This window comes from Nicotiana tabacum, chromosome 6, assembly GCF_000715075.1.
Source record: "Nicotiana tabacum cultivar K326 chromosome 6, ASM71507v2, whole genome shotgun sequence".
Taxonomy (NCBI): Eukaryota; Viridiplantae; Streptophyta; class Magnoliopsida; order Solanales; family Solanaceae; genus Nicotiana; species Nicotiana tabacum.
This window is the reverse complement of record NC_134085.1, coordinates 51,654,606-51,798,784: the sequence shown is the minus strand read 5'-3', so window position 1 is coordinate 51,798,784 and position 144,179 is coordinate 51,654,606. Positions and strand designations below refer to the sequence as shown.

The window sequence follows — 144,179 nt, the reverse complement described above, 5'->3', positions numbered from 1 at the left end:
AGCTATGCTGCAATAATCAACCCAAAAGGGAAGTCTCCTCCCGATTCTTTCCTGCATTTTTTCTAACCCGATGATTTCCCCGGCATAACCCGAGGACTCTCTCCCTTTTTCCGGCATAACCCGATGACTTTCCCGGCATAACCCGAGGACTCTCTCCCTTTTCCGGCATAACCCGTGGACCTCCATAGCATAACCTAGGGACCTCTTTCCCTTTTCCAGCATAACCCGATGACTTCCCCGGCATAACCCGAGGACTCTTTTCCTTTTCCGGCATAACCCGATGACTTCCCCGGCATAACCCGAGGACTCTTTCCCTTTCCCGGCATAACTCGTGGACCTCCCTGGCATAACCCAGGGACCTCTTTCCCTTTTCCGGCATAACCCGATGATTTCCCCGGCATAACCCGAGGACTCTCTCCCTTTTCTGGCATAACCCGATGACTTCCCCGGCATAACCCGAGGAATCCCATGACTTCCCCGGCATAACCCGATGACTTCCCCGGCATAACCCATGGACCTCCCTGGCATAACCCAGGGACCTCTTTTCCTTTTCCGGCATAACCCGATGACTTCCCCGGCATAACCCGAGGACTCTTTTCCTTTTCCGACATAACCCGATGACTTCCCTGGAATAACCCGTGGACCTCCCTGGCATAACCCAGGGACCTCTTTCCCTTTCCGGCATAACCCGATGACTCTTTCCCTTTCCCGGCATAACCCGATGACTTCCCCGGCATAACCTGATGAATCTTCCCGGCATAACCCGTGGACTTTTTCCGGCATAACCCGATGAATCTTCTTGGCATAACCCGATGAATCTTCCTGGCATAACCCGTGGACCTTTTCCGGCATAACCCGATGAATCTTCCCGGCATAACCCGTGGACCCTTTCCAGCATAACCTGGCAATCCTCCCAATTTAGGGCTCTGATCCCTAAGTTGAGCAAGTTTCTGTTAGCCAGCATTAGGGATCCAATCCCTGAACTGAGCATTTTTTCTGTTAGCCGACATTAGGGCTCCAATCCCTGAGTTGAGAAACCTTCCTTTAGCCGACATTAGGGCTCCAATCCCTGAGTTGTACATTTTTACCTTTTGCGACATTAGGGCTTCAATCCCTGAGTTGCACTTTGTAGACTAGGGTTTTTTCCAATCCCCTCATCAGTGCTGTAAATTTTAATGACAATTAACTCACGAAATTTTCCTAGAGAAACTGGGGCAGAAAATTTCGTTCATTTGTTTTGTTGTCTCAGCAGGTCTGACCCTGAGGTGCATGGATCGAGACGACCTACGGGATGAGTCTCAATCCAGAATAAAGAAAAGAAGAAAAGAACAAAAGAAAAAAAGAAGATGTTCCCACATTTTGGAACAAACAAAGGGCAGGTCGCTCAAAAATTGGATCAAATTCCCGAGCTCCGCCAATCCCGTTTCATTCAATACTGCAGAAATAAACAAGCGCCTACAACTTGCAAGCATCAAGATTCGGATCGAAGTCTACAAGCAGAATCAGCTAAGACCCAAGATCAAGTTGCAAAAATAGATAGGAATCTTGTAACTAGCGGTTGACATGCATAAGTAGTTAGTTCAGTTTTAATTTCCTTTGGTTGTAATAAGGAGGCCAGTAAAGCAGTAGTAGCAACAGCAACAGCAGTAACAACAAGCATTGCAATCCCATGGTAGTCCCAGCTACCAAAATTTCCCGAACTACATTGACCCGATTCCTGTTTAGCCCAGGATATGTAGGAAACCTCTGAAACAAAGGTTCGGTCAAATGTTTTTCAAAAAATGCTTCACACGGAGTACTCGGATGGGCAAAAATTGCTCACTTTATCTTTGCACGAAAACCCTTCGTGTCTTCGGGCAAAGAGGGGCAGCTGTAAGCACGTGATTTTTGCCCTATGAAAGAATTACTCCCAAAAATTCAAAATAAAACCATTTTTCCTTGATGTGCAATTTTTTTTTTGAGTTTTTGTGGTATTTTTGTATAATTATTTGTATTTTTGTCTGCGCATGTTTATTTGTTAAATTAATAAAAAATCCAAAAACATGTCGCATTTGCATTTAGGATTTAATCCTACAATTGTTGGTAATTAAGTTTGTTTTACAAAAATTGAAAATCACAAAAATAGGCACTTTTTTGCATTTTTAGCATTTAATGTCCAATTGGACAATTTCATGCCTAATTATTACTTAATTGTGTGTTAATTGTTATTGGGAGTTAATTTGCGCTTTCATAACTTAATTTAGTTCTATATGATAATTTAAGCATTTTAAGAATTTAGTTTTAGAAAAATAAAAGAAGAAAAGAGAGCAAAACATACAAAGAAAAATCGGATTTGGGCCACTTCTTCAAATTTCAACCCCAGGCCCAAACAATTGCCCAACCTTCCCCATGACCCGGTCCATCTCCACACGGGTCGACCCGGTCTTCCCCATAACCCCAATACCCAACCCCTCTTCATTTTTCATTTTTGGTCCAACACAAAACAAAACAAAAAAACCCAAACCCTAAGAACCTAAACCATCCGCCCCCTCCCTATATTCTTCTTCTCCAAAAATCTAAAACACACAACCATGGCTTCCCCTCCATCCTCACGTCCAAACAGACCCCTCGCATCGTCATCTCCAGCCCCGTCCGCCATTAAAACCAAGCAGTCCACCATCGTCGCTGCTACTGTGCCGCGTCTGCCTTCGTCTTCTTCGTCGAGCTCAAGCTTGAGCTCGACATCCATGGTCGCCACTCCTTCATTAAGCTTTCCGTCCATGGCTGACCCTACTGCTTCCGCTTCATCTTTCTCCAAACAGAACCAGCTGCTACTGCTTCTGCTTCACACTGCTTCTGCCTTCTTCGTCGAGCTTTAACCAACGTTGTTGCTTCTTCTTCCTCACTTCAAGACTGCTGCTCACGCTTCTGCTTCTTGCTGCTGCCGCTGTTCACGCAGCTGTTTCTGCTTTCTTCTTCGTCACGTCCAAGCTCGACTGTGTATCGCTTCTGCTGTGTTGCTGCTGCCTCACCCTTTTCCGGCGCATCTAGTCCAAAAAACGAGACTCACTATCTCGTTTATTCAAGCTTTGGTCGAGGTTTGTCGAAACAGTCCATACATGGTTCGAGTTCGTCGTTGTTCATTTTCGGTTAGTTGGTTTTGAGTTTTATTTTTTTCCGTATTTCGTTTTGATATTCTCAAAATCTAAAATCGGCAAATGTTTGTTTTGTTTCGTAATTTTTCAGTTTGTTTCATGTGTTATTTTTTTTTCCAGAAATTGTTAATGTTTGTTGGATTCAAATTGAAGTTTAATTAATTATTTTTAGATGTTTCATGTGTTTTATGTATTTTTTAGAAATTGTTAATGTTGTTAGATTCAAGTTTAAATTCATAATTATTTCTTCTTCGGTTTTGTTTTGTTATTTGTCTAAAAGAATGTAGTTGTAATAGGGAAATATGTTGGTTTAATCATTTGAATCCGTCATGTTTTGTTGTTTAAGTTGATTTAATTCATGTTCATCTTGGTTTGAAGTTCATTTTAATCCAGTTGATTTAACGTGAGTTTATGTTTTGGTTTTTGATTCGTTGATGAATATGTATTGTGTTGTTAATATTGTTGTTTCCTTGCTCATCCATTTTTGGTCTAAATTAACCAGGATTGGTTCCCAATATGGTTAATTCATTCACATTAATTTGATGTTGTTCATCTTTGTTCATATGAGTTGTTGTTGAATTTGTTTGTAGAAATTGGTCATATTGGCTATATTTTGGTTGAGTTTGATTAATTGATTGGTTATAGCTGATGGGGGTAGTTTGGTAAATTGCAGTACATTCAGGGGTAAAATGATAATTGCAATAAGGTCGGAGGGGTAGTTTGCTAATTGAACATTTTTGAATAATTCTTTATGTTAAGCATGGGGACAAAATGTAATGGGGTGTGGGTGATATAATTGTTTAATATAAATGGGGGACAAGACATAATGTAGTGGAGGGGAATATGGTAATTGTTTATGATAAGCATGGGGGACAAGATGTAATGGGGTGAGATTGATATATTTGTTTAATGAAGTGGGATTAAAATGGGGATGAGTGGGAAGATAGTGGGTTTGATAGGACAAAGTGGTTGTTATTAATTGATTAAAAGGTTTGGGATGGGATATAAATAAAAGGCTTGAATCAGAAAAAAGAGAAGACAGAATACAGAAGAAAATTTTAAGAGAGAGGAAATTCCGAAAAATACTAAGACTTTAGAAAAATAAAAAGAAAAACATTCTGGAAATTCAAAAGAAGAAGAGTATACACCTGATATACAATCCAAATATTCTGATATACGGATTTAGAAATTAAGGGTTAAACACTAACTAGTCTTTCAAAATCTGATAAGATTCCCTTTGCTTCTGTCCGTTGACTGTTGTTGTTGTGTCTGGATTTTTGTCTTGATTTTAAAATCTGTCACTAAGTTTCTCGTTGCTGGTTGTTACTGGTTGTTGGGGTTGCTGTTGTTGTATGCTACTGAATTTCTGCTGATCTCCCTTTTCTTTTGCTTCCAATATCAGGTACATAACTGAAACGCTGATTATTGTAAACTGAAACAGGAAGCATGAATACGAAAAAATGAAGAGTTGAAGTTCTAAATTTATTTAATTATATTCTGAATTTTATTTGTATATATAAATTATTTAGCTTACAAAAAAATCAGAATCATGTAGCTATTTAATATATATAGTGGAACATCTGATGATAGCTTAACGGATGAACTATCTATATATATTGCCTAAAAATAAATGAATGGTGTAGCAACTCCGTCTAGTTAAAAATCAAACGAATAGGCCATTTCGAACTTGTAGGAATATTGTTTAGTTAAATAATATTGGTTAATTTCAGCATGTAAATGGTTTAGGATTAAAATTAGATTGCTAAGTTTTTTTTTAATTTGACAAACTGAGAACATGCCTAGTATAATGTAACTAGGTAGTAACATGTGAATAAGACGGCCCAGGTCTAGTTTTATGTCATACACGTTGGGCCTGGGTCCGCATTGGCAACGGACTGCCCTGCTTGCATCATTTTCAGAATTTATGAATCATATTCGAAACCCAACTATAACAACTCAAACATGTAAATAAATTAAGACCTTTTCTCTTTCATTTTATAGAGACATAATAGAAAAATGTAGTCATTGTAGGTTTATCCTTTCATAAAATGAGACGAGCCTCACCAAATAAAACAATGCAAATTGCGGGGCCCTCAATAACTGGTCATAATAAAATACTAAGAATTTGGGATGGACTGTTTAGTGAATTTCACTGTCTTCCCCAAAGACATTAAATGCGTTAGACTCTTTAGGCGCGACTTAATTAATTTACATTCTTAAACTTGGGTGCACATTTATGTGACCCAAATTCAAATCTCAACGGAGTCGAAATGTATTAACAACCATGGGTGCATTGACTGTGACGTGGTTCGAGACGCATTTTCACGACGTTGTAATTCTATAAAAATGATAAATAATAAAAGCGGTTTAAACTTAATGAAAGCGCATAAGTAATAACATGTATTAAATCAGATATCTAGCCATTATAACAATTTAAGTGACCGTGCTAGAACCACGGGATTCGAGGGTGCCTAACACCTTCCCTCGGGTCAACAGAATTCCTTACTTAGAATTTTTGGTTCGCAGACTTCATTTGGAAAGTCGAATATTTTCCTCGATTTGGGATTCAAGATAAATCGGTGACTTGGGACACCAAAAGCCAAACCTTTCCCAAGTGGCGACTCTGAATTAAATAAATAATCCTATTTCGAATATTGTCACTTAAATTGGAAAAACTCCCTCGCGCATTTTACCCTTCGGGGCGGGCGCGCAAAAAGGAGGTGTGACAGTTACTTTTGGGAGGTTTCTTAGTCTCCCTAACTTGATGAACTTCCAATTTGAGGCTTTACAAATGTAAAAGTTAGATCTATTGGTTATCCATTTTCTAAATTGATAATATGGTTCTTATCCATATATGACCCTTTTTAAAAAATTTATTATCCAACCCATTTTTTAGTGGATAGTATGAGTGGTTAACTATTTTCTTTTAACCATTTTGCCACACCTAATTAGTACTAGTATTAATTATGATTACTTAGTAGACTTTTTAACTTCTTCCTTTTTTTTTAAATATGCATAGGAATAAAGGGAAAAAAATGAACAATGAGATCACAACGTGGGGAATCGAATTCTCTCAACAAAGTAAAAATCCCAGTTAACCAGCTCAGATATTAAGTTCCCCTTTAGCCATAAAATTAGGCAATTTTCCCCTTTTTTTTAAAAAATATTATGATGCGAATATAGAAGCAAAAATAACAAGAACACATATAAAAAGTGAGAAAGATAGAATTTAGCAAAGAAATAATTAGGAAAATTGAAAAACACTTGAAATCAAACACAAATATACTTTAGTTTTAATCTTAATCAACCCTAAACTATAGTATAACCCTCAAGGGGAAGAATCCCTATAAAATCCACCTTAAAGGTTTTCAATCAACAATGGAATCATCCATAACACGCACTCAAGAAGTTCATAATGTCAACATCAAAATAAGTTAACTATAAAAATGAGAGCCTTAAGGACTATTTATACTAAGGAGCTACGTATTACAAGTATAGCCACCAAATATAAGGTAGTGTTTAATTGTTGACCAAATTGCACATGGACAATGTGTGATTGCCTTTAAACCACGATAGAACAACATGAAGTGAGGGACACCTAATATGGCTACCTACACTATAGACTGTAACATCACACGTAGTGCTCAAGGAGATTGGCAGATTGCTCTGTTTCAGGTTTCAGAATAGTTGAGGAAATGGCGTTCTCAATATAAAATTCTATCACAGGCGTGAAATACTTATTTGTGTACTAAATCAAAATAAATATTTTCAATTAAACATGCATATGCAGTTAAGTTAAATAAGGACTTAAAATAGAAGAGCTTTCCGTTTTAAAGTACTATAACATTTGAAAATGTGCTTCAAAATTCATAATACTCCCTCTGTTTCAATTTATGTGAACCTATTTCCTTTTTAGTCCGTACAAAAAAGAATGACCCCTTTCCTTATTTAGAAACAATTTACCTTTACACAAAGATCTATAGCCACACATAACATATGTCTCATTTTAGATCACAAGGTCAAAAATCTTCTCTTTTTTCTTAAACTCTGTGCCCAGCCAAATGGGTTCGGATAAATTGAAACGGAGGGAGTAAGATTCATGACGTGTCTTGAGAAACAAAATAAAATAAATGTTAAACCATAACTATTGAATACATAGCTGTATTCATATAGTTATAAAAGTGTATGAGTGTGTATTGTGTAATTAGAATCGGTTAAGTGGTTAGTGGGTACAATTGTCAACCACTAACCAACAATATAAACGACCCCCTCCCTCTATAATGAATCAATAGAACAATCTCATTTTCTTCTTCCTCCTCTTTTCTCTCTCAACTTCATCTTCTCTCATTCTGCATGTGATTTACAGTGGAAGCTACGCCGCTTGAAAATTTTGCTAAGTTGTTTATGTTGAAGTTTGGCAAATTCTTTGTTCCACATCGGTGGTCTCTTGAGTTTGGGGGGATTTTCCCCCTATAAAAGAAGGCCTAATGTTTAGGATTTAAACACACCTCTCATTTGCCTTCTCATCCGTTTAAGGCATTTGTATCTTCTCTCTTTAGTATTATTTCACTTGTATTTTTGGAGTGGAATAAAATATTGGTTGTGTCCGAGGAGTAGGCAAAATTAGCCGAACCTCGTAAATTCTGGTGTTCCCTTTATTGTTGCTTTATTGTCTTATTTATTATTTGGTGACTGTTATAATTTTTGGTATAGTAGTTATGACTTATTCACACAATATACATTTGGCTTCCGCAACAGTTTAAACTTTGGAACCAAAATTATACAGGGTTTAGGAGTAAAAGTAACATTTTAAATCCTAGTCTCTGTGTGTGTATTAAAATCTATATTTCGATTAAATTTTGGTGTAAAGTAAAGTTTTAGCTTCAAATAATTTTAAATGTCTCGCAAAACTCATTAAATTATTTGGTCTTACACTACAGATACAGTTTATTACGGTCCAGTTTACAACATGAACTACACGTTTCTAGGAATTCTACTACTACAAAATTTTGTGACTTGCTTGTCTAGGAGATACTGTAGCTTGTAACGAGTAGAAACTTTTTGGGCCTGCTTTTCCGTACTCCAAAGTATCAAGCTAAGAAAAATGTGAAAGTTCGTTGTAGGATACTTACTAATGTTACATAATGAAGCCAAAAAAGGAGACAAAGTTAACCCTTTATGTCCCTCGGGGTCTTATTTACTGTTCTATTATCTGAAATTGGAATACTTGTATTGGGAAAAAATTGAATATATATTAAAAGATGATGTGGCATGACACGTAGATTAGTTAAATGGTCAAAGCGCAACAATTGACTAAGAGGCACGGATGGAAACAGCCACGGGAAGAAAAATTTAAATAAGCACGAGACGACGTATAGATACGAGTCTCGTACCAATTTAAATTATTTACAGCCAACGGATAGAAGGCATTGAAAGCAAAAATCTGATGACAGAAAGGAGTCCAAATTCATTATTAAATACTTGATACGTTACGAAATTGGTATTTAATAGGAATGATTGTATAACGGCTTATTTAATGTCATTTATTACTCATGATTATATCATTAAAACTGAGGCTTCATTCCTTTACCTAGAATTATCTATAAAAGGAAGAAGTATCATCATTTGTAAAGACAGGGAATACTATTGAGAATTTATTGAAATACATATCTATTTGCTTTTTTAACATCGTTCTCAAAAGTATTTTATTTTTTTGTCTCCTGATTATCAGTAACCCGAATTTCTTTTTAGCTTTGACCAAAGACTCAGATTTTTGGTTAAACAAATTGGTTCCGTTACCGGGAATCTGATAATCTTTCCTTTTAAGCTATATCTTATCTATTGTCGTCACCATGTCAAACAACAACGCCGACAACAATAGTAATAACACATTGGGAAACCATGAGAATCAAATACATCAAAATCAAGATAACGTGGTTCCCTCTCCTTTAAATTCACCACGTCAATCTCGTGAAGGCACTCCTATTACTGAATCTCGTGCTGATCAACAAGAGCAATCTGAACATTTTGAAGGAGTTACAACTGAAGCTTTGCAAAAGCTAATTGATGCACAGGTCGGCAAAGCTCTTCAGGCACTTGTTAGTCGATTGCCTGCTGCGCCACCTACACCAACTCCTAATAATAATACATTGGAGAACCCCCGTTCTGGTCTTGATAATTCTGGAAACGGAGCAACCCCCAGTGAACCACAAGAAGGGGGACCAGGTAATTTAAATAATTCGTATTTGCAAAATTTAGTACTAACCTTGCAGAAACAGCTTAAGGAACAAAATGAGCGTATTGAACAAATCCCTGGAGTTCCACCTGTAATAAAAGGAGTAGACATGGACAAATACTCACAACAACCATGGAAGCCTAGTGCAACTCCCCTTCCAATTCCGAAGAAGTTCAAAATGCCTGACATCCCGAAGTATGATGGTACTACAGACCCACGTGACCACGTGACTGCATTTACAACCGGCGTAAAGGCAACGACTTGACCAAACAAGAAATTGAATCAGTATTGGTCAAGAAATTTGGAGAAAAACTCACCAAGGGTGCGTTAACCTGGTATTCTCTTTTATCTGAAAATTCTATTAATTCTTTTGCTGAGCTTGCAGATTCTTTTATTAAAGCACATTCGGGAGCACAAAAGGTTGAGAAAAGGATGGAAGATATTTTCAAAATCAAACAAGGGGATTCAGAGTTGCTTAGAGACTTCGTTGATAGATTCCAGCGTGAAAGAATGACTCTACCTCGTGTGCCTGACAATTGGGCTGCTATAGCTTTTGCAAGTAATTTAAATGACAAAAGTTCTGAAGCCACGAGACGACTCAAAGAAAGTCTTCGAGAATTTCCTGCAACCACATGAAATGATGTTTACAACAGGTATAGCACGAAGCTGCGAATCGAAGAAGATACCGTACCTAAGCTCCATCATGAAGAAAGGGGCGGTACCCGAAGGCCAGAAACCGAAAAAAGATCAGGTAAAAATAGGTACGATCCATATATGGGACCCGCAAGAAAGGACCCACGGTCGAAACAAGATAGCCAGCAATACGATCAAAAGTCAAGGAACCGGGATTCTGGCTCTTCTTCAAAGTTCAGGAATGATCGGAACAGACAAACTCGTAGCTCGTAGATCGGAACAGGAGTTTAAAGGCACGATTCAGTGGATATAATTTTAATGTCTCTACCTCCGAGCTCGTAGCTGTTTTAAGAAGCATGAGAGATAAGGTACGGTGGCCAAAAGAGATGCGGTCAAATCCAAGTAGACGCAATCCGGATCATTGGTGCGAATTTCACAACGATCACGGGCACAAAACTTCAGAATGCAGATTCCTGCAGAGTGAAGTAGATCATTTATTAAAGCAAGGGTACCTCACTGAGTTATTTAGTGAGAAAGGGAAACAAGCTTATATGAAAAACAGACAAGAGCCACCACAACCTCCTTCACCCAAGAGGACAGTGAATGTCATAAGCGGGGGAGAGGACATTCACGGCGTAACCTACACAGCCTCCAACAAGGTTTCTAAGGTAACAATTACACACGGGAAACGGGTGCGGTAGGTCCTTGAAAATGAAAGTATTTCGTTCGATGACGCAGATACCGAAGGAGTGACAACTCCATATAATGACGCACTGGTAATATCTTTACTTGTACATGATACTAATGTAAAACGAGTTTTGATTGATCCAGAGAGTTCTGTAAATATTATATTACTAAGGGTACTACGAGAAATGCAAGCTGAAGACAAAATGATACCCAAGGCGCACACCTTGTCAGGCTTTGACAATTCAAGTGTAGTAACAAAAGGTGAGGTATTTCTAACAACTTTTGCTATGGGTGTTGTGAAGGAAACTAAATTTCAGGTAGTTGATATGGAAATGGCCTACAATATGATCATGGGGAGACCATGGATACACGATATGGACGTTGTCCCATCAACTCTACATCAGGTTATTAAATTCCCATCACCATGGGGAATTTGCCAAATTCATGGGGATCAGCAGATGGCTAAAAGTGTCAACGCTGTAACAAGTACGAGCGCCGAAAATAAAGAAAAGTATCAATTACAGGAAACAGTTGAAGGTAAAAAAGATCAAACTTCAACTGAACAGGAAAAGACAGATTTGGACTCAAGACCTGACACAATTTAAGAACCTGAAGAAAATGAAAGCATCAAAACGACAATTGAAGAGCTTGAGGCAGTGATGTTATTTGATCAATGGCATGAACGGAAGGTTTATGTCGGGGCCAATTTAAGCACAAACATGCGAGGTATGATAATCAAATTTTTAAAAGCTAACTTAAACTGCTTTGCTTGGTCCCACGCTGACATGACAGGGATTCCACCAAATGTGATGACTCACAAACTCAATGAGGACCCTTCTTTCATACCAATAAAGCAAAAGAAACGGAAACAAGGTGCTTTCAAGAACCAAGTGATTCAGGATGAAGTCCAAAAATTATTAAAAATCGGATCAATCCGTGAGGTAAAATATCCTACTTGGTTAGCTAATAAGGTGGTCGTACCCAAGAAAAATGGTAAGTGGCGTGTTTGTGTAGATTATACCGATTTAAATAAAGCCTGTCCAAAAGATTCCTTTCCCTTACCGCATATAGACCAACTGATTGATGCAACTGCAGGTCATGAACTTTTAAGTTTTTTAGATGCATACTCAGGATATAATCAAATTAAAATGGATCTTGGTGATGAAGAAAAAACTTCTTTCATCACAGACAGGGGGACTTACTGTTATAAAGTAATGCCCTTTGGCCTCAAAAATGCTGGGGCAACCTATTAAAGGTTGGTCACCAAAATGTTCCAAGAACATTTAGGGAAAACAATGGAGGTATATATAGACGATATGCTCGTCAAAACCCAGCAATCTCACGATCATATTTCTCATCTATCTGTTACTTTTGAAATTTTGCGAAAATTTAATATGAAACTCAACCCAGAAAAATGTGTATTTGGAGTTGCGTCAGGTAAGTTTTTGGGTTTTCTTGTTTCTAATCGTGATATTGAAGTGAATCCTTCTCAGATCAAAGCAATAGAAGAAATCCCGGATATACTTACTAATAAAAAGGAAGTACAAAGATTAACGGAAAGAATTGCGGCTTTGGGGAGATTTATTTCCAAATCCTCGGAAAGGTGTTTTAAGTTTTTCTCTGTACTTAAAAAGCAAGATCATTTTGAATGGAATGAAGATTGTCAACAAGCCCTTAGAAATTTGAAAGCTTATTTGTCAAAACCACCGTTGTTGGCAAAACCGAAGGTGGGGGAAAAACTTCTCATTTATCTGGCCGTATCTGAAGTCGCAGTAAGTGCTGTTTTAGTCCGCGAGGACCAAGGTAAACAATCTCCTATTTATTATGTAAGTAAGTCCTTATTGGAAGCTGAGACACGATACCCACAGCTAGAAAAATTAGCATTAGCTTTGATCATGGCATCTAGAAAGTTAAGACCTTATTTTCAATGTCATCCCATTGTAGTAGTTACTACTTTTCCACTTCGAAATATTTTGCATAAACACGAACTTTCAGGAAGATTAGCAAAATGGGCTATAGAACTAAGTGAGTATGAAGTTATTTATCAACCCAGGACCGCTATAAAGTCTCAAGTACTAGCTGATTTCGTAGCTGATTTTAGCCAGGGGATGCATTTAGAAGCAGAAAAAGAATTACTAGTTTTTAATGGTGCGAACCCGGGGACTTGGGTTTTATACACTGACGGTTCATCTAACGTAAAAGGGGCAGGCCTAGGAATAGTCCTCGTACCACCTGCGGGTGAGACCATTAGACAGGCTATAAAATGTCATTCTATAACTAACAATGAAGCAGAGTATGAGGCTGTAATTGCAGGTTTAGAATTGGCACGAGAACTCGGCATAACACAGATTATAATCAAGAGTGATTCTCAACTCGTGGTTAATCAGATGCTGGGGACTTATACAGCCAGAGAGTCACGAATGCAAGAATACCTCGCAAAGGTACGAGAGTTAATAAAGCAATTCCAAACTTGGAAAGTAGTGCAGATCCCAAGAGATGAGAATGTAGAGGCAGATGCTTTAGCAAACCTTGTATCCGCAGCAGACGTGGCAAACAATACAGATGCTTCAGTCATACATCTATTTCATTCTGTTCTTGAACCTGATAAAAACGAGGTAAATTTTAATCATCTAACATGGGATTGGAGAAATGAAATTGTTGCCTTTTTACAGCACGGAACCGTGCCTAATGACAAAGGAAAGGCTTACGCGCTTCGCAAAAAAACTGCACGATATTGTTTATATCAAGGAAATCTTTATCGAAAGATGTTCGGTGGACCACTAGCAAGGTGTCTCGGACCCTCTCAAACCGAATATGTCATGAGAGAAGTACATGAAGGACATTGTGGGAATCACGCAGGAGGACGGTCACTGGTAAGAACGTTAATTCGCACAGGATATTATTGGCCTAAGATGGAAGAAGAGGCAACCAGTTTCGTGTCCAAATGTGATAAATGTCAAAGGTACGTCAATAATATGCACAGACCAGCTGAGTTACTACATCCTGTTTTAGCCCCATGGCCCTTTATGAAATGGAGAATGGATATCGTAGGTCCACTTCCACAAGCAAAAGGTCAGGTAAAATTTCTACTTGTACTTACAGATTATTTCACTAAATGGGTAGAAGCAGGGGCATTTAAACAGGTACGAGAAAAAGAAGTTAAAGACTTCATATGGCGAAATATAATATGCCGCTTTGGAGTACCAAAGGAGATCGTGTGTGACAATGGACCACAATTCATTGGAGCACAAGTTACAGAATTTCTTCGAAGTTGGCAGATCAAAAGAATAACGTCTACGCCATATCATCCAGTGGGGAATGGACAAGCAGAATCAACTAACAAAGTTATTATCAATAACTTGAAAAAGAGGTTACAAGATTCAAAAGGTAATTGGCCAGAGGTGTTACCTGGAGTACTATGGGCTTATCGTACAACGACCAAAACAGGCACTGGAGAAACACCATTTTCGATGGTTTATGGTACAGAAGCCTTAATTCCAGTTGAAATAGGTGAGCCAAGCACACGATACGATCAGGCAACGGAGGAATCTAATAATGAAGAGATGCGGGTTAGCCTAGATTTACTTGAAGGAAGAAGAGAAGCTGCTTTGATAAGGATGGCAGCACAAAAGCAAGTAATAGAACGATATTACAATAGGAAAGCACGCCTCAGATTTTTCAAAATTGGGGACTTCGTGCTTAAAAAAGTGTTCCAATCTGCAAAAGCTGCTAACTCAGGAAAGCAAAGTCCAACATGGGAAGGACCATACAAAGTCCGTGGCATTGCGGGAAAAGGAGCATACCAGTTGGAAACAATGGATGGTAAAGTTTTACCCTCACATTGGAATGTTGTTCATTTAAAAAGATATTACTTTTAAGAAAGTACCTACGGTTAGGTATCATCATGTTAAAATTTCTCTCTTGGTTTATTAATATTTTACTAACGATTTTAGATGCTAGGCAAAATATCCTAACTCGTGCCAAATGATGAGTCACAACCTGCAAGGCAAAATGGAGTATTCTTAAATTCCCAGCCCAGGGTTACAACTAATCTGATGGAAATACACACGAGTTAGGCAGTCTTCATCTATAATCGCACCGTCGAGTCCCGTATATCTTTCTGTTTCAGGAAAAAGGCCAAAGTAAAAGAAATAAACAAGTGCTCGAGGTTTCATACTTCACCGCTCAAACACTTGGGGGACTACATATTATACACAGATATGTGTAGAGAAACAGATACGAGTATCGAACAAAAATCGGCTACAAAGAAGCAAGTGTTGAGAAAAAGTTACGAAGTCTTCAGCATTCATGAGAACAACAGAGTCATCTCTCAAACTCATAAACAAAGTCACCTCTCAAACCCTTCTTAATATGTAAAGATAGGGTCATGACTATGTACTGAAACAGGTTATGAAGAAAAACCTTGTTTATTTTATGTTATTTACAAATCTGTTACAAGAAAAACAGTTACGAGAAAGTTGTAGATGTATTGTAATACATGTAACAGTCAAACACTTGTTAAAAGTTTATGAATAAAAACTTTCCAAAGTTGTTTCATACAAAACGTGTGTTTTCCTATTTCTTTCATCGTATTATAACACCATTATGAAGTTGAGACGTCTTCTTCATTAAGTGTCGATAAAATAAAAGGGCCCTCTTTTATAAGCCTCATGTTAATAAGTCATGAGAAGAATCATAAAGCATTTTCAAAGGATAAAAATGCTAAACTATTCTATAAGTCCTAAATAAGTAAGGAAAAGACAAGAATAGAACACATTGAAGTACTAACAAAACTTCTTAATATAATTAAAAAGACTAAGTAGAAACTTAGTCAATAAAAGTTTATACAAGTGCCCCATTATGATAACTGGGGACTTTCACCAAAAAATCCCTTAAAAACTAAGGGATAAAACCATCATCCAATTGAAGGGGTTAGCACATCAGAAGTTGCAATATTAATTTCACTTTCAGCCACAGGCACGGTGGCAACTTCTGAAGAAGCAGCAACAGGAACGGTTTCAGCAGAGCTTGAAATGTTAGGATCAATGAGGGAAACAAGAGTCACGGAAGCTTCAACTTCCACAGACTGGGTCATAGAAGTTTCACCCTCTGAAGCTGGAATTGCAACATTTTCAGCTGAAGCAGGAATTGTAATCCCAATTGCTGCAGTATTCACTTCTTCATTTAAAAGTTCTTCTGATCCAGGAACTTCAAGTGCATGAGAAGGAGTATCAGTAGACTGTTGGCTTTTCTCGATGGTATCTACGACTTTGGCCAGTTCAGACTGCAAGTCAAAACCTTCTTGAGCAGCTTCCGTCAAAGCATCACGACGAGATTTCAGGAAAGCCCAACTCACTTCTATGTTAAAATTTTCCTCTAGAAGTCCATATTCCTTTTCCCACATATCAAGATCGTTTTTTAAGATTTGATATTCAGCTAAATGGGAATCAAGGGAAGCTTCAAGAGAAGCATGAGAACTCTTCAAGGCATGAATCTCGTCAGAAGAAGTCTGTAAGTCAGCCTGAGCTTGAGTCAAGCTTTGCACTAACTCTCCTGCATATTCTTCCTTCCTAGCCAAAAGTGCCTTCAGCTCCCTAACTTCTTTACTAGCCCTGGATAATTGTTCTGACAAAGAGCATTCCAAAAGCTCTTTGTCTCTTTTCAATTGGCTTGAAGAGGCTTTGACAGTTGCCAGTTCAGAAGTTAAACCACGGTTTTGCTGCTCCAGGAGATTTTTATCTTCTTGCAACTCCTCTATGGTCCCTTGAGCATTCTCGAACTGCTCCTTCCAATTGGTTGCTTCAAGATGGGCTCCCCTAGCTATTTATTCGGCCTCGTGGACAGTCTTTTCAGACTCATGAGCTTTTCTTTCTAGTAGGGAAATTCTTCCCATTAATTCCGTGCCAATAAGGTTAGCCTACAGAGGTAAGTCATGGAAATGAGAGATTGAAGATAATTAAAAAAAACTTGTTGGTAAAAATACCTTCAAAGTAGAATGAACTACGTCATTCATCAGAGTTAAGCAGCTATGGCTCTCCATCTTCTTCTTCTCGATATCTCCAATTAGAGGTTCGAGCCAAACATCGGCTCTGCCGGTCTTCCTCAAGAGGCTATGATTGGCAGGAACCTCCAAAGTAACACTTCTCATAGTCATACTTCCACTGCTAGAACCTGTCTCTGTATGATGAACAGAGGGAAGAGGAGCAGTGGAAGGAATGGAAGGAAAAGATGTAGAAACCAACACAGGAGCGGAAGCAGGTGCGGTAAAAACAGCCAAGGGAACGGATATAGGAGCGGTAGAAACTGGCAAAAGAACGGAAGTCGTCAAAACTGGTAAAGAAATACTTACGGCTGGCAGAGGAATGGAGGAAATAGGAACAAATGAGGAAAGAGGAGTTTCATCAAAAACAGGGCCGAGCTCGCCACTCTCGAAACCACTGTCAAAAAGATGCTGAATTGACTCATTATTATCTCTTGGTTCGGCGTCCTCGTCAGATTGAATCAAAACAGGCTCGGTGGCGGAGGTACGAGCAGGAGTGTTTTCAATTTCATCATCAATGATTATTCGTCTCCTGACCCTTGGCCTGGTAATTAGGGAGGTACCCTCCTCTTCTTCTTCAGAACTTTCCTTTGTAGCTTTCCTTTTAGGCAGCAAGGCTCGAGCCTTATCCAAATCAAGAGCAGCATTCGCAGACATGCGAATGGCCATAGGTACTTCAGCTGTCATTCCTCTAATGCCAAATCCTGATTAAAGGATGGATATACATGATTAAAGTTGAGGAAAAAGTGCTTAACATGTAAAAAAAATTCATATAAAAAGGGGGATACCATGTGTTTTGACCTTCCAGCCATGTAAGGAAGAAATTGATTTCCAAGTTCTCTGCTCCCTAGAAGCAATCTTCAAAAGTGAGTCTACCCAACCACGAAAGTTGGGAATAGGTTCCACATCTCCCATGGTTGCTACAAAAAACCAAGAAGGGACGAGGTTAAAAACAACTTTCTTTTGAAATTCTCAAAAGTAGGTACGGTAAATAAAAGGAAACCTACGTTCAAAATTCCACTTCTCAGGGAAGGGAATATTTGTTTCGCCAATCAAGTCCACTGTACGGATAGCAACGTAACGGATATACCATCCACGATCTTTGTCATCCTCAAGATTTACCAAAACTTTTTTGCTCCTTGCAGTTAAGGTAAAAACCCCATGGCGTATTAAGTTAGGATGATATAGATGAATGAGGTGAGAAAAGGTGAAATTGACATTGGCCTTGGAGGATAAATATCTCAAACAAGCCACTGTTCTCCACACCAATGGACCGATTTGGGCCAAACAAATTGTAAAGAAACGACAAAAATCGAGAATAACTGGGTCAATCGGAGGATTAAAACCTAAAGTGAAGGGGTAAGTGTAAACAGAAGAATACCCACTTTTAAAAGAGGAAATTCTTTGATTTGGGGAAGGAATTGACATTCGGAGACTATCCTTCCAGTTACAATCTCTTCTTATGGTGGGGATTGTAAGCTCGGTTACTATTGTTGGGTAAGTATCGACTCTTTCTAAATTTTTAATTTGTTTTTGAAGAGACGTTTTGTCACTTTCAAAAGACAAATCGCCGGGAACAATATCATCAACTGAGGGTTCTTGAGAAGAATCAAGAATTTCCCTACTTTTAGAAGAAGGGGCTTTTGGGATAGAACTCCTTGAAGAAGAACCAGAGGAGCCGCCTCGCGTAGATTCTAACCCTATTCGAAGCCTACCTCCTCCGCCTCTTCTGTGTCTAACAGGGGAGTTGGGGAATTGATCTAGAATTGGAACATTTTTACGGTTAGGGTTTGAAGAAGATATTGTTAAGAAGGAAGTATGTGCTGAAGATTTGTGAAGAAGACAAAGGAAGACAAAGTTATGTGTAAAATGGGAACCGTCAACTTTTGAAGTGTAATGATGAAAAGCCTATAATAAAGGCAGCTATCACTTCGTAAATAGTGAGAAGGAAGAAGTCTCGAAAAAGGGTGTGAATAGCGGAATCAATTAGAAAATGGCACATGGGCAGAACATTAAATGGAAAAGACCGCTGAGACGTTAATACTGTCATGAGCATTAATTGTGGCAAAAATTCCTTTTACATGAAGATCCACTTCCCAATTATTTAATTGATAAAAAAATGGAAAGTGGGGGGACTATCTGTATTGGGAAAAAATTGAGTTTATATTAAAAGATGATGTGGCATGACACGTGAATTAGTTAAATGGTCAAAGCGCAGCAATTGACTAAGAGGCACGGATGGAAACAGCCACGGGAAGAAGAATTTAAATAGGCACGAGACGACGTATAGATACGAGTCTCGTACCAATTTAAATTATTTACAGCCAACGGATAGAAGACATTGAAAGCAAAAATCTGATGACAGAAAGGAGTCCAAATTCATTATTAAATACTTGATACGTTACGAAATTGGTATTTAATAGGAATGATTGTATAACGGCTTATTTAATGTCATTTATTACTCATGATTATATCATTAAAGCTGAGGCTTCATTCCTTTACCTAAAATTATTTATAAAAGGAAGAAGTATCATCATTTGTAAGGACAGGGAATACTATTGAGAATTTATTGAAATACACATCTATTTGCTTTTTTAACATCGTTCTCAAAAGTATTTTATTTTTGTCTCCTAATTATCAGTAACTCGAATTTCTTTTTAGCTTTGACCAAAGACTCAGATTTTTTGTTAAACAATACTCATTTTGTAATATTTGCAGGTTTCTTTTGTTTTCTCTTGCCAAGTGGATGGGAAGCTTGTGCCTGTTGAATCAACACTAAAACCAAAACAGGAGGTGGAGAATAGAGAAATGTCTCATTTCAAAGAAAAACTTTTGAAAAAGTCCAATTTTTCATCTCCACGACGAGCACCATCATTACCAACATTGTCATCAAGCAAGCAATCCAGCGAGAAGGAAAATTCAATTCAGAAACTGAATTTGGTATCGCAAGCTCAAGCGCTGTCAACATCAACTCCTAATGAAATTTCTGTGAGTACATTACCTGCATTTTGCAAACCTTTGCAAAAGCCAAGCAAGCTAAATAGACCTTAGAGGATACTAAAATAAACTTGAAGAACAAACTCTTTTCCGAGAATCATTTGCCCGGAAAGAGATTATCTCCCGATTACATAGATGATGATGATTTTGCCTAGATTTTTGTTCCTTTGCGTTGTTTCCTTCATATGTTTCACTTTACATGGCTACAATTTAACAATTTCCGGAGCTATCAAACAAGTCCTATATGTTTCCTTCATATGTTTCACTTTTTGTAGAGGCATTTGATTGGTGAAATATTTACACTGAAGGCATGGCAAAAAATTGATGGTACGGACCATTCTTCTGGCTTCAATTAAGGAACATTCACATTAGTTGATTCTTATGTTTTGCAGATATTTCTTATTTTCTCCCATTGTGGCATGCTGGAAGGAGACTTCTTTATATGTAGGTTTTATCTTCATATATACAATGGACAAACCAAAGTTGAACTTCTATTTGGTTTTTAATAGTATTTGTCCATTTTGATGGTTTGGCCCATTCTTCTGGCCTCAATTCAGGGAACATTGCCAATAAGGATTGGCATTAGTCAATTATTATCTGTCACACCCCTTTTTACCCCTCCAAAAAGATATGTACAAAATGTAACGTGTTATGCTACGAATTTGTGGGTTAAAGAGTTTTTCCAATTAAAGTGACAATTTTGAAATAGGGATTATTTTTGTTATTCAGAGTCGCCACTTGGAATTGATTTGTTGGTGTTCCAAGTCACCTTTTATTTGAATCCCTAGTCAAAGGAAGGTTTGACTCTTTTATTATTGGTCTGCGAAAACAAAGTCCGGATAAGGAATTCTGTTGACCGAAGAGAAGGTGTAAGGCATTCCCCGAGTCCCGTGGTTCTAGTACGGTCTCTTTATTGACTACATTTGGCTTAAATTAATTTTGGATAAACTGTGATTTATATTATTTTTCATATTTTTACCTATCCGCTTTTATCTCTTGATTATTAGAAAAATTAAAGAATATTTTTTAATAAGAAGATGTCATAACCACACTACGCAAGCGAGTGCATGATCGACGAAATTTATTATTTAGTCATAACGACGCTACGCAAGCGAATCCGCAGTCATGACAAACGATTGTTAGCATGTTATTTACATCTGGAAAAATTACTACATTCGAAGAGATTAGTTTTGAAAATAAAATAAAAAATCAACTATCGCGCTACGCAAGCGAATTCGCGATCTTAACAAAAAAATATACTAAATTAAGAATTAACTAAAATTAATGGGCATGGTATGAGATTATTAAATTAATTTATCGAATATTCAAACATCACGCTACACAAGTGATTCTGTGAGTTAAACGCGCCTACTAATTGCCTAGCGTTTAAAAAGGAAATGAGTTAATTAAAAATAGTAGAAAAATTTGATATTATTACTATTTTTCTAGCTTTATAGTTGGGAAAAATTAAGCAAATAAAAGTTGGACCAACTTAATCTATTTTAAAAGAAATGAGCTAACTTCTTGTTAAAAAAAAAAATGGGCCAACTTGTAAAAAGCTCTTGGGCTGCTGGAATTTATTATTAAAATGGGCCAAGAAATGGATTTTAGTTGGCCCAATGCTATATAGAAGAAAAGGGGGTAATTTTGTTGTTTAAAGGTAAATGGGCCAACTTTTATTTTTTGGTTCAAAAAGGCCCAAAATTGATACAATCTTGGTTCTTTACTTAGTTTGCATTTATGATAATTAACTACATAGTCACAATTGTATAAACGCACACTTTACAAAAATAGCCACTTTTGCAAATCTGGAAAAATGGCCAGATTAAAAAAAATTATCATAACATTCCTAGAAGCATATGTTGGCAGTGAAATTTCAGCAACTAAAACGAACTCATGCTATGTGTTATACATCTAAAGTCATTCATGGCATACTTAGATATCACATTCAAAAAACTTGCAACTCAATATTCAAGTATTATGAAGGACTATATTCACATTATCACATGCTTGATACATAACAATAACATACAAGCTCTTTTGTTGTCAAATTATTCATCATATCAAACACATTTAAATGGTGCAGTATGTTCAAGTTGTTCCCATTGCTGAAAATACGTACGTTACGAGTCTTAAAGGATTACCTGGATAGCAAAAGAATAAACAGTAGTTCAGCAACTAAAGCAGCATAAAACCAGCAGCAAAACAGCAACAAAACCAGCAGCAAATCCGTGTTAAACAACCCGAAAACTTAGAGAGGAAACCCAGAAACGAACTCTAAAGAGGACTTATACTTTTATAAAAGTTTGCACTCTAAGATTCACTCCCAAAGCTCACTATTTCAGCTCACTTTTCATGTGTTCAACTGCTGATTTTTATTTTTATTTTTTTGTGTGTTCAAAGCAATTATTCCCTCTCCCTGGAAGTGTGATTGAGTCCCCCTTATATATCAAAACAACCAGCTATTTCAAAAAATTTAAAATCAATCTTTTTGACAGATTTTCTACAAAATCTGCTCTTAAATTCAAAAGGCCAGACTTTCTGGTTCAAATCTTGTCAAGTATTTCAAACAAAATCTGTTCTCCACTATTCAAAGACAGACTTTTATTCAAACACTGCCCAAAAGTCTACATTTTCTTACCAAACAATTTGACTTTTGAGTATTGTACTCAAAGAGTCTTGAAGTAGTAAATAAACAACCAAACAAGTACCATATACTCTTAAGTATTCTGCACTACCTCAATTTTATTAATACAAAACTATTTTACTACTTCAACAAGTGCAAAAACAGAAAATTGAACATTTCAAACTTCAAAAACTAATGCTAAAATAATTAATAATAGACCAAAATAAAATCTGAAAATTAAAAATAAAAATAAAAAATCAGCCATGAAAAAGAATAGGATTTTTACCATTTTACAATTTAAGTGGCCGAAAAAATGGTGGTATGCCAAAAGAGGGTGTTCGGGGAGGTCGCCGGAATTTGGCCGGATTTTGGTCGCCGGATTTTCAGGGTGAAATTGGCATAAATAGCTAGGTCTTGAGGATCTCTATCCATTGGTGTAGGTATTGTGGGGTGGTAGTGGTTGGAGCTTCAAGGATTTGGGCAAAAAAGTGACGGGAAAGTTTTCAAGATCTAAGATTCAAGGAGTTTGAGGGATTTTTGAAGGATTTGGTTTGGAGATATGGAAAGAGGAAGTTGTGGAGATTACATGGTGTGAATTTGGAGGTGTTTGGAGGTGGTCCGCCGGCGGCGACGATTTCCGGCCGGCGGCGGTGGGCGGAGATGGGGCGGCGTAGAGAGAGTGAAGAGAGAGAGAAGAGAGAAGAAGGAGAGGGAAAGAAGAGAGAGGAAATAAGGGGGAAATGAGACAAATTTTTGGGGATTTTGGGCTTTAAATACCTAAGATGAAGATCGAACTAGGACCGTTGGATTAAATCAAGATGGGTGGATGAGATTGAATCTTGTTACTTAACCAAAACGACGTAGTTTCAAGACCAAACTACGTCGTTTTAAGCTCTTCTTGGCAGCCCCATTTTGGACCGGATTTGGGCTCTTTGGGCTCAAATTTTGGGCCAATTTTGGCACAATTTTAATTAAATACACTAGCCCAATCCCTACCCCATTTACCAAACAATTACTCAACTCTTAAAACCTATACATACACAAATAAGAACAAATACACACACACACACACACACACACATATATATATATATATATATATATATATATATATATACAAGGCAAAAATTAGGCATTTACAGCTGCCCCTCTTTGCTCGAGAACGTGAAGAGTTTTCGTGCAAAGAAAAGTGAATGCCATAGCTAATTTTTGCTCACATATCACTCCAATGGAAGCAATTTTTAAAAAAAAGTGACCGAACCTTGCTTTCGAGGCTGCCTACATATCTTTGGCTATAAAGGAATCAGGTCAGTGTAGTTCTGGAAAAATTTGGTAGCTGGGACTACCAGACACTAGAGTTAAGACTGTTGCTGCTGTTGCTGTCGCTGTTGTTGTTGCGGTTACTCGCTTCTTACATCAAAAGAAAAAGAGAAGGGCATTATATATGTCTGCAAACTAAGAGTACAAAATTCCTATCCATGTGTCTTCTGGAGTCAAATCTTGATTCTTGACTTGCTCGCATGTGTTGACCGTAGATTGGATCTTGATGCTCTTTGAAGAAAAGATTATGACTCAATCTCGATGGCTTGCTTTCTGGATCAGAATTTGAGAAGATGAATCTCGAGAAGCTGGGCTGCTGATACATTATCAAAGCTAAACTCCGACTATCTTGTGATCGAACGATTTCTAATCTCGAGAAGCTGGGCTGCTGATACATTATCAAAGCTAAACTCCGACTATCTTGTGATCGAACGATTTCTTTCTTCTAATGAGAAAACTGAAACTGCAAGCTTTAATCGCCACTTGTGCTGTATGGCAGAGCCTGCAAAGCCATCAAAGACAAACAAAAACGAACAAAATTTTTCTGCCCCAGTCTGGCACTAGGAAAATTTTGTGAGTTATTAGACAAATTTGTAAATTATCTAATTTATTGAAAAGGCAAACAGAAATAGTAGTATAAACTAGCTAAAAGAGATAAAATTTGGTAACGAATGATAGTTTAACCAGGGATCGGTACCCTGTACTATTGAAAGGAAATGTAATCAGGGGCTGATACCCTCTCTTATTGGAAGGAAATAGAATCAGGTGTTAGCACCATGTATTATTGATAAAGTGTTGAATCCCTCTAGGCGAAACGGTTCTACCTGAGTTAAACTATGTAAAACAACCTGAGCGAAGAGTACTTCTACCCGGAACTATGAGCTGGATCCCCCTAGGCGAAAAAGGTTTTACCTGGGTTGAGCTACGTAAAACAACCTGAGCGAAGAGTACTTCTACCCGGAACTATGAGCTGGGTCCCCCTAGGCGAAAAAGGTTCTACTTGGGTTAAGCTTACGTAAAAACAACCTGAGCGAAGAGTACTTCTACCCGGAACTATGAGCTGGATCCCCCTAGGCGAAAAGGTTCTACCTGGGTTAAGCTAATGTAAAACAACCTGAGCGAAGAGTACTTCTACCCGGAACTATGAGCTGGATCCCCCTAGGCGAAAAGGTTCTACCTGGGTTAAGCTAATGTAAAACAACCTGAGCGAAGAGTACTTCTACCCGGAACTATGAGCTGGATCCCCCTAGGCGAAAAGGTTCTACCTGGGTTGAGCTACGTAAATGGGAGGTGTGAACAATAGTGATGCATGCTGAAAATAAAAGAAAAATGGAGATTTTAAGGAGCTTACGTTTGGTGACATTCGTTCATTTTGGATCGACATTCTACACCGGTTCTACCTGGGTTAAGCTAATGTAAAACAACCTGAGCGAAGAGTACTTCTACCCGGAACTATGAGTTGGATCCCCCTAGGCGAAAAAGGTTCTACCTGGGTTGATCTACGTAAAACAACCTAAGCGAAGAGTACTTCTACCCGGAACTATGAGCTGGATCCCCCTAGGAGAAAAAGGTTCTACCTGGGTTAAGCTAATGTAAAACAACCTAAGCGAAGAGTACTTCTACCCGGAACTATGAGCTGGATCCCCCTACGCGAAAAAGGTTCTACCTGAGTTAAGCTACGAAAATGGGAGGTGTGAACAATAGTGATGCATGCTGAAAATAATGGATATTTTAAGGAGCTTACGTTTGGTGACATTCGTTCATTTTGGATCGACATTCTACACCGCTTTGTTCCTGCTTCAAGCAAAGAAAAATTTATGAGTTTTCAAAGTGGTGGTTGGTTTGTGGCCTTGATGCCCTGAGTAGCTTGATTCACGGCCACTGCTGTCGAAAAATCGATTCAGTCAGCGTGGTACCGAGATGCTCTGCCTCTGCATCATTTTCTAGAGACCTTGTCTTTACAATGCTGCCCCCAACTGTTTCATACCCAGATGTTCATGGTACCGCTACCCTTGTCTCTAAGGCAAGGCGATTTTTCTTTAAAATCAAGCTCAGTTGTTTTGCACCTAGTATAAGTTTGTGTCCGTAGTGCTCATCAACTTTTCTCATAAAGCAGGTCCTGCTTAGGTGACCTTTTCAGCTCTTTTTTTTAGACACTTTGTTTGTCTTATCGAATAAGATCAGAGATGGATTCGTGCCTTCGTCAATGCCATATATGCCCCAAATTGTGCTCGACATTACAGGGAAGCTGTATCCAGTTTTGCAGCCCTTTCTTTGCTTCGATTTTGATGCAGGATTAGACCGAAGGGAACTCAAAGAAAAATTATGGGTAAAAACAGAATAATAATTGGAAGCGAAAAAGAACTGTGCTTAAACAAAAGGTGTCCCTTTCGGGGAAAGGAATAAGGAGACTTATCCGGAGGTATGTGCCGACTTTAATGAACCATGACATGCATTTTGGACTGGATGCCTGCTTTGTCTGAGCTGTCTAATTCTCAAAATTCGCCGCAAATGTTCATCTTGAATTTGTCTTGGTTGTGCTCATGCCGGAGAATCAAAGACCCCTATTCGGCTAGTAGCGCCCATTGCAGGTTTTCGCTAACTAACCTCTCTCATTTCTTTACTAACCATCACCTTATGGTGCCCATCTGGGTTTTCACCAATAAGACTCTCTCATTTCTCTGTTCACTATCGCCTTATAGTGCCCGTACGGTTTTTCACTGATAAGACTCTCTCATTTTTTTTTTCTTTTTTTTGACTATGATACTATTTCTTTTTTTTTTTGACTATGATATTGTACGAGGGAGGTTTCCCAACGTCTTTGGCATGGGGACTTCAATCATTCTTAAAAAACATCGATCAGAAGTTCTTGAAAGGTAAAAAGGCGAAATGAACCTTGAACTGAATTACAACTTTTGGAATCATTTTTACAGAGAGAAAAAAAAATCGTGAAATAAAACAAACTTCTACCCCAGTTTTGGAGTATTGGGAATATGGATTTTTTGTTCTGATGGGACCGAACCCAGGGTAAGGCTGCCTACGTATCCTTTCGGAATCAGGTCGGACGTAGTTCAATTTTTTAGAGTTTTTTTTTACAAGTTCCAAGAAGTGAGAAACAAGGAAGACAAATACGGCTCAAAAGGATTAACAAAAAGGGTGACACCTATTTGGAATAGCGAGCGAATGATAGCCTTCGCCACTTCAATTTGAGAAAATCAATGCGTGAAAATTCTACAATGGGTATATATCAGATATAATATCTTTTGACTGCATCTGCATTAATAGTCATGTCTGGTACCCGTCCTTCTTCATCTACCAAGTGCAAGGCCCCTTTTGGTAACACTTTCTTGATGATGTAGGGTCCTTGCCAGTTCGGGGCGAACTTTCCTTTAGCTTCTACCTGGTACGGAAGGATACGTTTCAAAATCAGTTGGCCTACCTCAAACTGCCTTGGGCGCACTTTCTTATTGTAAGTGTGTGCCATTCTTTGTTGGTATAACTGGCCGAAACACACTGCTTCTAGTCATTTTTCATCGATCAACATCAGTTGTTCTAATCGGGTCTTGACCCACTCAGTGTCTTCAATCTCTGATTCCACATTAATTCGGAGAGAGGGAATTTTGACTTCAGCGGGTATTACAGCTTCAGTTCCGTATACAAGCAAATACAGAGTTGCGCCAACAGATGTGCGAACAGTCGTACGGTATCCCAAAAGAGCAAAAGACAACTTTTCATGCCATTGCCTGGAACCTTGGATCATCTTCCTAAGAATCTTGTTGATGTTCTTGTTTGCTGCTTCAACTGCTCCATTGGCTTTTGGCCGGTAAGGGGTAGAATGGCGATGCATGATTTTAAATTGTTTGCATACCTCCTTCATCAAATGACTATTTAGATTGGCTGCATTGTCAGTGATAATGGTCTTTGGGATACCAAAGCGACAAATGATGTTGGAGTGAACAAAGTCTACCACTGCTTTCTTGGTGACTGCTTTGAAAGTGACGGCTTCCACCCACTTGGTGAAGTAATCAATCACAACCAAAATGAATCTATGCCCATTTGAAGCCTTTGGCTCGATTGTCCCAATAACATCCATTCCCCAAGCAACGAAAGGCCAAGGAGAGGACATGGGATGCAACTCCGAAGGAGGCGAGTGAATCAAGTCACCATGAATCTGGCACTGGTGACACTTGCGAACAAATCTAAAGCAATCTCGCTCCATGGTAAGCCAGTAATACCCTGCCCGTAGAATCTTCTTCGCCAAAACATATCCATTCATGTGAGGTCCGCATACCCCTGAATGCACTTCACTCATGATCCGCTCTGCTTCTGTAGCATCTATGCATCTCAACAAGTTTAAATCTAGGGTCCTCTTGTACAGAATTTCCCCATTCAGGAAGAAACCACTGGCGAGTCGCCTTATAGTTCTTTTTTGATCTCCTTTGGCATGCTCTGGATATTCTCTTGTTTTCAGGAATTATTTTATGTCATGATACCATGCTTCACCATCTGGTTCTGTCTCAATTGTATTACAGTAACCGTGCTGATTCCGAACTTGGATTTCTAGTGGATCAATATGGGTGTTGCCTGGATAAGGGAGCATCGAGGCTAGAGTAGCCAAGGCATCGGCTAGCTCGTTGTGAAACCGGGGAATGTATCTGAACTCGATAGATTTGAATCTTTTGCTCAAGTCTCGTACACATTGTCTGTACGGAATAAGTTTGATATCTCGAGTCTCCCATTCGCCTTGGGCTTGCCGGATAAGCAAATCAGAATCTCCCATAACTAATAGTTCATGCACATCCAGATCGATGGCCATTTTCAAACCCATGATACAAGATTCATATTCTGCCGTATTATTAGTACAGAAGAACCGAAGTCGGGCCATTGCAGGGTAATGGTGTCCAATAGGTGAGATGAGGATTTCCCCAATACCAACTCCTTTGATATTGACAGCCCCATCAAAATACATTTTCCATATAGGGTGATCGCCTGGAACCACTTCCTCTATCGAGTTGACCTCTTCATCCGGAAAGTATGTGCTAAGTGGCATGTACTCATTATCAACTGGAGTCTCTGCCAAATGATCTACCAAAGTCTGTGCTTTCATCGCGGTGCGAGTGACATAGACGATGTCAAACTCTGTGAGCAGGATTTGCCATTTTGCGAGCCTGCCAGTGGGCATTGGCTTTTGGAAGATGTACTTCAAAGGATCCATTCTGGATATGAGGTAAGTAGTGTAGGCCAAAAGATAATGTCTCAACTTTTGAGCGACCCAAGTCAAGGCACAACATGTCCTTTCTAAAAGGGTGTACTTAACCTCATAATCGGTGAACTTCTTGCTCAAATAATATATTGCTTGTTCCTTTCTGCCTGTTGCATCATGTTTCCCCAGAACGCATCCAAAGGAATTATCCATCACTGATAAATATAAAAACAAAGGCCTACCAGGTTCAGGTGGAACCAGTATAGGAGGTTTTGACAGATAATCTTTGATCCTGTCAAAGGCCTTTTGGCAATCGTCCGTCCATCTGACAGCGGCATTCTTTTTCAACAACTTAAAGATGGGCTCGCACGTGGTTGTGAGCTGAGCAATGAACCTACTGATGTAGTTCAACCTTTCGAGCAAACTCATGACCTCTTTTTTGTTCTTCGGGGGTGGCAGATCTCGAATGGACTTTATCTTAGATGGATCCAATTCGATGCCTCTCCGGCTGACTATAAAACCGAGGAGTTTCCCAGCTGGGACCCCAACTGCACACTTGGCTGGATTAAGCTTAAGGTCATACCTACGAAGCCATTCGAAGAACTTTTTCAAATCACACACGTGATCGACTTGTGTCTTTGATTTTATGATGACATCGTCGACATATACCTCAATCTCTTTGTGCATCATGTCGTGAAAATGGTGGTCATGGCCCTCATATAAGTTTCCCTTGCATTCTTTAAACCGAATGGCATGACCCTATAACAATAGGTACCCCATGGCGTGGTGAAAACGATCTTTTCAGCATCATCCTCATCCATTAGAATTTGGTGGTACCCAGCATAGCAATCCACAAATGATTGGATCTCATGCTTTACGCAATTATCTACAAGAATGTGGATGTTTGGCAAAGGAAAATTATCCTTTGGACTTGCTTTGTTCAGGTCCCTATAGTCGACACAAACTCTAGTTTTTCCATCCTTCTTTAGCATGGGCACGACATTTGCCACCCAGGTGGTGTATCAGACAGCTCTGACCACATTAGCGCTTAGTTGATTCATTATTTCTTCTTTGATTTTGTCGCTCATGTCTGTTTTAAATTTTCGTTGTTTTTGTTGGACTGGTGGAAAACCAGGATACGTAGGAAGCTTATGAACCACCAGATCAGCACTTAAACCCGACATATCATCGTAAGACCAAGCAAATATATCTTTGTATTCAAATAAAAGTTGAATCAAGATATCTCTGGTTTTTTGTTCAGTGTGAATGCTTATCTTCGTTTCTCTAACTTCTTCAGGACTTCCGATATTAATCGTCTCAGTTTCATTGAGGTTTGGATTAGGCTTGTTTTCAAATTGTTCCAACTCTCTTTTTATTTCCTCAACAATCTCATCTTCCTCATATTCAACCTCTTGATGCGTTATTTCGATATTAGACAGCTTTTCAAGAGAGCTGGGCATGAATTCCGCATGCATGTCATGTTATTAAAGCCGACATTAACAAAACTGAAATGAGAATAAAATGACATGAATTAGGAAAAGGAAAAGATAGGAAACTTCATAGGAAACTAAACTGTATTTTATTGAATTCGAAAGGATAGAAGGGTTACATCAAACTAACAATCATCCTGAGATATTTGGATTACAACCCTGAAAGTAACCCAGAATACAAAAAAGGAAGCTGCAAAAGCAGACTACCAAGACTCCTTCCTTGTGGGGAGAGGAGTTGGTTCCCAGTTGGCGAGCATGGTGTCTGGGTCAATTAGTTGCACAAGGGCACGACTAGTGCCTTCACCAGCCTGGATCATATTCACTTCAGAAAACATCTCGCTGAGGTCATGGCAAATTTCATCAATGTTTGCATGCGCCGAGGAACTTTGACCCTCTCGGAGTCGTGGCTTGACAAAAGTGTAGAAAATATGAGGGATAGGCTGTTGCAAGACCCATCCACTCTTTTTGCGGTGTTTGGATTTGTTTTTGTCTGCTTGTGTTGGCCTGAAGCCTAAGCCAAAAGTACCCCGGTTTCCTAATGAAGAAATAGGCTCTGAAATCCCTTGCAATGATGCCCCCAAACCTTTTCCTGGCTCATAACCTTGTCTCATCATAACCGTAGCCACAATTACAGATGTGGCGGAAAGACAAGGATGGAGAATGGGCTTTCCTTCCTCGACATGGTCCACAACAACCACTTCAAAAGCTTGATAGACAATGGACTCAGACCCATCCTTGGCCTCAATACAGGGTATTAATAGGTCTTTATAAACGGAAGACTCGTCTTCTCCGTGAACAATAATTTCTTGCCCGTCATGTTCGAATTTAAGCATCCGGTGTAAGGTGGATGGCACAGCTCGGGCTGTATGGATCCATGGACTTCCAAGAAGAAAGTTATAAGAAGTGACCATGTCCACTACTTGGAAAACAATCTCAAAGTCCACCGGCCCAATCGTCATGGTGAGGTTGATTTCCCCCATGGTGTCTCTCGCTGAGCCATCGAAAGCCCGGATGCGAACATTGTTGGGTCGGATTCTGTCCGTATTGATCTTCATGCTTTGCAAAGTAGAGAGAGGGCATACATCTACACTTGAGCCTCCATCAACCATGACTCTCTTTACATAATGCCCCTCACATTTTACTATCAAGTTCAATGCCCTATTGTGCCCGGCTCCTTCCTCGGGAAGTTCATCATCGGTAAATGAGATTCTGTTTACCTCAAAAAATCTATTGGCCATCTTCTCTAACTGATTCACTGTGGTCTCTTCTGAGATATGTGCCTCGTTCAGGACCTTGATTAGTACACGGGCATGCTCTTTGGAATGTATGAGCAGAGATAGTAGAGAGATTTGGGCAGGAGTCTTTCTTAGCTGGTCAATGATTGAGTAATCCTGAGCTTTCATTTTCTTCAAAAACTCTTCTGCCTCTGCTTCAGCGACTGACTTCTTTATTGGAAATTGGCCTCCTCTGATTTGCTTGGCCTTCATCAACTCTTCTGGAGAATAACACTTCCCCGATCGAGTCAAACCTCCAGTTTACCCCACTTCCTCTATGATTTCCTTTCCTTTGTAGGTCATCACAGTTTTGTTGTAGTTCTAAGGGACAGTTTTCGTGTTTGTCACAGGGGGTTGCATGGCAGGTTTGATTATGATCGGCTCTGTTATGCCATTCGCACCGCCCCAATTCTTCTTTGTGACGGGGTGTCCTCCAAGGACATACAACCTTGGGCTTGGAACATTGGAGCGAACCTCTAACCTCGAAACCTTGGGCACAAATAAAGTTACCTTTTCTGAGTTCGGGACGCCTTTCACAATCAACGGCACATCTCGGCTTGGTCTTACTTCCAGACTTATTCCTTCTTGAATTGCTCCCACTGTCATTTCTGTTTGGCCGACCGGCTTGTATTCCTGATCTCGGTCAATCATTCCCACGAAATGAACATCGTTGTGTTCCGGCAACGGGTTATTAGTCACATTAGGAGGGTCCTCGCCATTCGTTACTACAATTAATTTTTCAGAAATGAGTCTTTCTATGGCTCCTTTCAGAGTCCAACAATCATCGGTGCTATGCCCTGGGGCACCTGAATGATATTCACATCTAGCATTTGCTTGAAATCCATGTGAATTCGGATGCATATGGTGGGGAGAGATGGGTCCAATCACGCCCATTTGCTTCAGCTTCTGGAATAGACTAGAGTATGATTCAGCCAATGGAGTGAATTTTTCTGTCGGCCTCTGCTCTCGACCATAATCCTGCCTGGGACGAGCATTGTAGGGTGCTTGAAAATTTTGTTGCTGAGGTCGAGGGCCCTTTGGAGCTGGTGCCCGTACCTGATGATTGGGAGGCCGAGCATATGATTGAGCATTGAACACCGTACATTGTGGTGGGCCCACAGAGTATTGAGGAATTGGCGGGGGATAGTAATGTTGAGGGTAGCTGGATCGCCCCTGATGAACTTGCACATAAGGGTGTGATGCCCCTCTTTGAACTTCCCTAGATCCCGAGGTCATCATAGAACCTTCATATCTCTTTTTCCTATTTGCAAAACTTCCCGACCCATTTTGGATGGCTTGGGTGGTGGCTTTGAGAGCAGTCTAACTTACAATTCTGCCAGTCTAAGCCATTTTCAACCATTTCCCCTATCTTGATTGCTTCAGGAAAAGGCCTACCCATTGCAGACATCATGTTTTGGAAATAATCTGGCTCTTGAGCCTCCAAAAAGATAGTGATCAACTCATGATTATCCATGGGTGGATTAACTCTGGCCGCTTGCTCCCTCCACTTGATGGCGTACTCCCTAAATCTTTCAGTCGGCTTTTTCTTCATATTGGATAGGGAATTGCGGTCTGGTGCAATATCAATGTTGTATTGGAATTGCTTGACGAAGGCCTGGGCCATGTCATCCCAAACATGCCAGTGAGAGATGTCTTGGTCAATGAACCATTCGGAAGCTACCCCCACAAGGCTTTCCCCAAAGTAAGCCATCAGCAGCTCTTCCTTTCCTCCCGCACCCCTCAGCTGGTTGCAGTACCTTTTCAAGTGGGCGATAGGGTCGCCGTGTCCATCATATTTCTCAAATTTTGGGGTCTTGAACCCTCGTGGCAAATGGATGTGAGGGAACATGCATAGATCACTGAATGAAACACTTTTGTGACCACCTAGTCCCTGTATGTTCTTTATATTTTGTTCAAGACTTTTCATTTTCCTGGCCATCTCATCGGGCTCAATCGTCGTGGTAGGCATTTCATTTTCCACTGGTGATTCGTATCGAGGAGTCTGATTGTATGGAGCCGAGACCCCAAAAGCCATATTCGGAGAATAGTATTGTCCATCATAAGCATGAGATAGTGGCTTATTATTTGGCTTCGTCACAAGAGGTGGTGGCGGGATTGTATATACCAGTGCGCCAGACACGACGAGAGGGGTGTTCTTGACCGATGCGGCTAGAGGTCGCATATTAGAGGTACTGGGGGCAGCATGGAGGCTGTAATTCGGCACATACCCTGATGGTAGAATGGGGTCTCTCGTTGCATGGAGCGGTGGTTGAGTAGCCTGAGGTATGGTGTAAGTTCCCTTTGAGGGACCCTGGGGTGGAGGTCGACCGGAAACCCAAGCTTGATATACATCTGACTGTTGTTGTCTCAATTTTCTTATCTCCTCAGACTCTTGCTCAACTGACTGACCCTGCGGATTGTCACTGACCAACTCGATTTCATCACTGTTATCCATTACTACTGGTCCCTTAGATCTTGTGAAGTAATGATGTGCTGCCAGATTTACCACAAACCAACCACCTTAAACTTACTGGATTAAGAGCCAACAAACGTGTTAGGGTTAGGCATTTTATAGATATGAATTACACATAATATGTCATGCTCCTAACATCGCCACCATTTCTAAAATGATTTTGGAAGGCTTCAATGTTTCATTCCGGCTTATCAGCTTGTTGCTTATTGACACTGTTATTTCCTTCTTCTCTTTTTTTTTCATTTTTTTTTCACTCGCCTTATTTGATCCCTTACTTTAGAGCCATTTAAAATAAAAACTTGATCGAACCTTTTGTGAGTTGACTACGTATCATGTAACCGCATGAATCAGATCATTACGTAGTTCAGTTGTTTTTTTTTTTACAAAACAAACATCTTTTGGTTCATTTTAGAATTTTTCTAAAAAAAAACAAAAATCTTTTCATTGATTTTCAAAATAATTCTTTTTTTTATACAAGACTCAAAAGACAAGAGTTACATAAAGATAAACAAGACCAAGCCTGACTAAAATAGACTTTTTAGGATAAAAGGCAAAACAACAAGACTCAAAACGCCAAAAGACTCTTACAGACTCGAAAACAACAAAAGCATAATGAAAAAGGACTGATAACTAAAAGAAGACTTTGATCTTTGCAGTAGAATCCACCAACATCACTGTAATCAAGGCTCTTGTTCCTGTGCCTGACCCCCAACGTTGAGGTATGTCCTCTCCAAGTCTGCAGATATATGACGAGCAATGTTTAATGATACTTCTGCAAACCGCTCGGGCGTCATTCCCTGGCAACTCCTGCGTGCTCTTGATGTATATGTGGCTACCTCGAGGATCTTTCCTTTAATGTATTCCTGAGCCACATGCAACTCTTGATTTTGCTGACCACGTGTCTCAGCTAGATCCAGCGCATCACGCTCGCAGTCCAAGGCCATATCTTTCTGGCGCCGATTTTCTAGTAACTCCCCCTCCAACCAATTTATCATACTATGGTAGTGATGTCTTTCTACTTCTAACTCCGCGATCTGTCTCTCCTTGCTTGATTCAACTCCCTCTAACTAATCCCTTAAACCTTTGATTAATGGAGCGTAACTCATGAGCTCATGATCACGGACTACCCTGAACTGGGCTTCTCTCTCTTCTTGTTGTTGTGCGGTTGTGACCATGTTCTTCTTTCGAATTTGGGATTTGAGTGCTTGCCTCTCTCGTGCCCACTGAGCTTTCTCTTTCTCAAAAGCATCATACAACAAATCCTTGTCTACTTTAACGATGCTGAGCTCTTCTTGCAGTGCTCCAAAGTCAGATTCATAACCCCTTTTCATCTCTTCCACAACCAGCCCAACTCTGTTTCGAATTTCAGCCTCCCACTCCGCGGTGCTCTTCACGACTGTACCTGGTCTATCTGCGAGAGCATCTTGGTTATAGAACCACTCAAGATAAGAAGGATTCAACTCACCACTTCCTCGATCTGCCACCATGGTGCCACGCTCGAGTATCTTAGTGCCATTCCAAACACGTTGGGCATAAGCTTCACGAATGGGATCCTCTAATGTTGCTTCCCAGATAAAATTTTCCATAGTCTCTACCGAGGGAACTATTTCTTTGTGACCCAGCTGACGTAGAACTCTCATGGGAACATATGGCTGATAACCTCGAAGCCCCATTAAGATCAGAAACGGATGGCAAGATGACTTATAGATGACATATTCCGCGGTGAACCAAGGAATTCCATGTGATCTGATCATCTGTTAAGGAGTGAAGATACTTTCTCCAATCATTGACACTTTCTAGGAAATTGCGGATCTCCGACTCACTCTTCAATCTAGCATTATACTGGCGAACATGATTACCCCAACAAGTACGGTGGTCTACCTGATAAGGACGGCGTAAAAGATGATCCATGAACCACATCTGGAGTAGGAGGTTGCAACCTTCAAAGAAACATTTTCCTTCCCAGCACCTGGTCAAGGCGCGAAAGGTATCTTCTAACACAATTGGAAGAATATAGGAATCATTTCTTTTCATCATCGTTGTGACTATCCCAGATAACCGAATGTTGATCTTCCGATCCTCTCTCGGGAAGACCATACACCCCAAGAAAGCTACAATGAATGCTTTCCGTCCATGGCCTCGCCATGTGTGTTGGTTCTGTTTGTTAATTAGCTTCTTCCCATATTCTGAAAACCCCCTTTCATTCCCGTACCTGTCATACAAGAAATCTAGGTGGACCTGCCCTTGCGCCACATGTGCTATCTCGGTGTGGCTGATCCACATCTGCTCAAGGAACTTGGTAGTAGTAACGTCCCTGGGAGCCAAAAGTCTCTTTGTTCGACTCTTATGCCCCAGGTCGGTATATTCAGCGAATTCCTCCAAGGTAGGAGTCATTTCAAACCCATTGAGACGAAATACATTATTCTTCGGGTCCCAGAAATAAACCAAAGCCTCAATGAGTTCTCGTTTGGGCTCAATCTCCATAATGTTTACCAAGTTTTTCAAATAATCTTTGATCTTTCCTTGCTCAAATCCATCCATGTTGTTCCACCAACGCTTCAATAACCTGGGCACTTTGTCGACAATCTTAAACGGCGAGTGTTCTTCATCTCTCAGCCTCTTGTCAGGTCTCCCACTAACTGAATCCATATCGTACCTATATAAATAAAATTATGAGGTCGGGTCCAAATCTTAACTCAAAGAAATGACACCAAACAGACTTCTGGATAAGACAACGGACAAACTTCATATGATAAGAGGGCTAGACTCTGGAAGGATTACTTAGGTATCTCGCCGAGGAAAAAAAATAGCTGGACAAAGGGCAAATAATAAAAGGCGACGAAGAGGACAAGATGATTATTTTTATGAAAATGGCTCTTCAGCATCTCCAAGAAAAGTACTAATGCAGTCTCGATAAAAACATCTGAATACATGGATAAAAAATAAATAAAAGCTTAAAAATGTAATGTTGACATTGGCAAAAATGGCTGGGAACAAAGGACGACATGACAAAAACAAAATGACTATTTTTACGAAAATAGCCCTTCGACACTTCCGAGGAAGGTTGGAAGGCGGTCCCGGCAAAACGGTCAAAAATAAAAACAAAATGGTAAAAGGTGTTAAAAACGACCAAAGTAATCATTTTGTTTGAAAATAGCCCTTTGGCACTTCCGAGAAAGGTTTTAAGGCAATTTCCGCAAAAATGGTTCTACATTGGGGAAAAAATGGTAAAATATTAGCTATATCTACGAAAACAACCCTTCGATGGCTCCGAAGAAGGCTTCGAGGAAAAACATGTTCAGACGTAAAGACAAAACAATGAAAAAGTAAAAGAGAAAGAAAAAAACAAAAAAAAAAAACTATCGATTTTTTTTATTAAAAGAAAAATATTATGGACACACCGATTTTAAAAACTCTTGCAAAAATGGGGGCCAACCCTGATGAAGGTTTCCTATGTACTCCACTAAAATTGTGAGAATCGAACCTGCGTAGTTCAAACCAAGACAGGACCATTTTTATATTATTTTTTTATTTGGTAAAAATGAATTACCTGTACAAAACTGGGGAATGACTTTTTTTTTTCTTTTTTCTCTCAACTAATTTTCTAAAGCCGGTCAACAAATGCAAGCAAGCCTTCCAAATGATGCAACAAGTAGCACATAAGTGAATATGATGGTCTCAAAAAGGATACCTGTCTTATACAGACTCGACCCCTGTGCCGAGCTTCGCTAAGTCAAGTGCATATGATGCAACAAAATAATCCTACTAGGGATAACCAGTCATGTGGCTTGTTCTTCTATGCTTCAAAAGTCCTAGGGGATGAGGCGTATCTAGACTGGCCATAAAACGAGCGAACAACTCGAGTTGGGAAGGGGTAGCGTACCGGGAGCAATACTTCTCCGGCTTAACTACTGGACCCTCCCCGTTCTTAAATATGGGTGACTAATAATCCTTCACCGGGAGCCCAGGCCCACCGGCTTTATCTCAACAAAGAATGGGGCGCGTATCCGCGATTCCCGAGGTTGTATTCAGAAGACTCAGAGGGGGGTGCGCAAGAAGACAATTTATAAAACAGTTCAACAATATCAAAGCGGTAAAGAGCAAGCAAGTAGAACATTATGCCTAAATAGATCACAGTTATAAACAAAAAATTAATAAAGCCAAATAAAGTCAATGTACAAGCTCGAATTCACGCCGGATGTCCCCAATAGAGTCGCCAGAGCTGTCACACCCCTTTTTTACCCCTCCAAAAGATATGTACAAAATGTAACATGTTATGCTACGAATTTGTGGGTTAAAGAGTTTTTTCAATTAAAGTGATAATTTTGAAATAAGGATTATTTTTGTTATTCAGAGTCGCTACTTGGAATTGATTTGTTGGTGTTCCAAGTCACCTTTTATTTGAATCCCTAGTCAAAGGAAGGTTTGACTCTTTTATTATTGGTCTGCGAAAATAAAGTCCGGATAAGGAATTCTGTAGACCGAGGAGAAGGTGTAAGGCATTCCCCGAGTCCCGTGGTTCTAGCACGGTCGCTTTATTGACTACATTTGGCTTAAATTAATTTTGGATAAACTGTGATTTATATTATTTTTCATATTTTTACCTATCCGCTTTTATCTCTTGATTATTAGAAAAATTAAAGAATATTTTTTAATAAGAAGATGTCATAACCACACTACGCAAGCGAGTGCATGATCGACGAAATTTATTATTTAGTCATAACGGCGCTACGCAAGCGAATCCGCAGTCATGACAAACGATTGTTAGCATGTTATTTACGTTTGGAAAAATTAGTACATTCGAAGAGATTAGTTTTGAAAATAAAATAAAAAATCAACTATCGCGCTACGCAAGCGAATTCGCGATCTTAATAAAAAAAATTATACTAAATTAAGAATTAACTAAAATTAATAAACATGGTATGAGATTATTAAATTAATTTATCGAATATTCAAACATCACGCTACACAAGTGATTCCGTGAGTTAAAGCGCGCCTACTAATTGCCTAGCGTTTAAAAAGGAAATGAGTTAATTAAAAATAGTAGAAAAATCTGATATTATTACTATTTTTCTAGCTTTATAGTTGGGAAAAATTAAGCAAATAAAAGTTGGACCAACTTAATCTATTTTAAAAGAAATGAGCCAACTTCTTGTTAAAAAAAATGGGCCAGCTTGTAAAGAGCTCTTGGGCTGCTGGAATTTATTATTAAAATGGGCCAAAATGGATTTTAATTGGCCCAATGCTATATAGAAGAAAAGGGGGTAATTTTGTTGTTTTTGGTTCAAAAAGGCCCAAAGTTGATACAATCTTGGTTCAAAAAGGCCCAAAGTTACTTAGTTTGCATTTATGACCATTAATTACATAGTCACAATTGTATAAACGCACACTTTACAAAAATAGTCACTTTTGCAAATCTGGAAAAATGGCCAGATTAAAAAAAATTATCATAACATTCCTAGAAGCATATGTTGGCAGTGAAATTTCAGCAACTAAAACGAACTCATGCTATGTGTTATACATCTAAAGTCATTCATGGCATACTTAGATATCACATTCAAAAAACTTGCAACTCAATATTCAAGTATTATGAAGGACTATATTCACATTATCACATGCTTGATACATAACAATAACATACAAGCTCTTTTGTTGTCAAATTATTCATCATATCAAACACATTTAAATGGTGCAGTATGTTCAAGTTGTTCCCATTGCTGAAAATACGTACGTTACGAGTCTTAAAGGATTACATGAATAACAAAAGAATAAACAGTAGTTCAGCAACTAAAGCAGCATAAAAACAACAGCAAAACAGCAGCAAAACCAGCAGCAAATCCGTGTTAAAACAACCCGAAAACTTAGATAGGAAACCCAGAAAAGAACTCTAAAGAGGACTTATACTTTTCTAAAAGTTTGCACTCTAAGATTCACTCCCAAAGCTCACCATTTCAGCTCACTTTTCATATGTTCAACTGCTGATTTTTTTTTTTATGTTTTTGTGTGTTCAAAGCAATTATTCCCTCTCCCTGGAAGTGTGATTGAGTCCCCCTTATATATCAAAATAACCAACTATTTCAAAAAATTAAAAATCAATATTTTTGACAGATTTTCTACAAAATCTGCTCTTAAATTCAAAAGGCCAGACTTTCTGGTTCAAATCTTGTCAAGTATTTCAAACAAAATCTGTTCTCCACTATTCAAAGACAGACTTTTATTCAAACACTGTCCAAAAGTCTACATTTTCTTACCGAACAATTTGACTTTTGAGTATTGTACTCAAAGAGTCTTGAAGCAGTAAATAAACAACCAAACAAGTACCATATACTCTTAAGTATTCTGCACTACCTCACTTTTATTAATACAAAACTATTTTACTACTTCAACAAGTGCAAAAACAGAAAATTGAACATTTCAAATTTCAAAAACTAATGCTAAAATAATTAATAATAGACCAAAATAAAATATGAAAATTAAAAATAAAAATAAAAAATCAGCCATGAAAAAGAATAGGATTTTTACCATTTTACAATTCAAGTGGCCGAAAAAATGGTGGTATGCCAAAAGAGGGTGTTCGGGGAGGTCGCCGGAATTTGGCCGGATTTTGGTCTCCGGATTTTCAGGGTGAAATTGGCATAAATAGCTAGGTCTTGAGGATCTCTATCCATTGGTGTAGGTATTGTGGGGTGGTAGTGGTTGGAGCTTCAAGGATTTGGGCAAAAAAATGACGGAAAAGTTTTCAAGATCTAAGATTCAAGGAGTTTGAGGGATTTTTGAAGGATTTGGTTTGGAGATATGGAAAGAGGAAGTTGTGGAGATTACATGGTGTGAATTTGGAGGTGTTTGGAGGTGGTCCACCGGCGGCGGCGATTTCTGGCCAGCGGCGATGGGCGGAGATGGGGCGGCGTAGAGAGAGTGAAGAGAGAGAGAGAAGAGAGAAGAAGGAGAAGGAAAGAAGAGAGAGGAAATAAGGGGGAAATGGGGCAAATTTTTGGGGATTTTGGGCTTTAAATACCTAGGATGAAGATCAAACTAGGACCGTTGGATTAAATCAAGATGGGTGGATGAGATTGAATCTTGTTACTTAACCAAAACGACGTAGTTTCAAGACCAAACTACGTCGTTTTAAGCTCTTCTTGGCAGCCCCATTTTGGACCGGATTTGGGCTCTTTGGGCTCAAATTTTGGGCCAATTTTGGCACAATTTTAATTAAATTACACTAGCCCAATCCCTACCCCATTTATCAAACAATTACTCAACTCTTAAAACCTATACATACACAAATAAGAACAAATACACACACACACATATATGCACATATATATATATACAAGGCAAAAATTAGGCATTTACATTATCTTCTGCAGATATTTTTTGTCATCTCCCATTGTGGGATGTGGGAAAGAGACTTTTTGATATGCTCTCAGTAGTAATTGATTTCACCACTTCTTGGTGATGTTTGTCCATTCGAGTCTTCGAAATAAAATAGGGAGAGCATTGACAGTACATCTCTTTTTCCCCCAACAAAGGTAGATACTCCCTCAGATTCAATTTACGTGAACACCCATTTGACTGGGCACGGAGTTTAAGAAAAGACAAAAGACTTTTGAACTTGTGTAAAATGAGGCACATATATTTTCTGTGGCTATAAATCATTGCATAAAGGTAAATTATTTTAAAATAAGAAAATGAGTCATTCTTTTTGACACGAACTAAAAAGGAAATATATTCACAAAAATTGAAACGGAAGGAGTATTATATTACTGCAACAAACAAACAAATTGGGCAAAGGTGCCCATAGCATCATGTGCAATCCAACTGGGGTAAAAGTGCTCCCTAAGATACTTCTTTCAAAAAAGTAATAGAAAACTTAGCTGAGTTGTGTGCTCGTAATTTTGATTTCTGGGAATATAAACAAAGTCTACATTATTAAACAAAGTCGATAGCTTGCACGTCTTCACAAGCTGCTTCTATCTCCCATGAGGTAGTGACTTTTTTTTTTTGGATCATATCATTAATACTATTTGCTTTTGATAAAAGCTTCACCTTGTTTCAACTATTTCTGGTTGCACTTTCAATAGCCATTCTTATAGCAAGCACTTTAGCAATCATAACTTTTCCCGAAAACTAAATTGTGACCCATAGGCATGAATCAGTTTTCCAAGGCTATCTAAGGCCGTAACACAAATACTTGCTTGTCTAGCATCTACTTGTAAGCCTGCGTCAATAAATAATAATACGGAAAGCGTCATATTTGTCCCTCCACTATTGAAAATAAGTTACATCTATCCTTTATTTTAGTTTCTTAGTATAACTACACCTACCATCATGCTTTTGGATCATATTTATCCTCCGTTCCTTACATAGTTTGGTCTCATCTTAAAAAGACACATTGCTAGCCCTGATTGGATAAAATAGACCTGCTCCAGTTTAATCAAACCAACGCGACCTATCTATTTCTCCCAAATCAAATTGAAACCCGCGCAATATATTTTTCTTTAAATCTCCCTGCAGACCCAAACAAATTTAAATGATTAATTGGAGTGATATGTTTACATCTAATATAATTGATATTGCATAAACTATAAAGTTTTCCTAAACTAAATTTAGATAGTTTTTCCTTAAAAAGAGCTACGATTATGATATTTAAGTATACATATATTTATGTTCAAGCTTTCTGCATGTTAGAAATATCTAGTTTAGCCTTTATTTGTGAAGGTAAGCCCTTAATTAAGTAGTTCAGCTTTCTAGAGCTTGTGCACGGGGCATTTTGAAAATTTTAGTCGCCATTGACACAACCACAATGTACAAGGCGATGTGTATATGGGATCACATGATAGATAGAATCTTGTAGCCTCTCGGGGAACAAGAGTACTAACACAAGAGTTACCCAGGGTTTAGAAGTGGATTCTCTAGCGACCTTGTATTGACTGCCTGTGTTACGATCTTTCTTTCTTTGGGCGCGGTATTGATTTATTATTTTTTGTTTCATGATATAAGGTATATTATTGCAATAATAGAAAAAACAGTATTTCATTTCATTTGAACATAATCCAGATCTCATGCATCCCAGGGCGATTTGTTACAATTTCAACTACATCCGCCACCCCTAAATAAGAAAATTTCTTTGTTATTCAATTGAAAAATATCACTGTTTAGAGGGTTTTAAAAGTTACATTAATGATATACATATAAGATTTTCAATCTTTGATTATTTTATAATGGAGTGTTGTCCAGCATATTTTTCTGATTGGAAACGGAATCAAAAGACAGAATATTATGTTCTTTTGTGGGTGATATTTACCAAAAGTTTAAGATGTAAAATTAGGTTTTTTTTTTTTTTTTTGGAAGGATAAGAGAAAATGAGTGAGACTTGTCAATCAGCGCCAGCCGCGTGTCTAGGCCAAGGAAGTTGTTAGTACGGCTCGAGTGGGTTTTAATCGAAATAGGACAAATATTTATTTATCCAAACATGACCAGCCATGTATCTTATTTAAGATAGGACCAAGCTATTTAACGGGCATGAGGTAAATATGATCCAAAAGTATGACGTGTTATTAGACTGTGTTCAAAATAGAGAATCAAAAACATAAACTATAAATAATATGAACAAAATAATCCATCAAAATAGAAACGTGAAATTATTCAAGCTCACAAATTTTTTGGGTGTCATTAAATAATTTAATCTTCTCACTATTGTCCAAGATATTTGGACTAATTCCTTCAAGAATCGAATGAAAATTATTTTATAATAATGACAATGCAAATTACAGAACTTCGATAAACTCAAATGGCGTATAAAATCACATACTGGACACTTACATTTTGTCTTTAAAAATGATGCACAAATGCATAAAAGAGAAGGGAGAGTTTTCACATTTTTTATGGTGAAAAATGAGGCCAAACCTTTAAATTTATAGCCAACAAGTTGGAGTTGAAAGGGTATGAAGATACTGTCACGACTAAAAATTTCACCAAAAGTCGTGATGACATCTAATCTCCAAGACTAGGTAAGCCAATCACACAATAATATAAAAATAGCGAAACAAGATGTAACAAGTCTGAATTTAACATAACCAGCGAAATAAAACTCCAACAATGCTAATATAGAGGTACATTAGTCAAACTTCCAAAACCAGGTAGTACAGAGTCATGAGCTCTAAACTGAATACATAACGAGTCTCAAAAGTACAATACTGTTTGAAAGTAATACAATAGTATGAAAAAAGAAAAGGGGACTCCAAGGGTCTGCGGTATCCATGCAACACTACCTTGAATCCTCTCGAACAATCAAAGCTCACTCCCGAGATCTGCTGCTACCAATACCCGATCTGCATAAAATATGCAGAAGTATAGTATGAGTATGAGACAGAATATACTCAGTAAGTATCAAGACTAATCTCGGTGAATTGGTGACGAGGTTCAAGTCATGTTACACTCACTAGTCAAAAACCTTGCAATATAGAAAATAACTGGCAACAAGATTATAATGAGATGAAGTACCATCAACTCAACAAAACAAGAGTTATCAGCTCATCACAGGTAAATCAATTTTTGACAAAAGAATTATCAGTCAATAACTAGAGGCATATAGTAACATGTTAAAAGCAACATGAAATCATGTAAAATGCATGATAAAGTATAAAGAATTCACTTGCATGATCAAGAATACTACCCTTATACTCCTGAAATGATCCGAACAATCATTTTGCATATTTTAGCCTTGTTCCCCTATTTGACATTTTCCGTATCTGTATTTGATATTTGGTGATTTTCGGGGATGATTGGGATTTGTTTGGGAAGATTTTGGAGTGAATCGAGATACTAAGTCTCATTTTGGAAGCTTAAGTTGCAACAGTTGACTAAGATTTGACTTTTGTGCAAACGACCTCGGATTCATATTTGATGGTTCCAATAGGTTGTTATAGTGATTTTGGACTTAGGTGTATGCCCGTAATTGTATTTGGAGGTTCCTATGTTGATTTGGCTCTAATTATCAAAAGTTAAAAAGTTAAAAGTTTGGAAAGTTCATAAGTTTGCACGAAATTGTTTAGCTGACTGTACAGCTTTGTCGGTTCTTGTGCTCACCTAGCGATGGTTAATTCTTCAAGGACCCAATCTTATATTGAGAAGCTGTGGGGAATGCCAGCTCGAATTAGGCGCGTGTATCCTCCTTGTGATACTTCTAGGCTTCAGGTCTGTATTCTTAACTCTCTTGGTGTTAATATAACCCCTGTTCCTCCTCATGACGCCTAAAGTTTTTATGCTTTCCCTCTTTTTTGTAGATTTTATTAAATTAATAAGTTGTGGTTAATAATTTTACTATTGTGTTGTCCTTCATTTTTGCATTAATGAAGTATATGACGAAAGTAGGACTGAGTGTAACTTTCAGACAAATTTCTCCTCAGAATCCTTATTTGGACTTTCATGACTCGTGATTTTATTGAAAATTGAGGGAAATGACATTATTGTATTCCTTTTTTAGAAGGTCTTATTAATTCTTCTGTTGAGTCTGGGATGGATGGTAAGCAATTGCATTTTTGCATGGCAGATATAAACAAAAAACTTGACACTGCTCTTGACATGCGCTTCCACTGGAAAAGTCAATGAAGCCTCCGAAGATAGTATCTGTGGCTCAGTTCCGTCCAAAGAAAGTAGGCATTTTCGTGTGGTCCTTGTAGAAATCAAGGTACCCATACTTTTGCTGGTGTTTCAAGGTATATTGCAATAATGAACTCTTGTAAAACTTGGTTTTTCTGTGAGTTAGGCACACCCTCTCCAACTTGAGACATTTGCAGTTGCCATCAAGAAGTTAGACCAAGATCTGCCAAGGCCGATTATCCAATTAGTGGGTAGTTGTAGGAATGAAGCAGATGAGAAAAGGTTGCAAAATCTAAAGGACCTAGCTATTAAACTGAATGTGGATGATCATGTTGAGTTCCATAAGAATGTCATGTACAGGTTAGTGGTACAACTCCATTTTGTTTGTCTGAAATTCTTAAACTCCAAGGTATGATTTTACTGAATTTTTAGGTCCACAACTTTTCTTTAATTGCTTGTAGTTATTCATTAGGGATGGGCTTTTTATTGCCTTGGCTAGCCCCCCTGCGGGCCCAACCCAGGAAAAAATTAAGAAAAAAGAGGAAATGTTTTTTTTAAAAATAAATAAATATTGCACTCGAAAAAGCTCGTTCTCGCTTACGGAAAGTAGAAACCGAAGCCGAGCAGTTTTGAGTGAATGGATACTCTGAAATAGAACGAGAAAAATTCAATTTGATTAATTCAACTTATAAGACTTTGGAACAATTAGAAAATTACAAAAATGAAACGATTCAGTTTGAACAGTGTTTGACTCAAAAGATATTAAAACCTTTTTGAACAAATCAATCAAAGAAGAAAGGGTAAATCATAGTTGAGAATAATAATCTCTAGAAAGGGTGATAGATAAAGAGAGGATAGGTCACGAGGTTTCTTTTTATTCGTAAATAGTAATGTCTCCAGAGTTCAGAATGCCCGTTACAAGATTATTGTCCTCTTTTTATACTAAGAGAGAAACTCTTCTAAACTGTAAAAGATAAAATACAAGGAATATTCGAAGGAATATTCCTAATGTCCCCTAATGGCCATACATTATTACAAAAGTCGTCCAGTCTCTGGTTTGTCTCAGAGTCGTCTCCCTCAGGACGTCAATTCAAGGAGGCTCCGTCAATCGTCGTACTCGTCGTTGGTCATGGTCGGTCAAATTTGGACCCATACAGTTAGTCCCTCCACTTGTCGGGGTAGCAACTGGGTGCGTCCTCGATGAGTGGACACCATGCGTTCCTATGGAGAAATTTGAGCCGTTGAAACGTTATAGAGTGGCCAATGAGGGAAGGTCAGCGTGCTTAGCAAGGCACCAGGTAATATGCTTTACCAGAAAATGATGTCATCTTCACATGCGTCATCATCACGCATGTTTTCGAGACAGGAGTTTGTGGCTTGATGTTTCGATTTTAGCGCTACTTTGTGACTCTCCGCTTCGATTCTAGCGTCACCCAACCCTATTGTCACACCTCCTTTTTACTATCCCGGAAGGGTGTATAAGGGAGTTTTTCCAATTAAAGGACAATCGAAACAGGGATTATTTTTATTTAAAAATTCAGAGTCGCCACTTGGGAATATTTTATGGTGTCCCAAGTCACCGGTTCAAATCCCGATCGAGGAAAAGATTGACTCTGTTTTACAGTCCGCGAACACAGAAATTCGGGTAAGGAATTCTGTTAACCCGGGAGAAGGTAGTAAGCATTCCCGAGTTCCGTGGTTCTAGCACGGTCGCTCAACTATATTATTGACTTAATTATCTAATTTAGTCACATGTTTTAAAACCTATGTGCACTTTTTAATACTTTAAAACCGCATTTATTCAAATTTTAAAGAAGATTGAACATCATTTTAAAACACGTCTTTGGATCACGCCACATGAAATGCACCCGCAGTCCTAAGCATATTTTATTCAACGTTGTTGAGAATTGAAATTGGTCACATGAAATTGCATACCCGAGTTTAGGAAGGTAACATTATTAAAGTAACGCACCTAAAGCAACTATACATTTGCAGCTTTGCGAGGACCGTGGTAATTTTGCTAAACGGCGCGCCTCGAATTCTAAAGATAAAACAGAACTTAATTAAAACGAGGACTATGCAATTGTCATTTTTGTTTGGTATGATGCATCTTGATTCTAATTTAAAAGGGTTCTCAAATTACATTTGGAGGGCCATTCACTATTTATTATCTACTATGGTTCACCCCTAATCTACTTTGAAAAGAAAACCAATTAATTAGATAAAAGAAAGAAAATTAGAGAACCTCTATTCGTCCGAAATAAAATATCAATCTACTGGCTAATTAGAAAAACATTGAATTAAGGGAATATTTAATTCAAGAATCTAATTCACAACTGCTTTCAAACTTGACCTAACGAGCCTACTTAGCCTTCCAATTTCCAATTATCCCATTTCCTACCTACTTAGCCTTCCAATTTTAATCATCTTATCCCGTCATGAATAACACAACTCAGCATTATACAATCAGGTAAGCATGCTTGATTCAGCTTTTACTAATTTTAACATGACTCTGAACCTTAGCTTCACTAATGGGCATGTTTACAAGGCAGAATATGAGTGAATCGATACAAGCCAATATTTAGCAATTCACTGAAATTAAATGGTTACTCAAGCTAAGACAACTGGTCTACAGTATAAGCTAAACAAGAATCTACAACCCAAAGCATTACACTAAACCTTTATACAAAACCTTAATAAATCTTTTAACTAGCACCCACTTAGATTCGTTAAAAGAAAACTAAGTAAATGGAATCCATAGTTCATACATCAATACAAATGCGAACTTACTACTGCAGACTACTCTTCACGCACGAATTCAGAAAACCTAACTGACATTTGTAATTCAAAGCCTAACTACGTAATATTGAAACAACAAGAGAAACATGGGAGGTCAAATTCAAATGCAGCTTCTATTCAACCAGAATTTCATTAGAATTACATGTCCAGCAGTCGTACTGTACTTATAAGCTAAAGAAAAGTACCTGAAATTCGAATACAACACGGAAAATAAGGAAGCAGCAGCAGGACAGTAGCAATAACAGTGATCAGCAAAAGAAACCACCAGGTAAACCAGTTTTAAACTAGGAAACGAAGTGCAACACTCACGAGAACGCGGCCAGAACTTTAAAAACTAAACTTTCTAAAATACCAAACTCAAATCATCTCAGCCTAGATAGCCCGGAAACTATTTCAGAAATTGAAAACTTTAGAAATCAAATCAAAGCTCAATGGAACAGTAGCCAATTTTTTAGCAGTTTCAGTTTTTTTTTTTGAGTCCTTCCCTATTCCCTTAGGTCTGTCCCTTCTCTTAAGTTGGTTTCTCTCTCAGAAAGTTTTTCTTCCTAACCTCCTCAGCCCTCCCTTGTCTCTGTGTGTGTCTATCCTTGTGTGTCTATTTAAAGACTAGAGCCAACTCCCTTTTTGTTCAAATTGTTTTTCCTTTCCAGCTTGTATATTCCCTTACCATGTGTATCCCTTAGCCTTTTAATCACCCCCCATGTTCTTTTGATTTCCAGCTCTTAAAAGGGTCCTTAAACGAGTGTAGTTTCCACTATCAATGCCCTTTTCTATTTTTTAATTCATTCCACTAACCTAGTGCTTTTAATTAATTCATTAATGCAATTTCTACCCTACCACTACTTCCTAAGTTAGGTAAACAATCTCCTTTTATTGAATAATTCCCAGACTAACCCTTTAAGTTCATAATTATTCAATTAGAATCTCTGAAAGTTATAAACATTTACAGAACTGCTTGGCAACAAAACCAAAGGGCATCAGTTTCTAAAACCTAAATAGGTTTAGCATTGAAACAGAGTAAAAAATAACCCTTCATATGAACAATCTGAACTGACATTAACAAGAAACGAAAATTGAAGAGCCTATTTGAGATTCGACCTTTGACACATTTAACATAATCATCTTAACAAGGAATCAAAACATCACGAGGATACTAATATGTTGCCTATTAGAATAATATAAACCTAAATTGAAAATTGACAACCTATCGATTCAAAGGAAAATCCATGAACTTTAAGCAACTATTCACAGAATCTGTAAAACAAACCTACAATCAGAAATCAAAACAAACAGGACCAAATAAATTTAAAAGGAAAATTGAAATTAACAGAAATAAATATGAATAAATAAACTAACCTAAAGCAAAGAAATTGGGTTCGAAGCTAGTCGTAACTTTACTCAGAAAAATTGACCAATCAAAAACACATGTAGAAGAGAAGGAGAAGAGGCAGTGGTGAAATGGATTTAAAGAGGAACAGAAAACAATAAAGGGAACTCACCGGCTAGACTTGAAATTGCTCTTGATACTTCGATTCACCCGAAACTGATGTTACTCATTTGTTCTTTGTCAAGAACAAATGAGTAACATCAGTTTTGTAGTGAATCGACCTTCTCATCATATAAAACTAGAGGCTTGACTCGATGCATGTCATCAGGTTCAATGGAAATTGATTTTGAACTTTTAGGGTTAAAACTTGGATTTAAAATTCGACGAGTCTTGGTTAGATTCAAAGGAAACTAATGATGGATTTGGTAAGAGGGGCTCGGGGTGGTTCTATGGTGTAAAGATGAGAGTGATTGGATAGGCTAGGGTTTTTGACTGAACTTCGATTGAAGATTCGAGGCTCTTGGCTATGATTCGAAGAGAGGTGTTTGGATATTTGGAATGGGGAGGTCGAGGGGGTTCTGGGGTGTATTTCTAGGGTTGTTTGGCCACCGTCCGCCGCCGTGAGCGATTTTCGGCGGGCGGAAGGCGGTGGTGTGTGGTGGTATATGTTTTGGTCTCTGAAGAGACGAGTGGTGGGGGGTGTTTGGCATATTAAAATGAAGAATTAACCGGGGCCGTTGGATTAGAGGAGATCGACGGTCCAGATCGGTTAGGAAAGGAAAACGTGGTCGTTTGGAGTTCTATCGGGCGGTCTGGGTATGGGAATGGGTCGGGTTGTGGGGAAGGCTTGGGATCGTTTGATCAAAGGAGATCAACGGTCCTGATCAAAGCATGTCCAAACGACGTCGTTTGGTTCTGGTAGGGGCTGGACCAGTTGGGCTTTGGTTTTGGATAATCGTTTGGACTTCTTGAATTAAACTAAATTTGGCCCATTTCCGACTTCCTTTTCTTTTACTTAATTCTTTTCCTTTTCTTTTCTTCCCTTTTTTTCAAAAATTAAAACTAAAATCCTAAATTAAATTATAAAAGCCCAAATTAATTTTAAAATACTAATTAACTCTAAATGATAATTATCACGAATAATTACATACTAAATTAAAAGAAAATCACACAATTTGATTAAAAATACAAAAATATGTTATTATTTTTGAACTTTCAATTTTTGTAAAACACCTAATCATTTAATTAATCCGAAAAAATGTAAAAATTAAATCCTAAATGTAGATACTATATTTTTTGTATTTTCAATGCGTTAATAAAATTAAACATGCAAACAATCAGGAAAATTGCACAGTAATTCCTAGAATAATGCATAATTAAAGAAAAAGACCTAATTTTGAGAATTCTTTTGGAATAATTCATGTGAGGCAAAAATCATGTGCTCACAGCTGCCCCTCTTTGCCCGGAAACATGAAGAGTTTTCGTGCAAAGATAAAGTGAGCGGATACGAGCGATTTTTGCCCGTTTGAAAACTCCGTGGGAAGCATTTTTGAAAGAATTTGACCGAACCTCTACTTCAAAGGTTTCCGACATATCCTTGGCTATAAAGGAATCAAGTCACTGTAGTTTGGGAAGTTTCGGTAGCTGGGACTACCATGAGTTGTGGTTTCACTGTTACTGCTGTTACTGCTGATACTACTTACTGATATCCTTATTACACCATGACAAAAATGAAGAAGCTAGACTAAGCCATAATCTATGCTTTACAGTGATTTATTTTCAAACTTGGTCTTGTGACTGTTGTTGCCTTGTTGATTTATATTTCCCTCAGTTGTTCCTTTGTTGCTGACTCGAATTGTATTCTTGAGGTGCTTTCCCTCTCCTCCAGGTGGGTGCCTGATTGTTGAACCTCAAAACGTCTTCCTTCGACCATTGTTGCCTATCCTCTGTTATATAGGCGGGCTCCTGATTACTCGAACCTGAATTGCTTTTCTCTTCGTTCTCCATTTGGACGCCTGATTACTGAAACTTGAATTGTATTCCCTTGTTCTCCAGGTGGACGCCTGATTGCTGAATCTTCAATTCCTTTTCTTCGTTCTCCAGGTGGACGCCTGATTGCCTGAACTTGAATTGTATCCCCTTGTTCTCCAAGTGGACGCCTGACCACTGAAACTTGAATTGTTGTTCCTCGTTCTCCAGGTGGACGCCTGATTACTAAATCTTCAACTACTTTTCCTCGTTCTTCAGGTGGATGCCTGATTTGCCTGAACTTGAATCGTTTTTCCTTGTTCTCCAGGTGGACGCCTGATTACTAAATCTTCAACTGCTTTTCCTCATTCTCCAGGTGGATGCCTGATTTGCCTGAACTTGAATCGCTTCTTCCCTTCGTTTTCCAAGCGGGTTCCTGATTATTTGAAATTTGAATTGTATTCCATTGTTCTCCAGGTGGGTTCCTGACTGCCGAGTGTATTCCCTGTTCTCCAGACGGGCTCCTGACTTCAAAATGAACAAAGCGAAGAATTTGAAAGCTAAAATTTAAATTGTACTCCCTTGTTCTCCAGGCGGGCTCCTGATTACTGAAACTCGAACCGTTGTTCCTTGTTCTCCAGGTGGACGCCTGATTGCTGATACTCCAACAAAAATAGACAAAACAAAGAAGATTTTCTGGCCAAATTTGGTGGCTGGGCACAAATGTAAGTGTAAAATGGATCACATAACCAAATATCAATAAGAACTTGAAAGCTAGGTCCCATTTTCCAGGAGGGTCCTGAGAACTCTTAATTAAATGACAATTTTAAATCTAAGTTGTGTCTTCTAAAGGTGTGACTTCTACTAAATCTTGTTATCTAAGAGGGTCTTAAACTACTCCCCATTATCCATGAGGGTCCTGAAAACTCCTCATTGAATCCTATCTTAAGCATGCAAACTTTGAAATCGACTTATATTCCTTTGGGGTACACTTATGCTAGATCTTACTTTTTACGATTGTTTCAATTTTTAAACTAGGTCGCATTTTTCAGAAGGGTCCTGAGAATTTCTTATTAAATTGGGGAAAAGGTGGAAAAAGATGGTGTTTTCTGCTGGGGGAAAAAGTTGAGGAAGTAGAAAATCATAATCATTAATATGGGAAAGAAGAGAAGTCAGAATCTTTGTTCTCATGGGGTAATGTCCAAAGTGTATCTCAAACATACAAACTTCGGAGCTCCACTTATGATCCTCTATGGCGCATTTATGCCAAATTCCTCATGGTTATGTTGAATTTTAAACTAGGTCCCATTTTCCAGGAGGGTCCTGAGAATTTTCGCGATCAAATCTGCCTAGTACTTACTCTCCCTACGGATGATTTCCCGAAACAAATGCCATTTTTGCCCCTATTTCAAATCAAAGAAAATTTCGTCAGTTTAAAATGTGGTGGTTCGTTGTGGCATTCTTGCTGGAGCTGGTTTTCTCTTTGCCATTCTTTGCTTCGTCCAACTGCCTTGAACTAATCGAAAAGATTGTTTTGACCTTCTGACTGATCCTTAACTGCAAGATCCCCAACTGCTATTCTCCCCTCCTGACCTTTCTGCCTGAAACCGTACATCTCCCACGACATTACTGAACCATTCCACCGTTTTGACTTTTGCTTACACCATAGGTCCCATTTTTCATCATATCATCTTTGGCACGTTCTAGCTGCATTTTACTTTGTACAATTCCGAAACTGGTAGTAAGCTTTGAAATTCCTTCTTACAAGGCTAAACTTGGAAGAGTTTTAGAGAAGTAAAATTAACAGCAATGAAATACAAGGATTTTAAGAATAAAGAAAAGAATTCAAATTTGGATGACTGTTGGAGATAGGAAAAGGGACTTATCTGAGTGGAATCACCGGCGCCAGTGATCATGGTATGTATTTGGATTAATCAGCCCAGTCTATTTAACCAACCTCTTTTCCAATTGTTTTGCTTTGTGCTCCAAGATCTTGCATAACCCAAATTTACTTTCTGCTAACTTTACGGACCTTGTTCGACTTGCGGTGCCCCGAAGGGTTTTCACCGACAAACCTCTCTCATTTGTTGATTCCTCAATTACTTGTCGCCTGATGGTGCCCGTGAAGGTTTTCACCAATAAGACTCTCTCATTTTTATTTTCTCTCAGCTTTCGTCGCCCCATGGTGCCCATGAGGGTTTTCACCAATAAGACTCTCTCATGTTCATTACTTTCCCTGCTTGGACCAGAGTATTACTCTGATATGAATCACCTCTATTTGCTCGACTTGGATCTCTCGAAAACTGATCGGAAGGTCTTTCTTTGGACCGTAATGTGGGCTTTTGGATTGGGTTAGAAAGAAAGGGTATCAAAGGCTCAAAATAGTTTTGACATGGGTTTAAAATTACAACTTTTGAAATCAGATTTCTTATTACAAATATAACCTCTGCCCCAGTTCCTTGCTTGGGGATCTTTGGATATTTTATTTCACTTTGACCGAGCCGTGAAGCTGCCTACGTATCCTTAACAGGAATCAGGTCAAACGTAGTTCACACATGAATTTCCTTGTTGTTATACTTTTTTACTTCTTTTCTTTCTCTTTTTCTTTTCTTTCTTTTTCTCTCTTTTTCGTTATTGATTCCAAAAGAGGTGTATGAAAGAAAGAAATAAGGCTCAAAAGGGGGAACAAAAGGGTAAAGTATTTAGATAGCAAAACAAATTGCCTTCGTCATTTCAATCTTCGAAATAATGCCAAATACAAATAATCAACAATTATACCAAAGAAATCATACATAATATCTTTTTACTGCATCGGCATTGATAGCCATGTCTATGCATTTTCCTTCGATATCTATTAAACATAAAGCACCATTGGACAATACTCTGGTCACAATGAATGGCCCTTGCCAATTTGGGGCGAACTTGCCTTTCGCTTCAGCCTGGTGTGGAAGGATACGTTTTAGCACCTGCTGGCCCACTTCAAACTTCCGGGGACGTATCTTTTTGTTGTATGCTCTTGTCATTCTCTTTTGATATAACTGACCATGACACACTGCTGCCAATCTTTTTTCATCAATAATATTCAACTGCTCCAAACGGGTTTTGACCCACTCATTATCATCAATTTCAGCCTCAGCGACAATACGAAGGGACGAGATTTCAACTTCCGCAGGTATCACTGCTTCAGTTCCATATACCAACAAATATGGAGTTGCACCTACTGAAGTACAGACAATAGTGCGATAACCCAACAACGCAAACAGTAGTTTTTCATGCCATTGCCTAGAACTTTCTACCATTTTCCGAAGTATCTTCTTTATGTTTTTGTTGGCTGCCTCAACTGCTCCATTCGCCTTGGGACGATATGGGGTAGAATTGCGATGTGTAATCTTAAACTGTTGGCATACCTTTTCTATCAATTTACTGTTAAGATTAGCACCATTATCCATGATGATCGCCTTTGGGATTCTGAATCGACAGATGATATTTGAGTGAACAAAATCGACCACTGCTTTCTTGGTCACCAATTTGAAAGTTTTGGCCTCAACCCACTTGGTGAAATAATCAATGGCTACCAGAATGAATCTATGCCCGTTGGATGCTGCTGGCTCAATTGGTCCAATGATATCCATGCCCCAAGCAATGAAGGGCCATGGTGCCGACATCGTGTGCAATTCCGATGGTGGAGAATGAATCAAATCTCCATGTATCTGGCATTGATGACATTTGCACACAAAACTGATACAATCTCGCTCCATGTTGAGCCAATAATAACCTGCTCGGAGAATTTTCTTTGCCAGCACATACCCGCTCATATGTGGTCCGCAAACTCCTGAATGTACTTCGGACATGACAGCCGTAGCGCGTCTAGTATCTATGCACCTTAACAATCCAAGGTCTGTTGTCCTTTTATACAAAACTCCTCCACTTAAGAAGAATTCACTCGCCAACCGTCGAATTGTTCTCTTCTGATCCCCCGTGGCTTGCACTGGATATATCCCCATTCTGATGTACTCCTTGATATCATGAAACCCCGGTTCGCCATCAAGTTCTTCTTCAATCATGTTGCAGTAAGCATGCTGATCTCGTACTTGAATGTGCAAAGGATCGACATAGTCTTTGTCCGGATGAAGCAACATTGACGCCAGGGTAGCTAAAGCATCGGCGACCTCATTATGGACCCTAGGAATATGCCTAAACTCCACTGATCGAAACCGTTGACAAAGATCATGCAAACATTGTCGGTATGGTATGAGCTTCAAATCTCGTGTTTCCCATTCTCCTTGAATTTGATGTACCAGAAGATCCGAGTCTCCCAAGACCAAAACTTCCTGGACATCCATGTCTGCAGCTAGCCTCAAACCCAAAATGCATGCCTCGTACTCAGCCATATTGTTGGTACAATAAAAATGAAGTTGAGCCGTGACAGGATAGTGATGCCCTGTTTCAGAAATAAGCACAGCTCCTATTCCGACTCCTTTCATGTTAGCCGCCCCATCAAAGAAAAGTTTCCAGCCTGGTTTTTCAATTTGCTCCAGTTCATCGATATGCATCACCTCTTCATCGGGAAAGTAAGTTTTCAATGGCTCATACTCATCATCAATCGGATTCTCGGCCAAATGATCGGCCAATGCTTGGACTTTCATCGCAGTCCAAGTCACATAGATTATGTCAAACTCTGTGAGCAAAATCTGCCACTTCGCAAGTCTTCCTGTCGGCATTGGCTTTTGAAAGATATACTTCAATGGATCCAAGCGTGAAATGAGGTAAATAGTGTAGGATGACAAATAATGTTTCAATTTCTGTGTCACCCAAGTTAGGGCGCAACATGTCCTTTCCAGGTGAGTGTACTTAACCTCATAAGTCATGAACTTCTTGCTAAGATAGTAGATGGCCTGTTCTTTCCTGCCGGTGACGTCATGCTACCCCAGTACACAGCCAAATGAATTTTCTAGGACAGTCAAGTAAAGAATCAAAGGTCTCTCTAGTTCTGGTGGTACCAGCACAGGTGGGTTAGACAAATATCCCTTTATCTCATTGAATGCTTCTTGACACTCATCAGTCCACTTGATCGCAGTGTCCTTCTTCAGCAACTTGAAAATAGGCTCACAAGTTGTCGTGAGCTAAGCAATAAATCTGCTGATATAGTTCAACCTTCCTAACAGACTCATCACTTTAGTCTTGTTCCTCGGAGGGGGAAATTCTTGTATGGATTTGATCTTTGATGGGTCAAACTCGATGCCTCGCCGGCTGACTATGAATCCCAACAGTTTTCCGGATGGAACACCAAATGCACACTTGGCGGGGTTCTGCTTGAGGTTGTACCTGCGAAGCCTCTGGAAGAATTTCCTTAAATCCCCGACATGGTCGGCCTGATGCTTTGATTTTATGATCACATCATCTACATATACCTCAATCTCCTTGTGTATCATATCATGAAACACAGTAGTCATTGCCCTCATATAAGTTGCCCCAGCATTCTTCAAACCAAATGGCATTACCCGGTAGCAATAAGTTCCCCATGGCGTGATGAATGCCGTCTTTTCTGCATTTTCTTCATCCATCAGAATCTGATGATACCCGGCATAGCAATCCACAAAAGATCCAATCTCACGCTTGGCACAATTATCGATCAAAATATGGATATTGGGTAGTGGGAAGTTATCCTTTGGACTTGCTTTGTTGAGATTGCGGTAATCGACGCATACTCTGATCTTGACGTCCTTCTTCGGTACAGGCACGACATTAGCCAACCAAACAGGATATCAAGTGACCCGAATAACCTTTGCATTCAACTGCTTGGTAACTTCTTCTTTAATCTTCACACTCATATCAGTTTTGAATTTCCTCAACTTTTTCTTGACGGGAGGGAATGCTGGATCAGTGGGCAATCTGTGGACCACTAAATCAGTGCTTAAACCCGGCATGTCATCATATGACCACGCAAAAACATCTTTGTACTCGATGAGTGCTTTGATTAACTCCTCCCGGATTTTTGGCTCGAGGTGGACACTTATTTTAGTCTCTCGGACATTGTCTGTGTCCCCTAAATTGACGGCTTCTGTGTCATTCAGGTTGGGTTTGGGTTTTTCTTCGAAGTGAATTAACTCCTTACTAATCTCTTCGAAGGCTTCATCCTCATCCTCGTATTCTGATTCGTAATCACAATCTACTTCTTGAACTAATATTTCGGAATCAGATTGATTTTTAAGACTAGGCTGAGGATTCCTTATGCATGCCATGTCATTAGAACCAGCGTAAAAAGAACTGTATAGAAAAGAAAACAAAAAGGAAAACCATCTGGAATAATGAAGAAAGGGAAATTGTATTTTATTGAATGAAAAGATAACAAGGTTTGCACACTCAAACAGACTGAAAAAATGAAATCTGGATTACAACCCTGGAATAATCCGTACAAACTTAAAGGAAAATCAAAGCAAACTACCAAGACTCCTTCCGAGTAGGGAGAGGAGTAGCCTTCCAATTATTAAGCTTTGTTGTTGGCCCGACAAATCGCACTTCCGCGTTGCTAGAACCTTCTCCAATTTCCACCATGTTCACACTGTCGAACAACTTCTCAAATCTTTAAATTAACTCCTTGTTCGGATCAATCACAGAACTGGGAATTGCTATCACTGGGCGACTCCTCGTACCGGACTTGACAAATGATCTGGAAAGACGTGGGACCGGCTTTGGAAGGACCCATGCCCTCTGTTTCAATTTCCTGGCTCTTTTTATGTCTGCGGCTGTGGGCTTGAATCCTAGACCAAATGTTCCCAAGTTTTCAGGAAGAGACACGGGCTGTATGATGCCTTGCAGAGCTGATCCCAAACCCTTTCCTGGTACAAAACCATTCTTCAATATTTCATACGCTACCATGACTGATGCGGCGGTTATCTTCGGATTTGGGATACACTTCCCTTCTAGAACTTTCTCGACTGACATTGTGTCAGAAACTTGGTAGACACATGGTCCCTTGCCATCTTCCACTTCAATGAATGGCACAATGGTGTTGCTGTGAGCGCACAAATTATCTTCGCCGTGCACAACTATTTCCTGTCTATACCATTCAAACTTGACCATCTGATGGAGTGTTGATGGTACTGCTTTAGCGGCATGGATCCATGGTCGCCCTAATAGCAAATTGTAGGAAACAGCTATATCCAACACTTGGAATTCTATTGTGAATTCTACTGGACCTATAATCAGCTCTAACATTATGTCCCCGACTGAGTCTTTGCCTCCGCTGTCAAATCCTCGCACACAGATACTGTTCTTATGGATCCTCTCATCTTCTACTTTCAGCTTGCTTAGAGTGGAGAGAGGACAAATTTCGCACTTGAACCATTGTCAACCAATACCCGGGTAACCATGGAATCCTCGAATTTTACTGTCAGGTAAAGGTCTTTGTTGTGCTCAGTACCCTCTACGGGCAATTCATCATCGGAAAAAGTGACTCTATTTACTTCAAAAATCTTGTTGGCTATCTTTTCCAGATGGTTTACCGAGATCTTGTCGGGGACATGGGCCTCATTCAAGATTTTCATCAGCGACTGACGGTTCTCATCTGAATGGATTAGCAATGAGAGCAATGAGATCTGAGCGGGCATTTTCCTCAACTGTTCTACAACAGTATAGTCATGCACTTTCATTTTCCTCAAAAATTCCTCTGCCTCTTCTTTAGTTACAGCTTTCTTTACCAGCGTTGGATTATCTTTAGTTCTTCTTAACTCCTAGGGAGTAAAACACCTTCCTGAGCGAGTTAAACCTTGTGCTTCACAAACTTCTTCTTTGATTTCTTTCCCTTTGTAAATCACTGTCACTCGTTCATAATTCCAAGGAACAGCCTTGTTGTTGATCACTAAAAGCTGAGTTACTGGTTTTATAATAACAGGCTCTGTGCGAGCACCCTTCACGATCATAACAAGCTTACTTGTAACCCCTGGCACTACCACTTTAGCTTTCTCTGGTTTCACTGCAACAATGTTTGATGACCCTCTCGCAGCTACCACAGCGGGCTTATCGACTACCCCTTTCAATTGGACCATTGATTTCCCACTAGTTACCTTTTTCTTTGAGTTGGTTTTGCTGGAACGGATCATCATTACCGTCTGCGAGGGCTTCCTGGGATCCCCTCCTTTGTGTATCAACTCAATCATATGGGTCTCATGGTGAGCTAGCAGTGGATTCTGATTGATATTTGGTGCTTCTGGGGCTTGAACCTCGATCCGATGAGTATCAATAAGCTCTTGCACAGCTGTTTTCAGTTTCCAACACTTCTCTGTATCATGCCCCGGGGCTCCTGAATAGTACTCACAACTCACCGAGTGGTCAAGATTTCTAGGAGGGGGATTTGGCATTTTAGGCTCAATTGGATTCAGCATGCCCAACTGCCTCAACCTGTGGAAAAGACTGGTATATGATTCCCCTAGTGAAGTGAAAGTCTTTTGCTCTGTAACCTCTCATTCTTGAAGGCTTGGTTTAGTCAGAAACCCGTTCCGGGGGGATTTTTGTAGGCTCTTGGGGGTGGATATGTCTTTTGTGGAGCTGGGTATGGATTTTGTGGAGCTAGCGCACGCCATTGTGCATGTGCCGGGGTTTGGGTATAGGTATGTGCATGATGGACAGAAAAATGGGGATCTGGCGGTGGGTAGTAATGCTGTAGAGGGCTATATGGAGCATGGGGGTAATTTTGGTGGTAGGGTCGGGGTTGGTTATAGTAGGGTGATGGGCCTTTAGATCCGAACCAGGCTCTGGACTCAACTGTCGCGACATCTTCTTTCTTCTTTTTCCCAAGCACACCCCCAGTGCCGTTTTGAATGGCCTGGGTGGTTGCCTTGATTGCTGAATAACTCATGATTTTGTTGGACTAAAGCCCCTCCTCGACCATGCCTCCCATCTTTACAACCTCATTAAAAGACTTGCCAATTACGGATACCAAATGACCAAAGTAAGTTGGCTCCAAAGCTTGCAAAAAGTAATCAACCATCTCGCTTTCTTTCATTAGGGGATCTACCCTTGCTGCTTGCTCCCTCCACCGGAAACCATACTCTCTAAAACTTTCATTGTGCTTCTTCTCCAGTTTAGTCAAAGATAGTCGGTCTGGAATGATCTCAAGATTATACTGAAAGTGACAAGCGAATGCTTGTGCTAGATCATCCCATGTGTACCATCTTCCGTGATCTTGGCGGATGTACCACTCCAATGCTGATCCGCTCAAGCTCTGACTGAAGTAAGCTATTAGCAATTCATCCTTTCCTCCGGCTCCCCTCATCTTACTGCAAAAACCTCTCAAATGAGCCACCGGATTACCGTGTTCGTTGTACAAGTCGAATTTGGGCATTTTGAACCCTGCCGGTAGTTGTACATTTGGGAATAAACACAGGTCTTTGTAAGCCACACTTACCTGACCTCCTAGCCCTCTCATATCCCTAAAGGATTGTTCTATGCTTTTCATTTTTCTGAACATCTCTTCATGTTCGGGATTTTTGGCTGGTCTCTCAGCTTTTCTCGGGAGATCAGAGCGTAGATCATAGGGGTAGGTTTCGGGAACTTTGAGGGTGGGCTCCAGGGGATAATACTGGTTGTCGTGAGCTTGGAACATAGGTTTGCTCAAGGATATATGGAGTACAGCTGGTGGAGATGCCACAAAGACAGGGGTGACTGGCGGAGGGGGTATGGAATTGATTTTGGTGGTGGAGCTTGTGGCATATGAGAAGTAGTGCCATGGTAATGTTGGTAAATGGGAAAACCTAGATCGGTGGCAGAATGATCCTGAGACTGAGCTAATAGTGGGGTGAAAAGTCGGGTTAGCCGGGTAAGACGGGGGTGATTGCCTTTTGGACCAAGCCTGGTACATTTCGGCCATCTGTTGCTTAAGTTTGAGCATCTCCTCCTTTATTTTATTGACATCCAACTCCTCCACCTCAACACTAGTGTCGGCATCCGGGATAGACATGATTTCTGGTATTGGTCCTTTCGATCTGGTTTGGTAATGATAATGTGCCAGTATCCTCTAGATAAACTAACTGCTTGAATTCTCTGATAAACAACAAACTTGTTAGTTCTTAGAGTTTAACACATATGCAATTACACGTTGGGATGCAATGCACCTAGGCAATTAACCATTTTCTATCATGCATTTGTTTCGGTTGCGTGCGTCATTCCGGCCTCTCATAATTGTGCCCCTTCTTTTAAGCTTCTTTTATTCTATCCTTATTTATTTCCCCTTTTCCTTTTTAGTGGTGGTCGAATCCTATAGAGATTGCCTACGTATCATGTCCCCGCATGAATCAGACCGTGCGTAGTTCTGTCAGATAAGTGTGAAAGTAAATAAAACATTTTTGGGATTTTCAGCTTTTATAAAAACAGATGCTTCGATCACAAAGACTCAATACTAACAAATTTCAAAAGACTAACAGACTCTGATGCAAAAGACAAAATACAGACTCCGAAATTAAGCTATCATACTTTAAAGAAATACAGACTAACAGAAAGAAAATATAAACCCAACATGACTTACGGACTCCGACAGAAAAGGGAATACCGACTCAAACGGAAAATCATGAGTATATCAATGCTCCTGGTGCTCGCGGGACATAATTCGGTCTCGTCGCGGGCCTATGTGCAAGATCCCTTTGAAGTCGGTCCAAGTTGTTCATTATTTGTTTAACAAAGGTCATCACCGCTGCAAAGAACGTAGTGCGAGTCATATCCTCACAAATGTGGCACTTCATAACGATGTAGTCTGCGATGTTTCTAATTCTCTCTATTATGACGCCCTTTTCTTGTAACAAACGCCCAATCTGCTGGGCCTTGGCCTCTAAAGTTTGCTTGGCTGCATAATTTTGTTCCTGGAGTTGTTGCAAGTCTATTTCTAACTGCGCCAATGTCGTATAACAGCGTTCCTTTTCAACCTTGAAGTCTTTTTCCTGCTTGATCATTTTGTTTTCCGTGGCGATGGCCCTTTTCTTCAACCCCGTGACCTCATCGTCGTACCTTTCTCTTAACTGCTTAACCAGGCATACCCGTTCATCTGCATTTTTAGCCAATTGTTTTTTAGCCCTGGCCAGTTCACTTTCTGCTTTGTTCAAATAGAATCTATAGTTACTCACTTTCTGCCTTAGGTTAGCTACGAGTTTTTCATCTCTGTTACTTCGGACTGGATTTTCTGCCGCTACTTTCAATTTCTGAATTTGAGCTCGAAGGGCCTCATTTTCTTTGGCTAGCCTTTCCTTTTGACCCTCATCCGCCGCTGCTTGTAAGCCATTCTCGAATTGAAGGTCTTTGACTTGCTTTTCTAGCTTTCCTATTGTGGCCCTGTACTCGTTTTCTTTGGTCAACCAAGCCCACGGTTCTTGCGATGCCTTGACGAATTCCTAAATGTGTGGTTTTTTGGCTAGTCTTTCTGATTCGGCCCTTGCAATGTTCTTCTTTCTATACCAGGCAAGGTAGGCGGGTGAGGCCTCGCCTTTAGATAGGTTCCGCACTCAGGTGCTTGCCGTCAAATACTGGCACTCGTTCTAAATAGAACGAACTGTTTCTTCGTGAAATTGGCCGTCGGAGCTAATCTCAACCGCGTGGATACTGAGATCTTCATCTGGATGCATCACCTGACACCTTCCTAATTGTCTTATCACTCGGTAGGGAGCGTAAGGCTGAATACCTCGAAGACCCATTAGGAGGAAGTAAGGACCTGTGGCAGGTATATACACAATTTCTTCAACAGGAAGACAACCTAGTGTCCATTCTATTTGTCCCGTAGTGATGGCGCGAAGGCGGGCTATCCATTCTCCAAACCCCTCCGGTAACTTGAACCCTGAAACCCTTGTGTTGAATTCTTCAATGCAACTTTTCTCTGCGGATCCATAACTCACATACTGAGGGTGGTGGCACAAGTGCTCGATCATCCACATTTGTAATTGATTATTGCATCCCTTGAAGAAGTCTGCCCCAGCTTTACAAGCTGTGAGAGCTTGGTATATCTCAGACACTATCATAGGGGCGAGAGTGCTCTTGGCATTGGTAACCAGGACCTTGACGACTCCAGCCACCCGCAAATCGATATTCCCGTCTTTTCGGGGAAACACCACAAGGCCTAAGAATGCTACCATGAAAGCGAAACGCCTATGCTCGTCCCATTTTGTTCGGTTCCCTTTACTGCAAACCCCGCTTTCCGGATCATTGAACCCTCCTAGATGCCCGTACTCTGGTATATAAAACATAGTGTGGAAAAACCCCCTTCCAACTCGGAATATGGGATTCCCTTGCTTATCTTTAGCAAATCCATGAATTTGTGAAAGTTAACGGCCCTTGGAGCGATCAGATACTTATGCCTCAAACCTGCAGTACTTTTCATATAACCTGCTATCTCTTCCAAGGTTGGGGTGAGTTCAAAATCCGAGAAGTCAAATACGTTATGGGTTGGGTCCCAAAACGTAACCAAAGCCTTTATGATGTCTCCTCTAGGTCTGATCTTTAATAACCCAGTGAGACCCCCCAAATGCAGATTGACCTTATCTTGCTCTGACCTGCCCAGATCTTCCCACCATATACACAACTCCAAAGAGATTTGTTCATAACTGTTACCGACAAATTCTGACTCGTGCTCATTCTGCATGTTTATTGGGGTGTTTAGGCAAAATTTAAGACTTATTTGACTCAAAATAAAATTAATACACATTTTTTAAAAATAAAATAAAAACCTGGTTTCGCAAATACGACCTTTCAGCACATCGAGAACGAAGATTTTAAGGCTGTGTTGGCTCACTGGTGAAAACCTTGAGAAAAAAAATGACCACAGGTGGCTGTTCTTGCAAAAACAGCCTTCTGACGCCCTTTTTAAGGACATTCGGCTATTTCTTACAAGAATGGCATCACCCTAACTATTTTTCAAATAAAAGTAAAATTTTGTTCTTTTGACTATTTTTGCGAAAAGGAAGTTGGACCCGATGAGGGTTGCCTACGTATGTCACACCCTATGAGAATCAAACTGGCAATTTTGACAACACAAAAACCAACTTTTTTTTAAAACAATAAAATTCTCTTTTTTTGTTTTTTTTTTTTCAAAATTTCGGCAGAGTTTCGGTATATATAGGTTTTCAAAACAGGTAATTACCTCCCTTAGCCCTCACACTGCTATTTCTTTTCCAAACTCTTTTCTTTTATTCAAAAACCGGTCAACATGCAAATCCGAAGCAAATAAATGCACAAGTAGCAAGTAAAATGCATCAGGATGGTCTTTTCATTTTTTGTACACCTGTCCTAGACAAACCCAACCCATGTGTTGAGTCTCCAAAGTTAAAATGCACGTGATGCAGAAAAACGTTCCTACTAGGGATCCGGCATGAGGTCTTGTTATACTAGGTTAAAAACCTGGGTTTATTTGTTCTAGACCTGGCTTACCCGAGTGGACAACTCGAGCCGAGGGGGGGCTGCGTACCGGTAACCAAAAAATCATCCGGCTTTGCAACTTCTCCGAACCTCGTTCTATTTGGAATTGGACTCTAACAGAAAGAAGTCACGACCAGCGTGCACTCCTCGGGAGAGAGAAGAGAGGGGTTTCGTAGCAATTTATATACAGTTCAGATAATATCAAAGCGGTAAAAAGCAACATTTAGCACATTAGTCCCAAACATGTAAATAAGACTAGATAATTATTAAAGCCAAATATAACAATTATCCTAAACTTGAATTCTTGAACCCTGAACCAGAGATTCTGGGTTCGGTCCCCAGCAGAGTCGCCAGAGCTATCACACCACCTTTTTACTATCCCGGAAGGGCGTATAAGGGAGTTTTTCCAATTAAAGGACAATCGAAACGGGATTAGTTTTATTTAAAAATTCAGAGTCGCCACTTGGGAATATTTTATAGTGTCCCAAGTCACCAGTTCAAATCCCGAATCGAGGAAAAGATTGACTCTATTTTACAGTCCGCGAACATGGAAATCCGGGTAAGGAATTCTGTTAACCGAGGAGAAGGTATTAGGCATTCCCGAGTTCCGTGGTTCTAGCACGGTCGCTCAACTATTATTATTGGCTTAATTATCTAATTTAATCACATGTTTTAAAACCCATGTGCACTTTTTAATACTTTAAAACCGCATTTATTCAAATTTTAAAGAAGATTGAACATCGTTTTAAAACACGTATTTGGATTGCGCCGCATGAAATGCACCCACAGTCCTAAGCATATTTTATTCAACGTTGTTGAGAATTGAAATTGGTCACATGAAATGCATACCCGAGTTTAGGAAGGTAACATTATTAAAGTAATGCGCCTAAAGCAACTATACATTTGCAGCTTTGCGAGGACCGTGGTAATTTTGCTAAACGGCGCGCCTCGAATTCTAAGGATAAAACAGAACTTAATTAAAACGAGGACTATGCAATTGTCATTTTTGTTTGGCATGATGCATCTTGATTCTAATTTAAAAGGGTTCTCAAATTACATTTGGAGGGCCATGTACTATTTATTATCTACTACGGTTCACCCCTAATCTACTTTGAAAAGAAAACCAATTAATTAGATAAAAGAAAGAAGATTAGAGAACCTCTATTCGTCCGAAATAAAATTTCAATCTACTGGTTAATTAGAAAAACATTGAATTAAGGGAATATTTAATTCAAGAATCTAATTCACAACTGCTTTCAAACTTGACCCAACGAGCCTACTTAGCCTTCAAATTTCCAATTATCCTATTTCCTACCTACTTAGCCTTCCAATTTTAATCATCTTATCCCGTCATGAATAACACAACTCAGCATTATACAATCAGGTAAGCATGCTTGATTCAGCTTTTACTAATTTTAACATGACTCTGAACCTTAGCTTCACTAATGGGTATGTTTACAAGGCAGAATATGAGTGAATCGATACAAGCCAATATTTAGCAATTCACTGAAATCAAATGGTTACCCAAGCTAAGACAACTGGTCTACAGTATAAGCTAAACAAGAATCTACAACCCAAAGCATTACACTAAACCTTAATAAATCTTTTAACTAGCACCCACTAAGATTCATTAAAAGAAAACTAAGTAAATGGAATCCATAGTTCATACATCAATACAAATGCGAACTTACTACTGCAGACCACTCTTCACTCACGAATTCAGAAAACCTAACTGACATTTGTAATTCAAAGCCTAACTACGTAATATTGAAACAGCAAGAGAAACATGGGAGGTCAAATTCAAATGCAGCTTCTATTCAACCAGAATTTCATTAGAATTACATGTCCAGCAGTCGTACTTGTCACACCTCCTTTTTCACTACACCCCGTAAGGGCATAAAAGAGTTTTTCCAATTAAAGGACAATCAGAATGGGTTTTCAACACATTTTGACTCTGTTGAGATTTGGATTTGGGTCGCATCAATGCGCACCCGAGTTTAGGAACGTAATTTTATTAAAGTCGTGCTTAAAGAGTCTAGTGTATTATTATTTTGGGGAAAACCGTGAAATTCGCTGAACGACCCTCCTGAATTCTAAATATTTTCATATAACATTATTGAGGGCCCCACAATTTATGTGTTTTGTTTTGCGAGACTCATCTCATTTTATTGATTACAGGACAAACCTAAAGCAAGTACAATTTTCTATATTTTTGTTTCTAAGAATAAAGCAAAAGAGGCCCTAAATAATTGGAGTTACTTAAACAAAACATATTAATAAAGACCCTTTAGCAATTCTGGGCTCAAGTAATTGGCCCAATCCCTGCTGAATTGAAACCAACCAGCGAGTTGGACCTTGAGAACATGCTGAGTTTGAAATTTTACACTAATTCTATGCTAATAACGTTCAGCCCAGTTTTGCTTCAGTTCCTAGTTAATAATACTTCCTAACTCATGTTGCAATTAACCTTAACTAATTATCCACCATCATTCAAATATCCAATTATCAACTAAAGATGCAAGTCCAGAATCAATTTCCAAACTTATGTCTTTTAACAGAGTTAATCAACAAACTATTCTAGGCTAATTAGTGATAAGCTAATCCAACAGTCAAATTACACGTCCAGCTCTAAACTAACTCACAATTACCATTACTAAATACAAACAATGTGACTCTAGGATTACACTGCCAGTTATTAAGATGAGTGAGGACTGTGAATCACAAGATCGCTTTATGCTTTGAATAACTTCTAATTTTTCAAAACTTAACTACACCAAATGAAATTAAACTACAACATGTCTAACAAACGATGAAATGTCCCGAACAGTCCATGAGTTTAACAGTCCAAACCAATCTAAATCAGTGTAAAACAATTTTAATTTCAGTCCAAACTACTACAATCAACTATGATAAAAACACGGCAATAACTGAAGCTTCCAATGAAGTTATACTTCCATTTCATTTCATTCCAACTGGACAGCTACATGATTGGAGATTCAGGACATGTACCTGATATTTAGACCACAAAACAAAGAAGAGTTGGAAGTCAGCTGAAGCAACGCACGAGCAGCAGTAGCAGTAAGCAATTTTCGGCAGTACAGAACAACAAACAGCCCAGAAAATGAATCCATAAATTCCAGGAAGGTTCAGAACTCAAATGAAACAAATAGATTAAACCAAAACCCTTGAAATGCACTCAGTTATACTAGAAAGGTATCAACATACTTTCACAGGACCAAATCTCAATCAATCACAATCTAATTAGACCCAACAACTGCTCGAGATCACCCAGCAACCATTCTGAACATCAGCAATCAAAGAGTGAACTAGAGGATGTGAATTAGTAACTAGAACATCAATATCAGTCTACAATTTCCAATGAAATAGTGATATATTTTTTTGAGTTTTTGTTTGTTTTTGGTTTTTTTTTTTGAAATTTAAATTTCTACTTCAGATCTGAAAATTTCAGAGAGAGAGAGAGAGTTTTTGGGGGAATTCGATGGCTGAAAAAAACCTCCTTCATGAAGTAAAGGGCATGCCCTTTTATAAGCACCCATGAGGGCAACCCTCAGATTTTCAGTTTTCAATGTCAGTCCCTTACCTATTTATTCAATTAGTCCCTTATTTTCTAACTTGTTACCCAAGTAATCCCACTAAAATTATTGAAATCTACACTAAAGTACCACTCTAGAAGGCCCTAGAAGATTCTAGTTGCAACTGTCATGTGCTGCCCAATCCTAAATGTCTAAACTACCCCTGAACTTAAACTAAAACTACAGCTATAACCAAGACAGTTTCTTAAGCTCTGAATATACCCTAATTTAACTCTTGTTGAATCTATCGATTGAACTCAGAATTAATGACCAAACTAACTACCAAACGACGACTAATTAAACTGAAACTGAACTAACTAGTAATTAACCTAAACTAAAGGAACACCAGAAATTAATTCAAACAAAACTTAGTAAAACTAATTAACAAATTATCAACGGCTTAACCAAAAATCAAACTAAGATCAGGAATTGGAACATATTAAAATCAAACAAACAACTAGACTTAATCAAAACAAATCAGGACACAAGATTAGAACAATATTGACAAACATTAAAACGCAAATTAAACTAGACATTAACCATGGAATTCACACATGCAGAAAATCAGAAAAGGAAAAAAGAATTGAAATAAAAGAAAATGCCAACAAGAACTCACTGACAACAAAGAGCTCCGGCCAGTGGTTGTTTCTCCAAATCCCCCGAAAGTTCTGACCCGTAATATCCCTAACCATGTGTTTTCATAAGAAAACACCTGGTTAGGGTTGTTAGGGTCCGAAATCATGGAGACTTTGCATTAGGGTTTTTGGTCGGAAACCTTCAATTTGATATTCGAGCTGTTCCAAGTAGATTCGAGAGATAGGGCTATGGGGGTTGGGTAGAGGAGGCCCAGGCGGTCACATGGTGTTAATTTGGTGGTGATTGAGTTACTTTGGGTTTTGGCCGGAGAATCTTTGATCGAGGATTCGACGAGCTAGGGCGGGATTTGAAGGAACCGGGTGGTGGATTCATGATGAGGGAGAAGAGGAGGTCTCGTGGTGTTATTTTAGGGTAATTTGGAGTAGGTGTCGTTCACCGCCGGCGAGCTCCGATGAAAGGATATGGGGGCGGCTGGTTTTTAGGGTTTAGGTTAGAGTTGACCGGGTCAAGGGGTTTGGGCCTAGGTGAATCACTTGGGCATGGCCCAAATCCTGGGCAGCCCTTTCTCTATTTGTTCTTTTATCTAATATTTGTATTTCATCTTGTATATATTTTTTTTTTATTTTATAAAATTGCAACAATTAAAATAAAGTCCTAATATATTTCAAAATTAAACTAATTGATTTCTAAAATTATTTTAAAAACTATTTCAGGACGAATTCACAATTAAACAATTAAAAATGCAAAAGTTAACTATTTTTGGCATTTTCTTCATATTTTGTTCTAAAACAAATTAACCCCTAATTAATACGAAAATATGAAATTAGATCCTAAATGCAAATGCATATTTTGTATTTTCATATGAATTAAAATGCAACAACTAACAGAAAATGACATCAAAATTCACAAAAATTGTAAAATAATAAAGAAATTGTTTTGTTTGAATTTCTGGGAATAATTTACTTTGGGCAAAAATCACGTGCTCACAGTACTATACTCATAAGCTAAAGAAAAGTACCTGAAATTCGAAAACAACACGGAAAATGAGGAAGCACCAGCAGGACAGTAGCAATAACAGTGATCAGCAAAAGAAACCACCAGGTAAACCAGTTTTAAACCAGGAAACGAAGTGCAACACTCACGAGAATGCGGCCAGAACTTTAAAAACCAAACTTTCTAAAATACCAAACTCAAATCATTTCAGTCTAGATAGCCGGAAACTATTTCAGAAATTGAAAACTTTAGAAATCAAATCAAAGCTCAATGGAACGGTAGCCAATTTTTTAGCAGTTTCAGTTTTTTTTTTGAGTCCTTCCCTCTTCCCTTAGGTCTGTCCCTTCTCTTAAGTTGGTATCTCTCTCAGAAAGCTTTTCTTCCTAACCTCCTCAGCCCTCCCTTGTCTCTGTGTGTGTCTATCCTTGTGTGTCTATTTAAAGACTAGAGCCAACTCCCTTTTTATTCAAATTTGTTTTCCTTTCCAGCTTGTATATTCCCTTACCATGTGTATCCCTTAGCCTTTTAATCACCCCCCATGTTCTTTTGATTTTCAGCTCTTAAAATGGTCCTTAAACGAGTGTAGTTTCCACTATCAATGCCCTTTTCTATTTTTTAATTCATTCCACTAACCTAGTGCTTTTAATTAATTCATTAATGCAATTTCAACCCTACCACTACTTCCTAAGTTAGGTAAACAATTTCCTTTTATTGAATAATTCCCAAACTAACCCTTTAAGTTCATAATTATTCAATTAAAATCTCTGAAAGTTATAAACATTTACAGAACTGCTATGCAACAAAACCAAAGGGCATCAGTTTCTGAAACCTAAATAGGTTTAGCATTGAAACAGAGTCAAAAATAATCCTTCATATGAACAATCTGAACTGACATTAACAAGAAACGAAAATTGAAGAGCCTATTTGAGATTCGACCTTTGACACATTTAACATAATCATCTTAACAAGGAATCAAAACATCACGAGGATACTAATATGCTGCCTATTAGAATAATATAAACCTGAATTGAAAATTGACAACCTATCGATTCAAAGGCAAATCCATGAACTTTAAGCAACTATTCACAGAATCTGTAAAACAAACCTACAATCAGAAATCAAAACAAACAGGACCAAATAAATTTAAAAGGAAAATTGAAATTAACAGAAATAAATATGAATAAATAAACTAACCTAAAGCAAAGAAATCGGGTTCGAAGCTAGTCGTAACTTTACTCAGAAAAATTGACCAATCAAAAACACATGTTGAAGAGAAGGAGAAGAGGCAGAGGTGAAATGGATTTAAGAGGAACAGAAAACAATAAAGGGAACTCACCGGCTAGACTTGAAAACTTGATACTTCAATTCACCCGAAACTTATGTTACTCATTTGTTCTTTGTCAAGAACAAATGAGTAACATCGGTTTTGTAGTGAATCGACCTTCTAATCATATAAAACTAGAGGCTTGACTCGATGTATGTCATGAGGTTCAATGGAAATTGATTTTGAACATTTAGGGTTAAAACTTGGATTTAAAATTCGACGAGTCTTGGTTAGATTCGAAGGAAACTAATGATGGATTTGGTAAGAGGGGCTCGGGGTGGTTCTATGGTGTAAAGATGAGAGTGATTGGATAGGCTAGGGTTTTTGACTGAACTTCGATTGAAGATTCGAGGCGCTTGGCTATGATTCGAAGAGAGGTGTTTGGATATTTGGAATGGGGAGGTCGAGGGGGTTCTGGGGTGTATTTCTGGGGTTGTTTGGCCACCGTCCGTCGCCGTGGGCGATTTTCGGCGGGCGGAAGGCGGTGGTGTGTGGTGGTATGTGTTTTGGTCTCTGAAGAGACGAGTGGGGGGTGTTTGGCATATTAAAATGAAGAATTAACCGGGGCCGTTGGATTAGAGGAGATCGACAGCCCAGATCGGTTAGGAAAGGAAAAACGGGGTCGTTTGGAGTTCTATCGGGCGGTCCGGGTATGGGAATGGGTCGGGTTGTGGGGAAGGCTTGGGACCGTTTAATCAAAAGAGATCAACGGTCCTGATCAAAGCGTGTCCAAACGACGTCGTTTTGTTCTGGTAGGGGCTGGACCGATTGGGCTTTGGTTTTGGGTAATTGTTTGGGCTTCTTGAATTAAACTAAATTTGGCCCATTTCCGACTTCCTTTTCTTTTACTTAATTCTTTTCCTTTTCTTTTCTTCCCTTTTTTCAAAAATTAAAACTAAAATCCTAAATTAAATTATAAAAATCCAAATTAATTTTAAAATACTAATTAACTCTAAATGATAATTATCACGAATAATTACATACTAAATTAAAAGAAAATCACACAATTTGATTAAAAATACAAAAATATGTTATTATTTTTGAACTTTCAATTTTTGTAAAACACCTAATCATTTAATTAATCCGAAAAAATGTAAAAATCAAATCCTAAATGTAGATACTATATTTTTTGTATTTTCAATGCGTTAATAAAATTAAACATGTTAACAAATATATGCAAACAATCAGGATATGGGGGCGGCTGGTTTTTAGGGTTTAGGTTAGAGATGGACAGGGGGGGGGTCTGAGAGGGGTGGTCTAACTTTCGGACACTAATATACTCAACGACCCACACTTCTAATCCGTTCGATCAAGAGACCTCGACGGTCCTGATCTGACGCCCCTCGAAACGACGTTGTTTCGTTTAGCTGAGGGAATGGACCGGGTCAAGGGGTTTGGGCCTGGGTGAATCACTTGGGCATGGCCCAAATCGTGGCCAGCCCTTTCTCTATTTGTTCTTTTATCTAATTTTTGTATTTCATCTTGTATATATTTTTTTTTTGTATATATATATTTTTTTATTTTATAAAATTGCAACAATTAAAATAAAGTCCTAATATATTTCAAAATTAAACTAATTGATTTCTAAAATTATTTTAAAAACTATTTCGGGACGAATTCACAATTAAACAATTAAAAATGCAAAAGTGAACTATTTTTGTTATTTTCTTCATATTTTGTTCTAAAACAAATTAACCCCTAATTAATACTAAAATATGAAATTAGATCCTAAATGCAAATGCATATTTTGTATTTTCATATGAATTAAAATGCAACAACTAACAGAAAATGACATCAAAATTCACAAAAATTGTAAAATAATAAAGAAATTGTTTTGTTTGAATTTCTGGGAATAATTTGCTTTGGGCAAAAATCACGTGCTTACTGCTGCCCTTCTTTGCTCGGAAACACGAAGAGTTTTCGTTCAAAGATAAGTGCGCGGAAATGAGCGATTTTTGCCCGTTTGAATATTCCGTGTGAAGCATTTTTTAAAAAAAGTTTGACCGCACCCTGCTTCGGAGGTTCCTACATATCCTGGGCTAAACATGAATTAGGTCAGTGTAGTTCAGGAGTGTCTGGTAGCTGGGACTACCAGGATCTATGATTTCACTGCGATTGTTGCTGCTATTGCTTGCTGACCTTCCTTATTACACCATCCCAAAATAAAAGAAGCTAAACTAAACTATGACCTATGAATTACTAAATCCTATCTAAATTCTTCAAACTTGTTGTTGTACTTCCTCATTGCCTTGTTGTCTTGTGTTTTCTTGGTAAAATCCCTTGTTGCCATTGCAAACTACAAACTGAGGTGTTGTTCCTTTCTTCAAATTGCTGAACTTGAATGTATTCCCTTATTGTACGGGTGGGCTCCCGATTACTGAAACTTGAACTGTATGTCTCTATTCTCCAGGCGGACTCCTGACTTCTGAATCTTGAAATTGAATGTATTCCTCTGTTATCCAGGCTGGCTCCTGACTGCTGAACTTGAACTTGAATGTATTCCTCTGTTATCCAGGCGGGCTCCTGACTGCTGAACTTGAACTTGAATGTATTCCTCTGTTATCCAGGCGGGCTCCTGACTTCTATCTTGAGATGTATTCCCTGCTCTCCAGGTGGGCTCCTGACTGCTGACTTGAAATGTATTCCCTGCTCTCCAGACGGGCTCCTGACTTCAAATAGACAAAACAAAGAAAATTTTCTGCCCCAATTTAGTGGCTGGGGGCAGATGTGATTGTAAAACTAAACCATATTACCAAGTATCACTAAGGATTTGAAAGCTAGGTCCCATTATTCAGGGGGTCCTGACAACTCTTAACTAAACGACGGATTAAAATCTAAGTTATATCTTCTACAGGTGTGACTTCTGCTAAATCTTGCTATCTAAGAGGATCTTTAAACTACTCCCCATTATCCAGGAGGGTCTTGAAAATCAAAGGTGAAATTTTATCTTAAGGGTGACAACTTTCACGTCTGAATTACACTACCCTACAACAGAGTTTACGCTAAATGTGGTTATCTAATTGAAATCTTAAAGCTAAGTCCCATTATTTAGGAGGGTCTTGGAAACTCCTAATTGAATCCTGTCTCGAACATGAACACTTCTAAACCAACTTATACTCTTTTAGGGTACGTTTATGCTAGATTATGTTATTTTTGAACTTTAAACTAGGTCCCATTTTCCAGGAGGGTCCTGAAAATTAAAAAGTGAACCTTTTTGGTGACTGTCTTTCTCCACAGAGAGTTCCTTTGAAACAAACGAACTTTTCTGCCCCTATTTTAATCAAAGAAAATTTGTCAGTTCAAAATGGTGGTTAGTTGGTGGCATACTTGCTGGAGATCTTTCTGCTGCATTGTTTTGTTCCGACTGGCTTCCCGAACTGGCCCTGAACCGCTTTGACTTTCTAACTGATCTTCGAACCCCTGACTCTGACAAATCGAGTGTTCTGTACCCATGTTGTTGTTTCACACCTCTGACCCTTTTTCTGAACCTTTGCACTTCCCACGGCATTTCCCAATCATTCTACCAATGACATTTCCGGTGATTCCCTATATTCCACCTTTCATCACATTGTTTTTGACATGCTCTGACCACATCGCGCTTTACACTTTCCAGAATCTGGTAGTGAGTTTTGAAATCCCTTTCCACTTGCTTTGAACAAAACTGACATTGAAACATTTTAGACAGATAAAACCCCCAAAGAAAATAAAATGCAATGAGTTTACGAGTTAAGGATAAGAAGAATCCAAAACTAGATGACTGCTAAAAAGAAAAGGGGAACAAAACTTATCTGACCGGAACAGCCGGTACCAATCATCATGACATGCATTTCGGACTAATCGGCCCAATCTGTCCAACTAACCAACTCTTAGTCGCCACCCTTTGTTGCCCCAGAATTTCCATCACTTTATTACTTTATCCAAACATTAGCCTTGTTCGTCCTGTGGTGCCTCGAAACAATTTTCCACCAACAGACCTTTCTCCATCAATCATTTCTCAACTCACTTTCTCCTCAAGGTGCCCGCAAGGGTTTTCACCAATAAGACTCTCTCATTTTATTCTTTCTCTCAACTCCCGTCGCCTTACGGTGCCTGTGCAGGTTTTCACCAATAAGACTCTCTCATTTTTATCTTTTTGCTTTTCTTGCTTGAACCAGAGTGTTTCCCCAGACATGAATTACATTTACCTGCTTTACTTGGCATTTCTCAAAGATTGATCAGAAGGTCTTTCTTTGGACCGTAATGTGGGCTTTGGACGGGGCTAGAAAGAAAGGGTATGAAAGTCTCAAAATAATTTCAAAATGGGTTAAAATTACAACTTTCGAAATCAGATTTCTTACAACAACCACGACTTCTGCTCCAGTTTCTTGCTTGAGGACTTTTGGATTTTATTTTGCTATGACTGAACCTCAGAGAGGCTACCTACGTACCCTTTCGGGATCAAGTCAAATGTAGTTCACGTCATAGAGACTACGTTGTTGTTTTTTTTTCTTTTCTGCTCTTCTTTTCCTTTCTTTTCTTCATTTTCTTTTCTTTTCCCTTTCTTTTCTTTCTTCTTTTCACTTTCTTTTCTTCTTTTTCTTTTCCTTATGTCCGGCACCTGCATTTCTTGATTGTGCCGTTGATTCCGAAAGAGGGATATGAACGAAAATAATTAATGCTCAAAGGGGATAACAAGGGATAAAGTGTTTGGATAGCAGAACAAAATGCCTTCGTCATTTCAATCTTTAAAAGGTGCCAAATACAAACGAGTACAATCAAAATAAAGAAATCATACATAGTATCTCTTGACCGCATCGGAATTGATGGTCATTTCTACACATTTTCCTTCTATGTCTGTCAAATATAGTGCACCATTAGACAACCCTCTGGTTACAACAAATGGCCCCTACCAGTTCGGAGTAAACTTTCCTTTTGCTTCGGCCCAATGAGGCAAAATACATCTCAATACTAACTGTCCCACCTCAAACTTCCTCGGACGCACTTTCTTGTTGTACGCTCTTGCCAATCTTTGCTGGTATAATTGACCATGACACACTGATTCCAATCTCTTCTCGTCAATCAAACTCAACTACTCAAGGTGGCTTTTTACCCATTCATCATCAGTGATCTCAGCCTCCGCAATGATTCGAAGAGACGGGATTTCCACTTCTGCGGGTATCACTATTTCCGTACCATACACCAAAGAGTAAGGAGTCGCCCCCACCGAAGTACGAACAGTGGTGTGGTATCCCAACAATGCGAAAGGCAGCTTTTCATGCCACTGTCTAGATCCTTCCACCATTTTCCGGAGTATTTTCTTTATATTCTTATTGGCTGCCCCAATCACACCATTTGCCTTAGGGCAGTATGGAGTAGAATGACGATGATTAATCTTGAACTGCTCACATGTCTCCTTCATCAGATGACTATTGAGATTAGTGCCATTGTCCGTGATGATTACTTTCGGAATCCCAAACCGACAGATGATATTTGAGTGCACAAAAATCTACCACTGCTTTCTTGGTCACGGATTTGAAAGTTTTCGCTTCAACCCACTTGGTGAAATAATCAATGGCCACCAGAATAAACCTATGTCCGTTTGATGCTGCTGGCTCAATTGGCCCAATGACATCCATGCCCCAAGCAATAAAGGGCCATGGTGCAGACATTGTATGTAATTCAGATGGTGGAGAATGAATCAAATCTCCATGCACTTGGCACTGATGACATTTACGCACAAAACTGATGCAATCCCGCTCCATAGTGAGCTAGTAATAACCTGCTCTGAGAATCTTCTTTGCTAGAACGTACCCACTCATATGCGTTCCACAAACTCCGGAATGTACCTCAGTCATGATAGATGTGGACTGTCTCGCATCAATGCATCTCAACAACTCGATGTCTGGAGTTCTTTTGTACAACACTCCTCCACTAAGGAAAAACCCGCTTGCCAACCGTCGAATTGTTTGTTTCTGATCACCTGTGGCCTATATCGGATACACACCCATCCTGATATATTCCTTGATGTCATGAAACCACGGCTCACCGTCAAGTTCCTCTTCCACCACATTACAATAAGCGTGTTGATCGCGGACCTGAATCTGCAAAGGGTCCACGTAAGCCTTATCCGGATGGTGTAATATCGACGCCAGAGTAGCCAACGCGTTGGCCACTTCATTATGAATCCTTGGAATGTGCTTGAATTCTATTGACTGAAACCGCTGACAAAGCTCATGCAAACATTGTCGGTACGGTATAAGCTTTAAGTCTCGTGTCTCCCTTTTTCCTTGAATTTGGTGTACCAGTAGGTCCGAGTCACCCATGACCAAGACTTCCTGGACATCCATATCTATAGCTAATCCCAACCCCAAGATACATGCCTCATATTCTGCCATGTTGTTCGTACAATAAAAACGAAGTTGAGCTGTAACAGGGTAATGTTGCCCTGTTTCAGAAATAAGCATCGCTCCTATTCCCACGCCTTTCATGTTTGCGGACCCATCAAAGAAAAGTTTCCATCCTGGCTTCTCAACTTGTTCCAACTCTTCAACATGCATCACCTCTTCATCAGGTAAATAAGTCTTCAAAGGTTCATAATTTTCATCAACCGGATTCTCGGCCAGATGGTCCTCCAAGGCCTGTGCTTTCATCGCAGTCCGAGTCACGTAGACAATGTCAAACTCTGTGAGCAAGATCTGCCACTTTGCAAGCCTCCCTGTGGGCATAGGCTTCTGAAAGATATACTTTAACGGGTCTAAACGAGATATGAGGTAAGTAGTATAAGATGACAAATAGTGTTTCAGCTTCTGTGCCACCCAAGTTAGGGCGCAACATGTCCTTTCAAGATGAGTATACTTAACCTCGTAGGGTGTGAACTTCTTGCTGAGGTAATAGATGGCCTGCTCCTTCCTTCCAGTGATATCATGTTGACCCAATACACAACCGAACGAATTGTCCAATACCGTTAAATATAGAATCAAAGGTCACCCTGATTCTGGCGGAACCAACACGGGTGGATTTGACAAATACCCCTTTATCTTATCAAACGCCTCCGGACATTCGTTTGTCCACTTGACCACAGTGTCTTTCTTTAACAACTTAGAGATAGGCTCACAAGTTGTCGTGAGCTGGGCGATGAACCTACTGATATAATTCAATCTCCCCAGCAAACTCATCACCTCGGTCTTGTTCCTCGGAGGTGGCAATTCATGGATGGCCTTGATTTTTGATGGATCCAGTTCAATACCCCGGCGGCTGACTATGAACCCCAACAACTTTCCAGACGGCACCCCGAACGCGCATTTTGCAGGATTAAGCTTGAGATTGAACCTGCAAAGCCTTTGGAAGAACTTTCTCAGATCCCTGACATGGTCAGATTGCTGTATAGACTTTACAATCACATTGTCCACATACACCTCGATTTCCTTATGTATCATATCATGGAATATTGTTGTTATTGCCCTCATATAAATTGCCCCAACATTTTTCAAACCAAACGGCATGACCCGATAGCAATATGTTCCCCATGGTGTGACGAATGTCGTCTTTTCTGCATCTTCCTCGTCCATTAAAATCTGATGATAACCCGCGTAACAATCCACAAAAGAACCAATCTTATGTATGGCACAATTATCAATCAATATGTGGATGTTCGGCAGCGGAAAATTGTCTTTTGGACTTGCCTTGTTAAGATCCCGATAATCGACACACACCCTGGTCTTGCCATCTTTCTTCGGCACAGGCACAACATTAGCTAACCAGGTGGGATACCGTGTAACCCGAATAACCTTCGCATCAAACTGCTTGGTGATCTCTTCTTTGATCTTTACACTTTTGTCCGTTTTGAACTTTCTCAGCTTATGCTTGATAGGAGGGAATGCTGGGTTAGTGGGAAATTTGTGAACCACTAAATCAGTACTTAGCCCCGGCATATCACCATACGACCATGCAAAAATATCCTTGTACTCAAACAATGCTTTGATTATCTCCTCCTTGAGTTGTGGCTCCAGATGAACACTTATTTTAGTTTCACGGACATTGTCTTGGTCCCCTAGATTAACTGCTTCTGTGTCATTTAGGTTAGGTTTGGGTTTTTCTTCAAAGTGACTTAATTCTTTACTAACTTCCTCATAGGCCTCGTCATCATCATATTCCACCTCATCATCACACTCGATTTCTTGCACTATTATTTCTGAGTTAGATTGACTTTTAAAACTGGGCCGAAGATTCCTCATGCATGTCATGTCATCGATATCAGCATAAAAAGAACTGTACAGAAAAGAAAGAAAAAGAAATGGAAACAAAATTAGGAATTAAGCAAGAAAAGGAATTGCATTTCATTGAATGTAAAGATAACATGGTTTTAACTCATCCAAACGGACGGAACATAGCGACTGAATTACAAACCCTGGAATAATCCATGTGAACAAAAGGAAAACAAAACCCACTACCGCGACTCCCTCCGAGATGGAAGAGGAGTGGCTTCCCAGTTGTTGACATTAGCACGCGGCCCGATGTATTGTATATCTGCTTTGCTCGACCCTTCCCCAGCCTCAACCATGTTCACCTCAGCAAATACCCTCCCAAGCCCTTTCTCCAAGTTCCCATCCGCCCCAATCAGTGGACCAGACACCTTTGCCAATAATTGCTTTCCGATACTTGGCCTGACGAAGGACCTGGACAGACGTGGAATTAGTTTGGGAAGAACACAACCTCTTTTCTTCATCTTGCGGGCTCGTCTTACATCCGCCGCCGTAGACTTGAAACCCAGCTCAAAGGTATCCAGATTCTTGGGCAAATAAACTGGCTGAACAATACCTTGCAAATCAGCACCCAACTCTTTGCCTGGTACAAACCCGTTTTTCAACATTTCAGAGGCTACCATGACAGTTGCAGCTATTATTCTGGGGACCGGGACGCTTTTCCCCTCAGGAACCTTTTATACTGAGACTGTATCGAAAACTTGGTAAACCCACGGCCCCTTATCATCATCAATTTCTATGAAGGGTACGATGGCATCACTTACAATGCTCATGTTGTCTTCCCCATGTACTACGATCTCTTGTCTATCCCACTCGAATTTGACCATCATATGTAGTTTAGAAGGCACCGCTTTGGCAGCGCGGATCCATGGTCGCCCCAACAGAAGATTATAAGACACTGCCACATCTAACACCTGAAACTCCATGGTGAACTCGACCGGACCAATTGTCAATTCAAGTATGATGTCACCCACTGTGTCTGTACCATCATCAAACCCCCGAACGCAGATGTTATTCTTATGAATTCTTTCATCATCAACCTTCAACTTGTTCAATGCAGATAAAGGACAAATATTGGCACTGGACCCATTATCAATCAGTACTCGAGTGACTACCGAATCTTCACATTTCACGTTTAAATAAAGAGCTCTATTATGTTCTGTACCCTCCACGGACAATTCATCATCAGAAAATGTCACTCTGTTTACCTCAAAGATTTTGTTCGCGATTTTCTCCAAATGATTCACTGAAATTTTATCGGGGACATGAGCTTCGTTCAATATCTTCATCAGAGCCCGGCGATGTTCATCCGAGTGGATAAGCAACGAAAGCAACGAGATTTGGGCTGGCGTTTTCCTTAGCTGCTCAACAATAGAATAATCTTGCACTTTCATCTTTTTCAAGAACTCTTTTGCCTCTTCCTTCGTAATAGCTTTCTTAACTGGCGCCGAATTTTCCTTGGGAGTCCTAGCCTTTCTCAACTCTTCGGGGGAAAAACAACATCCCGAGCGAGTTAAACCTTGTGTTTCACAAACTTCCTCTTTGATTTCCTTCCCCTTGTAGGTCACAACTACCTGTTCATGCTTCCACGGGACGGCTTTACTGCCAATTACTGGTAATTGGGTTACTGGCTTTATAACAACTGGTTCTATGTGAGCCCCCTTCACGACTACTGCAGGTGTGCTTGATACTCCCCGAACCACTACCTTGATCGGCTCTGGTTTCTTCACAACGATGGAAGATCCTTTCCCCATCACCATAACTGGCTTGTTGTCTATTCTTTTCAACTGAACCGATGGTTTCACACAAGCTGACTTTTCATTTACTTTGGCTTCACTAGAACGGATCAGCATGACTGTCTGTGAGGGCTTCTTAAACTCTGCTCCCTTATGTATCAGTTCAATCATATTGGCCTCATGATGCGCTGGCAATGGGTTCTGGTTGATATTGGGCGCCTCCGGGGCTTGAACCTCGATTCTATTTGTGTCAATAAGCTCTTGCACAGCAGTTTTCAATCTCCAACATTTCTTAGTATCATGTCCGGGAGCCCCTGAACAATACTCATAGCTCACTGAATGGTCCAGATTTATAGGAAGGGGATTTGGCATTTTGGCCTCAACAGGGTTCAACAGGCCTACCTGTCTCAGTTTGTGGAAAAGAGTGGTATAGGATTCTTCCAGCGGAGTGAATGTTTTTTGTTTCTGCATTCTCTCATTTCTGAAAGCCTGGTTTGGGCGGAAGCCAGATCCTGGCCTATTAGCCCTCGGGTGTGGATATGTGTTTTGTGGAGCTGGGTATGTGTTTTGGGTAGCCGGCGCACGCCATTGCGCATGAGCCGGAGGCTAGGTATAAGTTTGGGCATAATAGACGGAAAAATGTGGCTCTGGTGGTGGATAATAGTGTTGAGGAGAGCCATATGAGGCATACGGGTAATTTGGGTGGTGGGGTCTGGGTTGGTTGTAATAGGGTGAAGGGCTTCTAGACCTGGACCATACTCTGGATTCGACAGTTGCAACCTCTTCTTTCTTCTTCTTCCCAAGCACACCCCCAGTGCCGTTTTGAATGGCTTGGGTGGTTGCTTTGATTGCTGAATAACTCATGATCTTATTGGATTTGAGTCCCTCCTCAACCATGCCTCCCATTTTCATGACTTCATTAAAGGACTTGCCTACTGCTGACACCAAATGACCAAAATAGGTGGGCTCCAAAGCCTGTAAGAAATAATCAACCATTTCACTCTCTTTCATTGGGGGGTCAACCATCGCCGCTTGCTCTGTCTAACAGAACCCATATTCTCGAAAACTCTCACCGGGCTTCTTCTCGATCTTTGTCAATGACAGTCGATCTGGGATGATTTCAAGATTGTATTGAAACTGACAGGCGAAGGCTTGGGCCAAGTCATCCCAGGTGTACCACCTGCTATGGTCTTGTCTAGTGTACCATTCCAATGCCGATCCGCTCAAACTTTGGCTGAAATATGCCATCAGCAATTCATCTCTCCCTCCTGCTCCTCTCATCTTGCTACATAATCCCCTTAAATGTGCTACTGGGTCGCCATGCCCATCGTACAAATCAAACTTAGGCATCTTGAACCCGGCCGATAACTGAACATTTGGGAACATACATAAATCTTTATAGGCTACAATTACTTGGCCCCCTAACCCCCTCATGTCTCGGAATGATTGCTCCAGGATTTTGACCTTTCTGATTATCTCCTCCTGCTCAGGGTTTTTAGGCGGCTTCTCGGTGCCTGCCGTGAGATCAAGATGAGGAGTATAAGAGTAGGGTTCTGGTACTTTGAAGGTATGCTCAGGGGGATAATACTGGTTGTCGTGCATCTGGAACAGAGGTTCACTAGGGGATCGGTGTAGGGTAGCAGGCGGAGGTGCTACAAAAACGGGAGTGATTGGTGGAGGAGGGTATGAGACTTGTTTGGATGGAGGAGCCTGTTATGTATGAGAAGTGGTGCCTTGGCATTGTTGGTAGAGTGGAAATGCTGGAGATGAATTCACAGTGGGTGGCTCCTGAGGCTGAGCCAATGGTGGGATATAAGCGGGGTTAGCGGGATAAACTGGCGATGGATGCCCCTTCGCCCATGCTTGGTACATTTCAGCCATCTGTTGTTTCAACTTATACATTTCCTCCCTCATTTCATGAACATCCATTTCTTCTACTTCTTTCGATGGTTCAACAATACTCGTATCAGATTCCGGGCCAGTCATGTTCACTTTATCTTTAGACCGGGTGTTGTATGGATGAGTTGCCAGAATGCCAAACAACTAACCACCTGCCTGGACTCACACATTTAGACAACAATTCCGTTAGCGATTAGGCTTTAACAAATTGGATAACCGCACATTGGGCATGAATGCACCTATACAGTTAACCATTTCTATTATGCATTTGTTCAACCGCATGCATCATCCCGGCATTTCCTTAGTTCCAACTGTAAGCTTTCTCTTTTCTTTTTGTTTTCTTTCCTCTTTTCTTTTCTCTCTTTCTTTTCTCCTCTTTTTTTCTTTTTCCTTTCTTCCTCCTTTATTCTATTCCTTTCTTGTTTTTCTACTCTTCTCTTTTCTTTTCTCTCTTGTCTTATTTTCATTCATTTTTCCCTCGTATCTCCGCTTTTCCCTTTCTTCTTTCCCTTTCTTTGTTTTCTTTTCTTTACTTGGTTACGGTCGAATCTTACGGAGATTGCCTACATATCTTGACCCCGCACGAATCAGACCAGGCGTAGTTCGTGAAAATAAGTGCCAAAATAAAGGAACAAATTTTGGGGAATTTTCAGATTTTCATTACCACAACATTCTATTACAAACTAAACATTTTGAAATGGAAAATAACGGACTCCAACTAAACTCAAATACAAACTCCGAATATACTAGCATACTTGGACGCAAAAAGAAAATAGACTGATAAACAACAAACTCTAGAATGGAAAATACAGACTCGATCTATGAATACATTAGTGCTTCAAAAGTGGGTGCCCGCGGGGCATCGTTCGGCCTCACCACGGGCTTAGGTGCCAAATCCCTTTCAAGTTGCTCCAGCTCATACATGGTTTGCTTGACATAAATCATCACTGCTGAGAAGAAGGTAGTGCAGGTCATGTCTTCACATGCCCGACATCTCCTAAGGATGGCGTGGGCAATGGTCTCAATCTTGTCTCTTGTTCGACCCTTTTCTATAAGCAATCACCTTACTTGATTATTGTGATCCTCCAACACATGAGAATCCTGAAGATGCTGATCCTGCAGCTGTTGTATTTCTACTTCAATTTGGGCCAGTAAGTCATAACAGTGTCCACTTTCGGTCTCAAAATCTTTAGCTTGCTTAGCGGCTTTGTTGGTTATTGGCAGCTATCCACATTTGCTGGATTTGGGCCCTAAACGCCTCGTTTTCTTAGGCCAACTTGTTCTTTTCTCCCTGATCAGCAGCAACTTGCACATTGTTCTCAAATTTCGGAGCTCCAATTTGTTGTTTTAGCTTGCCGATTTCAGCCTGATAGCCTTCTTCTTTTGCTAGCCAACCCCACTGTTCTTGTGATGATTCAGTGAAATCCTAGATGTGGGATCTTTTAGCTGGCCTCTGATGCTCAAGTTCTCTTCTGTACCACGCGAGGTATTCTGGCGACATTTCTCCTTTGGCCCGATCCTGCACACAAGTATCTGCTTGTAGATATTGACATTCATTCCAAATCCCGCGGACTTTTGCTTCGGGAAACTGTCCGTCAGGGCTAATCTCAATTACTTGAGAACTAAGATCTTCCTCCCGTGGCACTGTTTGGCATCTCCCGAGTTGTCTCAGAACCCGACATGGAGCATAAGGCTGGATGTTCTTAAGTCCCATCAAAGGAAAATGCGACCTAGCTGTTGGCATGTATATGATTTCTTCAACAGGCAACCATCCCAACGTCCATTGTATCTGACTGTCCGTGAGAGTACGAAAGTATGATATCCACGCTGTTACTCCTTCAGGCAGACTAACCCCGTCAATCCTTGTGTAAAACTCTCCTATACATGTTTTGTCAGACGAACCATAACTCAAGAGCTGGGAACGGCGGCATAGATGCTCGGTCATTCATATTTGTAGCAACAAGTTACACCCCTCAAAAAAGTTGCCTCCGGCTTTGCAGGCAGTGAGAGCTCGGAAAATGTTAGACACGATCATAGGCGCAAGAATGCTTTCATCTTGAGTAAGCAAGGTACTAACGACCCCGGCTACTTTTATATCAATATTCTCGTCTTTCCTTGGGAACACCAGGAGGCCCAAAAAGGTTATCATGAAAGCCACCCGTCTGTGCTCATCCCATTTTTGACGATTTCTTTTACTGCATAGCTTGATGTCCGTCTTGTTAAACCCTGCCACGTGGCCGTACCTGTCGTATATGAAGCGCAAAGTGCAGAAGCCTTTTGCCAAATCTGGATTATGGACTGTCCTGGGTATCTTTAATGAGTCTAAAAACCGATGCACCGTGATGGCTCTTGGAGCAACCAGATATTTTTCTCTTAACGGAACCTCAGCATTTCCGGTGTACCTAGCAATTTCCTCCAGAGTTGGGGTGAGCTCAAAATCTGAGAAGTGGAAGACATTGTGCTCTGGGTCCCAACAAGTGACCAACGCTCTTATAATATCACCCCGAGGCTTGATTTCCAATAAACCCGTAAGACCTTTCAGATATTTATTGACTTCGTCTTGTCCTTCTTTGCCTAAATCGTTCCACCATAGCCACAACTCGAAAGGGATTTTAGTCATTATTGAGAAAGGTTCGTTTTGCATCGTGCTCATCCTACACATTTATTAAAGTGATTTAAGCAAAAACAAAACTTTTATTTGACTCAGAACAAAATTAACTATTTCTTTTTTTTCAAATGTAAAATGAAAGACTCGGTTTTCGAACATGGCCTTTCAGCACTCCCAAGAACGAAGATTTTCAGGCTGTGAGAGTCAACTAGTCAAAAATCAAAATGACCAAAAATGGCCATCTTTGCAAAGTCAGCCTTCCGGCATCCCTTTCGGGAACATTCGGCTATTTTTTGACAAAAACGGCATCACCTAACTTATTTACGACGAAAATTAAAAATTTGATATATTTTTTTTTGGCTATTTTTGCAAAGGGGAGGTTGGACCCGATGAGGGTTGCCTACATATCTCACGCCCTGTGAGAATCAAACCTGCGTAGTTCGGGCCGAGAAACTAACTATATTTTGGAAACAAGACCCTTTTTTCATTTTCCATGGCAAGACAAACTATTTTTCCCTTTCTATTTTTTTGAAAACAAGACAAAATAACGACTCTTTTTTTCTTTTTCATTTTCGACAAACAATAAACAACCTATTTTTCCCAAACTAAAATAAAAACCCTTTCTTTTCTTTTCCTTTTCAATAAAAGACTCTTTTTCTATTTTGCTTTTGCTTTTAGTAAAACAGACTATTAAAAATAAAGCATTTTTCTTTTTCATTTTCTCAAAATTTCGGCAGAGTTTCGACAGTATTTGGTCATTGGTTTTTCTAAAATAATCAATTAACCCCCTAACTGTTATTTCTCTCTTTTCTCTTTTCCTCTTTTTCTCAATTTTCCAACATTCCCGAGATTCAAAAGCCGGTCAACATGCTGGTTCGAAACAAATATATGTACAGAACAAATAGGATGCATCAGGATGGTCTTTTCATTTCAGGTTGCTAGCCCTAGACGGACCCAACCCCTGTGTTGAGTCCCCTAAGTCAAATGCAGCATGATGCAATTAAGCGCTCCTACCATGGATCCGGCATGAAGTCAAGTTATTCTAGGTTCAAAGCCTGGGTATGTGTTCTAAACAGTGCACTCGAGCGGACAACTTGAGTCAAGGAAGGGGCAGCGTACCGGGGACCCGCGAGATCATCCGGCTTTGCAACTTATCCGAGCCTCTTTTTTATTTCAAGGTATGATACTAACAGAATAGGGAGTCTTAACCAGTAAGCACATCCCCAGAGGTGAAGAGAGAAGGTTGTCGCCGCAGTTTATATACAGTTCAAATGATATCAAAGCGGTAGCATTTAGCATATTCGCCACAAAACATGTAGGAAAATCAGATATAACCAAATACAAAAATTTATCTAAGCTCGAATTCTGAACCCTGAACCAGAGATTCTGGGTTTTCTCCCTAGCAGAGTCGTCAGAGTTGTCACACCTCCTTTTTAACTACACCCCGTAAGGGCATAAAGGAGATTTTTCCAATTAAAGGACAATCAGAACGGGATTTATTATTATTATTCAGAGTCTCCACTTGGGAGATTAATGGTGTCCCAAGTCACCGGTTGTATCCCGAACCGAGGAAACGTATGACTCTGTTAACAGTCCGCGAACCAGAAATCTGAGTAAGGAATTCTGTTAACCCGGGAGAAGGTGTTAGGCATTCCCGGGCTCCATGGTTCTAGCACGGTTGCTCAACTATTGTATTTGATTTTTTCTGATTTTAATACATGCTAGCTTATGTGCCTTTTATTCGTAAACCGCTTTAATCGTTATTTTAAAAGAATTGCAACGTCGTGAAAACGCGTTTCGAACCACGTCGCAATCAATGCACCCGTGGTTTTCAACACATTTTGACTCCGTTGAGATTTGGATTTGGGTCGCATCAATGCGCACCCGAGTTTAGGAATGTAATTTTATTAAAGTTGTGCTTAAAGAGTCTAGCGTATTATTATTTTGGGGAAAACCGTGAAATTCGCTGAACGGCCCTCCTGAATTCTAAATATTTTCATATAACATTATTGAGGACCCCGCAATTTATGTGTTTTGTTTTGCGAGACTCATCTCATTTTATTGATTATAGGACAAACCTAAAGCAAGTACGATTTTCTATATTTTTGTTTCTAAGAATAAAGCAAAAGAGGCCCTAAATAATTGGAGTTACTTAAACAAAACATATTAATAAAGACCCTTTAGCAATTCTGGGCTCAAGTAATTGGCCCAATCCCTGCTGAATTGAAACCAACCAGCGAGTTGGACCTTGAGAACATGCTGAGTTTGAAATTTTACACTAATTCTATGCTAATAACGTTCAGCCCAGTTTTGCTTCAGTTCCTAGTTAATAATACTTCCTAACTCATGTTGCAATTAACCTTAACTAATTATCCACCATCATTCAAATATCCAATTATCAACTAAAGATGCAAGTCCAGAATCAATTTCCAAACTTATGTCTTTTAACAAAGTTAATCAACAAACTATTCTAGGCTAATTAGTGATAAGCTAATCCAACAATCAAATTACACGTCCAGCTCTAAACTAACTCACAATTACCATTACTAAATACAAACAATGTGACTCTAGGATTACACTGCCAGTTATTAAGACGAGTGAGGACTGTGAATCACAAGATCGCTTTATGCTTTGAATAACTTCTGATTTTTCAAAACTTAACTACACCAAATGAAATTAAACTACAACATGTCTAACAAACGATCAAATGTCCCGAACAGTCCATGAGTTAACAGTCCAAACCAATCTAAATCAGTGTAAAACAATTTTAATTACAGTCCAAACTACTACAATCAACTATGATAAAAACACGGCAATAACTGAAGCTTCCAATGAAGTTATACTTCCATTTCATTTCATTCCAACTGGACAGCTACATGATTTGAGATTCAGGACATGTACCTGATATTTAGACCATAAAACAAAGAAGAGTTGGAAGTCAGCTGAAGCAACGCACGAGCAGCAGTAGCAGTAAGCAATTTTCGGCAGTACAGAAAAACAAACAGCCCAGAAAATGAATCCAGAAATTCCAGGAAGGTTCAGAACTCAAATGAAACAAATAGATTAAACCAAAACCCTTGAAATGCACTCAGTTATACTAGAAAGGCATCAACATACTTTCACAGGACCAAATCTCAATCAAACACAATCTAATTAGACCCAACAACTGCTCGAGATCACCCAGCAACCATTCTGAACATCAGCAATCAAAGAGTGAACTAGAGGATGTGAATTAGTAACTAGAACATCAATATCAGTCTACAATTTCCAATGAAATAGTGATATTTTTTTATTTTTGAGTTTTTGTTTTTTTTTTTTTTTTGAAATTTAAATTTCTACTTCAGATCTGAAAATTTCAGAGAGAGAGAGAGTTTTGGGGGGAATTCGATGGCTGAAAAAAAACCTCCTTCATGAAGTAAAGGGCATGCCCTTTTATAAGCACCCATGAGGGCAACCCTCAGATTTTCAGTTTTCAATGTCAGTCTCTTACCTATTTATTCAATTAGTCCCTTATTTTCTAACTTGTTACCCAAGTAATCCCACTAAAATTATTGAAATCTACACTAAAGTACCACTCTAGAAGGCCCTAGAAGATTCTAGTTGCTACTACCATGTGCTGCCCAATCCTAAATGTCTAAACTACCCCTAAACTTAAACTAAAACTACAGCTATAACCAAGACAGTTTCTTAAGCTCTGAATAAACCCCAATTTAACTCTTGTTGAATCTATCGATTGAACTCAGAATTAATGACCAAACTAACTACCAAACGACGACTAATTAAACTGAAACTGAACTAACTAGTAATTAACCTAAACTAAAGGAACACCAGAAATTAATTCAAACAAAACTTAGTAAAACTAATTAACAAATTATCAACGGCTTAACTAAAAATCAAACTAAGATCAGGAATTGGAACATATTAAAATCAAACAAACAACTAGACTTAATCAAAACAAATCAGGACACAAGATTAAAACAATATTGACAAACACTAAAACGCAAATTAAACTAGACATTAACCATGGAATTCACACATGCAGAAAATCAGAAAAGGAAAAAGAATTAAAATAAAAGAAAATGCCAACAAGAACTCACTGACAACAAAGAGCTCCGGCCAGTGGTTGTTTCTCTAAATCCCCCGAAAGTTCTGACCCGTAATATCCCTAACCATGTGTTTTCATAAGAAAACACTTGGTTAGGGTTGTTAGGGTCCGAAATCATGGAGACTTTGCATTAGGGTTTTTGGTCGGAAACCTTCAATTTGATATTCGAGCTGTTCCAAGTAGATTCGAGAGATAGGGCTATGGGGGTTGGGTAGAGGAGGCTCAGGCGGTCACATGGTGTTAATTTGGTGGTGATTGAGTTACTTTGGATTTTTGTCCAGAGAATCTTTGATCGAGGATTCGACGAGCTAGGGCGGGATTTGAAGGAAACGGGTGGTGGATTCATGATGAGGGAGAAGATGAGGTCTCGTGGTGTTATTTTGGGGTAATTTGGAGTAGGTGTCGTTCACCGCCGGCGAGCTCCGATGAAAGGATATGGGGCGGCTGGTTTTTAGGGTTTAGGTTAGAGTTGACCAGGTCAAGGGGTTTGGGCCTGGGTGAATCACTTGGGCATGGCTCAAATCGTGGGCAACCCTTTCTCTATTTGTTCTTTTATCTAATTTTTGTATTTCATCTTGTATATATTTTTTTTTATATATTTTTTTTAATTTTATAAAATTGCAAAAATTAAAATAAAGTGATAATATATTTCAAAATTAAACTAATTGATTTCTAAAATTATTTTAAAAACTATTTCGGGACGAATTCACAATTAAACAATTAAAAATGCAAAAGTTAACTATTTTTGGTATTTTCTTCATATTTTGTTCTAAAACAAATTAACCCCTAATTAATACTAAAATATGAAATTAGATCCTAAATGCAAATGCATATTTTGTATTTTCATATGAATTAAAATGCAACAACTAACAGAAAATGACATCAAAATTCACAAAAATTGTAAAATAATAAAGAAATTGTTTTGTTTGAATTTCTAGGAATAATTTGCTTTGGGCAAAATTCACGTGCTCACAGTACTGTACTCATAAGCTAAAGAAAAGTACCTGAAATTCGAAAACAACACGGAAAATGAGGAAGCAGTAGTAGGACAGTAGCAATAACGGTGATCAGCAAAAGAAACCACCAGGTAAACTAGTTTTAAACCAGGAAACGAAGTGCAACACTCACGAGAACGCGGCCAGAACTTTAAAAACCAAACTTTCTAAAATACCAAACTCAAATCATTTCAGCCTAGATAGTCCGGAAACTATTTCAGAAATTGAAAACTTTAGAAATCAAATCAAAGCTCAATGGAACAGTAGCCAATTTTTTAGCAGTTTCAGTTTTTTTTTGAGTCCTTCCCTCTTCCCTTAGGTCTGTCCCTTCTCTTAAGTTGGTATCTCTCTCAGAAAGTTTTTCTTCCTAACCTCCTCAGCCCTCCCTTGTCTCTGTGTGTGTCTATCCTTGTGTGTCTATTTAAAGACTAGAGCCAACTCCCTTTTTATTCAAATTTTTTTTCCTTTCCAGCTTGTATATTCCCTTACCATGTGTATACCTTAGCCTTTTAATCACCCCCCATGTTCTTTTGATTTTCAGCTCTTAAAAGGGTCCTTAAACGAGTGTAGTTTCCACTATCAATGCCCTTTTCTATTTTTTAATTCATTCCACTAACCTAGTGCTTTTAATTAATTCATTAATGCAATTTCAACCCTACCACTACTTCCTAAGTTAGGTAAACAATCTCCTTTTATTGAATAATTCCCAGACTAACCCTTTAAGTTCATAATTATTCAATTAGAATCTCTGAAAGTTATAAACATTTACAGAACTGCTACGCAACAAAACCAAAGGGCATCAGTTTCTGAAACCTAAATAGGTTTAGCATTGAAACAGAGTCAAAAATAACCCTTCATATGAACAATCTGAACTGACATTAACAAGAAACGAAAATTGAAAAGCCTATTTGAGATTCGACCTTTGACACATTTAACATAATCATCTTAACAAGGAATCAAAACATCACGAGGATACTAATATGCTGCCTATTAGAATAATATAAAAATGAATTGAAAATTGACAACCTATCGATTCAAAGGCAAATCCATGAACTTTAAGCAACTATTCACAAAATCTGTAAAACAAACCTACAATCAGAAATCAAAAAAACAGGACCAAATAAATTTAAAAGGAAAATTAAAATTAACAGAAATAAATATGAATAAATAAACTAACCTAAAGCAAAGAAATCGGGTTCGAAGCTAGTCGTAACTTTACTCAGAAAAATTGACCAATCAAAAACACATGTTGAAGAGAAGGAGAAGAGGCAGAGGTGAAATGGATTTAAGAGGAACAGAAAACAATAAAGGGAACTCACCGGCTAGACTTGAAAACTTGATACTTCGATTCACCCGAAACTGATGTTACTCATTCTTTCTTTGTCAAGAACAAATGAGTAACATCGGTTTTGTAGTGAATCGACCTTCTAATCATATAAAACTAGAGGCTTGACTCGATGTATGTCATCAGGTTCAATGGAAATTGATTTTGAACATTTAGGGTTAAAACTTGGATTTAAAATTCGACGAGTCTTGGTTAGATTCGAAGGAAACTAATGATGGATTTGGTAAGAGGGGCTCAGGGTGGTTCTATGGTGTAAAGATGAGAGTGATTAGATAGGCTAGGGTTTTTGACTGAACTTCGATTGAAGATTCGAGGCGCTTGGCTATGATTCGAAGAGAGGTGTTTGGATATTTGGAATGGGGAGGTCGAGGGGGTTCTGGGGTGTATTTCTGGGGTTATTTGGCCACCGTCCGTCGCCGTGGGCGATTTTCGGCGGGCGGAAGGCGGTGGTGTGTGGTGGTATGTGTTTTGGTCTCTGAAGAGACGAGTGGGGGGTGTTTGGCATATTAAAATGAAGAATTAACCGGGGCCGTTGGATTAGAGGAGATCGACGGCCCAGATCGGTTAGGAAAGGAAAAACGGGGTTGTTTGGAGTTCTATCGGGCGGTCCGGGTATGGGAATGGGTCGGGTTGTGGGGAAGGCTTGGGACCGTTTAATCAAAGGAGATCAACGGTCCTGATCAAAGCGTGTCCAAACGACGTCGTTTGGTTCTGGTAGGGGCTGGACCGATTGGGCTTTGGTTTTGGGTAATTGTTTGGACTTCTTGAATTAAACTAAATTTGGCCCATTTCCGACTTCCTTTTCTTTTACTTAATTCTTTTCCTTTTCTTTTCTTCCCTTTTTTTCAAAAATTAAAACTAAAATCCTAAATTAAATTATAAAAATCCAAATTAATTTTAAAATACTAATTAACTCTAAATGATAATTATCACGAATAATTACATACTAAATTAAAAGAAAATCACACAATTTGATTAAAAATACAAAAATATGTTATTATTTTTTAACTTTCATTTTTTGTAAAACACCTAATCATTTAATTAATCCGAAAAATGTAAAAATCAAATCCTAAATGTAGATACTATATTTTTTGTATTTTCAATGCGTTAATAAAATTAAACATGTAAACAAATATATGCAAACAATCAGGAAAATTGCACAGTAATTCCTAGAATAATGCATAATTAAAGAAAAAGACCTAATTTTGAGAATTCTTTTGGAATAATTCATGTGAGGCATAAATCACGTGCTCACACCTATAAATAGGTGAAGGGTTTGTTTTTTCAAAAGTTTTTGGCCATTCCACTCTTGATAACCTCCTTCATTCTTCTGAGCTTGCCCCTATACCTTTTTGCTTCTTCTTACATTCTTCATTCGAAGCTTCTTCCTTCTTCTTCCGTTTGTATTAATACCTCTTTGAACGATATTATGCCAAGGTCCCGTCGTTCTCGTGAAGAGGTTCCTGAGGCCACCCCATTGTCCATGGCGCCCCCTTCTAGCGCTGAAGATACGGTGGTAGAAGAAGGTGACAGCCTTCCTACGGTGGAGGAGCTACTGCCGAGGCATCCCTTATCTCGTAGTGACTTCCTCAAAGATCCCCCTCCTACTCCGGACCCCGTATTCTCTGAGACAGAGCAAGTTCATATTGATGCTCTTCGTGTAAAGTATGACATTCCCGCTCATGTAGATATGGTTTCGGTGGGGAGAGATTTCGTAGAAGTCCACAGACCTGGGTACTGCGTTTTCTATGAGTACCCTTTCATGATTAGCTATACTCTTCCTCTCTTCCCCTTAGCGGAAGAGTTCTGCAGGCTCTACCAAGTTTGTCCGGTACAACTTTCGTCGTATACGCTCAAGATACTTCTGCTGCTGACCAAGTATGCAGAGTTGGCGGAGTGTAACGTTTCTATCCACCACCTTTTCCACCTGTTCACGCCTGGCTTCCACAGGGGTACCATGGTGCATTTAAGGCTCCGTAGTACAAAGAGGCTGGTGGTCGGGACAAATGATCGGGCAAGTTGCAAGTTTTGGCATAAGTATTTCTTTGTCAAAACCGAACGTGTCGTTTCTGACTCCGCCAGGTTCCCGGAGCGATGGAATGAGACCCGTAAGTGTCATCACTCATTTTACTCTTCCTTCATCTGTATTCGTTATAAAGTTCGTTCGCTTCCCATTTGTAGCTATGGGACGTCTACCTCGCCCGATTGCAGATATCAGGGATTGGGTAGCCCGTATGTTGCCTCATGCAGCAGTAACCCGAGATTGGCCCACCTTCGTGAAGCGTTACAGCCCTAAAGTCCCCTCTAGTAAATTTTTTCCTTACCACTTCGTTGGTCGTATGACCTTGTTTATTAATACGACCATTTATGATGACAGGTCGAGGAGCTTACAGGTGTAGGGCGCCAGTCCCTGCATTTCGACAGGTCGTTGTTGCCGCAGATACGCAGTTTATTTTGAGTGAGTCTGTTCGAGGGGGTCATCCTCAAACTATTCAATTAGAAGGTCCATCTCGAGTCGTGGTCATGAGGGAGGAGGCTTCTTCGGTACCGGCCTCACACCCTTTGGACGAATCGTCTAACGGAGACGAGCCGTTATCGAGAAAAAGGAGGAGGATGGAGCTTTGGAAGGGCGTGACCATGGACATTGATAGAGGCAGGGCGTCGCAGACGGCACCCATGCCCATATTTATGGATCTCCCCAAGTGGAAGGAGTTTACCTAGGAGCCGTCTCAGTACGTTCTGCTGAGGGTGGTGCATCGTCCAACGTCGGAGGCCGTCGTGTTGAAGGTGACGGCTCAGGTTCAGATGTCGACCTAGAGGATGTCAATGAGTTCGTAGGCCGCCATACTCATGTGGAGGTTAGAACAGAAGGGTCTGATCGTCACATAGTCGTCTCGGGGGACTATAACTTGCTACCGAACTGCGAGAAAGTGGCATCTACTCTAGCTCCTCTATGTGCTTCCCCTGAAAAAGAGGTGCTTAGGGCGATGAACGACGTGGAGTTGTCTCAGAAGGTCGCCAGTATGGCCTTGCAGGTAGGTGACTTTCCTTCCCTTTTCGTCATTGGGTTTGTATGGTGATCGTTGTTCTGCATTTTGTTTCTAACTTTTCCCTTTTTTTTCTAGACCTTCATCATGGAGATTGAGCAAAAGCGTAGGGAGAGAAGAAGGATGACCCTTTATGAGAAGATGTCATCCAAATATCATCAGTATCGTTCTAAGCATCGTGCGATGACCGACATTTATCACCAGGACCCTGAGTTTCAGTTGTTTTACGAGGGGCTCAAACAGCGGGAGGACTAACTAGAGAGTAAAATCAAAGAGTGGAGGTAGCGGGATGAGGAGCTCATGAAGACCGTCTCCAGTAATAGTGAACTCGAGGCTTCCCTTAAGGTGAAGGATGACGAGCTTGAGTTGAGTAGGGGGTGATGGCTGAAAATGCCGACTTGCAGGCAAAGGTGGCCAGTTTGGTCGCTGAGTTGAGTGCGAAGGCAGTGGAGGTAGAGGTGCTTAAAGGTGAGCTGAGCATCGGTACTGATAAGTTGGCGGCAGCTACTTCTGGAACTGCATCTTTGGAGAATGCCCTCCACGTTTGCAGGTTGGATCTGGATGAAGAGAAGGAGGCCTCTAGTTGTAAGGTTGTGGGGCTCGAAGGCCGTATCAAAAAACTGAAGGCGAAGCTGTCTGTGTTACATGGACAAGTGGCCTTGCTGAGGGCGGAGGATGCAAATCGATGTTCTCAGCCTTCTACGTCTCGTTCCTTAGCCGATCTGGTCATGCCTCATCGTTTATATAAGTTGTGGGTCCATGCTTAGGCTCGACTTGACGTGTACAAGGCTTTTCACGTCGAGGGGAGGGCAACTAAGGCAGAGCTTCAGGTCATGCACACCGAAGCTCGTGCAGCTCATGCGGCATGCGAGTACGACCCCTTTACACCTGACGGGGATGACATCAACTCTCATGACATGAACCGTCTTGCTTCGGACTCGTAGTACGAAGATTCTTACCCCATTGAGGGTGATGTGTAGTCTTTGTTTGTACTTGCTTTTGTTTTGGAGTTTTTGCAGGGGCGTACTTGAGCCCGTTTGTAAATACAAGTGTAAACATTTTGATGCAATGTAAAATATATTTTGTCGATTCGCTCTTCTTTGCAATGTTTATGATATCCAGGATACCTGTCGAGCTTATTAAGTCGATTTAGATTTTGGGCGAAGATTCTTATTTTTCTTTTTCTTTTTGTCAATGGCCTTGGCCATTGGGATGTTGCTTCGAACTATCGTCGAAGTAGTATTCTATCGTAGTTCAAACGAGGTCGAACTCATTTTTTTTATGGGATTGTCCATTGGGATGTTGCTTCGAACTGTCATCGAAGTAGGATCCCATCGTAGCTCGAACAAGGTCGAACTTATATTTTTGTCGATGGCCTTGGCCATTGGGATATTACTTCGAACTGTCGTCGAAGTAGGATCCTTTCATAGTTCGAACGAGGTCGAACTCATATTTTTGTTGATGGCCTTGGCCATAGGGATGTTGCTTCGAATTGTCGTCGAAGTAGGATCCCGTCGTAGTTTGAACGAGGTCGAACTCATATTTTTGTTGATGGCCTTGGCCATTGGGATGTTGCTTCAAACTATCATTTCTTGTTGGAGATTTGATTGTATTCCCGTAGGAAGACATGTCGACTTTATTCATGCAATGGAGGTTTGATTATATACTTGTAAGGATCACATGACTTTATACATACAATGAAGATTTGATTATATTCTTGTGAGAATCACATGACTCTGTAGACGATTATCTATATCCAGTACCTTCATTACTTTGCTCCGAAGACCATGTCGACGGGTTGGGGTAATGTACAGCACGTCGAAGTGGAAGTATTTGAGATGGGAGACATTCCAGTTGTTTTGGAGTAGTTTTCCCTCCAATGTTTCTAACTGGAATGCTCTTTTGTTTGTTGCGGATGTGATTTTGTATGGTCCGTCCCAGTTTTCCCTCATTAGGGTCTTTGACTGCTTGTGTTTTAGCCTTGAGGACGTAATCTCCGACTTTGAGCGGTCACTCTTTGGCCCTCTTGTTGTAGTACCTTTCCACTTGTTGCTTCTGGGCTATCATTCTTATGTGGGCCATGTCTCTTCGTTCTTCGACTTCATCCAGATCTTGTAGCCTACTTTCGTCATTGCTTGGTCCTCTCTCATTGGAGTATCTCCAACTGGGCTCTCCGACCTCGACGGGTATCACTGCGTCAGTCCCGTAGACCAGTGAATATGGCGTCTCACTTGTGCTGGTTTTTGGCGTAGTGCGGTATGCCCATAATACTTTCGGTAGTAGTTTAGGACATAGATCTTTAGCATCCTCAAGCTTCTTTTACAATATATTCAGTATTACTTTATTGGAGGATTCAACTTGACCATTGCCGGCAGGGTGATATGGCGTGGAAAGTATTTGTTTGATGTACTTTTGAAAAACTCAGTTGTTCTTTTTCCGACGAACTGAGGTCCGTTGTCGCAACTGATTTCTTTGGGGATGCCAAAGCGGCATATTATGTTTTTCCATATGAACGCGATTTCCTCTTGCTCACGTATCTGAGTGTATGCACCTGCTTCCACCCATTTAGAAAAGTAATCAGTTAGAACCAAAAGGAAATATACCTTACCTCGTCCTGCTGGGAGGGGGCCGACTATGTCCATTCCCCACTTTATGAATGGCCATGGTGAAGTGACGGAATGAAGGAGTTCCCCTGCTTGATGTATCATAGGGGCGTACTTCTGACACTGTTCACATCTCCTGACATAGTCCGCGGCTTCTTTTTCATGGTGGGCCAGTAGTATCTGGTGTGAATGAGGCATCGGACGAGGGAGCGATTTCCCGTGTGGGCACCGCAATGCCCTTCGTGTACTTCTTCCAATACTCGCCTTGTTTGATTTGGCCCAAGACATTTGGCTAGGGGGCCGCCGAACGTTGGTTTATAGAGATCACCATTTACGAGGTTGTATCTGGCTGCCTGTACCCAAAGCTTTTTGGCTTCTTTTTTATCTTGCGTGAGCGTTCCATCCTGCAAATATGCTACGAGGCGGTTACGCCAGTCCCAAGTTAGGTTTACAGAATGTACCTCAACATGGTCTATTACAGAGTGGAGGAGGGTGACCATGTTTTCCCTGTTGATGTTTTTGGTGGCCGTAGCTAGTTTGGCGAGGTTGTCGGCTTCGATATTCCACACCCTAGGTATATGGTCGAGGTGGCATTCATCGAATTCCGGCAGTATTTTGTGAATTTCCGACCGGTAGTTCTGTAATCTCTGTTCTTTGACTTGGAAAGTCCCAGTGACTTCGTTCACCACGAGTTGGGAGTTGCAATGGAGGACAAGCCGTCGGGCGCCATATTTGAGGGCTAACTTTAAACCTACAATCACAGCTTTATACTCAGCCTAGTTGTTAGTCATCTCAGGGCATTGTATGGACTGGCAAATTTCATTGCCTGTAAGGACTTCGAGGACGAGTTCCAGTCCCGATCCCGAGGCGTTAGAGGCGCCATTGGTGTAGAGGACCCAGAGGTCGATATGCGTGGAAGCGCGAAGCGCTTCCTGTTCTACTTCAGGCAGTATTTCTGCGCTAAAATCAGCAACAAAATCGGCGAGCACCTGCGACTTAATGGCAGTTCGTGGTTGGTATGTTATCCCATGCTCACTTAATTCTATGGCCCATTTGGCCAGTCTACCTGATAGTTCGGGTTTGTGTAGTATCCCTCTTAGGGGGGAAGGTTGTCACCACCTTTATAGGGTGACATTGAAAATATGGTTTAAGCTTTCATGAAGCTACGACTAATTCCAAAGCTAGCTTTTCAAGGTGAGGGTACCTTATTTCGGCATCGATTAAGGTTTTGCTAATATAATAAATTGGAGATTGCGTACCTTCATTTTCACGGACCAAGACTGCGCTTACCGCAACTTCAGACACTGCTAGATACACAAGTAGACATTCTCCCGGATCCGCTTTGACGAGTAGTAGTGGCAAAGACAGATATGCTTTCAGTTTTCTTAGGGCATCGACACATTCTTCATTCCATTGCAGTCCGTGGTCTTTCCTTAGCACATTGATGAATTTGTGACATCTATCCGAGGATCGTGAAATGAACCTCGACAGGGCGGCTACTCGTCCTGTTAATTTCTGCACCTGCTTTTTGCTGGTCAGTATCTCTGGTATTGTGTCGATAGCCCTGATCTAATCCAAATTGACCTCGATACCCTTTTGAGACATTAGGAAACCAGGGAACTTTCCCAAAATTACCCCGAAGGAATATTTTTCGGGATTCAGTTTCATTCCGTATTGCCTTGATATCTCGAAGGCCTCCTTCAGATGGCCGATGTGGTCCTCTTTCTTTGTCGACTTTACTAGCATGTCATCGATATAAACCTCCATGGTCTTGCCAAGCTGTTCTTTGAACATTTTGGTGACTAGTCTTTGATATGTGGCCCCTGCATTCTTGAGTCCAAATGGCATTACCTTATAGCAGCATGTCCCTCGGTGAGTGATGAAAGTTGTCTTTTCTTGATCTTCTTCGGCCATTAGAATTTGGTTATAACAAGAGTAGGCGTCCAAGAAGCTCAGCAGTTCGTGCCCCGCTGTCGCATCGATGAGCTGGTCGATGTGGGGCAATGGAAAGGAGTCCTTTAGGCATGTTTTGTTCAGATCGGTGAAGTCGACACACATCTACCATTTCCTATTCTTCTTTTTGACCATGACCACATTGGCGACCCATTGGGGGTATTTTGACTCTCTGAAGGAACCGTTAGTGAGTAATTTATCAACCTCCTCGCTGACCCCCTCATTAATGATGGCATTGAACTTTCTCCTCATTTGCCGTATTGGCGGATGAAGTGGATTGACATTCAGCCTGTGTGTGGCGATCTCCCTTGGGATTCCTGGCATATCTGAGTGGGAAAAGGCAAACGAATCGGCGTTGTTAGTTAAAAACTCACGATATTTACCTAGTTTCGAGAGGTTGTGTCCAACATAAGCCTTTTTTGTGCTGTCGATATCATCCAATTGGACGGGATCGAGATCTTCTACGGTTGCCTTGCAAGCTTCTACGATGTCCGGGTCTTTGATGGCTTCTACTTATACGTCGGGTTTGGTTCCTGACATGGGTGATTGTTATGCCTCCACACTTGCCCCTTTTAGTTGTTTGGTGTGTGTGCGAGCATTCTTGAGCGGTGTGTGGTTCGCCTCAGATGCTGAATATCCCCCATATGGTGGGAAATTTGATTACTTGATAGAAACTTGACGGGACGGCTCGTATGGCGTGTATCCATGGACATCCTATGATGGCGTTGTAGGCTATTTCCTGATTCATGACGTGGAGTGTTGTTTCCAGGATGATCCGTCCTGCCATGACGAGTAACACTATTTCTCTAGATGTTCGCTCCACTGCATTATTAAAACCCGTTAGTGTTATGCAATGCGATATTATTTTATCCTCGAGTCTCATCTGCATGAGAACTCGTAGGTGAACAATACACGTGCCGCTTCTATCATCCACCATTATTCTTTTCACATCGGTATCCGCGATGCATAAATTATAACCAAAGCATCATAGTGAGGGAAATACAAAACGTCGGTATCTGATTTATCGAAGATGATACTGTCTTCGAGGTCATCATACCATTCGTGGGCAACTGTTCGTTTGAGTTTATGTGTGGTGGTGAATTCACATGGTTGATTACCGTATCATCGCCGCCACCAATGATCATTTGTATGGTACGAGCTGGTGATGGTGGCTTTGGAGGTCCTTGAGGTTGATCGCGCCCACGAGCGAAGTTGGCCCGTCGTCCTTTATTGCTCAGCAGTTCTTTCAGGTATCCCTGGTATAACATCCTTACTACTTCTTGTCGCAGACCTATGTAGTCTTCGGTCTTGTGTCCTCTATCTTGGTGGAATTCACATAGGACGTTTGACCTCCTAGTGCTCGGATCCGATTTCATCTTTTGCGGCCACTGCACCTTCGTGCCAAGCTTTTCTAGTACGTACACTATCTCTGAAGGGGAAACACAAAAGTTATGACCAGATAGCAATGGAGGCATACCTCTTTCGTTGCGGAGGGGTGCGGTATGTCAGGGCGCGACATCCGCATGTCGTGGAGGAGGCGGATTGGGTGTTCGGTTATAAGGCTGATGCCTTTCTCGATTGAAACATGGAAGTTGATCCCTTCGCCCGTCGTTGCGTCTATCTCTCCTCGTCTCGGTCTGGACCGATGTTAATCGCTGAAGTGGGCCGTTTAGGTCATCCTCGTCTGCCCTCACTTCGGCGTAATAGGCGTTGTGGATTTCTTCCCACATGGTAGGGGGTACTTTATGAGTCTACTGAGTAGTTTTTTGGTCGCTTTTGACCCGTTTCTGTTTAACCCATTTTGAAAGGCTGCTACCGCCATCTATTTTGACACGTTCAGTAGGATCATCCTTACTCTCTTGAATCGAGCCAGGAAATCCCGAAGTCTCTCGCCCGTCATTTGCCTGGCGGCGAAGATATCATTGACCCTAGCCTCGTCCTTTTTCGCTCCTGCGTGAGCGGTGGCGAACTTATCTGCCATCTCTTCAAACGTTGATATCGATTATGCTGGTAGTTGGGAATACCATGTCAACACTCCCCAATCAGAGTTTCGCCGAACTTTTTCAGCAGCACAGACGGTACCTGTTCTTTTGATAGGTCATTACCTTTTACTACAGTAACATAATGGATTAAGTGATCCTCTGGGTCCATGGTCCCATCGTATATTTTCAAATATGGCAACATTTTGAAGGTCTTTGGAATAGAATGGGGAACTGCCCCTTCACTGTATGGATGTTCAATGAATCGACCCACATCACATTTTGGTAACAACTTCGGAGCACCTGGTATTTTATCAACCCTCTCCTGATGTTCCTTCATCTGATCGCGGAGTGTTTTGTTCTCATTTTCCATCTCTTCCATTTTCTTTAAGATGGTCATAAGTGCATCGTCACCTATATTAGTAACAATGCGGGTGCTACCTATTCGTGTAGCGCTTGGATCATTGGCGGTAGCTGCGGTTTCTGTGGGTAGCACATCTTCGATACCTCCCTGAATGGGTTTCTCGAGCATGTTGTTCAAGGTACTCGTTATTCTTCTAGTAGCCTCTTGATAGCCGGTGGCGCTTCTCCTGCTGCGGATGTTGAGGTTTCCCTCTCGCGCAAGATCGTTAGATCCCCATGCGGAGGAGGTAAGATCTCCCCCTCGGGTGTAACACTTGGCATTGTATTCTCATTGTCTTCTCTACTAGCTTTGTTGAGGGAATTTAGGAGGTTGTTTGTGACACTCACTACTGCCTTTAGCCTCGCTTCTCCTTTTCCCGCCATCGTTGGCTTTTATGAAGCTGAAGAAAAATGATTATTACTTTCAAGAATCTAGATGAAAACTACGATTTCAGCTATAGAAATCCCCACAGACGGCGCCAAATTGTTTGACTCAAAAGATATTAAAACCTTTTTGAATAAATCAATCCAAGAAAAAAGGGTAAATCTTAGTTGAGAATAATAATCTCTAGAAAGGGTGATAGATAAAGAGAGGATAGGTCATGAGGTTTCTTTTTATTCGTAAATAGTAATGTCTCCAAAGTTTGAAATGCCCGTTACAAGATTATTGTCCTCTTTTTATACTAAGAGAGAAACTCTTCTAAACTGTAAAAGATAAAATACAAGGAATATTCGAAGGAATATTCCTAATGTCCCCTAATGGCCATACATTATTACAAAGGTCATCCAATTTCTGGTTTGTCTCAGGGTCATCTCCTCAGGACATCAATTCAAAGAGGCCCCGTTAATCGTTGTACTCGTCGTCGGTGTCGTCGGTCAAATTTGGACCCATACAAATAGCAATGGTCGATTAATCAAGTTCGGCAACACGTTTTCTAACAAGCATTACGAAGAGCTCTAGGACTGCTTTGACAATGAAATTCTGCCCCCAGTACCCTTCATAAAATTCATAAAAAGGGAGAGATTTATTGATATATTTATTGGATCCATCGAGACTGACGGGGTTTGAACCCGCAACTTCCGCTTTGACAGGGCATCGGGTATTCAGGTAATGTAATACACAAAGAGAAAATATATTTATGCATGCATGTAAATTGCTTACCCCACTAGATTGGATATCTTGGTAGTTCTGTTAGGTCTGTATTTAGACATAGAATGTGAAATGTTTTGGTAGCTTATCCATTTCCGTCAATTTAATACATGATTACCATGGTTAAAAATCTTCATTTTTGTTTTTAATCTTTGTTGGTGTAGTGATTTGGTCACACTTTTGGGTGGTGCTGTAGCTGGAATCCATTCCATGACAGACGAGCACTTTGGCATAAGTGTAGTTGAATATGTTAAAGCTAGCCACAAGGAAGCCATTAGAGAGCTCCAAGTTGTTAGTGAAGAAGAGGAAGATTCTAGAGAGAGAAAAATTGTGAGATTCTCATTCAGACTCAATCCGTATGTACAGTAACTGTGCATATATACTAATGCACTCAACTAACTAACTAACTAACAATTTACACATGTGCTAATTAACTATTCTAACTGCTTCTAGAAGTATACATGTTAAATAGCTTACTGTACAAACACTAATCTCTACACTCCCCCTCAAGGTGAGAATGAAAAATGTTTTTCATTCCCAACTTGGAAACCAAAAATGCATGTTGATGATGCCTCAATGCCTTTGTCAAAATATCGGCTGGCTGTTCTTGAGTGGCTATATGTGTTGTCCTTATTAGCCCTTCTTGTATCTTCTCTCTGATGAAATTGACTGTCAATGTCAATGTATTTTGTTCTTTCATGTTATATGGGGTTGGCAACAATCTGTAGAGCAACTTTATTGTCACAATAGAGGTCCATGGGTAGTTTGACACTAACTCCCAGTTCTTTCATCAATCCATCCAACCATGTTAGCTCAGCTACAATGTGAGCCATGCTCATGTATTCTGCTTCAGTTGAACTTCTGGAAATGGTAATCTTCTTCTTTGCCTTCCATGAGATTAGTGAGGATCCCAGCTTGACACAGAAGCCTGTTATTGACTTCCTCGACATGATACAAGAGGCCCAATCAGAGTCACAGAATGCTTCTATCTTCTCTTCACCTCTGCTTGACATTAATAGCCCAAGACCTGGTTGTTTCTTAATATATCTCACTAAGTGCAGAGCAACTTCATAGTGAGATGTCTTTGGTACATGCATGAATTGGCTTAGGCATTGTACTGCGTATGCAATATCTGGCCTAGTGATGGTTAAGTACAACAGTTTGCCAATGAGTCTATGGAAGTTATTTCTGTCCTATAATGGTTCATCTACACTAGCTTTCTGCACACATTCATCATACTTTGTACTTGTTAGCTTCAGGTTCTATTTCATAGGCGTGTCTTTAGGCTTTGCTCCTGACATCCCTACTTCTGATATCATCTCTAGAGCATATTTCCTTTGAGACATTAGAATGCCTTCTTCAGATCTAGCAAACTCCATTCCTAGAAATTATCTAAGTTCTCCAAGGTCCTTCAATTTGAAACTTTTATGAAGAGCAATTTTAGCTTGATGTATTTCTTCCAATTCATTACCTGTGACAAGCAAGTCATCTACATATACAAGGATAAGCACAAACTTGTTATTAGTGATCCTAGTAAACAGGTAATAATCATGTTTGCTTTGCTGAAAGCCTGAGGATAATAAAGCATGTGTCAGCTTCACATTCCATTGTCTAGAGGCTTGTTTTAAGCCATATAAGGATTTGACTAGTCTGCACACCTTATACTCCCCTTGACTACTAAATCCCTGAGGAAGAGTCATATACACTTCCTCAGCAAGATCTCCATTAAAAAAAGCATTATGCATATCCATCTAAGGGCAGCAACAGCTATAACAGTTCTTACTGTGGTCATCTTGGCCACAGGGGAAAAAGTATCATAAAAGTCAATTCCTTCCTGTTAGGTGTAACCCTTAGCAACCAATCTAGCTTTAAACCTCTCTACAGAACCACCAGCATTATACTTGATTTTACAGACCCATTTACAACCTATGGGGACCTTACCAGGATGGCAAGTCAACCACATCCCAAGTATGATTTTGTTCTAAGGCTTCAATCTCAAGATTCATAGTCTTAATCCATTTATCATCTTTAATGGCTTGTGAGTAAGAGGTAGGTTTAATATTAGCTAAGAAAGAAGCAAGAAAAGACTGGAAGTGAGTAGGAAGATGAGAGTAAGAAACAAAGTGATTAATAGGATAAAGACAAGCATTAGAGGTGGAAGGTAAAGGAGGGTGAATGTAATCAGTCAACCAAATAGATGGTTTAAGGGTTCTGCCAGATTTTCTGGGTAATAAGGAATCAAAAGGAGGATTAGGAGGAGTATTAGATGGAAGAGAAGTAGTAGGTAAACCATTAGGTAAAAGAGAAGTATGAGGATCAGGAGAATGAATAGGTGAACTATTGGATTGAGCATGATCATTAGGAAAAACAATGATGTCATTGAGGATAGAATTATGGTTGGATTCTGGAAGTGGCATAGGATCAGAATTAGGAAAGAGAGGAGAAGAAATAGAAGATGGATCAGAAGTAGCAAGAAACTTAGTCCTAGGATGTTTGAATGGATATTGATTTTCATGGAATACAACATCCCTGCTAACTATGAACTTATTGGCTTCAATGTCATATATTCTATATCCCTTTTGAGCAGAAGCATAGCCCATAAAGACACTAGGGACAGACTTAGGAGTGAATTTGTCATGAAAATTGGGTTTTGTGGCATAGCATAGGCATCCTAAGGTTCTAATGTGGGAAAAAATAGGAGGTTTACCATGAAATCATAAGGTGATTTTCTATGCAGAACAAAACTTGGTAACCTATTGATGATGTAAGTAGCAGTAAGAATGCAATCCCCCCAGAACTTCAAGGGTATGTTAGCCTGAAACCTTAAGGCCCTTCCTACCTCTAGGATATGTCTGTGTTTCCTTTCCACAACATCATTTTGTTGTGGAGTGTGAACACAACTACTCTGATGAATGATTCCTTTAGTTTTGAAAAGATTAGAGCAGAGGGTTTTAAAGAACTCATGGCCATTATCTGATCTAAAGGCTTTAACAGTGGTTGAGAACTAATTTTCAACAAGGTGCAGAAATTCAGTTAAAATGACATACACATCACTCTTTAATCTCAAGAGAAAAGTCCAAGTCATTCTTGAATAGTCATAAACAAGAGTAAGAAAATATTTGAACCCATTGTAAGTACAGACTCTATATGGACCCCAAACATCCATATGTACAAGTTGAAAAACATAATTAGATTTGGAAGTACTAACATGGAAAGGTAGCCTAGTTTGTTTAGCTAGTGGGCATACAGGACAATGACAAGTAGAAATGCAAGATAACTGTTTATTCAGTGCAGGGAGTTTTTTTAGTATTGCAATGGGTGCATGACCTAACCTTTGGTGCCACAATACACTGGAGTTTGACTGAACTGAAGTAGACACATGATTAGAAGCAGAAGTAGTAATAGGTGTTGAGGGATTGAGGATGTAGAGACCACCCTTGAGTCTATCAATCCCCTTCACCATGCCACTGAAGAGGTCCTGAAAGGCACAAAAATCATGATAAAAATGAACTGAGCTATTTAACTCTTTTGTATATCTAGAAACAGAGAGTAGATTCAAATGAAATTCAGGAACATAAAGAAAATCATAAAGGACTTCTGAATTGGGCAAGGTACATGGTCCAATATGGGTAACTTTAGTATTATTTCCATTTGGTAATTGTACAGTAGGTGATTTAAGTTCAGATATAGGGTATACTGATGATAGTAGATGTAAGGCAGAAACTATATGATTAGAAGCCCTAGTATCTATAATCCAAGGACCTTGGTTAGTGGTAGAATTACCTGCCATATTGGTTGAGTTTGCATGTCCCTTCTCCTTATTCAGAAGGTTGATAATTTGTTGATATTGTTCAGCAGTAAAAGGTTGGACAGTTGGTATAGCATTCCTATGTAGTCCAGTGTTAATCTCCTCTCCAACAATCACATTATGTGTTGCGGTTGTTGATTGTTCATATGGTCCTTTTCTCCTGTTGTTAAACTTGAATCCAGGAGGATATCCAATTAATTTTTAGCAACCTTCCTTTCTATGGCCTTTCATTTTACAGTAATCATAGTACACCCCAGCATTTCTTTTAGGTTTAACATTGAACGCATTAGCAGAAGTTAATGCAGCATGGTCAATATCCACATGAGCACTTCATAATATTCCACTATGTATTGCTAAATGTAACGATCCGACTGGTTGTATTAAGAAATTTCATCCGGTTTGGTAGTTTGAGGTTACGAGTAGCTTCATATTATGTGTATCGACTTGCGTGCATAGTCCGGGCGTGAAATCGGAAAGCTTTTATGTGAAAATATGAAAAACAAATAGTAATTTTTAGAGTTAAAATTTGGTTTTTATTTGACTTTGGTAAACGGACTCGGATCTGTGTTTCGATGATCCCGGGGTGTCCGCGGTAAAATATGGAACTTGGGCGTATTCCCGGAATTGAATTCCGAGGTCCCTAGCCTTAGAAAATATTTTTTGAAGAAAATTGTTGTGCTGGTTTTTAAAGGAAATAAAGAAATGAATTAATGTTTGAACTCGTTGGTATCGGGATTGTATTTTGGTTCCGAAGCCCGGTAGAAGTTTGTTATAATATTTAAGTCCTATCTGTAAAATTTGGTGAAAACCGGAATTGATTTGACGTGATTTGGACGCCCGGTTGAAAAGTTAGAAAATCATGAGTTTTGAGGTTAAATTCATAGTTTTTGATGTTATTTTGATGATTTGATTGCACGAGCAAGTCCGTATGATATTTTTAGACTTGCGTGCATGTTTGGTTTGGAGCCCCGATGGCTTGGGTGAGTTTCGGATAGGTTTAGGCTATGTTACTTGTTTTTGGATGCTTCATCGTCGTTTCTTCAAGCAAAAATAATATTATATTGAGCAAATGAGATCTAAATTCAGTTTTGTTTGAACCATTAGATCCGTATTGAAATTACGGAGCCATAGGAAAATGAATCATCGAATTTGGACATCGTATGAGGAAGTTATGCTCATTCTTGTGTCAGGAAAAATTGATGGTTCTAGTGTGGTCGCAAATACGAACTTTTTATCGCATTTGCGATGCCCAATTCGCTTAAGTGAGTTTTTTGACGAGATTTTCACCCATTTTTCAATTTTCTCAAACCCTAAACCTCCATGGACAATTTTTCAAGGATCTAAACTTCTCCAAATCATTGGGTAAGTGTCTCTAATCAATTTCCAACTATATTTTATGATTATATCTTAGATTTAACATCAAATTAATGAGAATCTAAAGGAAAATTTTGGAAAAATTGAGAAATCTTTCAAAAATGTAAAAAATGATGATTTGAATGACCAAATGGTATCGGAATTAGATAATTTTTGTATGGGTGAACTCGTAGCGGAATGGGTGTTCGATTTTTGTAAATTTTGTCAGGTTCCGAGGTGCGGGCCCAGGGGTTGACTTTTGTTGACTTTTTACAAATTGTATAAGAATCATAGTTTTGTCAATTGAAATTAATTTCTCTTGCATTGTTTGATGTATTCAAGTCATTTTTGGAAAGATTGAGTCGCTCATTGATGAATTGGTAAAAAAAGCTAAATTGAGTATTGAATTGGTCGGATTGAGGTAAGTATCTTGCCTAACCTTGTGTGGGGGACTTCCCCTTAGGATTTGAGTCTTCTATGCTAATTGTAGTCCGTGCATGCGAGGTGACGAGTGGGTGCTCAGACTTATTTGCGGGAAATTTTCTCTAGGGTGCTTAGGTCCTTATGTTCATTATGTGGAAAGTAGCCCGTTATAATTGGTTTTCCTAATTGCTTAAATTGCCTCTATATGGTCCATATGATGTTAATATCTTTCCTCTAATTCTACGTGTTACATGACCCTTAATTGCATTAATTGAAGTGATTGTCTTCCTTATTGTCTTGATACTCCTTGATTGTAAGTTCCTATATGACTTCGTGCAAATATGTTACATGTCCAATTGTTGTGGTTACCGGTGTAGCTATCACGTGTTTATTATGTCTTGTTGTTTTGTTGAGGTTATCGTGCTTCTTGGTTTTTCTGTGACCTTTATTATGTGTTGTTGACTCCCTTGCTGGGACGTTATTGTTTCTATTATTGATTCCCTTGCCGGGACGTTATTGTTTCTATTGTTGATTCCCTTGCCGAGATGTTATTGTTTCTATTATCGATTCCCTTTCCGGGATATTATTGTTTCTATTGTTGACTCCCTTGCCGGGATGTTATTATTTCTATCGTTGATTCCCTTGCCGGGATGTTATTGTTTCTATCTTTGATTCCCTTGCGGGGATGTTATTGTTTCTATTGATTGATTCCTTTGCCGGGATGTTGTTGTTTCTACTGTTTGGGTGAGGAAGAGTGATAAAGCACGAAAGATGATGTCGTGCACATGTACATTTATATCCCCAACACATATATTGAGGATACCAAGAGATCCCCAGCACATATATTGAGGATACTAAGAGATCCTCGGGATACCAAGAGATCCCCAACACATATATTGAGGATACCAAGAGATCCCTAGCTCATATACAGAGGATCCCCAGCATATATATTGAGGTTACTAAGAGATTTTCAGGATACCAAGAGATCCCCAGCACATATATTAAGGATACCAAGAGATCTTCGGGATACCAAGAGATCCCCAGCACATATATTGAGGATACTAAGAGATCCTCGGGATATCAAGAGATCCCCAGCACATATATTGAGGATACCAAGAGATCCTCGGGATACCAAGAGATCTCCCGCACACATATTGAGGATACCAAGAGATCCTCGGGATACCAAGAGATCTCCCGCACACATATTGAGGATACTAAGAGATCCTCGGGATACTGAGAGATCCCCGATTGTTATCCCGATATTGAGTTGTATTCCTTCTGTGATTATTTTGTCTCTACTATAGCCGTTGTTATTCATATTATCTTGTATTACTTCATACTGCTAGCATTTAATTATATTAAACAACTTCAACTTTTCTCGATGGTTTTTTCTAATTAGTTTAGAAATTGTAATTTACTTTATATTATGTAAATGAGATTTCTTGAACATCTTGAGTGCATTTATACGGACATTATGTAATGTATAGCATGTTGATTTTGTTGTTAAAAGTGAGATGGAAAAATATGCTGGCATAAGGTGCCATGTGTGCTGAAGTTCGGAAATTGAGATTATGATATGAGAAATCGAGAGTTGAGATGGTCGGGATTGTGTACTAGTCATGATGTGATTGGCTGTGTTGGCATTGCCTTCTTCATTTGAGAACATTCTTACTTGTCTTTGTTCCTATTATGTCAGTGTTGATTTACTTGGTTATCGTTAGTTATTACCCGTGTTCTCCCTTTATTGTTCCTACTGTTTGTATTTTGATTTCTCTCCGATGTTGGTATTACCTCGTTATTTTTATCTCAATATTTTATTATCCCATGCTATTCATTTCATTTGACCAGTAGGTGTCTTGATTGTTCCTCGTCACTACCCCGCCGAGGTTAGTCTTAACACTTACTGGGCACCGCCGTGGTGTGCTCATACCACTTCTGTACATTTTTGTGTACAGATCCAGGTATTTGGTCGATAATAGTTGTGTGGGTCGTTGCGGTGGAGACTCAAGGTAAACCTGCTGCAGCGTTCGCAAGTCTCGGAGTCACCTTCAGTTGTACTTATTTTCATATGTTCCTTTTGTTTCGGAATAGTGACGTATTTATTTTGTATAACTACTCTTAGAAAGACTTATGACTTGTACCACAAGTTTTGAAAATTGTAATTTGTTTAGAGTAATTTAATTTAAAGTTAGTAAATATCCATGTTATTACAGAAAATGCTAGGCTTACCTAGTTTAGAGACTAGGTGCCATCACGACTCCTTTGGTGGGATTTTGGGGTCGTGACACTAAACCATTGTTCTTCCTCTGACTTTCTTTCTGAATAATCATGGAGTAGGCTTGATCAAGAGAGGGAGTTGGATGCATCATGAGAATTTGGCTCCTTTGTGGTGCATAAGTGTCATTTAATCCCATCAAAAATTTTATGAGTTTTTGCTGGCGTAAAAATTCAATAAATGGCCTTGATTTATCACAATCACAAGGCTCTCCGGAATCAAAAACTCAAATTCATCCTACAAATCATTTAGGTTTGAGAAATATACTGATACACTATAAACTCCTTGTACCAACGAGCTAATCTCCATAATCATATGATAAATTTTCGTTGCATTTACCTTATCAAATCTGGTCTTCAACACAATTTAGACTTTCTGTGCATTTGAGGAGAATACAACACCTTTTCTAAGCTCATTTGCCACAGAACTCATTATCCACGATTGAACAATTGCATTACATCGATCCCACTGACGCAATTGGAAGGCGTTGTTGATGTACAAATATCTAGTACATGTTCCATCAATAAACCCCAATTTGTTCTTCCCAAGGAGTGACATCTTCATAGATCGACTCCATTCCGAGTAATTTTCAGTTCCTATAAGCAATTGTGGAACAATCTGTAAGCCAGATGTATCGGAGGGATATACATACAAAGGATCATTGAAATCAATGTTTTGATTATTTGCATGTGAAGATCCAGCTGTGTTATCCACTGTATCGTTCGCGTGAAGACAGTTTTTCAAATTTTTAGGGCTCAAAATTGAGCTTGAGACAGATCTGAATGAAATCAAAGAAGAAAGAAAGGAAATTGAGTTTGAGAGATAAATCTGAGAGAAATCGAAGAAGGAGGAGAGGAATTTTGAAGAACGGAGTCTCTCAATCAAAATCGCCGAGCACCATGCTCTGATACCATGTTAAAGCTAGCTACAGGGAAGCCATTAGAGAGCTCCAAGCTGTTAGTGAAGAAGAGGAAGATTCTAGAGAGAGAAAAATTGTGAGATTCTCATTCAGACTCAATCCGTATGTGCAGTAATTGTGCATATATACTAATGCACTCAACTAACTAACTAACTAACTAATAATTTACACATGTGCTAATTAATTATTCTAACTGCTTCTAGAAGTGTACATGTTAAATAGCTTACGGTTACAAACACTAATCTCTACAGAATACATGGCTGCTGGCGTGATACCAATTGGATAGTCATGTTATGTGGTTTCTCTCTTGTTCTGTATTTGAGTATATGACTTATTTAGTTGACTTCAAGTTTGTCGGTTTCGTTCAGCACATAACTCAGCTGGCCCAAGGATGGATATTGTGTTACCAGAAGATTCGAAGCAGACTGGGTAATTTGCCTAGAGCGTAGATGAATATGCTGAAGCCATTATTGAAGTCATTAAGATGCCAGAGAATGAGAGGCTGGAGATAGCTGCTGCTGCGAGGAACCGAGCCTCCATGTTCTCAGAGCAAAGGTTTTATGAAGATTTTAAGGCTGCTGTGCGACAAATCTTTTGTGATGGTACCAAATGATTACAAAATCTTTGTTTCCATAAATATAAAAGATGAATTTTGTTGCAACATACTTAAACTTTGTCCTATCTTGTCTTTTTTTGGTTTTCCTTTTTCTTTATAAATTTTACTTTAGATTGTATTTATACTTTGTCAGTAACTTAGCCTTGAAGTTACTAATCTACATCTATATTATATTAAAAGCACGAAGGCCTTTAGCGAAATATCGTTCGCCTTTTTTACCCTTTAAAAATAAAGTTTACATTGTACAAAATCGTCATTTTAGTCATTTTCCTAATATTTAGGACATGAAAATTAATGTGTGGTTTACTTATAAATCTTTCCTTATTTAGTTGTGTAAAAAATCCTAATTTATAAAATTTAAAAACCAGTTTATATTTATATTATAGAATTTGTTTTCTGTTAGAGTATGTAACAAAACTATAAATAAATGCAACCAGTTTCACGAATAAACGATCAAATGGTCTCAATTTAAAACACTTGAACATATGAATGTTGATCTATCGAAGAATGCTTTCAATTTTAAGCCTAATACATTTCCATGTTATAGTTAAACTACTTTTCTACTAAAACAATATTTTTTCATTTGTCAACCTTTTAGTATAATATTTAAAAACTACACTCAATAAATACAATAACTAAATAAGAAAACATTTAAGAATATAAGAGAGAAAAGTAGTTGCTAAGAGTCAAAAACACTAATAATTCTACAAACACAAATATCTAAAAATAAATTATAATTTTTATCTTTTAAAAATATATCAAAAGCACGAAGTCCTTTGGCGAAATATCGTTCATCCGTTTTACCTTAAAAAATTACTGAAAAATAGTTATTTAGTTATTTTCATAATATATAGGAATTTGAAATCAACTAAAGTTTTCGTTATTAACTCTTTCCTTATTAAAACCAAGAAATATTAATATTTAAAATTTTAAAATCAATTAAAATTTACTTTAGATTGAATGGGTAAATAACTAAACGCAAGAATTTGTCTATATTATTGTTGAGTTATAGGTTAGAAACCCGAAATGCTGGGTTAAAAAGGAGTGTATGCCTCCTTTTAAGAGCTCTAATATCTATTTCGTTTATTTTTAACAGTACCTTAAATTAAAAATATTTTATAAATTCATTGATCTACAATACAAGACAAAAAAGTCTAAAAGATTTCAAAACAAAATATCTTTATTTGAGAAGTAAAAAATGAATATTAACAGTAATTTTTATAATTTTTATAATAAATTAAATTACTAAAGAAAAATTAGTCATTAATTATTTTTCTAATATTTAGGACATAAAAATTAATTAAAATTTTAGTTATTAAAGTTTTCTTTATTTGGACTAGATATGAAATCGTAGTATTTAAAACTTTAGAGCAATTAAAAGTTTACCATGTATAAAATATTTTTTTTACTTGAACTATCTAAATATAGGTTTAAGTTAAAGAAAGAATTCTTTTAGGGCATAATTTTGTTTTTCTATCGAAGGGCCCTTTAAAAGCTCCTTCAATTGATTCTTCTTCTTTTCACTGAGCCGATATGTTTTTGGGTGTTCATAACCCAAACTTCAAGCATATGTTAGGTAATTTTTTACTTTTTATGTCACTTTACCCTTTATTTACATTAAAAGTTATTCCCTATGTAGTTTATTAGCATAATCTAATGTAAATGTTCTAATATTTATATTGTATGTGCTTCTATGTTTATAATCCAAACAAGTCAATATAGTTTTTAAGTCTTAAAGTATTATTCTACTATTGTTTAAAAAAGGAATGATCTGACTTCTATCATGATGTTAGCCAAAAATTCACTCGCGATGTTTAGGTATAAACTATGTAACATAATTATAATTTCTTACCAAAAAATTATTAGAAATTTAAGAGTACAATATCTATATCTATACTATATTAAAAGCATGAAGGCCCTTAGTGAAATGTCGTTCGCTTTTTTTATCCCTTAAAAATAGATTTTACACTAGACAAAATTGTCATTTAAATTATTTTCCTAATATTTAGGAGTTTAAAATTAACTAAACTTTTAATTATTAAATCTTTCCTTATTTGAACTGTGTAGAAAATTTTAACATTAAATTTAACTGAACTTTCCCAACATATGTTCTCCTTAACATGTTCGATAATATTTTAGTTGTCCTAAACATGGTCTCCTCTTTTGCTTTTGCTTTTTCTATCCTTAATAACTAAAACAATCCATTAAATAATAATTTTATAGTAGATAAATTTATTAACAACCATTTTACAAACAATTTTCATTTGACCAATTGAATCTAGGTATCAACACGAACTCTATCTTCTCATACAGAAAAAGCACTAACTCATCAACATAAATAATTGGAGGCATTGTCATATAGGACAAAATTATGAGAGGAATTCTAATCAATCTATTTCGAGAATATGGTGAAAAAAACTAATTAAAGAGATAAAATAAGGAATTTATCCATTATTTATTATTATTATTATTACTATTATAAAAGTGAGAGAACTAAAAATAATCAGTTGATAGATCCAAATGTCCACGAAAATTTGAACGATCATTTTATTCTTCAATCAAACATTATTCCTAAAATATTTTTGTATTAAAAAAATAATTTTACATTATAATAAGTACTACTATTAAATATAATTATTATTATTTTGCATAATATCTGAAAACTACAGTCAATAATTAAAATAAATAACTAAAAAAATATTTAAAAATATAAGAAAAGAGAGATAGAGAGAAAGGTGGTTGGCAAGAGTCAAACATCACTAATCATTCTATAAATACAAAAATTCAAAAATGAAATGTATGACTAACTTTTTTTACCTTTTGAAAGTAGAGTTCTTATTTGATAAAATTATAATAGTTGTTAAATATGTAAAATAAGAATGAGATAATATTAAAAAATTGCATAAGAAAATTATTAGCTGTTTTCATGAAAATTGAGGGAAAATATAACTCTTTGAATTAACTAATTAGTAAAAAAATTTATTTATAAAATTCATCATACAAGTAAATTTATTTTTCAAGTTGAAAATTAATTATTTAATTTTTTTAATAAGAAGATCACTAGCAGTGAAAGTTATTGACTATAGTATAGTATTAAGAGTGAAATTACCAAAAATAAAACTTGAAGCAATAAGGATGAAATAGCAAACAATAAAACATATTCTAAATTAAATGAATTTTCATTAATTAAACTTTTTCCCCAACAAATTACATCTTCCTATATTTTTTTTAATATATTAAGTTACTATTATAAAATATTCACTCAACATTAGTCATTTTTCGAATTTATGTCATACTAATAAATTTTTTTCTATGAGGATCAACCTCTTCATTTTCAAATCTCTAAAAGACTTTTATCAGCAAAAAAAATCTCTAAAAGACCAAACAAAATAATTTATTTAATTTGACACATCTTTAAAAAATCATGATAAAAGTATTTTCGTGTTATTTGTTTGTCTTCAGTATTAGGTTATAGAAATAACAATAATCTTTTATACGATATTCTTGCAATAAGTTCTTATAACTTATACTTTTCTAATAAATTTTATTTTATAACTCGAACTCATTACTTAATAATATTTATACTATTATTTAAAATAATTTATTTGTCGATATGAATTTACGCGCAAAGCGTGTACTCGAAGACTAATTCTTCTAATAGCCTTCACAATAAATCACAACTGAAGCATACAATTCCGTCTAGCAGCTAAGCAATAAACATAACCAATAATTATGAGTTTATGATTTCATAACAAAGCAATACTCTTTACAAAAAAGACACAAGAGATTGTTATAGGATCAATATTCATCATCTTTAGAAATTTATATTTTTACTTATAATTTTTATTTTATGATTGCATCATATTCTTTAATAATATTTATGTAATTTTCCACAAAATCAGTACCTATTAATCTCCATCGCTCTTCATGTTCTTTTCATAAGACTAGTTATTATAATAGTAGGAAGCTCTTAATCAAAAAGTTGAATTACCTAAATGTCCTTCTAAATAATTTAAATATTTTATTTATACCAAAAATTTTAAGTAAATACCAAATTTATTTGAAGGGATGTGACCTTTCATATTAGTCAATAATGCTTAAAATAGTTTCTACCGGTTCCCATTTGATTTTGTCTTTCAACCGTTGGTATCTTTTAGAATAGAGAAACAGTTGGCTTACTATTCAAATAAAAAAAAGCCTTTGTTTCATAAACTCACACAGATATATTCTAAAGGAATAGAAGACGAAGAGTGTTCAAACTTCTTGATAATAAATAAGTATGTATTTATTTACAGTTAAGCAGAGAGTGACTTAAAAACGCACCCCGAGTACTTAGTCTCATCAGCAATTCTATAAAATTCATCATTGAAAGGTATTCCTCTCTTGCTGTGTGCCTTTTTTTTGGTTATTAAATTGCGTTCATACCTTTCTTTTGACCTTTTTATTTAAAGTTTAGTCGATTCTTCAAATTTTAATTCACAAATGGTGTTAAACATCTACACATATATTGAGATAATCTAAAGTATCTAACGTACGAAAAAATCTATATTTTTTTTTTCTATTGGGTGATCATTATTTTAAGAAGTGGAGAAAGAAAATGATTGTTGTATTTATCTACTGTTTTCGGCTTTCCTACTAGCTTTTTATTTAGACAATGCTTTCCTACTGGCTTTAGACAAGACGACGCAATGTTTGCATTTTGCAATATAAGTCATTTATTTTTAAATTGAAATAAAAAAACTATGTTGCACATAGATCGTTCATCTCCAAATTCAAGCAGTAATAATGTTTCTTTAACAGACAGATTTTGAAACTAAACAAGTAGTAAACTTCAATTATTATACTTTTGTGAATTTAAAATCAGACTAAGAGTATTTATTATACAAAAGTGGCGGTCTCTTTCTTTTTTTCTTTAAGAAAATAAACAAAAAATAAATAAAATTGTGCCGCTCGCAATAAATAATTACTACTCATGTACTTATTTAAAAGTTATTTTCATATCCAAGTTCCCTATATATCGAATAGCCAACTTTCTCTCTCTAGAATGAATTCTCCTCTCAGGTAACACTGAAATGACGAGAAGAACAAATAATGGAGGGGGAGGGCAACAACGCATGGTAGAAAACTCAAACAATCAATCGCGAAGAACTGGAATTCCACAGTCAACAGATGCAAAGAAGACGAGGAACATCAATGCAATCCAAGGAATTTTACCATTAGGTTTAAGTCAAGGATCATCAACGACGCCAATTGCACATGCAGAGCACACAATTGAAGTGATGAAGACTCCATTGAATCCGGCAACAACTCCGGTGATTTATTCAGGTGGATCATGGGCGGATAGAGTGGAGGCGGAAATTATGGAGACAAATGCAACAAACAAGGTACAATTGAATATGATAACTAATTCATGGAGTAAAATTGTGGGCACAGCACCAAGTAGTGAAGGATTAGACCTAAATAGTGAGGTAATAGCAGGGGAAAATGTCAAAATTACAATGGATGATATTAAGGATGAACTCGTATACTGGAAAACAGCAGTGATATGTTACGTACTAGGATCAAATCCACCGTTGACTGTAATTGATGGATATTTCAGAAGAATATGGGGAGGATTGGGGATAAATAAAATTTCACAAATAAACAGAGGAGTGTTCCTGATTAGATTTCACATTGTGGAAAGTAGAACTCAAGTCATTGAAGACGGAGTCCAGATGTTTGATAAAAAGCCTATTGTAGTGAAGCCTTGGGAACCAGATATGGATGTAAGTAAGGAAAATGTGGATAGAATACCAATGTGGATAAGGCTGAAAGGCTTGGATATCAAGTATTGGGGGAAGAATGCCTTAACAAAAATAGCTGGATTGATTGGGAAGCCACTAAAAGCATATAGAGCTACTACAAACAAGGAGAGATTAGCATTTGCTAGAGTACTCGTGGAAGTATCAATAAATCAGCAATACCCTAAGTAGGTTATGTTTGAGAATGAGGTGGGGAGAATAGTAAAGCAAGAGGTGTATTATGAATGGAAGCCAACATTATGTCCAAATTGTAAAAAATTTGGGCATGAGCTACAAGACTGCAGGAAACTACATAGAGAAGAAGCAGAAACTAGAAGAAAGCAGCTGGAACAGGGGGATAAAGCTACAGAAGGCCCTATTCAGAATAAGGAGAATACAAGAGATGAAGGCAAAGCTAAAGAGAAAGTGTCAGATAAAGCAACAAAAGGCCCTACTCAGAATAAGGAGAACAAAAGAGATGAAGGCAAAGCAAAAGAAAAAGTGGCAGAGAAACAACAGAACAACCCCATGGCTATAACAACAAGGAATACATTTGAGGTACTCAACAAAGGAGGAGACATAGAGGTAGTGAGACATAATAAAGCTAGTTCTTCTAACCCTAAGGGAGAACCAGTGGTGAAGGGTCCAGGACATGGGAGGGGTGGGGCAAGACCCAGCCCAATGGATAAGATAGGCTTCTGGAATGTAAGGGGACTAAACAGACTAGATAAACAAAGAGAAGTTCATCTGTTTATGCACAACACTGGAGCTAGTCTGTCTGGTCTCTTAGAAACAAAGATTAAGAGATCTAAAGCTCACAGAGCTTCTCTTAATCTTTGTGAGGGGTGGTCCTTTACAACAAATTTGGCTCAGCATCCTAAGGGAAGGATTTGGTTACTGTGGAAACCAAACATTTTTTAGGTAGATATTCAAAAAACTACTGATCAGTTGATTCATAGTACAATCAAACATAGAGAAACATGGGAGAAGATTACTGTTACCATGATATATTCATACAATGATATAGCTTTAAGGAGAAATCTGTGGAAGGATATAAAAGAAATATACAAGTGCAATAAGCGAACATGGGCAGTGATGGGGGACTTCAATAATGTGCTAAATACTGATGAAAGAATAAGAAGCAAATTAACAGTGGCTGAAACAAAGGAGTTCAGGCAATGTGTAGATACATGTTGTCTTCAAGAACTTAAATCTACTGGCATTCTACACCTGGAACAACAAACAGAGTGGAGAAGATAGAGTAATGAACAGAATTGATAGAGTACTGGTAAATTTTGAATGGATGACAGTGCTACCTGCTTCAACTATGCACTATATGACTAAGGGGTTGTATGATCATAGCCCAACTATCATTAGTTGGGATAACATGAAGCAGATGGGGAATAGGCATTTCAAATACTTCAACATGTGGAGCATGGATCCAGATTTCAAAGGTAAAGTGGCAGAAAGCTGGAGCATTGGAATTAATGGAACAAAAATGTATCAAATTGTAGGGAAGCTGAACATATTAAAGGGAGTACTAAAGCAACTAAACAAAACAAAATTCAACAATATAGAAGGAAAAGCAGAACAAGCCAAGAAGGATCTTGAGGAATGTCAGCAACACATGCAACAAAACCCCCTAAACCAAGGTCTTATCGAAAGAGAGCAACAACTGCCAATCAGCTACAGGAGATACAAGGAAGCAAGTGACAAGTTCCTGAGGCAGAAAAGTAAAGTGCAATGGCTAAAACAAAGTGACAAAAACAACAAGTACTTCCATAGCTACATGAAGGCAAGAAGAAATGCTAATAGGATCCTATCTATCAAGGATTCTAAGGGTAACAGGGTGACAAATATGGAAGAGATTGTGGAATAAATGTTACAAGCGTTTAACTTCCCTATGAAATTCATTAGGTGGATCATGGAATGCATCTCAACACCACAATATATAGTGGCAATCAATGGCGGACTTTATGGAAATATAAAAGGGAAGCGGGGTCTGAGATAAGGAGATCCAATATCTCCTCTACTCTTTATAATATATATGGAGTACTTCTCAAGAATAATGGATCATGTAACACAGATGGACGGGTTCAAATTCCACACCAAATGTAGGAGCTTGCAGCTGAATCATTTATGCTTTACGGATGATGTTCTTCTCTTCTGCAAAGGGAAAATCCAATCAGTGATACTATTACTGAGAGGATTACAAACATTCACTAATTCTTCTAGGCTAACAATAAATGCAGGGAAGTCAAATATATTTGCAGTGAGAATGGAAGCAAAAGAAATGGAGGACTTATGTGAAATAACAGGGTATAGCAAGGGCAGACCCCCATTCAAATATTTAGGAGTCCCAATTTCCTCAAAGAAGATCTCAAAAATGGACTGTCAGGCACTAGTTGATAAGATGGATAACAGAATAAACAGCTGGGGTTCAAGGAATCTATCATATACAGGTCGAGTGCAAATGATAAATTCAGTCTTGACATACATACATATATATTGGGCTTCAATTTTCATACTGTCCAAAGCAATCCTAAAAAGTATTACAACAATGTGTAGGAACTACCTATGGGATGGCAAAATGGAAACAAATAGAGTACCCTTAGTAGCCTGGGACCTTGTATGCCGACAAAAACAGGTAGGAGGTATAGGGATAAAGGACTGTGTAGCATGGAATGAGGCTGCGATAGGGAAATATGTGTGGGATATCACTCATAAAACTGACTCATTATGGGTCAAGTGGATAAACCATATTTACCTTAAAGATGTAGACTGGTGGCAGTATAAAGCAGCAAATGATAGCAGTTGGTACTGGAAGAAAATCTGTAATGTTAGAGACAAACTAGCAGTAGGTTATATAAACAGGGAGTGGCAGTCAAGTACAGAAAAATATACAATACAAAAGGGATATGAATGGCTGAAAGGGTCCCTAGACAAATGTCCATGAGAACGATGGGTATGGAGTAAACAAAACATGCCAAAACACAGCTTCATCTGCTAGTTGACTATGCAGAAGAAGTTGCTCACAAAGGATAGGCTGGGGAGCAGAGAGGTGAATACTGATGGCCTATGTGTGTTGTGTGGGGATAAACAAGAAACTATAGAGCACCTTTTCTATGAGTGCCAGTTCTCCAGTAGATGCATTGGCATAATATTGGAATGGCTAAAAATCAGAATCACATACTTGGAGAGGCAGCTATTATGGAGAAGAGTGGCAAGGAAGATGGCTGGAAAATTGAACAGAGAATTTGCATATGCAGCATTAGTAGCAACCAACTACTATGTATGGAAAGGTAGAAATGAAGCTGTATGGAAGAGTTCAGTGCCTAGGCCACATAAAGTGTGTGAGCAAATCAAGGAAGAATGCAAGATTCGAATGGTAGAAGTATTAAACAAGAGAATCAAAGGGAAAGATGGAAGATGGATAGAAGAAATATATAGATAGATAGAAAAGAATTGTACAGAATTCATTATATAGGTAGAAGCATAGATAGCTGCTCTATAGATCTCTCATTGTATTCTTATTGATGTACTGGTTTGGAGATGAATAAAAAATTTCATTCCACCAAAATATATATATATATATATATATATATATATATATATATATATATATATATATATATATATATATATATATATATATATATATATATATATATATCGAATAGCCTATTAAATTGTGTTTTAATGATGAATCTTGAAAAATTGAATTAATACTTTTAAGTCAAAAGAAAAAAGAACCTGCAAAAATAACATCAAAATAAGATATTTTAAGTTAAATACTACTCCCTAAATAAGATAATTCAAATTAAATATTTTGTTAATTAGCCTTACAAAGTCTTTTCATGAAATATTAAATTACCAACTTAAGCGGTTTTGTGACATACATTTTTTTACGAAGACATTAGCAATGAGTTTATGTTTTGTTCGTTTAGCCACCAAGCTACATTTACATATTATGTTGTTTCGTTTAAGAATGGTTGCTAAGTTAAAGTGTTTGTTTGGGACGAACTTTCAAAATCAATATATGCTGATTTACATGGACCAATTCGTAAATATTTGTACCTTATTTTATGTATAATTATTTGCTCGGAATTTTATTTTAATAATATTAATATTATGTTATAAAATTAGATATTATATAATTCGGCATACACATGCAATGCACGTGCAGAGAAACTAGTTATATTAAAAGTAGGAAGGCCTTAATTGAAAAGTTGAATTACATAATTGTCCTTCTAATTAATTTAAATATTATACTTTAAAAAATTATTAAATAAAATAACTAAATTCATTTGAAGAGGTGCAACTTTTTATAGTATAAGTATTAGTTATTAATGTTCAAATATTGCTGTTTTTACCCCTAAAGTGAAAAGTCAAATTACCCTTCTAAATAATTAAAACCCTACTTATCAAAAAATAAAAAATCTAAACACGTACAAATGCCCAACCAACGCTTCATGCTTCATGAATAGTTACAACTCACAACCATTAATTGTGACGGAAAAAATACCTTCTCGTGGCAGGGAAAAGCATATCATCTTGTCCCTGTTTTAATACGCATTCGCTCTTCTACAAACAACTTCTACGGTGACTCTGGCTCAAAGTTTTTGAATTATTGTTATTTGAGTGAAGATCCAAAAATCAATTCGCTTGTCATACCTTAACTTTGTATTTTTCTTGTGCAAATATTATATATCATATGGATTTGCTTGTAAGAGTTTTACTTGAAAGGTCGTGCAGTTGTTAGGATCAGTATAAACATCTCCCAATTAGCCAGTTATCATACCTCTCATTAACAGTCACAACCTTTGAGAGAAACGTAATGCCTGCAAACAGTTCTAAATTAACCAACACTTTTATAAATTGAAAAAATTCACATGGTTATTAAAGTTGTGCCTTGAGTATTTATCAATGTATTCTTTTCATTCAATCCTCATATTATCTTTTCAACCATGCATGGCATTACAAGTGTCTAGACTTTTTTATGCTTGTGTTCTCACATAATCTTTTTCTGGTTGTAGGTGCCAAGAGGCATCGCAATTATGATATTGTCAATATTTTGTCATGTGTTCGAGTAATTCATTTCCTTTAATACTATGTATATGATCTAATGATAATGGCAGTTTATTTTAGATTTTGTCAAGAAAAACTAAGAATCAGTAGAGGGTTTAGTTCAATTCCTCATATCGTAGATTTGCTTGAGGTGTTTGATATCCACTCCAATATGAATGTGTCCTGGAAAATTAATAAGATTTGCTTATGTGGCTAGAAAAAATGACTAAAAAGAAAAGTGAATGATCCCTCCATTTGTCATAATATTGAAAATGCACGTATACCATGCTTCTTTCTTCTTCCGCACTTCCACACCGAGTAATCGTAATCTGGAGAGGGAAGAGCTGAATTTTAATAGTTCAACTATAGATACTCTCCCATTAGGTTACTCAATTAGATACTTCATGCTCTCAGCAGTTGCATCTTCTTCTTGTCATGATATAATGACAGGCTTCTTCTACTAGGTCATAGCTTGTAACCATTTAGATCTTAAGCAAAAAGGGTCAGTTCTAGATCACAGAAAATTTCAGTTAAAGAGTGTTATGTTTAGTTCTTGTACTTCTATGAATAAATGAATTTTATCCCCGATTTTTTTTACCAGTATCGTTCATTGTTGTGTTAAACTTGAAATTCCCTTAGTACTTATCAAAAATGTTTTAAATTTTTGTCCTTTGCCTTAAAGTTCATGTTTTCAAATGTCAATTCCATTGGTTTGTTGTTCTTGATTTTCCCCTTCCATATTTCATTTGTTGGTTTTTCACCTAATTCTTTAATTTATACGTTTTCTGAGTTTTAATTTTCACCTTGCAACATATTTTGGTATTTTTTTCTTATCTTGAACATTATATGCTTAGACATAATTACGTTAATTATGTGAGTATTTGTGTTTTACTTGATTTCATAAACATTGTTGTTACGTCTATAGTTGAGTACATATATTGTTAGTTCATATGCAGTTCAAGCATAAATCCAAACAAAAACTAAAAAGTCAAAAATAATTGAAAAAATTAGTTTTACGCAAAATATTTATTGTTTAGTGTCAGTACGTGGGCGATAGATCATTGATATTTGACTATTTCATTGTTAGCTGTCTCCTAATACATCTCAGGCCTTTTCCTATTTAACTAGATTACAAGACAATTCAAATAAAGCATAGAAAAGTTTTATAGTAAATCTTTCATAACATAAATAGCTCTAGATTATGGACGTGCGACGAAAGATATTCTCATATGATATCTACTCCTTGCTCTTGCAGATAAGATCCAGAAAATTAAATCACACCTATTTTCAAACTGTTCTTTGAGTCCCCACTCACTATTTTAGTTTGTTGCAGCCCTGATATTGCACAAGCAATATACTTTTTACAAATTGGGATAATATATTTTTACTATCCACATCAATCCATCCTAAACGTAGTGGTTAAACTCTACTATGATAGTTGAATCATTTCAGAAAAGTAGAGGGATAAAGCAACACTAAAATTTATCTTTTTAGTAAATGTATAAATTTCTTCTATACTTTTCTCTTTATCCAAATCATGGATTTTATTATTTTCATATCTAATAAATATTTTTTTTTAGTGCCTTTATCTAGATCCCATTTTGTTAAATAGGGAGAGAAATGAGAGCTCCTGGCTGCGATAAGGTTATTTCAAATAAGAACCACGACCATTGAAAGTAGATATCAACCTCTAGGATTTTTTTTTGGTAAAACAAGATCAAATAATTCCGATAGTTCAGGAGATATATGAACCTTTTCTTTAATATTATCTTACATGATTTCCTACTTTTTTTCCGGTAGATATAATGAATATGATTCATTATGCAATTCAACATTTCATATTCACTAATGAGTTTAAACTCTAATACTTTTTAATTTATAAAAATAATTACTTATAGGTCTGTATATGATGAAGCTAAAAAATTTGTGCATGACATCTACATTAAAATTAGAAAGCGAAGTATGAATATTCCAGAAAAGAGCAAACAACCTTGAGATTTAATTAATGCCATGACGTAATATGATATTGTTATGACCGAAGAATATAAAGAACATATAATTGATCCAAAAATGTAACATCCAATAACATCGATTGGATTGATAAATATGATGGCTAGAAGAAGGAAGATAAAGTTGATTGTATAGAGTTTTTTCTGCTTTATTCATTGAAGTTCTTAAGGTTACGCGAAAATGTTAGATTTTGACATATTCACATTTGTATTTAAATTTATATATAACAAAATTAAATGTTCCTTGAGTATGCTTATTAACTAAAAACTAATATGATATACACGTGCAATGCACGTGCAGAGAAACTAGTTACAGGAAAAAAGTCCGCCTCTGATTTGGAAGTTAGAATAAAAGAGATGGTCCTCCTTTCTTTAGGTTTGGCTAAAGTAGATAGTCATATATACTGACACGGCGGGGCGTTATAGATGAACGGAATAATATTTATGGGTCTAATGTTTGTCTAGTGAAAAATAATTCAATTCTATCTCCAATTCATGTTGAATTTGTGCAGCTACGTATTTTCTTAGGAGCTGTAAATTTTTCAATCACATTTGCTGTGATGTTCATGCATTAAGCATATCCGAAAATTTATTTTAATTTTATTTATTGTTGGGAAGGTGGAATGGAGGGGAGATTTATTTATTAAAAGAAAGAATGATAAGTTTCTGGAAGAATTTGGTCTAACGTGTTTTTCTTGGACAGTTTCCTTGGCAATAACTGGAGTTACTGGACAATAATAAAGATGAGCGTTGCCCAAAAAATGGATTATACATATTTCTCATATAGTTTTTCAGTGAATAAATAAAATTAACGGTGGAAATTATGTATGTCTGAGAAGGAAAAAAGTTTATCAGAGTGAATAAATAAAAGCTTCTAACACTTCTAAATTTAATTTTCATTTATATATAAAATTTTAAGTTTAATATCTTAATTTCCATATAAACTTTTAGAAATAAATTTCTTTTCTGAGACCAAAAATAAAAAGGAAAATAGTAGCTTATGTATTGTTGGTTGGTTTTATGTTTATGGGAAACAGTAAGATCATAGAAATTCAGATCCCATTAGGAAAAATATATTGGAGGATAGTATCGGGCCCCCATGTGCACCATTCAGTTTGCAAGTGAAGAAGAAGCAATGGTCCAAGTGCACCAGTGCTGATTACTCTGTTCCTCAGTGACCGTTAATTTCTGCAGTCTTCTTCACTGTCCAGCACTTTTAGGGGTAGTTTGGTATGAGGTATAAGAAGGTATAAGGGTGGTATAAAAATTTAATATCACCTTAATACTTTATTTGGTTAGCAAACCAGATATAAGTTATTTCGGTGTTAATTTTAACACCGGAATAACTTATACCTTATAGAAAGTGGGCAATTAGCACCGATATAACTTATACCTTCTTCTTAGAAATTATGCAATTGTCATCCTTAATACAACATACTAAACAATGAATAAACAACAATCCCAGCATAACTAATCCCAACATAACTTAACCCAATATAAATTATACCGATATAAGTAAATCGTATTCCAACCAAAACGACTCATCAATGATAGGATCTTTAACTCCTCATTTGAGGAACCAGAATAAGGGAGGAGACAGTAGCTGTTTCCAAGTCTTTGGGGGCTTTCAGCAACAGTATGTTTCTTTCTTTCCCTCTCTTTTCTCGTATAACCAATTCTTGCTACTAGATGGGTACATTTCCAGGGTGTTTGATACACAAACAACTTTCTTGTGTCCACAATTTTCAACTTTTGAGTAAAGCTTAAGTCTATCTAGAATAGCAAGCCAAAGAATGAATCCATCCTTGAAATACGTATTGCGAAACGAAGAACTATAGTCCCAGTGAGTGATATCTATATATATATATATGGATCGAATTGCACGCCGCAACAATTCTTATGGCTATATACAATGCTGAGTGACTAAGTGCGGCGAGCGAGGACTGAGATGAGCAAATTGAGCGCTCTGAGAGTGTGCGTGCTTGGGATTTCACTGTGTTGCATCACATACGGTATTCACCTTGGCATGTAGATATAGAGATATCATACTCTTCTTATCAGTCACACTTAACCTATTTTACATGTGTTGAACTTAACTATTGAACCTAGAAGCATGTTGTCACAACCCTAAACCCATACCCGGTCGTGATGACGCCTCTCATGAAGACAAGGCCATCCGACACAACACCCAATTAAATTAACAGATAATAATTCATAATTAAGTCATGAATAATGATAAATCCCATAATAGAGCGAAATATTTCAACTACGAAAAATCCAAACACAACCCGACATCGGGGTGTCACCAGTCATGAGCATCCACATAAGTCTAGGAATACGGAAAAAAGGGACTACACAGTCTATTACAAAAATCCAGTACAAGGTAAAGAAATAATGATAAGAGGGAGAAACACTGGGCTGCGAACGCCGAACAGCTACCTAGTGGACTCCAAAAATCTTCTGGAAGCTATCAACCCTCGCTAGCAGGACCTGAAGTGCTTGAATCTGCATACAGGGTGCAAGGAGTAAAGTGAGTACACCAACTCAGTGAGTAATAACAATAAATGAAGACTGAGCGATAAGAAATCGCGTAAAAACACTTCAACATGCTATAAAGAAGCAGTGTAAAACAAATAAAAAGCAATGAAACAGTGAAAACATATAAAGACACCTTAGTTCAGAATAAGCTTCTTTAAAACATCTTTTTAACAGTTAAACAATTAAATGGAAAGCAGTTAGAACAGATAAACACATAAAATCCGCCCCTCGGGCACAATGTCAACAAAATCAGCCCCTCAAGCAATAACATGGAACAACACCAGCCCCTCGGGCTATATCTCATATCACAATGGGTACCCGCGCTCAGGGTGTACAGACTCCGGGAGGGGCCCCTTACGGCCCAAGCGCAATATCAAGCCATCTCGTAGCATAATCAATAAGCTCTTGGCCTCATATCAAGCCACCTTGTGGCGTACAATCTCAGGCCCTCGGCCTCATAATCATAAATCAGTGTATCACTGTTGCGGCGTGCAGCCCGACCCAAAAGTATCCTTACAACACAGGTCATCGGCCTCACTAAGTCAAAAATCTCCAAAAGCCACTCGAGCATAGTAAAATATGATGCTCAGCCTAAAATATCATTTAAAGTATTAAAAACAGAGTAAACATGGCTGAGTTATGAAAACATTATAATATGACATGACTAAGTACATATATAAAGTCAAAACAGTGAGAAAATAGAAGTAAAATTCCCCTAAGGGTCCAAATAGTTGGCATGAGGCCCAAATATGGCATTCAGACCAAAACATGATGATAGCAAATAGTTTTGAATCAAATACGCGGTAAAACAATCATTCGGGTGGACTAAGTCACAATCCCCAACAGTGCACGGCCCCACGCTCGTCATCTAGCGTGTGCGTCACCTCAATATAGTACAACAATGTGTAATCCGAGGTTTCATACCCTCAGGACAACATTTAAAGTCATTACTCACCTCAATCTGGTCCAAACTCTAGCCCGCGACACCTTTGCCCCTCGAATCGGCCTCAACTCGCGTCGAATCTATCCAAAATTAGAATCACGATGTCAAAATATGCTAAGGGAACGAAGCCCATGCTAAAATAATCAATTTACAACAAAATCCCGAAATTAATCAAAACCCGACCCCCGGGTCCACGTCTCAGAATTCGATAAAATTTACATCAATAGATTCCTTATTCCCTACGAGTTCATACATATCAAAAGTCCCAAAATCTGACCACAAATGGCCCCTCAAATCCTCAAGTCTAGGTCTCCAACACCAAGCCCTAATTCCCAATTTTTAACGCTTAATTTCTATTAATCTTAGGCCAAGTCAGTGAAATAATGTCATATGATCGATTATTAGGCTCAAAACTTTTACCTCCAGATGTTATCCCTTGAATCCCTCTTCAAAATCTCCCAAAAGCTCCAAAACCGACTTGAAATGGTGAAGAACAACTCAAAAATCGCGAAGGAATTCTTTTATACCTTCTGACCCAGGCTTTTCACACTTGCGGTCCAGTCCTCGCTCCTGCGCAACCGCTTCTGCGGTCCCAAGCGTCGCTTCTGCGGTCACCAGTTAAATCCCAGGCGCCGCATCTGCGAAGCAAATCCCGCACCTGCGCAATCACAGGTGCGCCACCTCAACCGCTTCTACGGTTCCAGCTGATGCCTTCCTTGGCCGCATCTGCGGCTCCCTCCATGCTTCTGCGAGCCTGCACCTGCGGGCCCCTAGCCGCAGGTGCAGTTATGATAGCAGACTTAGCTTCAGCTGCTACATCCAACTTCCAAACTTTTCGCCAACCATCCGAAATCATCCCGAGGCTCCCGGGACCTCAACCATAAGCATAAACAAGTCACATACCACTATCCAAACTTATAACGATCTTCAAAACACCTCAAACAACATCGAATTCAAGCCTAAGGTTCCCAAAACCTTCCGAATTACGCTTTTGATCAAAAATTCTACCAAACCACGTCCGAATGACCTGAAATTTTGTACACATCTCCCAAATGACACAACGAACCTACTGCAACTTCCAGAATTCTATTCTGACCCCTATATCAAAATTTCGAGTCTGAAACCTTTTTAATCATTTTTTGGACAAAAAACATTTTTGTACTACTTTAAAAAAAATTACATAAATGAGTAAAACGCAGTATTATACTGCGAATTACGTTAACGAAAATTTTGCCGTTAAAGTAATTCGCAGTATAGTACTGTGTTTTACTTTAAAAAAAAATTGTAAATCGCAGTACTATACTTCGTTTTACTAAGATGTTGGGCACAACTATATTTTATTGAAGTTGTTCGCAGTATTATACTGCATTTTACTTAAAACGCAGTATAATACTGCGAACAACTTCAATAAAATATAGCCCTTCTTCTTCCTTGGACCACTGAACTGAAGGACCTCAAAAACCTTCGATTCTGCTGGTCCCCCCACCCCGCGTCACACTTCAAAAAAAAAATTTGGGCCCCACCCATCACCTAAAGAGCAAGGAGTGTAGGTCCCACATACAAGACAAACTTTGGATTCCTTCTTTCGGGTGCAAAAATTCGGTTTCAATCAAATTTAAAAAACTTAAATCGAGGTATTTCAATTTTGTTTATGTCGAAACTCGTATAGTACATGCATATTTATATTGTTTAATGTGTTTCCATGTTAATTTGTGTTATGTTTGTGTTTAAATTTGTATCTTATTTATACCCGGATTGATTTATTAGCTTTGGTACAAAAAATTATTAAAATTTGATAAATTATTTGTATTGTTAAAAAATTAATATTATTTATTTTGTTTGTTGTTCATATTTGTATTTTATGTTAGTTGTTTTTATATGTAATAGTGACCTTTTAGAGTAGTAAAATAAATAGCCTTTTAGCGTAGTAAAATATAGAGCCTTTTACTGTAGTAAAATATAGAGCCTGTTAGTGTTGTAAAATATAGAGCATTTTAGCGTAGAGTCTATATAATTTAAGTATGCAGTAACTGCAAACTCTATCCAATTACACTTTACAAAATTAATTATTTAATTATAACAATAAACTTACAAAAGTAACAAATTCTTATATGTTGTAAAATTAACTCAAATATCGAGTTTGGAACCCATACATAATTATTCAGTCCAATTGTAAACATAATTAATTATTTAATTTATTAAGCTAGCACACACAATTCTAAAAATGTTAAAATTGACACGCATAATAATTAAGGATAACTCGGTGCTACCGAGCCTCAAAAATCGAGCCTGGAACCCATACATAATTATTCAGTCCAATTGTAAACATAATTAATTATTTAATTTATTAAGCTAGCACACACAATTGTAAAAATATTAAAATTGACACGAATAATAATTAAGGATAACTCGGTGCTACCGGGCCTCAAAAAATGAGCCTGGAACCCATACATAATTATTCAGTCCAATTGTAAACATAATTAATTATTTAATTTATTAAGCTAACAGACACAATTCTAAAAATATTGAAATTGACACGCATAATAATTAAGGATAACTCGGTGCTACCGGGCCTCAAATATCGAGCCTGGAACCCGTACATAATTATTCAGTCCAATTTTAAACATAATTAATTATTTAATTTATTAAGCTAACACACACAATTAATTTTGTTTAAATTATAGTAGACGACATGGACTTTCCTCCGCCTGCGCATCCCGGACCTGCCGAGGATCAGCTACTAGTGTTGCAGGGCGACCATAGGTCCTCATTTGTATGGGAGGGACAGCTATCGATGCAGCCTCTCCGCCCCAGGAGACCTGACAATTTATGAGAGTTCATCGGGGAGCATCCTTTCCATGCCCGCGTAGTCGCGCGCCTACAGGCTACGGGCTTCTATACGATTTTTGATCTTGGACAGATACAGCTTGATTGGTCTCTCATCACGGCCTTGGTAGAGCGGTGGCGACCGGAGACGCACACTTTTCACTTGCCCACTGGAGAGGCCACCATCACGCTGGAGGATGCTAAGGTTTTGTACGGGCTGCGCGTAGATGGACGGGCCGTAGCACTGCCCCAGTATATTAGATCCATGACGCGTGCATAATTTTTGGATATGATGATGCATTTTACTGGTTATAGACCTCAGGGTGACGCTGGGGGCAGTCGCCATCAGCATGCAATGTCCACATGTGAAGCTCATGCCCCATCAACCAAGTATAGGCTCGTGGTTCTAACTGCCGGATCGCTTCCATGCGCCTCGTGAATTTGCACTGCTGGTGCTCAGTTGCAGCCAGCCACATTAAGTCATGCAATGCCTTGTCAGGATATTTCTTCTGGAAATTGGCCTTCAGGTGATGCACACAGTAACGGTGGTATGCATATGATTCCCGCCATTCAGGCAAGTGATGTACAGAACTTAAAATACCACCATGCCGATCAGATATTAGACAAATACCTGAACGATGTTTGACAACGTGCTGCTTCAAGTGGTTCAAAAAAAGCGTCCATGTCTCTTTACTTTCGTTGGCACATATGGCAAAAGCTAGTGGAAATATTTGCCTGTTGGCATCTACTGCAACTGCAATCAAAAGCTTAATATCATACTTTCCATAGACATGAGTACCGTCTATGGAAATAACAGGACGACAATGCACAAAACCATCAATTGCTGGTTTAAATGACTAGAACACATAGTTGAAAATATATTCGGGTCTGTCCGGACTCCGCTCACGCCTCCATTCAACAACAGTTCCGGGGTTAAAGTGTTGCAGTGCGGCCATGTACCTGGGCAGATTTGAAAAAGACTTATCCCAGTCGCCATAAATAAGTTCAAAGGCACGTTTGCGACCGAGATATGCCTTTCTTTTGGTTATAGTACAACCATACTCCTAGTGGACGGCTGTAATACACTTTTAATCTTGAACCTAATGGACACTTCCAAATATGGAATCAAGACAAGAGAAATAAAGTCCACATCCAAGTTTAAGTGATTCTCATTGTATGTGTCCATTTCACATCTGTGCTCGCTTATAAATTTACCCACTTTTCACAAACCTGATTTCTTCTTGGTGGCACGCAACATCCAGTGACAACCCATAAAGTCTCTACGGCATACAGCCTTGTATTTCTCCCTAGTTGATTCACTTACCGTCATCTCACGACACTCTCTTATACTGTAGATTTTTACAGCCCTAATTAGGCGAGCTTTATCTGGGAAATACATGCCCTTTGTCAGAACAGCTGGTCTAGACTCATCCCACATCGCTGACCGAAATTCATCATCATCCCTTGTGAGGGCATCCACGTTCGGCATGCTTGGCAAATTATCAAGGTAGGGAATATTCCGCTCATGAAATGGCACGTGGGACTCGTACATTCTTGGTCTAGCTGGAGGTGGAGGAACATGCTCCCTCGTCAACTCAGGTTCAACATTCACTTCCTCCTCCTCATCACCCTCATCATGGAAGGGTGTGTCATCCTCAAACTCATCCGCATTGTTGTCATAATCACTATCATCTTCCTGATTCTGCACATCTGTCAAATCACGAGTAAATACGTCGTCTATGGGAAATTGTGTGAGGTCAGGAGCTTCAAGAAGCTCATTTTCACTGCACATAAAGAACAAAATGATAAGTTACCCAACTAGATAAATACTTTAGATATAGCTATATCACTTTACTTACAAGTCGTACTGTCTTGACGTTTCATGATGGATATTTTCTTGTTGGTGATGACTCCCAGATGGACCATCATGGTCCAATACTCCAGAACTACGCATATTCCAACTAGGGGCAGGGTCATAACTTGTAAAATTCATATCAGGACGGTACCCCCTATGAAAAATATGAGTGTTAATACAAATCCAATTAAAACATAAATTAAACATCGCTAAAGCGTAGTAAAATTGAAGTTTACCAGTCGTCTTGTTGATTATCTAAAGTCAAAAAATTATTTTGTGGTTGCTCATTCGCCGGTGGTGACAAGTTTAAATCAAGGCAAGCTCTTTCATCACCAATCTGTCCGGCAAAAACTGCTCCAGAATAACCACCTGATGACTGGGGGTTATCCCTACTATGCACGCCCTCATTATTGGGAACCTTCCACCTTGACATACATTTCCAATAATTTTATTACAATAAATTCCCTATATTCATCCGGAATCAGCAAAAAATCTCTAAGAGTTTCATCATCCTCGATGTTAAACTCTGAATAATAAGCAAACCCTTGCGGAGTCACTGAATATGGAAATCTACCGGTTATTTTAAGGTTAACCGAACGCCTCCTCTCATTCATTTTTTTACGTAACAACGATACCAATTTATCGTACTCCATAGTAAGCGGCAATTTAACATGACATTGTGGAGGTGAGTTATACCTCACAGAGTTATTCTCCAACACAACCTCACCCCCCCAATCCCCAATATAGTGAAACCCTTATTTTTTCCACTTCAGACATTGTAAAAAAATAATTGATAAGAAGAAGAGAGAAGTATGAACATAAGTTTGAAATAAAGTATTGAATGAATTTTTATAAAATTGAAACGCCTTTAAATAAGGCAAGTTCGACGTTGGGGTGTAGAATTTTTCTATGTAAAACGCAGTACAATACTACATTTTATGTATTGAATTATTGTTATGTCAGTTCATTATTGATGGGGGCAAAAACCAGAGTACAACACAATTATTTAATGTAAAACGCATTATTATACTGCGTTTTACAAATATATCTTAGTAAAACGCAGTATAGTACTGCGATTTACAAAAAAGAAATAAGTAAAACGCAGTACTATACTGCGAATTACTTTAACGACAAAATTTCCGTTAACGTAATTCGCAGTATAATACTGCGTTTTACTCATTTATGTAACCTTTTTTTAAAGTAATACAAAAGTGTTTTTTGTCCAAAAAATGATTAAAAAGGTTTCGGACTCTCAAAATCTCACCTATCAACCGAAAAACGCCAAAATTCTAATTTCGCCAATTCAAGCCTAAATCTTCTCCGAACCTCCAAAACACATACCGATCACGCTCCTAAGTCCCAAATCACCTCTCGAAGCTATCTGAACCATCGGAACTCACATTCGAGCCCTTTAACACATAAGTCAACATCCGGTTGACTTTTCCATCTTAAACTCACTCAAAAGAGACTAAGTGTCTCAAACCTTACTAAAACCTTTCTTAACCCGAGCCAACCAACTAGATCACACATAAAACCGATAAACAAAGCAATAAGAAGCAAAAATGGGGGAAATAGAGCGGTAACTCATGAAACGACTGGTCGGGTCGTTGCATCATCCCCCTCTTAAATAAACATTCGTCCTCGAACGAGTTAAGAAACATACCTGAAGCCTCAAAAAGGCGAGGGTATCTTCTCTGCATCTCCCGCTCGATCTCCCAGGTAGCCTCTTCCATGGGTCGACCTCTCCACCGCACTTTCACTGAAGCTATATCCTTTGATCTCAACTTTCAAACCTGACGCTCCAAAATAGTTGTTGGCTCCACATCATAAATCAAATCACCATCTAACTGAATTGTGCTGAAATCTAGAACATGAGACGGATCCCCAATATACTTCTGGAGCATAGAAACATGAAATACCGGATGCACACCCGACAAGATGGGTGGAAAAGCAAGCTCATAAGCCACCTCCCCAATCCTCCGAAGAACCTCAAAAGGCCTAATGAACCGAGGACTCAATTTACCCTTCTTCTCAAATCTCATAACACCCTTCATGGGTGAAACCTTCAACAGAACCTTCACCAACCATGTAGGACACATCCCCAACCTTCCTGTCAGCATAACTCTTTTGTCTCGATTGCGCTATACGAAGCCTCTCCTAAATCACCTTCACCTTGTCTAAAGTATCCTGCACCAAGTCTATCCCCAACAGCCTAGCCTCACCCGGCTCGAACCAACCAATTGGAGATCTACACCGCCTCTCATACAAAGCCTCATATGGAGCCATCTGAATACTCGACTGGTAGTTGTTGTTATAAGCAAACTCTACAAGCGGTAGAAACTGATCCCATGACCCTCCGAAATCAATGACACAAACACGCAACATGTCCTCCAATATCTGAATAGTGCGCTCGGACTGCACGTCCGTCTGAGGGTGAAAAGTTGTGCTTAACTCAACCTGAGTACCTAACTCTCTCTGCACGGCTCTCCAAAACTGCGAAGTAAACTGGGTACCTCTATCTGAAATGATGGAAACCGAAACACCATGCAAACGAACAATCTCTCAGATATAGATCCATACCAACCACTCTGAAGAATAGGTAGTACACACAGGAATGAAGTGCGCTGACTTGATCAGCGGATCCACAATCACCCAAATAGCATCGAACTTCTTCAAAGTCCGTGGGAGTCTAACTACAAAATCCATAGTGATCCTCTCCTACTTCCACTCTGGAATATTCATCTGCTGAAGCAAGCCACTCGGTCTCTGATGCTCATATTTCACCTACTAATAATTGAGACACCAAGCTACAAATCTTTTAATGTCTTTCTTTATTCTCCTCCACCAATAATGCTATCTCAGATCCTGATACATCTTCGTGTCACCCGGATGAATGGAATACCGCAAGCTATGGGGCCTCCTCCAGAATCAACTCCCGAAGCCCATCCACATTGGGCATACGTATCCGGCCCTGCATCCTCAACACTCTGTCATCACCAATAGTAACATCTCTAGAATCATCGTGCTGAACTATGTCCTTAAGGACAAGCAAATGAGGATCATAATACTGGCGCTCTCTGATGCGACCATATAAGGAAGACCGAGAAATCACACAAGCCAATACCCGACTGGGCTCCGAAATATCTAACCTCACAAATCAATTGGTCAAAGCCTGAACATCAACTGCAAGAGGTCTTTCCCCAATTGGAATATATGCCAAACTTTCCATATTCACCGCCTTTCGGCTCAAAGCATCGGCCACCATATTGGCCTTCCCCGAATAGTACAAGATAGTAATATCATAATCCTTTTGCAACTCCAACCATCTCCGCTGCCTCAAATTGAGATCCTTTTGCTTGAACAAGTGCTGGAGGCTACGATGATCGGTAAACACCTCACAAGACACCCCATACAAGTAATGCCTCCAAATCTTCAACGCGTGAACAATGACAACCAACTCCAAATCATGAACAGGGTAGTTCTTCTCATGGGGCTTCAACTGACGAAAAGCATAAGCACTCTACCCTCCTGCATCAACACACACGCAATACCAACCATCGAAGCATCACAATACATGGTATATGAACTTGAAGCTGATGACAAAACTAACACTGGAGCTATGGTCAAGGCTGTCTTGAGCTTCTGAAAGCTCTCATCACACTCATCCGACCACCTGAATGGAGCACCCTTTTGAGTCAACTTGGTCAAGGGCGATGCAATAGATGAAAATCCCTGAACAAACCGGCGATAATAACCCGCCAAACCAAGGAAGCTACGAATCTCTGTGGATAAGGACGGTCTGGGCCAACTCTGAACCACCTCTATCTTCTTTGGATCAACCTAAATACCCTCGTTGGACACCACGTGCCCCAAGAAAGCCACTGAACTAAGCCAGAACTCACATTTAGAGAACTTTGCATAAAGTTTCTCCTCCATCAACCTCTACATCACAACTCTCAAATGCTCCTCGTGCTCCTCCTGACTATGCGAGTACACACCAGAATATTATCAATGAAGACAATCACGAACGAATCAAGATAAGGTCGAAACACACTGTTCATCAAATGCATGAACGCTACCAGGGCATTGGTCAGCCCGAAAGACATAACAAGGAACTCATAATGACTGTATCTAGTCTTGAAGGCTGTCTTAAGAATATCCGAGTCCCTGATCTTCAACTGGTGATAACCCGAACTGAGATGGTCAAATAAATCATCGATACGAGTCAAGGGATACTTGTTTTTGATTGTTACTTTGTTCAACTGCCTATAATCAATGCACATCCTCATCGTGTCATCCTTCTTCTTCACAAATAGAACAGGCGAACCCCAAGGCGACACACTAAGTCGAATAAATCCTTCATCAAGGAGCTCCTAAAGCTGCTCATTCAACTTCTTTAACTCCGCTGGTGCCATACGATACGGTGGAATAGAGATGGGCTGAGTGCCCGGTACCAGATCAATACCAAAATCAATATCTTTGTCTGGCGGCATGTCTGGCAGGTCTACAGGAAACACATCGGGAAAATCCCTCACAACTAGAACTGAATCAATATTGGGAGTCTCTTTACCGACATCCCTCACAAAGGCTAGATACGAAAGACAACCCTTCCCAACCATACGTTGGGCCTTTAAGAAGGAAATTACCCTACTGGGAACATAATCAGTCGAACCTCGCCACTCAATCTGTGGCACACCCGGCATAGTCAATGTCACTATCTTAGCATGACAGTCCAAAATAGCATGACATGGAGATAGTCAATCCATGCCCAATATAACATCGAAATCCACCATACATAACACCAAAAGATCCACTCGGGTCTCCAGACCCCCAATAGTCACCACACATGACTGGTACATACGATTTACAACAACAATATCGCCCATCGGGGTAGGTACATGAACGGGTGAAATAAGAGACTCACGGGGCATATCCAAAAAACGAGCAAAGTATGATGACACACAAGAATAAGTGGAACCAGGATCAAATAATACATAAGCATCTTTGTGGCAGACTGAGACAATACATGTAATAACCGTATCGAAAGCAATAGCATTGGGTCTAGCTAGAAGTGCATAGAAATGGGCCTGACCACCACCTGATCGACCTCCCCCTCTAGGGCGGCCCCTAGTTGACTAACCTCCACCCCTAGTTGGGTGGGTGGATGGTGGTGAAGTAACTGGAGCTGAAGCCGATGGCTGACTCCTCTGCTGAGATGAACCCGCAAGATGACGAGGACACTGCCTCCATATATGACACATGTCTCCACACTCATAGTAACTCCCAAGTGCTGGAGACGGGGACTGAAGGGAACCTCTAGCACTGGAATGACTAGCAGATGCACATGGCATAGAAGAGTCCTGAACTAATGGAGCACGAGACGAACTCTAAGCTGGAAGGGCACTAAGTGATGACTGGCCCAGATGAGAACTGTGTGAACCATGACCCGATGATGCCCCACGATAACCTGGGCGAGCTGGCTAAGCATGCCTGAATGGACGGACTCTATTGTGCTGAAACTGACCTCTCGAAGGAGAACCACCATAACTACTAGATCCTCGAGGCCTCTTGGCCTCCCTCTCATCTTGCTCCTGGCGACGAACTAACTCAATCTCACGAGCAATGTCTACAACCTCTTCAAAAGTAGCACCAGACACCCTTCCCCTAGTCATGAGAATACGAAGCTGATATGTGAGGCCATCAACAAACCTCCTAATCCTCTCTCTATCTATCGAAACCAACCAAATAGCATGACAAGCTAACTCTGAGAACCTTATCTCATACTGTGACACTGTCATCTCTCCCAGACGCAACCACTCGAGCTGCCTACGCAGCTCCTCTCTACGAGACTGCGGCACATACTTCTCCAAAAAGATAACGGAGAACTGTTGCCAGGTAAGGGGTTTTGCACCAACAGGCCTACGCCTCTCATAAGCCTCCCACCAAGTGAAGGCAGCTCCATAAAACTGAAAAGTAATGAAAGCGACCCTGCTGGTGTCCAGAATACTCGTTGTGCGAAGAATCTTCTGACACTTGTCCAAGAAACCTTGGGCATCCTCGCCCTCTTCACCACTGAAAGTCGGAGGCTGAAGTCTACCAAACCTCTCCAACCTACACTGCTCGTCCTCTAGCATGGCAGGAGCTACATAGTCTTGAGCGGTTGTAACCGGCTAGGCTGGATGTGCCCCTGGTGTCTGGAGTCTCTGCACGACTTGCTCAGGTGTTCGAGCGGCGGGAGTCTGAGTGCCTCCCCCGGCCTGAGAAGTAGCTGCGGTTGTAGTAACTGAAACCGCCTGAGCTAGGCCAGTGCATACCGATAGAATCTGAGCCAAGGCCTCCTAAAGACCCAAAATCACAATGGCCACAGTTGGTGCTACTGGAGCATCCACAACTGGGACCTGATCCTGAACTGGGGCAGCTGGTGGATCTACAAGTGCTGCCCCAGCTGCTGTACAGGCCACACACCTGCCCCTACCGCGACCACGACCGCATCCTCGGCCTCTAGTGGCAACAACTGGTGGTACTGGTGGTCGTCCATCCTGCCCGGTAGAGCATGTCCTCACCATCTGTGAGAGAATAGAATAACAACAGTTTAGTACTCGGATCAACAGACTCGCGCGACAAGAATTTCAAGAATATGAAGTTCTTCCTAAAGGTTTTGTAGCCTATCGAGGATAAATACAAATGTCTCCGTACAGATCCGCAAGACTCTACTAAACCTGCTCATGACTCATGAGACCTATGTAACCTAGGCCTAAAAGCATGCTATCACAACCCTAAACCCAGACCCAGTCGTGATGGCACCTCTCGTGAAGACAAGGCCAGCCGACACAACACTAAATTAAATTAATAGATAATAATTCATAATTAAGTCATTAATAATGATAAATCCCATAATAGAGCGAAATATATCAACTACGAAAAATCCAAACACATCCCGACATCGGGGTGTCACTAGTTATGAGCATCCACATAAGTCTAAGAATACGGAAAAAAGGGACTACACAGTCTATTACAAAAATCCAGTATAAGGGAAAGAAATAATGATAAGAGGGAGAAACAGTGGGCTGCGAACGCCGAACAGCTAATTAGTGGACTCCGAAAATCTGCTGGAAGCTATCAACCCTCACTAGCAGGACCTGAAGCGCCTGAATCTGCACACAGGGTCCAGGGAGTAAAGTGAGTACTCCAACTCAGTGAGTAATAACAATAAATGAAGACTGAGCGATAAGAAATCACGTAAAAACACTTCAACATGCTATAAAGAAGCAATGTAAAACAAATAAAAAGCAATGAAACAGTGAAAACATATAAAGACACCTTAGTTCAGAATAAGCTTCTTTAAAACACCTTTTTAACAGTTAAACAAATAAATGGAAAGCGGCTAGAACAAATAAACACATAAAATTCGCCCCTCGGGCACAATATCAACAAAATTAGCCTGTCGGGCAATAACATGGAACAACACCAGCTCCTCGAGCTATATCTCATATCACAATGGGTAATCGCGCTCACTTAGGGTGTATAGACTCGGGGAGGGCCCCCTTACGGCCCAAGCACAATATCAAGCAATCTCGTGGCATAATCAATAGGCTTTTGGCCTCATATCAAGCCACCTTATGGTGTACAATCTCAAGCCCTTGGCCTCATAATCATAAATTATTGTATCACTACTACGGCATGCAACCCAACCCAAAAGTATCCTCACAATACAGGCCATCGGCCTTAGTCAAAAATCTCCAAAAGCCACTCGGGCACAGTAAAATATGATTCTCAGCCCAAAATATCATTTAAAGTATTAAAAATAGAGTAAACATGGCTGAGTTATGAATACAGTATAATATGGCATGACTGAGTATAGATATAAAGTCAAAATAGTAAGGAAATAGTAGTAAAAATCCCTAAGGGTCCAAATAGTTGGCACGAGGCTCAAATATGGCATTTAAACCAAAACATGATGATAGCAAATAGTTTTCGATCAAATACGCGGTAAAACAGTCATTCGGGATGGACTAAGTCATAATCCCCAACGGTGCACGACCCCACGCTCGTCATCTAGTGTGTGCGTCACCTTAATATAGCACAACAATGTGTAATCCGGGGTTTCATACCCTCAGGACAACATTTGAAGTCATTACTCAACTCAATCCGGTCCAAACTCTAGCCCGCGACACCTTTGTCCCTCGAATCGGCCTCAACTCGCATCGAATCTATCCAAAATCAGAATCACAATGTCAAAATATGCTAAGGGAATGAAGCCTATGCGAAAATAATCAATTTACAACATAAATCCCAAAATTAACCAAAAACCCGACCCCTGAGCCCACGACTCGGAATTGGATAAAATTTACATCAATAGATTCCTTATTTCCCCACGAGTTCATACATATCAAAAGTCCCAAAATCCGACCAAAAATCGCCCTTCAAATCCTCAAGTCTAGGTCTCTAACACCAAGCCCTAATTCCCAATTTTAACCTTTAATTTCCATTAATCTTAGGCCAAATCAGTGAAATAATGCCATAGGATCGATTATTAGGCTCAAAAATCTTACCTCCAGACGTTATCCCTTGAATCCCTCTTCAAAATCTCCCAAAAAGCTCCAAAACCGACTTGAAATGGTGAAGAACAACTCAAAAATCGCGAAGGAATTCTTTTATACCTTCTGGCCCAGGCTTTTCGCACCTGTGATCCAGTCCTCGCTCCTGCGCAACCGCTTCTACGGTCCCAAGTGCCACATCTGCGGTCACCACTTAAATCCCAGGCGCCACATCTGCGAAGCAAATCCCGCACCTACGCTATCGCTGGTGCGCCACCTCAACCGCTTCTGTGGTTCTAGCCGATGCCTTCCTTGGCTGCATTTGTGGCTCCCTCCATGCTTCTACGAGCCCGCACCTATGGTCCCTTAGCCTCAGGTGCGGTTATGACAGCAGACTTAGCTTTAGCTGCTACATCCAACTTCCAAACTTTCCACCAGCCATCCGAAATCACCCTGAGACCCCCGGGACCTCAACCAAAAATCCAAACAAGTCACATACCACCATCCAAACTTATACCAATCTTCAAAACACCTCAAACAACATCGGATCAACCAAAACACATCGGATTCAAGCCTAAGGTTCCCAAAACCTTCCGAATTACGCTTTTGATCAAAAAGTCTACCAAACCACGTCCGAATGACCTGAAATTTTGCACACACCTCCAAAATGACACAACAAACATACTACAACTTCCGGAATTCCATTCCGAACCCTATATCAAAATCTTACCTATCAACCAAAAAATGCCAAAATTCCAATTTCGCCAATTCAAGCCTAAATCTACTTCGGACCTCCAAAACATATACTGATCACGCTCATAAGTCCCAAATCACCTCCCGAAGCTATCCGAACCATCGTAACTCACATTCGATCTTTTTAACACATAAGTCAACATCTAGTTGACTTTTCCATCTTAAACTCACTCAAAAGAGACTAAGTGTCTCAAACCTTACCAAAACCTTTCCGAAACCGAGCCAACCAACCTGATCATACATAGAACTGATTAACAAAGCAATAAGAAGCAAAAATGAGGGAAATATAGCGGTAACTCATGAAACGATCGGCCGGGTCGTTACACATGTCTACTTTTCTGTTTTGTTAAACTCTGTATTTTTACTATATTGTTTGAGCTCGTCACTGCTTTCAGACCACAAGTTAGACTTGTTACTTATTGAGTTGGTTGTACTCATGCTACACCCTACACTTCATGTACAGATCCAGGTTTTTTCGGGCACGGGGGTTGTTGATTCCTAGCATCCCATCAGTTTGGAGATCATCGAGGTAGCTGCATTGGCGTCCGTAGACCTTGACTCTCCTCTTTTATCTTTTAGTCTTGTTTATACTGTTCTACTTTACTAGATAGTGTTACATTGGTTAGACCGTGTTGTTATATAGATGCTTATGTACTCCGTGACACCCAGATCTTTTGGGAGAATTTTGCACTAAGTTTCGATTTTTATA

The 144,179-nt window shown here is 39.0% G+C and overlaps 2 protein-coding genes and 1 pseudogene across 2 annotated transcripts; all 3 read left to right on the top strand.

Moving 5' to 3' along the window:
* Positions 1-36,982: 36,982 nt before the first annotated feature.
* On the top strand, positions 36,983-113,202 carry LOC142181812 (GDP-Man:Man(3)GlcNAc(2)-PP-Dol alpha-1,2-mannosyltransferase-like; annotated as a pseudogene).
* Positions 113,203-120,206: 7,004 nt separating this feature from the next.
* Positions 120,207-120,821, top strand: LOC142181811 (uncharacterized). The gene has a single exon (XM_075255367.1). It carries the CDS (start codon positions 120,207-120,209, stop codon positions 120,819-120,821), a length of 615 nt encoding a protein of 204 aa, XP_075111468.1.
* Positions 120,822-121,958: 1,137 nt separating this feature from the next.
* Positions 121,959-122,396, top strand: LOC142181810 (uncharacterized). Its single transcript, XM_075255366.1, has one exon. It carries the CDS (start codon positions 121,959-121,961, stop codon positions 122,394-122,396), a length of 438 nt encoding a protein of 145 aa, XP_075111467.1.
* Positions 122,397-144,179: the final 21,783 nt, after the last annotated feature.

Bases quoted from the DNA above. Each gene is read 5' to 3' on its own strand.
- LOC142181811 (XM_075255367.1), top strand. From the start codon at position 120,207: ATGAACAGAATTGATAGAGTACTGGTAAATTTTGAATGGATGACAGTG.
- LOC142181810 (XM_075255366.1), top strand. From the start codon at position 121,959: ATGCAGAAGAAGTTGCTCACAAAGGATAGGCTGGGGAGCAGAGAGGTG.